The sequence below is a fragment of the Mus musculus genome, chromosome 16, assembly GCF_000001635.26.
Source record: "Mus musculus strain C57BL/6J chromosome 16, GRCm38.p6 C57BL/6J".
NCBI classification, from domain to species: Eukaryota; Metazoa; Chordata; class Mammalia; order Rodentia; family Muridae; genus Mus; species Mus musculus.
Window position 1 is genome coordinate 30,270,039 of NC_000082.6, and position 144,179 is coordinate 30,414,217.

The window sequence follows — 144,179 nt, forward strand, 5'->3', positions numbered from 1 at the left end:
TTTGAAGGACACCCAGGCCCTGAACATCTTTACCATGCTAGTTCTGGTTGGCCTTTATTAGCCTTCTAGAGTCAACTGTTCTCCCCACTCTGCACAAGGCTGGGATGGCAGTCTAGAAAGCACTGAACAGATGAGGCGAGTGGATTGAACTCTGCACCCTATCACAGACTTCTAGGGACCACAGAGCTTTTTCCAGCCCAAGAACTGAGCAAAATGGATTACCTTATTGGAAAGGACCCTCCACCCAGTGTTCTGCCAACTCTCTCCCTGACTAGAAAATGTGATTTTGAGGAACTGTGCCTTCGCTCACTGCCTGGGAGCTCCTGGGCATGTCATTAGAGGACAGCTGTCCTCAGGCCAGCCTTTGAGCCAGTGAGGTACACCACTGCCATGGTCAATGTCAGATGTAGCCTGTGTTTCCAGGTTATGATTGGCAGGGGACACTGGATACTATGGATGCTACCTCTCTCTATCCTTAGCCCACTGAGGATGGGCATAGCTCACAAGGAGCGCCTGATAGTTCTGGGAGCACGGTACTGTGTCAAGCTTCCATCTGCTGTAAAGCAGGCCCAGCTCCTTCTCTTCGCCCCAGGACCTACCAGCAAGCCACAGCCAGCAGAACCAAGCTCACACTCACTCTGGGGCTGGAGACAACTTTGGTTCGTGTGTGCCAGTTGCTAGAGATACTTTACAAACACTTTGACGACCCAGATTGGCCTTGGAAAGATGATGTCTTTTGACCAACATCAGCTTCCCTGGGCCATCGAGTGTGTTGGTTCTCACAAGCGTTCCTTATGAAGTATTCTGTCGGGGACCTGGACATAGTGTAAGTTCCACATTGCCAAGACCCAGAGGGGTTTCTGATTTGCCTTATGAGTGTCACCTCAGGTTGGAGATAGAGTCACTTCACAAATCCCTGTGCTTAGCTGGGGTCTTTCCCTCACTTACAGAGAAACCTGAAATTCTTTGTTTCCTGTGTTGTTTTTGAGGGAGGGTCTTTCTGCATAGCCCTGGCCATCCTGGAACTTGCTCTGTAGACAGGCTACTCTTGAACTCACTAAAGACATGACCCACCATGTCTGCTTATTTTGAAGCTTTTACTTCTGCATGGATTGGTGTATTAGTCGTCCTGAGAAAGCTGTGTTGTCTTATCAGAACTGTTTAATGTGCAGAAATAGTTTGTAGCAGGAAACAGAGCTAAGGCAGATATAGTGTGACTGTCACCCAAAGAGAAAACTCTAAACTAAACCACTCAGTTCACAACCAGACCCCAGGCAGAAAGTTCTGCAGAGCACCCCATACCCTCGTGTGACCTTCCAGCGTGCCCCGATATCTGCTGTCTGTAAACACGCTGCACTCTAGCTACAGCTGACTAATGCTGATGGAGAATTTGACCACAGTATAGACTGATTCCTGGTTTCCATTACACTTGGTCGTTCAGCTGGAAGATCTCATCTCTTAGCAATTTTGCTTCCCCCCAAGTGGGGAACAAAAATTAGAAACAGATACAGGCCTAGAATGCCCATAAAAGGATTAGTAGAGGGGCTGCCAATGAGCAACACGGGGCTCACTGTCAGGGAAGAAGTGCTTGCACAGGCCACTGTCGTTTCTATGCTTCTGGTCTGGCCAGCGTGGCTGCTTTTTGTCCTGACTGCACCTACATCTCTTTTACTCCTAACAGCTGGGCCTATGCAAAGGCTTCCTTCCCATGGAGAGGTAGGGGAGGTTGTAAGAATCCTTCCCCAGACCATGGGGAAGCTAGAAACTCTCCAGCATCCCCAGAAAGTCCCCCAGAACAAGCTTGGAGTGGGGAGTCACTACAATACCATTTCTTGGTATCATGCCAATCACACGGGTATGTGTGTGATGCTTCAATACAAAATCAGAAGAGGCAAAGGCAGCAGGGTGTGCAAGGACCCCAGGCAGCGGGTCACATTCTTCAGCCACTTTCAGTGAGCTGATTTTTGTGTTTTGAGAACTTAGCCATTTGGCATGATTCTATACCATCAAGGGCCAGGCTCTTTGAAGGAAAGCTTGAGGCTTTAAACATGCTCCTCTGAAAGGCTGAGCTTGGCACAGCAGATGCTGACAATAACACTGCCTTGGATCAGATGGCACAGATGTCTTCCTGTCTTGCAGAACACCCTCCAAAGCCAGTGCAGTGAGCTAAAAGATTCAAACCCTCTCGGAGAGAGAATATAGTCTGTCTTCAGCAGCAGATAAACAAAAGGGGGACCTCTCACTGGAAGAGACAGAGTCAAGCCGTGGCACAAAAAGGAGAAGCGAGAGGGGAAAAAAAAGAAAGCAGCATCTATAATACTTTGAGGCACAGCTGTGCCAGCAGAGAACTATCTCACCATGTGAGCAGGCCTTGTCATCATTAAGTCTACAGAGGTTGGGAGGGGCTGGGCACGGGGAAGCTTGTTCTTGAAAGAAGTGAGGATTTGGCAGAGGGCCCCTCAGAAAGTTGCCTAGGCACTGACCGAGAAACCCCTTGGTTGATTGGTTTCTTGCTTGCTTGCTTTTTTTTTTTTTTAATGACCAATTAGATTTCTCTGGGAGTAAAAGGTCCTGAAACACCTGCTTCTCTATAGAAGATTCAGGGGCACAGGACAAGATGGGGCACATTTCCCCTGGGGCCACCAGGGCCTGGTTATGTGGCCCCAGGTTTGGAAGTTGAATGATCACCTTCTCGGATCCTCTGACCTCCTCCTTCCCCCACCCTGTTCGAGCTTGCCTCCCTAGCACTCATTGGGAGCCTTCATCTGCATCAGGACTGCCTGGCTCCTCTTTTTGCAGCAGCAGCAGCAGATACAGGCAGCGAGGGAACAGGCCAAAGCTATGATGCCAATCACAATGGCAGCAATGGCCAGCCCACTCTGGGCATCAGTCATGCCCCATGTATTGCGGTCATCAATGGGTTCGATGGTGTTTAGATCGGTGTAGTCATCATCGGTAGACCTGGTGATCTCTGTGGTAGAAGAAATGGATGTGCTGTCAGGATAGCTGGATGTATCTGGGTAGCTAGATACTTCAGGGGTTTCTGGGCCCTGGACACTGGGTCCAGGGAAATTGACATTGATGATGACAAGGGACTGGCCTCGGACACTGGCTGGACTGGAACACACTGGAAGAGTGTCTGTCCCCAACCTGGCTCTGTTGAGAATGAGCCAGTCATGAAGTGGGAGGATGTTTGAGTCACATCTCCAGGGGTTGTCATAGAGACGAAGCTCACACAGGTTCCCTAAGTGATCAAAGATGCCCAGAGGCAAGTTCTCTAGATTGTTGTTCTGCAGTTGGATGGTCATGAGACCATTGACGTTGGCGAAGATGCTGCCAGGGAGCTGTCGAAGGCGGTTATTCTGGAGTGAGACGTTCCTCAGGTTGGCCAGTGATCGGAAGACATTCCCATCCAGGTCCTGTAGAGCATTGGTGTGGAGGGACAGTTCTCGGAGATTCGTCAGCCCATTGAAGGCTCCTGGGGAGATGTAACTGAGCTGGTTGTGACTAAGAATCAGAACCTGCAACTGGTTCAGGTGGCTGAAGGCATTGTCAGGGAGGGAGGTAATGTGATTGTTGTAGAGCCAAAGCTCCCTCAGGTTGGGCATGGGCCCAAAGACCCCCGGGGAAAGCTCCTTCAGGGAATTCCCAAAGAGTGTGAGCTTGTTAAGGTGGGGCAGCTGCATGAAGATGCCAGGGGGCAGATGTGAGATGTGGTTGTTGGATAGATACAGTCTCTGGAGGTTACGGTTATTGTGGAACAAGCCAGGGGAGAGGGTGCCAATCTGGTTCTCTTGGAGGGCCAGCTCCTGGAGGTTGCCAAGTGCATCAAAAGTGCCCATGGGGATGTCTGAAAGCCTGTTCTCATATAGCCGAAGCACCTGGAGGTTGCCCAGATGCTGAAAGACCCTAGGGGATAGGTGGGTGAAGCCGTTGTTGCCCAGGTTGAGTTTGGTGAGACCTACCAGGTGGTCAAAGACTCCTTCGGGGATGTATTCCAGATTGTTGCCATACAACTGGAGTTCCTTAAGATTACTAAACTGGGAGAACTGGGCCGGCTGGATCTGCACCAGCTGGTTATTGGACAGCAGGAGGGTCTCCAGATTGTTCACATCCTGGAAGAGCCTAACGGGCAGGTTCTTTAGTTTGTTGTTGGCAAGGCTGAGGTGACGCAGCGAGCCCAGATTGCGGAAGGCACCTGGCATGATGTTGGCCAGCTCGTTCTTCTCCATCTTCAGGGCGATGAGGGCTGAAATGTTGAGGAACTTGTCCTCGGGGAGTTCGGTGATGTGTGTGTTAAGGATCTGCAGGCTCATAGCATTCCAGGGCAGAGGGGAAGGCATCGCCACAATTTGTGCCCCTGTGCACTCTACCTGGGAGGCCCGGGAACAGGTACATTCGCTGGGGCAGCCATAGTAGGCCAAACCTGCAGCCCAGGCCTGGCAGCTCACCAGCAAAAGGAGATAATGTTTCAGCGGCATGGCCTGTGTGAGCAGAGAGAGATGTGAGTCACCGTTACCTCACCTACCCACAACCTTCTGCTTCCATCGCAGCTTCGAGCCCCACCTTCATGCACCTAACTCAAAGCTCTCTCTACTTTTGGCCAGAGAGCCCCTTCCTACTTCTGCCCAAGCAATCGCCTCGCCTGGAAGGCTCTGCAAGTTCATTCAAGTCTTCCCCATGCTTCTAGGTCAAGTTCAAGTCCCGCCATCATTAAGAAGTTTTCTAGATTTCATCAATGGGTACTAGTCACCCCCTTGTACGAGTGATAGCCCTAACCCCTTCTATTGCCATGAAGCAGCCAGCCTTAGGTGACATCTATCTGTCTCCTTCCCTAGTTAGCAAGCTTTATAAGTGTGTTAACCTTACAATCCTATGGGTTGCTAAGATTAAAAGCTGTATCTTTAAAAATAAATTTTAATTAAGTCTGAGAATTTAATAAATGTGTACATTGTATTTCAATCATACTCACTCCTCCCTCCAGCCCTCCACCCCTCCTCCAAATCCCTCCAGGATCTACCCTTACCTCTCCACCCACTCCATCCCAATTCATGTCATATATGTATGTGTGTGTGCATGTATATATGTATATACTTATGTATATGTGTGTTAATGTATATATACATGTGTGTGTGTGTGTGTGTGTGTGTATTCACTGAGTCCTATTTGTGCTGTCATATACACATGGGTGCATGTATGCTCCACCCACTGGAGCATAGTCTACCTACCAGGGGCCACACTGTTAAATAAAACTTCCTGTCTCTCCCTTAGCACCACCAGTTTTCAAGTAGCTGCTCAGCTAGGGGTAGAGGCTCATAGCTCATAAGCCCCTCCCCCATGCATGCTGGAATGTTGTCTGGCTTAATGCAGGGCAAGTCTTATGCAGGCAGCCACAGTTGTAGTGAACCCCCCTATGTGTGTCTCTTACAATCTCTCTGTCCCTTCTTCAATGATGCTCCCTGAAGAACTGGGTCTTATACCTCCTCTAGCTCTCAGCACATGGGAAGATGTTCAGGCTAAAGGGAGGGGCAGTGAAGGACAAACAAGGGAGGGGACAGTGAGGACAAACAAATATCTCTCTGTACCCCTCTCTTGCCCTCCCCACCAGCCCATGGCCACCATCACCACCCTGTCCATATGTGCTTCCTCTGGATTAAATCCAAGCCATCCTCCAATAAGAAGCCACTGTCTGCACCACGCTCTGTCTGTCTGGAAGAGGTGACAGGGCCTCAGCCGATGCCAAGGGTGTGACTTGTGGCGTGAGTCCCGGTTCCCACAAAGAGACACTGGGTGGCCTGGAGTAAGTAGCTGAAAACGTAGACACACTTTAAGCTGAAGGGTATAAATGAGTCCAGCTGTCTCCTCAGACAAAGGAGCTGAAAACACAGAAGACCTGGCGTGTGAAGTCACCTACGGCAACGATAAATACAGAACCGCGGGCATTGTTCCCTATGTGGATATTTAAGGTAATGTTTGGCCTTGAATGAGAGTCCTCAGGTCTCTGTCTTCAGCTTCCTCATCTGCTAAGACGACTCTTCTCTCTTGAGGCTGTCATGTGGGTTAGACAGGAAAATAGACTCCAAGGCATCCTGCGCGTGGCTATATCAGTGCATGGCCCTGTTCCAGGATTACCCATAGCATGCACTCATAGGTCCCCAAAGACAGGAAGTCCTCAACATGTCTTTAGTCTGGCATTCTCAGTCAAGGGACGAAGGATTTCTATGTACAGGCATGAGTGTTCATGATCTCTGCCCACAATTGAGCCTGAGTAACACCCAGGCCCTACGGAGTTGCCACCTCTCGTGATTTTATAGGGAAGCAGGAAGCAGAAAAACTGAGGCCTTAGTCTTAAGGTTCGAGTCTCCAGGCTGTGAGGTGAGGACTTTGAGTGGTGTGCAGTCCCTCGCATAAGGGGTGAAGTTGCCGAGTAAAGGCAGGGGGTCAGCAGGCAGTCAAGGCACCCACTGGGGATGGGGCACTCTACACCTTCTCTAGCTACCCTGAGATCATGGGGTCCTGAGCCTGGTCCTTCAACCCTGCCTGGGCTCTTTTCACCCCTCCTCTATCCCCTGACAAACAAGCAGCTCAGAGACTCTACCTGTCTCCCACCCACCCACACCTCAGCTTTTCATTTATTCATAGCCCTTCTTAGCCCTGGCCTGTTGCGCATTCATGAAGGACTTGCCTAAGTATATATAACTGTGGAGGAAGAGAAAAGAGCACCATGCCCACCACTCCAGTCCCGTGGCAAAAGAACAGGAGACAGGCAAAGCCGAGGACCACATTTAAACAGCGAGTCAGGTCCAGATGCAGAGAAAACAGCCATGCAGAGTCAGGCATAGCGGGCTTGTGACTGTAATGATTACTTGTGAGGCTGAGGCAAGAGGATTCTTGCAAGTATGAGGCTAGCCTGAGTTACAGAGTGAGACCTTGCTCCCGCCCCCAAAGTTGAGGTGGAAAAAAAAAAAGAGTCTGGGCACAGAGAGTTTGGTGGCTCCAGTGTTGGGTGACAGGTGGATCCTGGGAGCTTGCTAGCTAGCCAGCTGACCTAGCTGAGTGGAAGAGTTCTAGGTTCCATGAGAGACTTTATCTCAAAAACCAAGGTGGTATACAACGAGGAAGACCGCTGAAGTTGACCTCTGGCCTCCATGTGTGCATCCCACAGGTACAAGGAAGGGCACATCCCGGAAAAACACATGCACGCAAGGAGAGCCCAGGGGGAAAAAATGGCTCCATGTCCAAAATGTAAGGCTTCTGATTGGTGGTAACAAAGAAACAACCATGATACAGAAGCTAATGTGATATGAAGCGTGGGGGCAGGGAGGTGACAGCCTGACTCTACACTCCCCTGGCCAGGCCACATCCTTCTGTGTCCTGCTCAGCTCTACTCTGAACTTGAAGGCCAATGACAAACTGGTTTCTCAAAGAGCTCCTAGAAGATGGTGAGAGGGCAAAGAGACCTGAGCATCCTTAGGTGCTGCAGATGAATAGTCAGGAGAATCAACAGAGAATCCAGAGACCTTTCCAGAGGGTGAAAAACCACCATGGGATAATGATGCAACACAGATCCAGAGGCCAGCACTAGCGGGCCAGGGTCAGGGTATTGCAGAGTTCAGTGCACGCTTGGCGTGCACAGTCTCCCAGAGGCAGCAAGCTCCGAGTTCAAACACAGCTGAGCACTTTTAAAGTAATGAGATGAGTCCCAGTGAGACTGAGCAGTCAGGACTCGCATCCATCCCCTCGATAGGTGTGTACGAGACAGCACCCCTGGCTGAGGCTCCGCTGCTCCTGGTGCTGTCTGAAATCCTTATTTTTCATAAATGCTAATTTGCTCAGTTCCGAGGATGACGTCAAAGCCCAAGTGATGGAGAGCGATTCCGTGCCCATCACCTGTTGTCTCTTCCTGTAAGAAGGAGCTCCCTTGAGCACCATCTCCCAGCTACACAGGGGTATCAGGCCAGCCCTGTGAAGATTCTGAGTTCTGGCAGGGCACTTTGAAGCATGGGGTGGGGGGGTAGGGGTTGGGGGTGTGGAAGACCAAAGTGATAACTCCCCATGGGAACAGGCATTGTAGTCTAAAATGGACCACACTCAGCACAACAAATATTGTAATAATTCCCCAACATCTTTTTATAAATCCTCCCTGTCTGCTGAGCCCACCCAATGCTGCATGCAGCTGTTTCCTGTTTTCCAGTGGTCTTTGCAGCTGGTGCCCCACCCCCACCCCTGCCTGCTCCTGACCACGGGGAGGAGCACCACAAAGGTGCTCCAGTTCTGCAAGGAGGGAGCACCCAAAGCAGCCCTGGGATGAGGCCTTGAACTCCTGGCAGTGCTGCAGGCCACGGCCCTCAGCCTCCAGAGCCGGCATAGGGTGGCATAATAGCCCACGCTGCCCAGGGCCGCTTGGTAGCCGTGACAATGGCAGTAAAAGGCCCTCAAAGCTGCCCTAATTATAGCTTTCTCCTCAAGGCATAGAGTAGCGTCCTCAATCATGGCAACCAACCGCTGGGGAGAGGGCACACCTGGCGACAGTCATATCCACACAGTCAGAGAACTGGCAGAGAGACAGAAGGACAGATGGCTCCCCTGGACGTGGACGCGGCCCCTCCCCAAGAGTGGAAACGCTTGAACAAGGGCTCCGGCTGTGGGTCTCTTTGCAGAAACACCCTGTGACTCACAGGTGAATGGGTAATTAGCCTTGAAGCCCTGGGCTTTGCTGGTTGGGAGCTGGGGCTCTCTTGGATTAGTCCCATCATTCATGTTAACTAAACAGTGTTCCCTGGAAAGAGACTCCTCATTTCAATGCCACCGAGACTCTTGAGAGGGCCATGGAGAGAGACCCTTACTCTACTCTGGCCTTGACATTAACAACCTGAGTTTAGGTGAATTCTGCCTGCCTCGGTTTTCCCTTCCGTAAACGCTTCCGATGCCCTTATAGCACTAGGGTGCTTCAGCTGGAGGCAAGGGAAGCTGGGGGGAAGGCTCACCTTTCTCCCATCCTCTCTCCCTCACGAAGAGCCACCTGGCTAGGCCTCACTTGCACGCCAAGGCTTGAAAACCACACTTCCTCAAGCCTGCTTGCTTAAAACGTTTCCCTGGCAGGGAAATCCCATGAGTTAATCGTTCTATCTTCACACAGACCAAGACCCGAGGAGCTTAAATGGCCTCTCCTGCCCTTCCCAGTGCATCTGAGAGAACTAAGACCCTCAAAGAAGATCTCCCCCCATACCTGTGACACTCCAAGAATGGCTTCCTAAGCAAGGCCTCTTCTCAAGTGAGATGGACCCCAGGCCACCCAAGAGAGGCCAGGCTTGGTACTGCCTCCCCACTCCCACCTAGGACTGTCCCCATCTTGGCTGCTCCTTGGGGCACAGTCAAAGAGAAGTGAGGTCAGAGAGGCTAAACACAGATGGAATTCAGACCTCAGTGTCTACATCTTGTTTCTCTCTCACACACACACACAGACACTCACACATGATCTATCACACATACTCACATACACTTGCACTCTCTCACATACACACATTAACACATACAAACTCACACACATTCACACTCACACACATTCACACAGACACTCACACATACTCTATCATACACATACATGCTCATGTAGACATAAACTCTCTCTCACACACATACACACACTAATACATACAAACTCTCACCCACTCACACACAGACACTCACACACACACAGACACTCACACATGATCTATCATACATACTCACATACACATAAACTTTCTCATACATACATACATACACACACAACAACACATACAAACTCTCTCTCACACACACACACACACGCACACTCACACAGACACTCATACACTCACACACAGACACATACACTCTATCATACACACACTCACACACACACTCACATACATATAAACTCTCTCACACATACAACACTAACAGATATAAACTCTCTCTTACACACACACACACACACACACACACACACACACACACGCACACTGGTCTGAGAACCTTGTTGACTAGATCTGATGTCTTAGCACCGCTGCTGGGTCTGTGAAGTGACCTAATGCATGCAATATACGGAGACTGGTTCTGGGAACAAAGTGGCTTTCCATAAAAGCAAGGGGCTATTATTACTGCTTTGTTGTTGAGCAAAATTGGCTCTCTGGAGGCTCCACCCACAGAACTCCTAACTTCTAGGTTGGGCTGAGGGTTAGACTCACACACAGTAGGGACTCCCTATTCAAGTGTCCACAGACCACACTCAGAAGTACCTCACATGTGATCCAGACTACCCGGGAACCCTTGGTCACATCCTGTGTCATTTCCCACCAAGAACAGAGAAGCAATGGGAAAACAGGAGGCTGACGGCTGCTTCACCTCTAGGTGCATCTCTGAGTTTGCCTCTCTCAACTGCAATTTGCAGATAGCTCTACTTGAGCCTATAAGCTGCTCCCAGATACAGTTTATGGAGTCCAGGACACCACGGGTACAAGACCCTTTTGAAGTCATCTCCCTGGACCATTTGGCTGTTTTGTAGATCAGAAATTGATGGGTCCTGAGAGAGGAGGGGTCACACAGGCAACTTGAAGACTCAAGGGCCTGGTGGACCTCTGAACCTCATCATAACGCTACTACAGAGCTATGTCTCAGGCAGTAGGTGGGGGGAGGGGGAGGAGCCAGCCTTGCCCCTCCCCTAGCCTGATTGGCTCATGTAATCACCCTCCACCTACCCAGCATTATTAGCTACACCCAAGTTGGGCCCCCAACTCATTCTGCAGGCAACTTTATCCTCTGAGGCTGCCCTGATGGTGTGTTGTTTAGCGTCACGGGAGTAAGCTGGAAGAAGGGAGAGAAGGTTCAGAGGGGGTGGGGGGAGGGGCACCAGGAGGGTTGAGCCTGGAAAACACAGCCCATGACTTGGGACTTCTCTACTCCAGACACAAAGCACCCTTAAATCCCTGGACAGGACCTTCACAGCCTCATCCTCCCCGGGGCCTTCAAAAATCCTTGTTTTGCTTTTTAAAATAAGAAAAGAGCAGCCCCTCCCCAGGCCCTCTGTGGGAACCCTCCCAAGCCTGGGGCAAGCCTAGCCCGGCTTCCTGCAGAGGCCAGAGCAGGGCTGTAATTTGCTTCCAAGAGCTATAAGAGTTGTAACTGCCCAGCACAACAGCAGGAGTTGTGTCTGAAGTGGGGACTTTCATAAGAAGCCAGAGTCTCTTTTGAAACTCAGTCTACAGAGACCACTTCTCAGTGGAGCACCTTAGGTCTGAGAGGGAAATGGTATGGTCTCTGTTTAGCCCCGTGCTCCACAGCCGAGGCAGGCACTGGAACCTGCAGCTTCAGGGGTTCTTCTGAAGTCTGGAGGCAGGGAGGCAAATTGTCATCTGTAATCACAGCCTTGGCGTGTTCGCTGGCAGGACAAGCCCTGGGCAGTGCGTCTCCCATCTCTCTCTCTCATCTCTGCACATCTGGATCTACTTCCACTTCAGGCTTCACATCCTCCATTGACAGAGCTAATCTGGGTAGTGTCCCCAAGCCCCGGGAGGAACCTTCCTATACTTGCTGTGGGGTCTTCTCAGAGCTCTTCCTGGCCACGACCCTCTCAACATGCCTTCCCTGTCACAGTTGTTGCTGAGCCCAGCAGCTGACTCATGACCACAGGCAAATTGAACTGTCTGGTCCTGAATCTACTCCAGATGTTCAGGCGATGCAGAAAAAGAGACCTGCTTAAGGAATTTCCAAGTCACAGAGCAGGGACACCCACACATCCGAGAGCTGCCTGCAATGGGTAGTGCCAGCTAGAAATCCCTGGCAGGCAATGCTCAGCACCTTGAGTTCTTGTGTTATCTCAGCAGTCACGGTCTGCCCTAGGGTAGTGCATTTGGCCCTAAAGGTAGAGCCGCTCAGGTTGGAGGGTCCCGAAGGCTCTCCTTTTCCACAGCTCACTCCTCTTCATTTTGGGCAGAGACACAGATAAGGGGTGAGATTAAAACCCACCCAGTTTGTGCGTGGTAGTATATGCCTTTAATCCTAGCACTTGGGAAGTAGGGTAAGAGGATCTCTGTGAGTTTGGGGCCAGCCTGGTCTACATAGTGGGACCCTGTCTTAAAACCAAACAAAACAAACTCACCTAGTCAGCTGTGGTTATAGCTAAGTAGTAGACTGCTTGTTTAGCATGCTTGAGATCCTGAGTTTGATCCTCAGCACCAAAATACATACAAATAAACATACATACATACATACATACATACATACATACATACATACATACCGACACCTGATTTTTTTTCTTGGTTTTTCGAGACAGGGTTTCTCTGTATAGCCCTGGCTGTCCTGGAACTCACTTTGTAGACCAGGCTGGCCTTGAACTCAGAAATCTGCCTGCCTCTGCCTCCTAAATGCTGGGATTAAAGGCGTGCGCCACCACGACCAGCGAGACACCTGATTCTTATCACAAACCTACCTCCAGCATCTCCCTCCCAAAGGCATCAGCCCTGGACCCTGTGACACATCTAGATGATCAGAATGGGATCATCTAAGCTACACACAGAGTTAGAACCTGGACACTTAAAACTTCAACTGGGTTCCAAATTGGCACTCCTGACTAGAGACTGCATATCCGCCTGAGTCCAGCAGTATAAATGTAACACTGTAAATCTACCACAAGTAGAGGGCCGATTTCTCCCAGGCAGAAACCTTGTGAGTTCACCATCCTGGACAGATCTATATGCAGAGTCCCCTTTAAGTGGCTACCTCTGTAGGCTCAATGGAAATGATACAGGTTCCAACAGCCAGAACCTTAGAGAAACTCCTGCCCTTGTGGATCTGGTCTCCCGGAGTAGGTAAACCGGGTGCTTCAGTTAACTTTCAACCAATTTCCTGCAGGTCAAAAGCTCTCCCCGCTGCACTCCAGGCTCACTTCACAGACCATAAAGTCAAGGAAAGCGAAACAGGGCATCAAGATTCACAGCTAGACACTAGGACCGGCTCACCCAGCTCCTGCGCGGGCTGGACCAGTCCAGGTCCTCAGAGCATCCCAGGCACGCGCCAGCCCTGCTCCTTGTAGAGTCTCGGGATCCTATCGTCAACCGGGATGTGGGGCGCGGCCGGGATGGGGGGTGGGCGGGCACCCACTTACCAGCAGCTCCACGAGGCTGCCGGGTCAATAAGAAGGAGGCGGCGAGGAGAGGAGGCGGAGGACCGGACCGGCTCAAGACTGCAGCATGAGTGAGGGCCTTCTGGGTCCTCCCTGTCATTTAAACAGCCCCTCGTGAGTCACCGCACGGGGCAGTGTCGGCCTGCGGGGCGGGGCAACCTCTGGGAGCATCATCAGGGAATTGTGTTCAAGTTGAAGGGGCGTTCATCGACTGCACTTGAAAATAAGTTTCTTCTTTGCCTCTCCTTCCCCATCTCCTTCGGACTCGCTGTGTCCAGTGTGACACTGGAAAGGGGTTTTCTGCCACCGCAGTAGGACTGAGTAACTGGGACCCAGCTCTTGCCTTAGGCACCAGTTCAGGTTGTGATTGAAGTCGGGCTTTCTGTGACCTTTTAGTCCACTCTCTGCTTCCTTCTCCATCCCCCTTCCTTTTCTCCCCCAGCCCCGAATTCTAAAATTTGTATATAGAAATAACTCCAATTTTAGAGAAAATATGCAAGAACATTATAAGGCACACTCGAATGTGTCATCCAATTCAGCCACTGCTAATATTTTGGAAAAGGCATTTAAGTTCTTAGGAAAAATATAGTTCCCTCCACCATATCTCTTTTAAAAGTAGCATTTCATGTCCCTCCGAGGTTATCTTCTGTACCTATGCTGCTGCTCCTGGGTGCGTGCAGGATATGTTCCTGGGCTGTGAAGGTGGTGACTGAGAACGAGGGCTTGTCTGCCTTTCACCTCTGTACCACAGCATGCCCTGATTCCCTACCTTCCCACGGTCCCTACCCCAGTAGGAAACCAGGAGACCATGCTGGTTCTATTCAAAGTGTCCCAGAGAGAGCCGGAGGAAGAGGGTAGAGGAGTCACGGCTGGGGAGGGGGCCGTCAGACCTCTGCTTAACAAAGCATTTAAAGGTTGTAGCTGCCTTGGCTCCGTTTACCTTCTCCGCCTAGTGGCCAGAACAATGCCTGCACCCACCGGGCAGCTCCTGGAATGCGAGAGCCTTAATTAATGTTTGCAGGGCGCTTTGAGATCTGCGATGAAAGGAGAGACATAAAAGTGCAGTGTTATTACTGAGACAGTCACTTGGTGGCTTACCGTGGTCAAGCCCTGCTGCCTGAATCATGCCTTGCCGGTGTCACCATGAATCACAGCCAGAAACAAAAGTGCTCTGGCTATTAACCGAGGAGAGCGCTGCCGCCACACCCCAGTCCCAGCTCCCCCACCTTAGCATCCTATCCCACTACGATTCCACAGAAGAGCATCTTCCTTCTTGCTGTCAACCTTTGGAGCCTCCGCATCTTTTGTTTGTTTGTTTTTTGTTTTTGTTTTTGTTTTTGTTTTTTTGAGACAGGGTTTCTCTGTGTAGCCCTGGCTGTCCTGACCAGGCTGGCTTCAAACTCAGAAATCCACCTACCTCTGCCTTCCAAGTGCTGGGATTAAAGGCGTGTGCCACCACTGCCGGCGGCGTGGTCTCCTGGTTTCCTACTGGGGTAGGGACCGTGGGAAGGTAGGAATCAGGCATGCTCAGGTTGTGGTACAGAGGTGAAAGGTAGACAAGCCCTCGTTCTCAGCCTCTACATTTTGAACCCAGGGCCATCAACTTCCCACCCATGGACCTCCAAAAATAAGACTATTTCCCTTGTCCTGTATTCTTCCTTCATTTCCTACACACAGTTACTGCGCTAGGCTGTCGTTACTGTGCTGGGAAGTCAACACTGGGAACATTTAAGGATGGCCATTCACAGAGCACAGCTGTAAGATGGGTGTCCTGAAGGACCTGTACCACAGTTCCGTATTGCTTTCTCTACATCTTACCTTTCCATCATGTCACAGCGATGGTCAGAGCTAGGTGACACCTTCTGTGGAGTTTCCCAGTGTTTTGCAGGATAAGACGGCATCATAGACACAAGCGGTGAAAGCCAAAAGTATCCCTAGACATTGCCAAATGTCCCCTTCTGTTGGGAAGGGTGGAAGCGAGCTATTGGTCTATCAGTAGTTCTCCATACTGCAAATGAAGAAATTATCTCCAATGCAAGGCCCAAGCCAGTGCTGATTCCCCAAGGCCACACACAAAGGGGCAGAGCCAGAATCCAAATCTGTGGGTTCTTTGAGACTAAGAGCCCAGACAGTCATGATTGCAGTGAGTAAAAACTCCTCTATTTTGACAGGCTGTGCTGGGGGACAGGGGACTGTGAACAGATTGGGGGGTGTTATAAAGAACACAACAGTCCTTGGGCGTAAGGGGAGAAGCATTTGCAGGCATGGTGAATCAGGAAAACCATGAAGGCAGAGCAAGGAAGGGCACTCGGCTGAATGTGTGTCTGAATCCCAGCATTGTAAAGGAGCTGAGGAAGCCTGAGACGCCTCCCTGAGAGCCTGTGACCTGGCAGGCAGCAGGGGACCACCAGACACATCAGAAGATGCACAATCGATCGGAGCTATCTGGAGGGTGGTGGGCTGGGGAGAGGGGGCCAAGTTCCTGGGTCTCATGATACTATGTAACCAGGACCTGCACGGGGACCACCCTGGGTGTCCTATAGATCCTATTACACTAGCGCTTTTTCAAGGATGAGAATGCACCACCATGCCCAGTCAGCCCCCACAGGGAGACCTATTACTGCTGAAAGCAAAAGCCTGAGTCACCACCCTAAGGCGCTGTAGCCTCAGGGCCCACTTTCTATCTACCCTGTAGGGAGAACCAGAAGGATCAGGTTTGCTGAAGAGCTGGAGGGCAGTCTGGCCCCTCCCCCCAGCCCATGTGGTTCTACTTTGGTTAAGAAGGTCACAGGGGGGGCTGGTGAGATGGCTCAGTGGGTAGGAAAGCTAGCTGCGCAGGCCTGCAACCTGCACAAAGAGAGAGAGAGAGAGAGGCAGACAGATAGATAAATGATAGGTAGGGGAGAGAGAGAGAGAGAGAAAGAGAGAGAGAGAGAGAGAGAGAGAGAGAGAGAGAGAGAGAGAGAGAGAGAGAGAGAACAATGAGAGGAAAGAAGGGAAGAGACAACTGGGGCTCTGGCATCCAGCTTCTTCTCCATGAAGGAAATTCCTCACAGTGCCATGCCACGAGGTGTTATCATCCCATGAATGCCCCAGTCCAGTGGCAACGTGAAGATGACGGAGAACGCCCAAGGGTGGCAAGGCTGTGGACAACAGAACAACTGGCCTTGTTCTATCAAAGGCAAGGTGTGTAACTCCGCTGTCTCGCTCCTACAGAATGGCAGTGAATGTACCAAACACTGCATTTCAAGAGTGTTCAGAATGCACGTCTGAATTTCCCAGGACAGAGGCCTGGGCAGGAAAAGGAAGGGCTTGGACCTGTGTGTGTGTGGACCAAAGGAATTGACATTTTCCCAGGAGACCCCACACTGGGAGTAAGAATAATCTGAGGCCCTAACTGCCAGAGGAGCACCCCTGCCAGGGAGCACGGTGATAACCCCTCTCACAGCTTACTCTGTGTGCCATCTTTCTTTTCTTGCCGTTTGTTTCAGCTTTCCTATAAACGTTAGCATTGTTGCAAGGCAGCTGTCACTTCTCTGTGTGTAATCAATGTGTTAGACAGCAGCACTATTCCTCAGCTACCCTTCAGCCTACGGGAAAGAATCTTAGTGATTGTCAGTCATGGTCCCCCAAAAGCCAGAGGATGGAAAAAAGCCCCAGTTTCCTCCTTAAATGGCCTTCAGTGCTGCTCCAGCTCTCTCCTTCCGGGTCCCTTCATCTCCCTCCCTGCCGCTGTCCCTTCACCTCTGAGGCAGCAAAGGCTATGGGGCCTCTGATCCCAGGGGTAATTTATGGCTTTTTTTTTTTTTCAAATTTATGGTTCTTAACTCTTCTCACGATCCTTGCTATTCTCAGGAGTTTCGTTTGGGCCCCAAAGCAATGAATCTCACAGAGTTTCATAGATGCAGCTTGTTCATGTTCATTTTTAGAGACAGGGTTTTCCTGTGTTTCCCTGGCTGTCCTGAAAGTTGACCAGGCTGGCCTTGAACTCACAGAGATCCACCTGCCTCTGCCTCCTCAGTCCTGGGATTACCACGCTCATCCAGTTCATATTTTATTGAAATAAACATGATTCTTGTATTGCATTTACTAGATAACTAGGGCAACTATCATATACTGTAAAAATAAAGTTATATTTCTAAATATCTTGCCTATTAACCTGAAACCTGCCTGCTTGAAACCCCGACCCATGCATGGGCTCTGTCCCAGCTAGGGACCCCATCATGCGAGCTTTTAACCTGGAGGCCACTTTCAGGAGTCAGGGCCATGAGCAGGCTCAGTCTACCAAAGCCCTCACTCGTCTCTTCTGTGGGGTTGGACACACCGCCTCACTTCACCATCTGGCTAAGCACCAGCATTCAATCAACAAACTGTTCCAGGTCTTGGTCTAGGCGCTAACATACAGGAGCGAATTCATTCTAAGGGGATGAACCCAAAGTACCTCGAGCACTTTATCAATGAAGTTCAAGTATAAGACATGGAACCACAGAGATTGTGAAGGCCATGGAACCAGGCTTCCTCACAGAGCTGACACGTGGATGTTCCTGCTCGAGTGAGGAGGCATTTGGGCTTTCTGGGAAGAAACAAGGGGGTTTATAAAGGCACAGAGGTGTGAACAGTCACCATATCTTGCGTGTGAGAAACACAGCAGCGGTCCCCAGAACAGGGTCTTGTCAGAAGCAGAGCCACCATCCAGGCATAGGACAAGTTTTGCCAACTGGGATGCCTAGTGTAGGCACTCAGCTAGGGGTGTATGGCCAGACCAGAGTGCTATGGTGGCTTCCAAGGGATATTTGGCAGTGTCTACATTTTTGTTCTTGTTACTAGGAAAAGGTTTCTGGCCTCTGAGAGTTGGGAGAAGAGACATTGCAGAATGCCTTTCAGTATGTAGGACAGCCCCCAGACAGAGGACTATGTGCTCTGGGAAATCAGTGGTGCCAAGGAGAAGAAAGACTGCTGTGGAAGATGGAGCGTTTGGGTGACAGTGTAGGGTGTGGGTTAGTAAGGAATGTGGAATGAGGAAACCCAATAAAAATGGCAGTAGCAGCTCAGGCAGGAGTGATGGAGGCCTGGAGCATCGATGGGTAGATTTCCTAGCAGCCAGTTGGTGCAGTCCAGTGATGGAGTGTTTATAGTGGACTTGATGAAGCAGGGTTGCTGGGACATCCTCACCAGGGAAGCCAGTATCGTAAGAGCTGAATCATGGTTCTATTTCCGTCTAGGTGTGAATGGTGGCTTTGTTACACTGGAGATGTCATCTGCTGATCCACAAGCCCTGGTTGCCACCTTGTGATCCCAAACAGCTGCTCCTGAACGTACCTTCACATTCCTGCTGGGGGAAAGGCAAGAGAAATGAAGCTTAGAGCTTGGTCCTTCTCTTTGGAGAAATGGTCTAGAAGATAGACAGTTCAAATATCCCACTCATATCCTACTGGCCAGAACTTAGTCATGTGATTGCTCCCATCTACAAGGGAGATGTGGTCTTGAGCCAAGCACCATGCACAAAGTAAGACTCTCACAACTGTGAAACTGGGGGTGAGTGGGCTTTAAGGGGCCACCAACAGTCTGTTTTATCAGGCATGGGAAACTGAGTGGTTGGCCAGTGTCAAGAAGAGGGGGGGATAGTGAAGGAAGAGGGAAGAAGGAACTGTGGAACAGGGCTGAACCCACTGTGGACTGTCCAGGGGAGCCTGGAACCCCCTCTGAGCTCAGACGAAGGCACAGAGGTAGAGTTCTGCAAAGAGGTAAGGGTGAGGTTGGCCAGAAATGGTAACTAATCTGGAGTCTACCAACCTCTTGGCTTAAAACAGACTCCAGACTAAAGCTCTGGGAGGAAGATGAAGTCTGAGCTTCCTGAAGTGTGTGCACGCGCACGTGTGTGTGTGTGTGTGTGTGTGTGTGTGTGTGTGTGTGTGTGTGTGTGAGAGAGAGAGAGAGAGAGAGAGAGAGAGAGAGAGAGGAGAGCCCTGAGCCCTGGAAGTGCTGTAAAGGAGAGAGTTAATTCCACAAAGTTATCCTTTGATCACTGTGACATATGTAAGACTCCAATCATACGTAATTATAACAAATTAAGAAAATGCAATTAACTTTTATAAAGAGGCGACAGTGAGTGGCAGAAGTAAGGGAAGAGGACAGAAGGGAGGAGGGCATGAGACGAACTTATGATCCCAAAGAGGCACTTGGGAGAATGGCGAAGCCCTTCGCTCCTGTGGGGAGTAGGCAGAAGCAGGAGACCAGGCTGGAGGGGAGGCTTGGAATGTGTGCTGTGTGTGTGTGTGTGTGTGTGTGTGTGTGTGTGTGTGTGTGTGTGTGTGTGTGTGATATGCGCGTTACAAGTGTGTGTGTGCGTGCATGTTGGGGTCAGAGACATCTTCCTCAACCCCTCTTTACCCTGTTATTATTTTAAAATTTATTTATTTATTTATGTACCCAGGAATGTATGTGGAAGCCAGAGGACAACTTTCAAGCGTCAGTTCTCTCTCTCTCTCCCATGTGGCTCTGGGGACTGAACTTAGGTTGTCAGGCTTGTCAGCAAGCTCCTATACTGGCTGAGCCATCTTGCTGGCCCTTCACCTCATTTTTTAAAAATTTATTCACTTTACATCCTTATCACTGTCCCCTGGTCACCCTCTCCCACAATCCTTTCCCCTCTCCCTTCTTCTCTGAGAGAGTGGAGACCCGCCTTGGGTATCTCTCCACCCTGGCACATCTAGTATCTACAGGACTAGGCGCATCCTCTCCCACTGAGGGAGACAGAACAGCCCAGCTAGAAGAACATATCCCACAGACAGGCCCTTCGCCTCCTTTTTAAATGAGGTGAACCTGGAGCTCATAGACTGGATAGGCTAGCTGGTTAGGAAGTACATCCCCAAGTCTCTAACTCCCCAGCCCGGAATCACAGGCACATGTTACCATATCCTACTACTGCATAGGTGCTGGGGATCCAAACTCACGTCCTTAGCTTATGCTCCACCAGGGTGCCTTGGTGGTCACCCCATCCAGGGCCCTACTATGAGACATCGTTACTATGTAGAGTCTGTCATCTATCTGCATGAGAATTCACTCGGTCCTGGCTTTCTGTGGGTCTGGAGGAATATAATAGGCGTCTTCCATCACAGTCTCCTATGGATTTTTAAAGAACCGAGAAGTCAACATGCCCATAGATGAGATAAGAGTGTCTACTGGAGAGGTGGGGACCGAGAAAAGGAAGATGGAGCGAATGGCTGTGAAGGCCGGCCCAGCAGCCTGGTACAGGGCTGCAGTTGCAGAGAGGACCCATGCTACTGATGGCATCGGCCCAGCAGCCTGGTACAGGGCTGCAGTTGCAGAGAGGACCCATGCTACTGATGGCATCAAGACTCAACTCTTCAAGTCCTCACCCTCCCTCTCTGAGCCTTCCTGCCCCAAGCCATGAGCTTCCCTAGCAACCGCCTCGCCTGATTAACCAGGAGCTAGAAGATAAATGAGGTGTGAGAGCCAAGTGCAGGACCCTGGCTCAGCAGCTGAGTGGGAGCGCCTTGAGCTCCCCAGCTTTCATGCCCCTAGGACTGATGGTCTCAGCAACTGAGAGCACAGGTAACCTTGGAGGAAGTGACTGGATCGCGCCTTGCTGTGCCAGAGGGGCTGAATTTGGGCTACATGAAGTTCACCTGCACATCTCTCAACAGTAGGGTGCTTGTGATAACTGCTTCGTCAGAGGATTTCATCCTGTGTAAACATCAGGGGTTATTTGCACATATTTAGAAGGCTAAGTCATGGAAGATACAATCTGAGGGAACTACTGGCCATATGTATGGCATATATATGGTTGACATAAACATCACATGTGGTGCATGACTGTGTCAGGTGCCACGCTCAAGTTGAAGAGGGATGCCAGAAATACTGAAAATATATAGAATAATGATAATGGGACAAACAAGCAGACAGCCACCTTCTTAATATCCTTAGCGACAACTCCCAGACTCATCCCCAGCCCATACCCAGTTATTAGTGGTGTTTCTCCAGAGATGAGTTTCCTAAGACTGTTCTGGGTCTCTCGGCATGTGCTCCTCATGATGATGAGTGCAGAGTCATGGGTGCTCCAGGAGGCTGTTTGCTCCGACTGGGGAGCCTGGGGCTGTGGGTGGAGGGGAGAGTGTCTCGCAATGAGAAAGCAACCCCCAAACAGGCAAAGGATCTCAACAGACAGCTCCCCAAGGAATCTACACAGTTGGCCAATGAAAGTATAAAAGAATGTCTAATGCTACTGCCATTGCAGAGATGCAAACCAAAACATAAAGACACCCCCGGCACACCCACATTCGCGTGTGTGTACACACACACGTGGAGCATGCACACAAACACACACACACACACACACACACACACACACACACACACACTGCAAGTGTTACTAACATGCCAGATTGGACATGGAGAAGTTGGGCTGTTTGTTTGATAGTGGCAGGGACATAAAATGACACAGTCATCATGGAGAGCGGCATGGTGGCACTTCTAAAAAGTTAAATATAGGGGCTGGTGAGATGGCTCAGTGGGTAAGAGCACCCGACTGCTCTTCCGAAGGTCCAGAGTTCAAATCCCAGCAACCACATGGTGGCTCATAACCATCCGTAACAAGATCTGGCGCCCTCTTCTGGAGTGTCTGAAGACAGCTACAGTGTACTTACATATAATAATAAATAAATCTTAAAAAAAATTGTCAAAAAAAAAAAAAAAAAGTTAAATATAGAAGGAGCTCCTCTGGGCACATGGCCCAAAGCAGAACTCCTAGTCACAGCAGCATTAATCCTACCAGCCAGAAATGGGAGCAATCCAAGCTCATGAACAAATGAGTTACTGAACAAACCATGGAATATGGTGCATATAGAAATGTATATGGATATGATCTAGTTATAGGAATAAAAGGAATTATGGAGGTTTTGCTAAGTTAAAGAATGTATTATGTAATATGTATTATGTATGAATATATGTATGTATGTATATAGAGTAGCTCGATTCACAGTGACAGGTTATATAGCAGAGGGGTTGCCATGGAGGGAGGGTGGGGGGCAGGGTTGAGCTTAGGTGATGGAAACAACTGCACAAAATTATGGTGTACCTAATGCCACACACTGTACATTTAAAAATGGTCGATGAAAGCTGGGTGTGGTGACTCATACCTATAATCCCAGCACTCGGGATTCTGAGGCAGAAGGATTGCTATGTCTAGGCTCTGCTACATAATGAGATCTTGCCTCAAACAAAACAAAAAAGGGGCTGGCAAGGTGGCTCAATGGGTAAAGGTGCTTGCTGTCCAACAAGCCATGAGACCAGAGCCTGAGTTTGACCTCTCAGCCCATGTGAGATGAAAGGCAAGAATTAACTCCACATAATTGTCCTTGGCTGCCAGCCCCACCCCAGGAAATAAAAACTAAAGTAAAATTTCAACAATTTAAGAAAAAAATAGTTAACCTGGCAATATCATGGTAAGATATGAGGAAGGTAATAGACTGTGTGGGAGCTGGGCATGGTGGCGCATGCCTTTAATCCCAGCACTCAGGAGGCAGAGGCAGGTGGATTTCTGAGTTCGAGGCCAGCCTGGTCTACAAAGTGAGTTCCAGGATAGCCAGGGCTATAGAGAGAAACCCTGCCCTGAGAAAACCAAAAATAAATAAATAAATAAATAAATTAAAAAATAGATTGTGTGTTATATATATTTTAATACACAAAGTAACCCCCAGGTAAAATTATATTTCAGAGAGTTGGGGGCTCCATCGCTGCAATAGGAAGACGATATTCTACAAGATCAAAACTACTCCTTTCTCACATTATTAAGCAAAAATCAAGACCACAGAAAACCAATCCAAGCATCCTGGTACCTGCTTCTGGAAGGGCGTGGCCAACTGTAGAAGCCATCCCTCTGCCCTGCCAGCTCTGGGTTCCCCTCACTCAGCAGGCATGGACCAAGCCTTTGAGGAAGGCTTGATTGTCTCCAGATGACAAGAATGTGGCTCATATTCCTCATATTCCTGTCCCGTATAATTTTGTCTGTCATATTTTTTCACATTTTTCTGATGCTGACTGATGGTTTTTATAGTCAAGGAAACATTCCTTGGGTTCTCCATTTTAAAGACCCTACGAGCGTCCCCATAGTGTCTCTCAAGGGGATCTGGGAATGACCAGTGATGCCTTCTTTCCAGGAGTGAGTCACGCTGGTAGCCTTACAAGGATGGACTGGACTCTTGGTGCAAAACAAAAGGCCTGGCAAGTCCCTTCATGAGGTCCCTGCTGAGACAAGCTGTAATGATCTTCAGGCCCTATCCCAGGTCATCGAAACAAGGAATTCAAGGAGCTCCCAACTCAAAACAGTCTTAGTTTTTCTATAAGCCAGGCTTCTGGCTTCAGTGGAGGAGGAAAGGGTGGTCCAGGCAGCATAATAAGACAAAGGACACGAAAGGACCAGGTGGCTGCAGGGGGCTGAAAGGAAATGGGGCAGCTGTGAGCTCTGGAGCAAAAGAATGGGGTGGGGGACACCATAGACAGGAGCAAAGCTGGAACTGGGGAAGGCTGTTGTGGGAGACAGCGAGCTGGAACAGCTAACAGAATCCCAAGGCCCTTATACACCTGGCAGGTGACGATGGCATGGTGTCATTCATTTTATCCAACCCCCACCCCCGGCCCATCTCTCTAGAGCAGAGGTTCTCAACCTGTGGGTCTCGACCCCACTGGAGGGTCACATATCTGATATTTACGTTACAATTTGTAATCACAGTTTATGAAGTAGCCATGAAGTAATTTTATGGGTGTGTGTGTGTCGGGGGGAGGGGGTCCCCAAAACATGGCAAACTGTATTAAAGGATTGCAGTGTCAGGAAGGTTGCTATAGAGGCTGCTGTTTTTTTTAATGTCACATCAGCATGAAGAATCACCTAAGCCCAAGTGTCAGGCTTGGCAAATGACTCTGACTTGGTCATCTCCAAAGAGCCCTGTATTCCATTCCTTGAAAGAGGAGGCTCAGGGAGTTTGAAGGCAGACAGTGAAGGAATGGGGGCCAGGGAGGGCTGGGGCAGGTGAAAAGAAAGAGATGGGGCGGGGGGGGGGGAGTTCTCCTTGGCCTAAAGCAATTTATTCAAGTTACATTTAATTGTATGTTTTAATATGAGACTTCCAAATTTTACACCGTCATAAAACAGAGCAGCCTTTGAAATGATTAAACTGACAACATCGCAGTCCTTACGGCGAGAGCAGCTTCCAACGCGGCACAACACCTAATTAAAGGTCAGGGATGGGCGCTGCAAGGGATGCCATGTTTCCCTTAATCTCTGCATGAACCAACAGGTCTGTTCTGGGTGCCCTATGTGGCAGGCTGCAAGAGACACAGGGCCACATGAACCCAGCCTAGGGAGCTGCACTGGTCCACCTACTCCTTTGGTTTTTGAGGTTTTTTTGGTTTTGTTTTGTTTTGTTTTGTTTTTTTAATGATACATGTATGGGTGTTTTGCTTGCATGTGTATCTGTGCACCAGGTGTGTACAGTGCCTAAAGATACTAGAATGATCTTCAGTTGGATCCTCTGGAACTGTAAGACAGTTGTGAGCCACCATATCGCTCCTGGGAATTACACTCAGGTCCCCTGGAAGAGCAGTCAATGCGCTTAACTCCTGAGCCATCCCCCAGCCCTTTCAACTGTTCTCAGTGAGAGGCCCTGAGAGGAAGAGGAAAGCGCCATTAGCTAGAGAGAGATAGAAGCAGGCTGGTGGACATGCTCATGGAAGACATGGAGACCGTGAGCATGAACAGGAGCCCAGAGAGTCATCCCTCGGTGGTCTCAGGCCTCTTAGCCATACAGCGGGGCAGGACTTGAGACAACCACACACGGCAGCCCATTAGGTGATTAGGGGGTAGGGGACTGTATTTTTATTTTTGAAAAATCCCATTTCATCCAGGAATGAAGGAAGAAGGGGGAAAGGAGAGGGGCAGAAGGGAGAGCAAAGGAGGGGAGGGGAGAGGAAATCTGACCACAGTCCCTATTTGTATCTGCCAATCCTTGCTCCATAGGTGATAACTCTGCATCCTACTTCATTGAGACAGTTTCTCACTGAACCCAAAGCTGAGCCAGCGGCCTGCAAGTCCCAGGGATCTGATCCTTGTCCCTCGGTCCCACGGTGAAGGGTTTATGAGGGTGTGTGTCCCCACTCCTCGATTTGTGACATGGGTTTGAGGATATGAACTTAGATCCTCATGTTGTGTGACAAGCACCCTTACGCATTACGCCATCACACAGAACTCTCCTGACACTGCACTACTCAGTATATGCATGCCAGAACCACACATGGCCTGCCCGACCTGGATAACTTTTTGGTTCTTGTTTGTGGTTTTTTTAATTCTGATGTCTTCAAGATAGTGTCTCATGTGGTAGCTCTGGCAGGCATGAAACTCAATGTGTAGGCCAAGCTGGCCTCAAACTCATGGGAATCCTATTACTTCAGCCTTCCCCGTGGTGGGACTACAGGCAAGAGCCACCAAATAGCCATTTAATAAATATAAAATGATGGTAGTGGACCGGGGGTCCACTTCAGAGCCACACCTGACTTCTTAGAGCTTGGCAATAGCATTGGCTGGTTCCTTCCTAAACCATGAAGGGAACGAAAAGGACTTTGCCTTCTTCCTTTAGCGTAGGGCTCTGAGGATAAGGAAGTAAGGATGCTTCTCAGAGCACCAGAGGGCGTAAGGAACAGACCATTACAGCATGATGGATAAAAGACGAAGATGGGGTCAGACAGAATAAGGATGGCTGCGGCGCTCCGCTCTACGCTGACACTACGCTATCCCTTCTGTAAATAACACGAGACGTGGAGGACAGAGCTGTGGCCTCAGACCTGTAGAGAACTGAGAATCCACCCAACCCATCTTTTTTGTTTGTTTGTTTGTTTGTTTTGTTTTTTTCATTTACCCTTCTAATGCTGACTCCAGAAAAGACTTACGTGGCTGACATAAACCACAATGAGATCGCCTAAATCAAGGGTAGGGAAACAAGAGGAAAAGACTAACAGGGAGCTAGGAAGAAGACCAAAGTAAATGCTCAAAGTTAATTTCCAGACCATTTACTAAACTGCATACGTGTTAAGCAATTCAAAGAACGTTTGCCAAGCTTAGTGGTGCAGACCTGTAATCCCAGATACTTGGGAAGCTGAGACAGAAAGTCTATAAGTTCAAGGCTAGCCCAGGCAATTTAATGAGACTAGTCTCTCAAATAATAGCTCAGTGGAAGAACACTCACCTAGCATGTGCCAAGCCCTGTGGTCCCAGTACCATAAACAACCAAAACAAACACATTCACATTTTAAAGGTAGACTTGGCATCTTCTCCTCACCTGTGACACAGGCAAGAGGCAGCAGACGCCATGGTCACAGAGACAAACACTACAGGGCTTGGGTAGAGGAGACAATGACGTGGTTGTCTCTGTACTAGCCCTCGGGCATGTGATGACAGTCCTCTATGACCTGCCAGGCAATGCCCCCAGTGGATTCAAGACATGCAGCTGATTGCCACTCAGGTGTTAAGGACTCTTTGTACCTGCCTCAGGACAGGCAGGCAGAGCTTGAAGGCAGAGAATGAGTGGCAGCCAGGTGTGGTGGCTTCAGCATTCAGTGGCACAGAGAAGAGGCTGAGAATGTGCGGGAAGCCGAGATAAGATGGCTGAAGAAGCAAGAGGAGAGAACCTTGCCATGGATGGACCAGATAGCTCCCTAAGCCTCCTAGCAGGCAACCAGGGGAAGGGACCAGGTACACAGACACGTCCAGACACAACGATGAGACACTGAAGAGGAGTGTAAGGGACCTGAGGCAAGGGCCACGGGGACACTCCCATAAGGGTCTTTGCAGGGGACACTGACACAAGTCCAACCACGTCCAACAGTCATCCCAGCGACAGGGTCTCATGAGATCCAGAGGTATTCCTCTCCCCAGGGCTGAGGCACTACCACAGACTCAGAGGTGACCCTGCCGAGAGCCAGATTCCTAACCCCTGGTCTTCAGGCTTGTGTGAGATATATCTGTGGCCATCAGAAGACAGGGGTAAGCCATGTTTCTCCTCTCAGCGACTCCTCCTACACATGAATCCTGTCATGTGGGCCTAGGAGCATCAGACCCGAAGGCTAAAAATGCCCTTGCAGCCTGGTGTCAAAGTGTGGGATTTTTTTCCTCCCCAGCAATCAGTCAGTCATCCTGGAATTGGCCTCTTTCGCTAAATCGAATCTCTTAAAACACGAGGTTCCTAAATGCCCTACAGAGCAGTCATGTGATCATGGTTAATCTGTGCAAAGGCAGCAAAAATCGCATGAGGAAAGAAAAATGTAGGGATTGGGTCTAATCAGGCGACAGGTGACATCCGAAGTACAGTCTACACACCAGGCTTGGACTCAGGCCAGCAAAAAGGTGACACATTTGGGAAGCCCCGTGGCCCGCACACTCCACGGTGTCACTGGAGCTCATTCTAACTACCCCTCCCCCCATTACAGGTTCAGGGACCGCTGTGCAGAATTCCAGTGCCCTGCAGATTTTTATGCCTAGTTATTGAGCTGCCTAGATCCCTCTGGTCTCCCTACTGTGTCAGCCTCAGTGACAACTAAGAGCCAGTGCCCTAGGGGTGGGGGTGGGGGGGGTCTCAGGGGAGGACTGGATCCCCAGGGTCACTCCATGGTAGGGTGCTTGGCTGGCTGAGTTCAGAAACATGTCTTTCAACATTTCAGAATCCAGACAGAGCAGCTGGGCGTGGTGGTTCACGCCTTTAATCCCAGCACTTGGGAGGCAGAGGCAGGCGGATTTCTGAGTTCAAGGCCAGCCTGGTCTACAGAGTGAGTTCCAGGACAGCCAGGGCTACACAGAAAAACCCTGTCTCGAAAAAAAAAACCCAAAAAAAACAAAAACAAAAACAAAACAAAACAAACAAACAAACAACAAAACAGAATCCAGACAGAGTCACTATCCCAGGAAGGTCCCAGGCAACATGAGCACCTGCAATGTGCCCCTGCAGATAGTACTAGAGAGGTGCAGGCCCTGGGGAGCCTCACTGTGTCCCCTGGGTGTCCTTCTGAGAGGGCCTATCTTCCAGAACTCCCAGGTCACAAAGTTCCTTCTATCTGCACTGTCACTACATTTGTTCCAAAGACAGCTGTTCACACCCATCATCAGAGACATAAGGGGACCTCCTTATGACAGTGGCAGGACAAGAAGCCACCTAGGAAACCCTCACTTCACTCACCACCACCACCACCCCTCAGCACTCCCAGATAGCAGCTAACTAGCACAGAGGACCAGCAGTGCCAAGGTGACCGAACTCAGAAGGGCCCCTTAGATCAGGAGCCATGAGAGCCGCTGACCTAGGTATTTCTGTTAGTTGTGGCGAGGGAGGGCCACTGGGGCACACATGGATGGGGACTGTAGGGCAGACACATTCACTGATTTGTCTGTCTATTCTGGAAAGGGAGCTTTGTACAGCTACTCGACTGGGAGGAGAGGTGAGCAGGTCCAGCCATTCCGACGCAGACTGTGTGGGAAGGACAAGTGAGAAAGGAGCACTTTGGGATCCAGCAGTCAGACCCTGAGCTGGAAGGTCCCTCTTCCAGACTCCCACTTCACACACAAGGATACCAAAGCAAAGGGGACAAGCAACTCACTCAGAGCCACATGGACCAGGGCGACTACTGAAATCCTGCCTTAGAAAGTGACAGGATGGGCTGGCGAGATAGCTCAGTGGGTAAGAGTACTGACTGCTCTTCCCAAGGTCCTGAGTTCAAATCCCAGCAACCACATGGTGGCTCACAACCACCCGTAATAAGAATGCCCTCTTCTGGTGCATCTGAAGTACAGCTACAGTGTACTTATGTATAATAATAAATAAATCTTTGGACTGGAGCAATCAGGGACTGAGCGAGCAGAGCTGACCGGAGCGAGCAAAGATTCTAAAAATTTAATTCCCAACAGCCACATGAAGGCTTACAACCATCTGAACAGCTACAGTATACTCACATACAATAAATAAATAAATAAATAAATAAATAAACAAATAAATAAATCTTTTAAGAAAGAAAGAGAGAGAGGAAGAAAGGAAGAAAGAAAGAAAGAAAGAAAGAAAGAAAGAAAGAAAGAAAGAAAGAAAGAAAGAAAGAAAGAAACAGGATTTGTATCTAGAAATGCCTACATGAGTTGCATTCAGGACATTTCAGTCGCGATATCTGAAGTCTGTAGATGGCCAATGCGGCCAGATGAAGGACAAGATGGTCTATCAGTTTTATCAAGCTGTCTCGCTCTGTAGAGTCATCATATGGAGCTCCCCTGTGGGACGCCTAGCAGGAAAGGGATGTGGAATGGAAGGACTAAGCTGGAACAAAGGGAGAGAGGAGGGATGGGAGTCTAGAGGCTTAGGATGCCATGGAGTAGAAAACCCCATACCCCCTCTTGTTTGAGCATTCCTTCAACGACTCTGTGAAGGCACATTGAATATCTTCAGAGGTACTCAGCCAGCCCAGAAGATGAAGGACGCCCTGGAAACAACAGCTCAAAAAAGCCTGTTATTGGAGCAGCTGGTGTGGCACGCTTGACTAAGAATGGGGACTGACCCTAGGGCATGAAGCACCCAAGCCAGGACTGTCCTTGCAAATTGCCCTTCCACTCAAGTAGGTGGCTCGGCAAGTTTGCGGTCAGTGTCTCAGTTGACCAGTGCCTGGGTGGGAAGTTACACCCAGACCCCACCCAGTTCATCCAGGGTAGGGGTGGTTAGTCACGGGCTGAGGTATGGGGATCTTAGAAGCCATTTTCCAATCTCATCCCTGTCTCCATCCAACACCGGGATTCCTTTCTCTAAGCTGAACGTTGCTCGTCTTGAACAGGAAGCTCTTGGTGGCGTGGCTAGCCCTCTAGCACCTTGGACAGTGCTTGAATTCTTCCTCTGACTCGATAAAAACTTTACTACCTCCAGGTCTTCCCACTAGACCCCATTCCTTCAAAATGACATAGAACAAGTCACCTGCTATTTGCTTTCTAATGGGTTATATGATTAATGGATTCACACTATACACCCAGACTGTGGTTGCCAACACAACAAAACGTTCAAATTGGAAGCTAGCATTACAAATCACCCTTCCTCTATCGACCTGAAACCCCTCTTCCTTCCTGCCATCTCCTACCTTGATGCCTTGGTCCAAGAAAAGAAAGAAACTCTTATCTAAAAAGACAAAGCCATGATCATCTAAGGCTCGAGATACTCAAATGTGAGTGGCAAAGGCTTCTTTAAAAACAAACAAATGAACAACAACAACAACGATGACAAAGCTCAGTAAAGAAGAGACACCTTTTTAGAAGATCACAGGGTCATGGGCCAAGAGCACAGCAAGTGTTAAAGATTGCCAGTCCCGGCTGCCAGCTCACACAGTGCCACATCCCCCACACAGGACGTGCCCACCCTGAGTGCCCACAGTGTCCATGAGGGGGAAGCTAAGCATATGGAATTTTTGTTTGAGGGACACAGAATAGATCACCTGTATCAAATAGGAAGACAAGACAGGTCCCTCTCTGACTGCTGCTGTCCTGAGTCACCACAACCCTGAAACACGTGTCACTGTGCTGAGATGGAGGTGTCAGGACGGATGTGTCAAACTGGAGGCTGGACAGAATCCACTCCGTGCCTTTCCAGGGTCTAAAGCTACCACAGTCCCTGGATCCTGGCCTGTCTCACCGTGTCTGAAGCCAGCAGCATCACACCCTCATCAAACTCTCAGCTATTATCTCTTTTGAAGGAACAAACTCCTATGGTCACAAAGGACTCTTCAGATAACCTTACAACAACCTCCCATTGGGTCCTTTGCTGTCTGGGATAACACAGCCCAACGGCCTGGGGTAAGAACATAGCTGAGGCTTTTGATCTGCCTCCCATGTCGGAAGAACAGCAAACTCTTCCCTGTGGGAATGCAGGAATGACTACACTGGGCAGGATTAAGGAGTTGCTAGATTTCTGCTCAAAAGCCCTTGGCATGAGTCCGATGGCTGGAAGGAGGCATGCTCCTGCACCACGCCTGAAAGCATGCTTCCGTTTTGTCCTTGGTTTGGCTACTTGTTAGTTTGTTTTTCTTTCTTGTTGTTGTTGTTTCTATTTTGTTTTTCTGAGACAGGGTTTTTCTGTCCCTGGCTGTCCTGCAACTCACTCTATAGTCCAGGCTGGCCTCAAACTCAGGGATCCTCCTGCCTCTGCCTCCCAAGTGCTGGGGTTAGAGAGGATGCACCACCACCAATGCCTGGTTGGCTACTTGTTTTTAAGAAAGAGCCAGGGTTTGCTTGATTGCTTCTGGTCCTGAGGGGCTTTACTGCCCTTCAAGAAGCAACCAAAGATCAGGGCTCAGTTAAGGAAGACCTTTCTCTGATCGACGTTGTTAATTGAGCTACTGTCCCAATGTCTCTATCACTCCTGGAAATATTAACAACTTCCACAGTGCTCAGTGACTTTAGCTAGACGACAGAGAGGACTATGCAACAGAGGGCCATGGTGTACAGTGATCTAATAGAGCCAAGAGGTTTGTACTGGCTGGTTCGGTGTGTCAAGTTGACACAAGTTAGAATCGTCAGAAAAGAAGGAGCCTCCATGAGATGCAGCTCTAAGCCATTTTCTCAATTAGCCCAGCCTATTGTGGGTGCCCCCATCCCTGGGCTGGACATCCTGGGGGAGCAAGGCCGTAAGCAGCACTCCTCCAGGGCCTCTGCATCAGCTCCTGCCTCCAGGTTCCTGCCCTGATTGAGTTTCTGTCCCGACTTCCTTCAGTGATGGACTGTGATCTCGAAGTGTAAGCCAAATAGACTCTCCTTCCCAACTTGCTTTTGGGTAATGGTCTTTTCACTGCAGCAGTGGATACCCTAAGACAAGGTTCCCTGGGGCTCAGCTTGGAGTAGCCTGCATTTGTTCTAAAACCCTTTGGAAGGTCTCACTAAGACAACATTTTAGCAGATACTCCCTTTGTCAAAGCACGGCAGATGGCAGAACTTCATTGAAGCCGTACACATCAACTGAAAAGAACCCAAGGTGAGACTGAGTCAAAACTTTGAGCTTAGAGGGGACCAAAAGCCAGATAGTGACATTTTTCTTTTCTCTTTTCATGTCACATGTAAAGCAAATTGGTCAGGGCTTGGAGCCAAAGAAAAGGCCCTTTGTTTTCTGAGAGAAATTGGGGGTCTGGCAACTTCAGCCAGGTGTCCGGGGGGGGGGGGGAGTAGCTTTGGTAAGAAGAAGTATCTGGATGTAGGAGAGACATAGGAAAGGCTTACTTAGAAGACCTGACAGTCATGTGGTGGTGCACACCTTTAATTCCAGCATTCAGGAAGCAAAGGCAGGTGGGACTCTATGAGTTCCAGGCCAGCCTGCTCTACAGAGTGAGTTCCAGGACATCCAGGGCTACACAGAGAAACCCTGTCACAAAAAAAGAAAGAAGAAGGAGGAGGAGGAGGAGAAAGAGGAGGAGGAGGAAGAGGAAGAGGAGGAGAAAGAGAAGGAAGAGAGGAGGAGGAGGAGGAGGAAGAGGAACAAGAAAGAGATGGAGGAGGAGGAGGAGGAGGGGGAGGGGGAGGACCTTCCATTTGCCTGGTCTCTCTGTGTCACTTCATTGGCCCATCTCTAGGATGGGGAAGTAGAGCAGACACAACCTTGCCCTCCTGGTGAGTAGGGACTGGTGGTGACTGGTGGACTCCTCCCTGGCCAGCAGAGCTTCAGTGTACGCTTGTACTCTCCTTACTACGTTTGCCTCAGCGCACCCTGGTAAGAATGGAGGGACTGAGTCAGTGGAGAGCTTCGGGCTTTGGCTCCTGCTAGGCAGAGAGCAGCCTGTAGCTGCTGTCAACAGCCGCCTACCCTCCGGAAACCTACCTTTCTCTCCCTTCCTTCGTTCTTCTTTACCTTCTCACCACCCATTTGTCTCTTTATATTCCTATTTTCTCTTATTTTTTTTTCTTCACCAAAAGCCAAAGCCCCTACAGATAATACTCAGCTCTCAGGCTTGAAGGACTGGAGCCTTCAAGGTCAGAATGGTTGTGACCATGAGCATGCGTGTGCCCCGACTGGCAGGCCTTTGTATCAGCTGGTGTGGTCCATGCCAGGAGAAACAGGAGCTGGGAGACTGGAGATCCTGTGACAGCTCTTGTCCACTCTAGACCTCAGCCTTGAGGGGGGAGGGGGAGCAGAGGGGGCTGAGACATGATGCCTCTGTGTTGTCCTTGAACTCACTCTGTAGACCAGGCTGGCCTCAAACTCAGAGATCCACCTGCCTCTGCCTCCTGAGTTCTGGGGTTAAAAGCATGCACCACCACTGCCTGGCTCTTTAGCCTTAAAGAGGGCTCATGATGTCTAACTCCTGGATGGTTGTAAGGGCTAGGACAACTGAAATCACAAGGAAGGGCATGCTGAATGTCACTAAAGGCACATTGGTGGCACAGTCCCTGGAATACAGAACTCTCCCAAGGGCTGGATTTAGAAACATCAGAGTCAGTGCTGACTAATAAAACCCAGGAGTCACTGGCACCGTGACCAGGCAGGTATGGGGCAGAAGCTGGGCAGAGGGCATCCCTGGGCGGAGGCTGCTCATTGTTTTCTCCCCACAGGTGTCAGCCTCCCACTCCAGACCAGCCACTGGACTCAATTAATGTTTGTTTCTTTATGATGTTGACGGATCATCCTGTAACATTCCAGGGCCTAATGAGGGGGTGCGGGCTGTTGGCTAGAGAGTCCCGGAATCTCCCAGCCTGTGGCACACCCTGACAGGAATGGTGATTTTTAAAAGCTGGGAAGCCCAGAGAAAATTCTCTCAGAACAGACTGAGTCAGTTCTAGCATTACCAGAAGTCCAGCCCCCTATCTTTTGGGGTTCTAAGAAGGTAGGTTAAGCACAGGAAGAGGTTGGGGGTGGATGGAGGACAGAGCACAGAAGGGACCCAGGACAAGGAGACCTCATGCTTCCCAGAAGTCAGGGAAAGTTCCACAACTAGAAATGTAGGGAAGAGAAGTAGATGGTCCTGACTCTCAGCCACTGCCTCCCTTTCCCAGGACTGCACCCAGATGGATGTACGGGGATTGAAATAGCGTGAGGCTCAGCACCAGAGACAGTGGCAGTGTCATCAAAGGACCTCAGACACCAGAAGGTTTATGAAACAGAACGGTTGCCGGAGTGGTAGATGAGCCTTGAGCCACAGCCAGTGTGGGAGGAGAGAGGTCATCTTCTTCACAGAACTTCACTGAGGGCTGCCTGTTGCTTCGACCATGTAGGAAGAGAAGGCAGTGTGAGATGTCAGATGAAGAGCAAAAGCTGGTGTATGACAGCTGCTTCTGCTCCTATCCCAGGGGAACAAGAAACCAACAAGTTATTTAAAGAGACAGACAGAACTCTCCATAAACAAAAAAGAGGAAGCCCAAAACCCTAGACATACATGACAGGGAAACTGTATCCCTGAACTCTCAACATGGTGGACACCTGAACAAGACCAGTTGACATGCTAACAGGGACAGGGAAACCCCACAAGATTCTGCCCCTAGATACAAAGTTACAGGTGGCCAATGGCTCCTGAGATAGTCGGGAGTGGCATCCATTTCCTTTAGGGACAACAGGTTGTCCAGTCCCTACTGGTCAGATCTGGATACGTCCACATGAGCAACACTTAATAAACTTAGTAGGTTGAACACACACACACACACACACACACGCACACAAGATGTCATGGATTTGGGAGGGATCACAGAGGCACAAGAGGACTTGGAGCAGAAGGGAGTGATGTGGATGGAGTTCTCATGTATGGAGTTCTCAAAACAAAACCAGCTTGTTAGCCCAGTGGCCTAAAGTAACTCTTGCCCCCAAAACTCTTTCATATGTGCATATAACTCCCAAAGTCGGTTATTTGTTTTGCCTGTGATTTAAAATGTGAATTAGTAATCAAGGGTTTGACAGAAATAGAAAACAAACAACCAAAACATCCCAGAGGGAATGGTAAGACCTTATATAAAGTAAAAGGACCTTTAAAATCTCAAAATCTCTAAGCTTTCAGAGCATAGGAAAACTTCAAGATGCAAGCATAAAAGTTCATTAAAAAATCATCCAGAGCTATGTAGCAAAGTTATGTCTCAAAACAAAACCAAAATCAAATAAACAAAAAGAAAGTGGTAAGTCATAATATATTCACTCTATAGAATATTGTATAAACATCAAGTTTCCCAGAGCTGAGAACTACTGTATTCAGGTTAGCATCACTAAAGTAAAAATTCAAACTGCGCCACATAGGATGCAAAACACATTTCCTGAGTAGTTTTATTGCTCAAGAAAGAGGAAAAGGATAGTTCTCAATACTATCAGTTGGTTTTGACACTGTTCAAATATTGAATCTAATAGAGTAAAGTATGAATATTTTATGAAGCTGGCAAAGTGTCTGAATCTGTCCTCTACGTTTTCCTGGAAGTTTATGAATGTCCTGAAGTTTGGAAGCAATGTCACGGCTGGTGGGACCCCAGGGGATAACCCCACGGACGTAGGCATTTTGTTTCACTAGGGGCTCAAACTCTTTACTTACCAGAGTGCGCTTGAGATAAAGTAGTCAATCAATTTACCAGATGAGAAGGCCTGAAGAGGCCGTGAGAAACGTTACAACAGTGGGGTCCAGAATAGCTGATCAAAACAGCTGTCCTTGGGCCCCAGGGATCAGCCCACTGTCTATCTAGCAGGGATTGCCCCATTTGATCCTTGAAGCTCTAGTAGGGACAACTGTTATCCTCATCTGACAGGTGAGTAGAACAGGCTTCGAGCCTGCCTCAGGGAATAGGACTAAAATTGAGTCTACATTTCACCAAATAATAATAATAATAATAATAATAATAATAATAAATAAAATCTAGGTTTTGGGCTATAGGTGGCTCCAAGCTTTTGCAATGAACAAGACAAAAACTATCTGAGGAGTTTATAAGCGCAAGAGGCTAATTAAACAGATACTCTAAAATTATACCCAGGACCAGATTGAGGGTGGTGCCCCGTGCCTGAGAGTCAGGAAGTGGAGGAAGCACAATGTGAGGAGCATTGGAAGCTTCACCAAGGAGGTATTGAAGCTGGTGGTGAAGAAGTGCGTGTACAGGCTGATGCCAGGATCAAGCTCTCCCTCCTCCTGCTTGATGGTGTTGGAAGGATCCACACCTGTGACCTGCGAGCACAGAACCTGAACACACAGGACTGAGGCTTCTTGTAGACAGACACAGCTAGTTTGGCTATAACCTCCAGCTTGAGGGAGTTTACTCTGTTATATACAGAGGGAGAAAGATCTTGAAGTTCTTTAGAAATGATGCCAGCTGAACGCGATAGCCCAAGCCAATACTCCTAGAGCCCAGGAGAGTAAACCAGAAGGATCTCAAGTTCAAACCCAGCCTGGGATGCAGAGAGAGACAGCCTCAAAAGTACAAGGGGGAGCAGGGCGTGGTGGCGCACGCCTTTAATCCCAGCACTCGGGAGGCAGAGGCAGGCGGATTTCTGAGTTCGAGGCCAGCCTGGTCTACAAAGTGAGTTCCAGGAAGAAACCCCGTCTCAAAAAACCAAAAAACCAAACCAAAACAAACAAACAAAACAAAAAACAAAAAGGGGGGGGGATGCAAACCGCATGCTCTTTAGTGATAACTATCACCCACTGAGCAGTTTTTGTATGCAGGGTACTGGGTAAAGTCTTTATATGTTTTATTGCCTTTAATTCTCACAACAACCCTCTGAAGCAGGTACTGTTTTGTCCCTTTTCAAGGATGAGGAAACCCAGGCTTCCAGGATGTGTGTACAGAGTCCGCAGGGGTTAGTAAATGGGGACACCAAGTCGGAACCCTCAGTCGTCAGCTCCCGGAGCATGTGTTTAACCACTGTCTCTCATAAGCACAGGCAGCCAATTACTGCAACAAGGGTTTAATTGTTTTCTATTGGAAGGATAAATGAGAACGTGATACAAGCGCTGTCCACTGGAAACCAAGCTGTCATTACAGTCATGAACACCTGTCCCATGGTCACAGCTCCATAAATGCTTGTGAAATGATGTGGCTGTCACCTATGGGAAATGGGAAAAACATGACGTATGGAAACTCCCAGGAGGCCAGTGGGACAGACACAAAGAGCAGGTCCTCAAGCTTGCCAGCACAGGGCTTCTCCAGATGAATTCTAGAACCCCCTCGGCCAGGCTCTGGTTCCCGAGGAGCCTCGGTTTCAGAGCAAGCCCCCTCTGAGCTGAGCTACAACACACAGGAGTTCCCATCCCACCTCCGCGACAACAGTCATTTTAGTCGGGTCAGGAGGGGGTGCTGCAAAGTGGCTGCTGTCGCTGGGCTGTGGATGGGAGGAGTTCCTGTGTGTCCTAGCTCAGTCTAGCACAGAGGTGGCTGGCCCCGAAATTCGTCTCTGTATCAGAGACCACTGCCTTTCCCAACAGCCCCAGAGCAGAACCGACTCAAAATGAGACAACAAAGAGGAACGGACACGAATTCTCCTTTCAGGTAAAGGGACAAGAACACTCCACCTTTATTTTGGGAAGAGCCTTCATCTCTTGGACCTAGGGTTCGTTTTAAGCCGGTGTTCCTTCAGCAAATGTTACTCAACCCTTGCTGGGTCCCGGAGAGGTCTTGCCCACTGGCAGGATGTGTCCTCAAATTCAGAAACCAAGAAAGGGCTCCTCTCTCCACTAGGCACCCAGCGCTGCACAGTTGGACCTGATGAGCCAAGTCCCGTCGAACCCCCACCCTCAGCCCCCTTGAAACTAACAGCAGAGGAGGTAACCCAGGCCAGGCTAGAAAGCAGTAGCGATTTACAAAAGCTACTTCTGAAGAGAGGGGAGAAGAAGAGACACTAAGAGCACGGGAGAGGAGAAAAGGCCTGGGAAATAGTGTAATGGCACGCCAGCATCCTGACTGCATTCTCCTTGGGGCCCCGTCCACAATGCTCTGGTCAGTTTCATTAGTTACACGATTTTCCCATTGCCTCTAACAAGAGCTTCTCTCTGATTAATGTTCGAAACAGCTGGCCGATTTTAATCATGGCAAACACGATGAACGCGGCTATGATGGCCTGGGCTACTAGAAGCAGAATATAAAGACCCCAGTAGAGCCTGTTATTGGGACTTTCACCCCTGGCCACCAGCTGGGCCCACGTCTGGGACTGCCAGCTGTTAGGCAGCCAGGACGGAACCGGGGCTTCCAGAGCATTTTCGGTTGGAGGGTCGAGAGGCAGGCTGCGAGGATCCGGGCACCACGGGTCACCCTGCAGCAGCTCCCAGAACGACAGGCTGGCGCGTGGCTCCGGGCCACGGCACTGCGGGGGCTCGTCTCGGCCCAGGATGTCCGGGTGATGCCGCAGCCACTGGAGGAAGGGCCACAGGCCACAGTCGCAGAGCCAGGGGTTGTGACCCAGCAGGACCTGGGTCAGCTGGGGCAGAGCCGCGAACACGTCTCCTGGCAGCGTCTCCAGCTGGTTGTGCTCTAGCTGCACGCTCTCGAGGCTGCTGAGGTTGCGGAAGAGCGTGCGGGGCAGGGCCCGCAGCCGGTTGTGGCGCAGCGACACCTGGCGCAGGTGCCCGAGGCCGCGCAGCGCGTCGTCCCGCAGCTCCGCCAGGGCGTTGGTGTGCAGCGCGAGCACGCGCAGCTCCCGTAGGCCCTGGAACACGCCGCGCGGGAGCGCGCTCAGGCGCGGGTTCCGCGTCAGCCCCAGCGTCTGCAAGCCGCTCAGGTTGCGGAAGGCAGCGGCGGGCAGCGTGCTCAGGTGGGTGCCGTTCAGCCACAGCTCCCGCAGGCCGGCCATCTCCCCGAACAACACGTCCGGGAGCTCCTCCAGGGGGTTCTCGAACAGAGTCAGCCGAGACACGCTGCTCACGTGAAGGAAGAGCGCGGGCGGCAGAGACTCCAGGAGGTTTCCGGATAGAGTCAAGGAGCTCAGGTTTCCGAGGCGGTCGAAGGCACCCGGGGCTACGGAGCGGAGGTGATTCCGCTCCAGCCGCAGCTCAGTCAGGGCGCCCAGGTTGCTCAGCAGCCCCGAATCCACAGACGTGAGCTGGTTTGAATAGAGCAGCAGTTTCTCAAGCTTAACTTGAGCCCCAAGCAGTCCCTTGGGCAGGTGGGTCAGGTTGTTTCGCGATAAATCCAACAACTTCAGTTCTCTCAGGCTCGAGAAAAGGTTAGCAGGAAGAAAAGAGAGCTGATTCTGGTTCAAACCGAGCTCCTGAAGGTTACGCAGTTGCTGAAACAGGTTTTGATCAAGGTCCCTTAGTGCATTGTGGTCCAAGAACAGCTGTTCCAAGAGTACCATCTTATCCAGGATCGCACGTGGAAGACGAGAGATTTTGTTGCGCGTCAACCTGAGGGTTTTCAGTTTTACCAGGTCATTGAAGGTGCCGGGGTCGATGGCGGAAATGTGGCTATCTGAGAGCATCAGGCGCTGAAGGACTGTCATGCCGCTGAAGCTGTGGTTCCGCAATATGCCCTGGTCCATTCGGAAGAGCAGGATGTGTGTGAGGTTCGTAGGCAGACCTAGCTCAGCGATGTGAGCCACGCTGCCGCCCGAGCACTGCGCGGCATCGCGGACCACACACTTGCAGGTTTTGGGGCAGGGAAAAGGTTGGGCACGCAAGAGTGCGAGCACCGCGGACAGCAGGGCGCTTCTTAGCATGTCTGAAATGCAAGAGCAAAAACAAGGCTCAGAGCATATCCTGGAGCCCTGCACGCACTGCTGCAAGCACAGTTTTTGGGCCAGCACTCTCACGGCCTTGGAACGCTCAGATACAACCAAGTCTTCCTCTATCTTACAAAGGCTGATTAAAAAAAAATTACTTTTCTATTCAGCATATGTGGGTATTGGAGAGTAGATCAGTCTTACAGGTTCCCATTTTTATCCAGTCAGCCATCTCCCCGGTTCTGTTTAGAGCATTGACATTTGGGCATTTTCAAGCTACAGAATACCTTAAAATCGTTACAGAACGAATTAAAATTGCTACGGTCTTTTTCAGAGAATAGAAAGCAACGCCTCCTGGGACTGGCTGTGTCACTGACTTTAACAAGTTAAGCAGGGAGCTTTATCCCCAACAGTCAGCAAGAGAACCGCAGCAAGGCCCACTTCCACTAGATTCAATTTCTTACATATTTTCAAAGTACCAACACCCCACAACTCATTACACCGTTTTGTAACTCCCGGCCCGGAGCCCAGTGGTGCAGGTGATAATGCCCATTGCTTTATGCCATGCTTTTCTGAACTTTGCACTGTTACAGTAACACGAGTGCAGTAGGCTGGTCGCTCCAGTGTACATGAGGTTAATTTAAGTGTCACATAAGTAGCATTTGAAGATGTTTTTCTGACTCACACATTTAAATAATGAGCTACTGTTTGCTTATACACCAAGCTGCTTAATAAAACTACTCTGGGCATTGAGTTACCCAGGAAGCACACAGTAATACTAGTTTACTCTGTTTCCCAAGTAAAAATTTGTACTGTTTCTTGTACCAGGTCTCCTTCTGCCCCTATACAGACTGAGCCTCTAACTGCATACACTAATTTAAGAATATTTGGCCTTACCTGAAGCAGTTCTGCACCCTGGACTGACTGAAAGGCTTGCAGCTCTGCTTGTGACTTGGCACTTCAGAGAGGAAGAGGGAAGTATTCTTGCATCCTCAAGATAAAGACCTTACCAGATAAAAAGTCAAGAAAAAGACTATCTCCATAGGGCATATTCTAGGTTTTAATGACAAGAGCTTTCAAACTTTCAGAGTCCATAGTTAAAAGTCCTTTTGTAAAAGCTAGAGAGTAGAGGGCCTAAGTTTTCCCAGAAATAGCAGGCTGTCATTACATGGGCCACACTTTTGGTTTTTTTCCATGCTACATTGCACTAACTCATTCCTGTGCAGGAGTATGTGGGTGCATGTGGCAGTGCCTCACTTGTGGGTGTCAGAAAACTTTAGGCAATTGGTTCTCACCTTCCTCCACGTAGGTTCCCAAGGACTCACACCATGTCTTGGGAGGTATCTTTACCTGATGAGCCATCTCTTTTGCTCAACATTTTATTTCTTAAATAAGGCCAATGAATTCTCAAATGCCCGCCCCCAATGGTTGGTCTAGCCATTGTCAAACATGTTCAGTAATAGCATTGCTCAAGGGTTCGTGTTCAGTTTAACTTAATGTCAAACTGCCTACCACCGTGGTTGTATTGCCACAGTGCCACACTGTGTGTAAGAACTCCTGGTCTTCACGTCTCTGACCTGGACTTCAATCCTGGTCATTCAGATTGTTTCCATGATGCCTATTCCTTAGGCTTAGGCTCAGCCCAAAGAGCAAAATGGCATACCAATCTACCAACCTATGGTCTCAATATGCTTTATAACGTTGCATTTCTGTATAATGACAAACTTGATGTCTTTCTTTACAGTGAAGGGCCACCTGTTCTTCAGCTTCTGAGAAACTCGAGTTCCCCTTTTATGTCTATTTTTCTCTCAACAACTTGGCTATGTATATGTAGCTCATGCTAGCTTCAAATTTACAATCTTCTGGCCTTAGTGTCCTAGAGTTTGGGAATCACAAAGAATGCATCACAATGTCCAGCTGTGCTCATTTTTCCTATATGTAACTATAACATAGACATTCTTTATAAGTGCTATTATCTATTGGTTGTCAAGTCACAGATTATCAAGTAGATCCCTCCAAGGGGGAATACCCACCAATTCCTTTAAATGCTCTCACGCTGTTTCCCTTAGCATTCAGATCCAGGGGTACAGATCTCTTTGTATGTACCTAAGAGGCAGAGTTACGTTAAATATGCTTCTATCACTATTTTCCACTTTTCACCCACTTTAAGAACAAGATCCAGAGCCTGGGGAGATAGCTAGATAAGCAAAATGCTTGCCTTGTAAGCATGAAGACTCATTCAATCCCTGGAACTTCACAAGGGGAGCTAAGCACAGTAGGCAGAGGGATCCCTGGACCTTACTTCAAAAAGTCTGGCTGGCTCTGGTTTTCACCAAGCAGCAACCCCAGAGTCCCCAACTGCCATTCTGCTTGCAGTGTGCACCAGCCAGCCAGCTCTTCCCCCAACCAGTCCATCAAACTAAATAGCCAAGCTGCCTTCCTCTCAACCAGCCTCCCAGGCAAAAACAACGAAACCCCATCTACAGTGAAACTGTTTCTGAGAGAGCTAGCTGTAGCCACATAATCAAACAAGTGTGTAAGGATCCAGGAAAAAATATTGACATATTTAATTCATTAAAATTTTTTATTTTGAATAGCTTTAATCAAAAAGGATTTCATATGGTATTTACAATGCTGAATGTACAATTATGAATATCTACCTTTTTGACAAAAGGGTACCATTCTTGAGCAGCAATACAATTTTAAAAATATAAAGATGTGTCATTTCTGATATATAAAGTTACTTAAAAAAAATCCACGGTCTCAGGGAATTCACAAATTATAACAGGAAGTAACTTTTATTAATTTCATGTGCACATAATTACCAAATTGTAATACATTAAAAATACATGTAAATGCCCAGACTGTACAAAAGTTAATTCCCTATTTTGTTAAAAGTTCCCAGTAGCCTCCCACCATAAATATACAAAACCCTTTTAATTGATACAACAAAACTGCATGCATGAGATATTAGATGTTCTCTAAAGCTTGAAGTTGATCTTCACTGGATATGAATTTTTGCTGCTTTTGGAAAAAAATATATATGAAAGAAACACATTATTTACCATGCCTTTGAAACTGTGCAGTACTTTCATCAACATGGGAAACAAAATGAAGTATAAAAACAAGAAGAGGTTTGCTTAAATGGAAAGCGTTTGAATCTCAGGCTTGTTGGCGCCACACTCGCCCAAGCACTGTCTGCAGCATTCCCTTACAGCAGTTGGTGCTACAAGATAGAAACCGGTTACCATTATTTATTTATATGTAAGGGAGGAAAACAAACAACTTTAAACAACCCTGAGGGAGACCCACATTAAAAAATCTTATTTATTTAAAAAGTTAAAAAGCTACATATCATTATTTAACAATTACTTTACCAGACATTTCTGTCCTTTAAGTATGTGCATAAATAAAATTTAAATCAGCAATATTATCAATCTTAATACATCAAAATAATATATGTACAGATTTTAAAATTTAGGTCTGTATATATTCAAATAATTTAATGTAAAATTCAGAACCAAAATTACTATGTAATGATGACTTACAGAAGACTCAGTCTACCTATGGCACTAAGCAGGACCCATGTCTGCATTCACAGACATTCTTCGAACAATATTCTCAACTGGAATAACCTATCTTATCTATGTTCAAATCTAACTTCGTACAAATGCTTTCTCTCACCTACATAAAACCTTGTTCCTTTGCAAACAATATGGACAGATGAGATATAAACCCTTATCAACTCTAAATGTTAAAATGAACTGTCAAAATAGCCTTTATGATCATGCTCTTAAAGATGTTAAGTACAACTGATATTGGGTTTCTAAGCTGTAGTTAGCAATTAATCATGTTTCAGTATTTAAACCAAAGAATAAGAGTTAACAATTCAGAAAATGATTGAATAACATTAACATTATTTGAAATGAACATAGAAAGTATAAAACAATAGATAATAAGTAACCATAGAAAATAGTGCTAATTCACAGCTCAAGAGGTCTAAGATGCATAGCTTCATAGAATCATTCACGGGACAATTGTTCTTATTATCTAACATGTAATAATATACATTTTGTTGGAAAAAGTCAATTATGTATTTCCTAGGAATCACTAGTGGCAACAGCAGTAATAGTGATCCTGAGACACATTTACTTTTTCTACAATTACCAAACATCATTCGGGTATTTCCAACATAAAAAATAAATAAATAGGGGGGGGGGGAGGTTTCAAAAATCTGGTTAACATTTGGTAAACTTTTAAGTATGTACTAGGGAACTAATGATCAACCAGAGTGGAAAGCATACACTTGTAGTTAGCTAATAAAGAACACAGAATAATGTTACACTGTTTCGCTAATTCAGGGTTCATTTTATAGCAATGCTAAACTGAAGGCACTGCCAAACTGCCAGGTCCTACCTAGGAAAGCATTGTGAAAGTTCCTTGAGAACTGAACAGAATCAGATAAAACACAAATGTGTAAATGCTTTCTTCATTCCTTTTGGCTAAATAAATGTATATATTTTCTTAATTTTCTCAAGCTCACTTGTTACAAAATAGGTATGTGATGATCTCTGGTGCCACCTAATGGCACAAGACAAGCTCTACAAGTTCATATTGCTTTGTAAAAGTAATTCAAATTCCATGTTCATTATTCTTTTAAGCCCCATTATTCAAAGGAGAGACATAGCAAGGTTAAGGTCAAACTCAAAACAAAAACAGCATCATTCCATTCCTTTAGGTAGGAGGAAGGGATGGAGAGAGGGAAGGAGGGAGAGTAGGAGTGGGAGGGAGAATATGAAATATTTAAAATCATATAAGTCCCAAAAGAAAAAAAACAAATAGGTTTGAAGAGGTATGAATGGGATCTACTGCCAAGAGACATAACCCCGATCCTTCTCTGCTTGTGTATTCTGAGACAGGCTTTTACTATCTATTCCAGGACTAAACAATTCTCCTGCCTCAGCCTCCTGTGCAGGACTAGGGGCCTTTACTTATCATGCCTGGCTGCTCAGAAATAAACCTTTTTTTGGGGGTGGCGGGGGGGGGGGGGGTTCAAGACAGGGTTTCTCTGTATAGCCCAGGCTGTCCTGGAATTTAGAAATCCGCCTGCCCCTGCCTCCCTCCCGAATGCTGGGATTAAAGGCGTGCACCACCACCACACCCGGCTGAAATAAACCTTTCTAGTGAGAGTTCTTTGCTTAACTAGACTGCAGTATGGGAGCCATGGAATACTATGAAGGATATCTCAGACAGCAAGCAGTGGAGCGCCTTACTGTCTAGAAAGTGACACCCAGGCAGGAGATACAGAGAATATAAAACCAGAAATGGAAATTACCTGAGTTGCTCTATCAACAACACACAAACTCACTCCTAACTCCAGGTCATAAAAGAAAACTGGTGTATGTTTAACGTAGAGTTCTTTGGGAGAAAACACTGGATCAAAACAGGCTTTCAACCTATTTTCACTGGAGGCTAATCACAATTAACTATATTTTTAATAATCACAATTTTGGGGCCTATATGTAAAAGAACTTTCTAATAAGGGGATTTATGAAAAGTAAATTTAAAGAGGCAAACGTGTCAAAAGCTAAAATCTATAAAACCCAAACACAGATCTCTCATACCCAATATAAAGTATATATCATATTTAGGTTACTGGATGAAGAAATAGCCAGATTTATAGTTAATAATCGTACAGCAAATGACATTTTACTGCTTTGTATTTTAATGAACTGCCATATTATGAGAGGGATATAAACTGAACTAGTGCCATTCTGACACAGCGTCAGAAAAGCTCAACAGTGCATGCTGCTGAGCACTGCTACTAGCACAGAGAGCAGCCTTTGTTATGCTATGGTGATAATCTGACATGATCCATTCTCCTTTACTACAGCTTTGGCTTCCGTCGTTGTCTGAGGTTTAGGCGGCCACTCAGGATCAAAGCGGAGCTCCTGTGCTAAGTACATGTACTTTGCTTTTGGAGTTTTCTTTCTACAGCTCAGGGCCCAGGACAAACAGCATTTTCCCCACCGATCCACTGACTCCTAGGAAAGGAAAAACACCAGAGTAAGGGCTTTTTTGGTTAAAGCATGCATTGTGCACAGAACAATATGAAATAACTTCTAAATACAACAAATAACTAGGAAAAACTTCATGCAAAAAAGCCAGCTTTCAATTTAGGAACAGATTACTTTTAAAGAGGATTTTTTTCCCCCAGCTCCTTTAGTTTTGTGCATGTGTCTTGTGTACTGATATACTCTCTAACAGAAAATACTGAGAAGATATTTTTAGTATTTAATTTGGAAATCCTCCTACTCTATCTCAAATTACTCTTAGATTACCCATACCCACCGGTCACTTTAATAAGAGGGCAGTGAAAGATGTCATTGTTACTGCGAATATCACTTTCAAAACACAAAGCATGAAGCAAACACCTTAAGGTGAAGATCAGGATCTCACTGTCACATTTGGGGAGGGTGGGTGGGGAGGATCACATCTTTGAAAACCACAGCTTTGGCCAGGAATGGTGCTCCATACTTCACCTCTGAAAACAGCTCATAAATTATTTTGGCTATTACTTCTCCCAAGTAAAATTTTGACCCAGCCCATACTACACTCTAACCTGGATAGGAGCAATTGTACAAAATGAAGGTACAGCATACCAGATGAGCATTCTAATTATGAACATCCAAAGTACCTACGGCTAAGGAAGGCAAATGTGTTACAACGTATACTTGAAACACAATTCTTAATTGGCCAACAGGAGCCTGGCATGTGTAGCATCTGCAATCCTAGCACTGGGGAGTCCAAGGCAGGACATTGTGAAGTTCACCACCAGACTGAGCTAAACAGCAAGCATTGGGCCAATTTAAGCTACAAAGTGAAAGTTCTGCCTCATACAGCTGATCCATCGATCAATTAAGGCAAAGAGTAGGCAATAGAAAGGACCAAAAGTACTTCAAAATGAAAGCTCTGAAAACTAAATCCCCCAAGGACCTTCTCTCATTTCAGTAAGACAGCCATCAGTAACTCTGCCCCTCTTCTTCAGTTTGTAGATAGAACACTGCACTGCATTGCTCCCAAGGATTTAAAGGCAAAATGGTAGTCACAGATAAGCTGAATTACAATCTTGGGGAAACTAGAAGATTTAAAGATTATTCTCCAAGTAACCTCTATTATCATCACAATGAAGGCTTTTAGATATGCACGATGGAATGTGCCTGTAATAACTAATACTCAGGAGAGGCAAGAAGAGCTTCACAAGTTTGAGGCTAGCCTAGTTTACAAAGTGAGTTCAAAGTCAGCAGTGTTATACAGTGAGATCCTACATTAAAAAAAAAAAAAAAAAGAAAGGAAATCGAAGTAGGGGTGGGGGTGGACTTGGGGGAGTGCAGCTGTGCTATTATTCTTTTTAAAAAAGAATCCACAGCAAAGCTAGCAGTTTCCTTCCGAGTGTGCTTGCACCACAACAATCAGTTACTGCATTGTACTCCTTTCCTGTGCTTCAAGTCTTCAGTCCAATTGTGGAAAAGATCATTGTTCCTAAATATGAAAGCTGTCACTTTCATTTACAGTAGCACTGCTAAAGCGTCAGAGAAACACATCATGCTTGTCTGTGCAGATGAATCTTTTGAGTGGAGATGATATACAACAGGCAGAAAACCAAAAGTAATGGGATAAGACATAGACACACACATTCCCCCTCTAAATTCACTGTTCTATACCCCCTGGAAGCTAAGGCAAGCAATATAATTAAAGCTAATCACAAATGGCATTATAACTGCACAGCATTCTTCCAACATTTGTGGGTATGTGTGTACTTTTCACATCTGTTTAAAACAATGTATATTCATTATACGTTAAGTCACAAGTAACACCTGAGATCCCCCTACTCCACCATAGTTAGAAACATGTTTGTTCTTTATCTCCATACAAAAAGATACACTATATATAGGTTGGTGACACTACACATAAATGTACCACACACATCTCCCCCCAAAATACCACAGTTCACTGGAAGAGAAAACTAAAGGCTACAGGTATGACAAAGTGAGAAATCGGGAGAGGAAAGCAAGGGGAGAGAGTCAGTCACTGTGCAACACTACGGCTATTTAGTCACAGGGCTTAGAATGAACACTGGGATCTCCCCAGAGCAAAGTTTCAGTCCCCGAAGCAGAAGAACACTGGATTCCTAGACTTAATTAATTTGGAATGGTTAGTGTAGCCAAACAGAATTCCTGAGACCCTTGTCTCACAGGTCAGCAGAGAACCATACAGAATGTTCATAAAGATCTTGCTTCTGAGACATTCCTAGTTGTACATTCTAATGGCCAGCTTTTCACAACCAGCAGTTGTTTAGGAAACATTTTCATGCATTGCATGTATTGTGGTTTTCATAAATCTTCCAGATCAACTCTAAATATAAAGCAAATACAACCCAAATTAGTATTCTATATGAGTAAGTTGAAACAGTATTTTCATATAGATTTTCAAGCTGCAAAATGGCTACAGTTCACAGATTTTCACAAATGAGGTATATACTCAACAGGGTAATAGTGCACAGCAAAATTCTCGTTCTCCCATGACTTCCCAATTAAGCCACCTAGAATTAGTGTGGAGCCTAGATTGCAGCCTATAGCTCTGAAATCTTCAAGCCAAATCAATGGTCCCCATGAGTACGGTAAGGAAAAGAAGAAAGGGGTGTTCTCTCCCAACACTAACACAGTGATTGGGGAGCTGTAGTCTGAGCTCTCCTGGGCCTCTCTAGAGCTGAGGAACACTGACGTGGCAGTGCAGAGGAAGGACTGCAGCAGTCAGCACTACACGTGCCCTGGGTAAGGCTCCCAGCAGCTGTCTGCCCTTGCTTCTTCCCTTCCCCTGGAGTTTCTACTTCAGGATGGGAGACACACTGGGCTATAAAATTCTTTGGCAGGGATTGTTGTCTGTGTACATTTATTTAGCAACACCAGTGGCCTCTACCTATTCCGTGTCAAAACCTGATACCTAAAATTGTCTCTAGACACTGCCAAGTGGTCCTTGCTGGAGGATGGGAGGGAGAGGAAAAGGAAGGGAGCTAGAGAGAGTTGCCACTGAAAGAGAAGCAAGCATTACACTCAGAAGAATCTGATGGAAAAGGAAAACTAATCTCTCTAAAATTAGAACTCTTTTCTAAAAGTAGAGCTCCAAAAAATGCTTTCTTAAAACCACAGACTGGGCTGGAGAGATGGCTCAGAGGTTAAGAGCACGGACTGCTCTTCTGGAGGTCCTGAGTTCAATTCCCAACAACCACATGGTGGCTCACAACCATCTATAATGAGATCTGGTACCCTCTTCTGGCCTGCAGACATACATGCAGGCAGAATGCTGTATAAATAAATAAATACATCTTAAAAACAAACAAACAAACAAACCCAAACACCACAGAACTGAGGCCAAAATTCTCATTTACTTAGTGGTTTCCAGAACAGACCAGTCTGTGGGACATGCCAATTCTAAATGCTATGGACTATTTCCCATAGCATAGTGTTCATTTCCTCCCATGAACACTTTTAGAGACAGAAGTTCACATGAAATAAAAACTTTTATAATAAACAAATAAATAAATAAATAAAAATTAAGAACCAAGCCGAGCTCTGGTGGCGCACGCCTTTAATCCCAGCACCCGGGAGGCAGAGGCAGGCGGATTTCTGAGTTCGAGGCCAGCCTGGTCTACAGAGTGAGTTCCAGGACAGCCAGGGCTACACAGAGAAACCCTGTCTCGAAAAACCAAAAATAAATAAATAAATGAATGAATGAATGAATGAATGAGAACCAATACCTAGACTTTTTAAGAAAAGATGCATTAGTAAAGAACATGTATGTTTTTGCCATTTTATTGTGGTTGAAAAATTGGGAATTTCCTTGAGCTGAGTGTGGTGGTGCATGCTTTTAATCCCAGCATTTAGGAGACAGGCAGACAGATTTCTGACTTTGAGGCCAGCCTGGTCTACAGAGTGAGTTCTAGGACAACCAGAGCTGTTATCCAGAGAAATCCTGTCTCAAAAATCAAAAACAAACAAACAAAAAAGAAACAAAAAAAAAAAATCTGGGTATTTCTAACTCAAATACTTTATAGGGAACTTAAAAGACCTATTTGACTAAATAAGCAAATAAACACCTCTTTAAAACACACCTGCACTGGGAGTTAGAGATCTTCTTGGAGAATGTAAAAATTCAGTATGTTTCCCTAGGCTATGCCTTTCCAATCAATACTAGTATTTCACATGAGAAGAATGACCTGAACCAATGTGACCTTCTGCAATAATGAAGTCACCTAAAGAAAATACAGCTATTTGGTCACAGAGGAGATCTAGCTGAAGGACCTCGGCCCCAGTTCTTTCTGGTCTTGCCCACAACTAACTAGTAACATACAGGCATCACACCGCTTTGAGGAAAAAGAAATTGGAACTGACTTCAGGCTCATGCTTATCAATGCATGCCACTATTACTCTACCATAGAGCAGAGCACAAAATGGCACTGTATATCCTATACAGCAAGTCTGGCATGAAACATGGATCTTAGGCCATTATCAACACAAAACCCAGGATTTAGGTAAAACCCACCATTTAGGTAAAAAGGTATAAGAAAACGAGTTAATGATCTACTTAAGAAATTCCAGCCAATCCTCTTCAATCCCTCACATGGCTTAAGGATAGCTGAAGCCTTGAACACATCACCTACTCTATAAAGAGCACTGGTAACATGTTTTGAAACAGATTCTAATGCAGTAAATCTATTCTTCAACTATGAAATGGTACTTCTACAGATACTTCGCATGCGTGAGATTGTGTGCCACAACTCCTGACAAGGTGAGATTAAGGTTTTCATAGGGCTCTGATTGATTGACAGCAGTCTAAGTATAATCTGTCCATCCTGTCAGGATCTCTGCTGTAACATTCTCATACTAGGGAACAGATTTGCCTGCTTCTCTTTCCTTTTGCCAGAGAAACCTTGTCTTACCTGTACGTCACAGGCTATTTCACTGACTTTAAAAGCCCTCACCACTGCTTAAGTAGAAATAAACAAATAATTTTCTGAGTTAGAGTTATTTGTCAGGGAAAGCAAAAGGCCACCTTAAAATAATGCATAGCGACTGGCAAAATAGATACATGAAAATAGAAATCAGAAATAAATCCTCAAAATGTGTGTGTCTCTCTCTCTCTCTCTTTTTTTTTTTTTTGGTTTTTCAAGACAGGGTTTCTCTGTATAGCCCTGGCTGTCCTGGAGCTCACTTTGTAGACCAGGCTGGCCTCGAACTCAGAAATCCGCCTGCCTCTGCCTCCCGGGTGCTGGGATTAAAGGCGTGCGCCACCACGCCCGGCTTGTCAAAATGTGTCTCTTGATTTTGATTAAAAAACAAAACAAAACAAAAACCCAAAAACAAAAAACAAAACTTGATTCAAAATTGTTTATGTAACATTTATCCTGTAAGGGAATTAGTGACAATCAAATACATAAATAAAGCAGACAGAAATGGAAGAATTAACTCATAGCTAGGAGGTCACACGCCTTTAATCCCACTCAGGGGACAAAGGCAGGCAGATTTCTGTGAGCTCAAGGCCAGCCTGGTCTATAGAGTAAATTCCAGGACAGCCAAAGCAACACAAAGAAACTCTGTATAAGGATAAAACAGACATACCAACACACACACACACACACAAATGGGGTTGGAAAAGTCTTATGAAATTCCCAAAATCCTAAAAAGCCTCTATTAAGTGCTTGCCATGATTTTCCTAAGACTTACTTAAAAAAAAAAAAAAAAAAAAAAAAAAAAAAAAAAAAGAAGAAGAAGAAATGCCAGGCACAACAAAGACAGCTGAAGCTACACGCACACAGTAACAGAACCAAGAACACAAGTGGAAAAACCAAAACGTAAGTGAAGAATTGACAGTAACTCCTCATTTCCAACCTGTGGTGGCTGTGTGGTGCTGAAACGACACTCTCCTTGTTTGTCTCGATTGAATACAACTTTCCAAAGGACCGTGTCAAGGAAGAAGCTCTGAGAGATATTCCAGTCAGTTAAGAATTAACTTAAACAGGTCATTCCTTTTAAACACACACATTTGATAACATTCACACAATGCTACATCACTAACACTGATTGGCTTTTCACATGGCAAGCCTCAGTAAATACTACAAAAGGATAAACAACAGAGCTTTTATAATAAGTACAAAATCACAAAATTCTTGATAAAAGACTAAATTTTCTAAAATTCAGATTCAATCTCCAGTGCTCCCCTAACAATGTTGATGATTCATAGCCTTTTTCTTAAAGTTATTTTCACTTAATATCTAATTATTAGTTCCATCTACATATATATATACAAACATTTCATCAGTGCCCATACAAGTAATTCTTTAGTTAACAAGAATAAAAACTAACATTTGAGAAGATGGATGTACACTGTAAGAAAGGGAGTGCTATGATAGACAGTCCTAGATGTGCTTTTTAGGACCCCTGAACAGAAAATGCAGCCTATGGAACAACTTAAAATGGCACACTACAAACATCCATGCTCCCATATGTCAACTTAAATCTAAGCCATCTTTTGTTAGGACAGCTGAGTTTCAGGATTTCTCAATCTAGATTTACCACTAAAATATACACATTCTTTCAAAAGCTTCCACTATAAAAACCTTTAAACACAATTTTATCTGCAGTACCTGTTTCTTATACTGGTATACAGAGCAGCATTGAGAACTTACTACTCTTTCTTCCTAGAGTGGTCCCCTCTACTCTCCCCTCAGAGCACACGGCTCTGGGAGCTGCCTGGTCAGGATACCTGCTCCTCTTTCCACCCCCCATGCCTGAATGCAACGCCATCAAATCTTAGTGTAACTACAGAAAAGATCAGATCAGGAAGCTAAATGAATTCCCCTGAAATGAAATGTGAGTGTGGGCTTCTGAATAATACATAGTATTACCTGTTCTCTCAGCACTAAGTCACCCAAGAATCCCAAAGCTGAGTGCTTACCTCCACCGTGATAGACACGAAGGCATTGATAAGAACAATGATAAGCATATATATGCGCCACTGGTATGGTACACACATAATCTAGAAGACAAAAATACTTTAGTTTAAGTTGTCATCTTAATTGATATTAGAGTATTACACCATGGTCTCTGAAGCCAGGCATGGTGGCACAAGTACATGGCTACATGTAGACACAGAAAGGTTAAAAGCTTAGGCAACCCTCAGCTACCTAGTGGGTTCAAAGTCAGACTGGGATACCTGAGACTGTTTAAAAAAAACCAACAATAAACAAATCCAAGCTTACTGAAATCCTATTATATTCATACATACATATGTATGTATGAATATAATAGGACATATATATTATATAATATATAGCAAATTTATATACATACATATCAAGTATTTATGTATACTTTATTCATTAAACTTTCAATGTCACAAAGCATTCATCTTTTCACACAATAAAATTCTAATTCATAATTTGAAGTGACAATTAAATCTTAAGAGACTCAAAAGTCCATGCATGCTCTAATCTACAGCATTACAAATGTCTAACAAATCTATATTTTTAAAATAAAATGTCTTTCAAAAATGAGGCAGCGGCCAGAGATGGCTCAGTGGTTAGGAGCATGTGCTTCTCTTCCAAAGGCTCCGACCTCAGTTCCTAGCATCCAGTCTGGTTGCTCGCAGCCACCTGCTAATCCCCTGCAGTTCAATCAATGCTCAATCAATTCATTTGGCTGCTACAGTCATGGCAATCAGCATGCACATCTCTTTAACATATACACAATTAAAAATAAATCTTTCTTTTTTAAAACACTGAGCGGGATACTAATTTAATACTGGTCAAATCTTAAACTGGCTTTCCCATACTTAAGCCTCCAAACAGCTGAACTATATATCTACATGCCATCACATCCAACCAAAATCTGACTGCTTTCTACAACCTAAAACATTTTAGTTATCAAGTATTTACCACGGAGTACCTAAGACACTGTGTGAAAGGCCAAGGAGATAACCTGATGTGTGTCACATTAACATACTACCACTCCTTACAGCTTGATGAGGCATCTGCAAGAGATGATGGAAGGCCAAACCAGACTTGCCCAATGATCCCAATCACAGAATTTTCAGAATAGGGAAACAACAAAAACAACAAAACACTCAAACACACTTTTTAAATGTGAAATGCTAAGAGGCAATGGGTCTTCATGAACAATTAGTTCGCAGGGGTTCCTCTTTCAAGGAAGGATCAATGTACTAAGGTAGTTTAGTAATATGAGAAGCAGGTTGTTCAGGAGTGAATGGGGGGCTTCCTTTGCTCTTTCTTACTATAAATACTTATTATGTGATCTCTTCTATTCATGCCAATCTGTCTTCCCACCTTGGGGCTCTGAAAGGAGAAATGGCATCTGCACTAAAAAGCTGACCAGATGCTGGTCCAGTGCTCAGACATCCAGAACTGAAAGCCAACAAACCAAACAAAAAAAGCCTCTCTTTTCTTTATGATTATCTTTAAGTATTTTGTCATGGCAATAGAGTCCATTAAAGGGGCCAGAGTGACCGCACAGTGGAGTACTTGCTACTCTTGCATAGGACGTGGGTCCAGTTTCTGAGCAAATGGACCTAGCAAACAAGCAAGTGTTCTAATACCTGACAAAGATATAGACTTGAAACCAAAACAAGTGATTAAAGATGGTCATTTCATATACCAAGAAGACATTTCAAGTGTAAACATGGGTTTTAAAGACAGTTGCACTAAACTTCAGGAAAGAAATTGTATTACATAAGAAGTCACAGATCAACAGAAAAATAGTAGTGGGTGACTCCAACACCTGCCACTCACCAACTGGCAGGTCTTCTTGACAAAACAAAATTAAGATGAGAATTAGATGACATCACAGATAAATGGACTTAAAAGACACTTACAGAATATTCCATCCAAACACTGCAAATACATTACTTTCAGCAGTCTTTAAAATAGATCATATATTAAGAAAAGGTATAGGAGACCTGAGGTCCTTGTACTGTCAGGTAAGTACTAGGGAAGCCAGGAATGTTTCTTTAAACAACGGATGTATTTCCAAAGGCTGGGAATGGATGTGGTTAATAACCTGTGACCTTTCCATTAACTGTATGCCCAGGTCATACCTGGCTCTCCTTGACTCTTCATTTTTTTCAGTCTATAGCACTATCCTCTTCTGGACCTTTACCATGAGCTGTTTACCCTTGAACCCGCTTTCCCAGTTAATCCCAAGAACCTATCTTTATGGAAGAGGTCACTTGGACTTTTGATGTAACTATGTCTAAGTTTTACTGTACACACAGGATTGGGTTATCACCAGGAACCTTTCTCCAAAACTGTGCTGTACTTAAATATGCCTGGAATAAACTACTTAGTTGAGTCAACACCTGACAGTGAGTCATGTTGAACTGGATTTCCTTCTTGCCTCATGTGAATCAACTCTGCTGGCCATAGAATTTGCAGACCAGTAATCTTGAACAAAAACAATACTGGGGGAGATATAACCAAATTGATTTCAAGTTATACTATAGAGCCACAGTCACAAAAGCAGCATGGTACTGACAAACACCGCTGCGGCCACCACCACCACCATTACTACTGAGACACTGGGGTGGATAGGATAGGATAGCATAGGATAGGATGACGAAAGGATGGACCATCCAGAGACTACCCCACCCGGGTATCCATCCCATAATCAGCCACCAAACGCAGACACTATTGCATATGCCAGCAAGATTTTGCTGAAAGGACCCTGATATAGCTGTCTATGAAGCTATGCCAGTGTCTGGCAAATACAGAAGTGGGTGCTCACAGTCATCTATTGGATGGAACACAGGGCCCCCAATGGAAGAGCTAGAGAAAGTACCCAAGGAGCTGAAGGGGTCTGCAACCCTATAGGTGGAAGAACAATATGAACTAGCCAGTAGTACCCCCAGAGCTTGTGTCTCTAGCTGCATATGTAGCAGAAGATGGCCTAGTTGGCCATCATTGGGAAGAGAGGCCCCTTGGTCTTGCAAACTTTATATGCCCCACCCAGTACAGGGCCAATTAAGTGGGAGTGGGTAGGTAAGGGAGCAGGGCAGGGGGAGAGTATAGGGGACTTTCGGGATAGCATTTGAAATGTAAATGAAGAAAATATCTAATGAAAAATTGAAAAAAAGAGAATAAAATAGAATAGAATAATACCTAGATAAGAGTTTAGGAAACTATTGCAATTTGATTTTTGATGAAGATGTCAAAAGCACTCGTTGGATTATAGATAGTATTTTCAACATAGTATGATGGAAAAAACTGGAGACCAAAATGTAGAATTAAACTAAGTTCCTTATCCCAATTCCAAATAAATGAAGAACCTTAGCATAGGACCTAGAACTCTCAAATGTAAACAAACAAACAAAAGTAGAGTATACATTAAGATATTGGTACAGGGAAGGACTTTGTGAATAGGACTCTGACTGTTCAGGCAGAAAATAAGACCAACAGCAGACAAATAGGATCACATTAAATTAAAAATCTTTTGTTTATCAGCAGCAACAACAAAACCTAAAACCAAAACCAAAACTTTGTCTATCAAGAGGGCAACCTATAGAATGGGAGAAAATCTTTGCTAAGTATACATCCAACAGAGGATGTTCAGAATATACAAAGAACTTGAAACTTAAAGAAAACAGCTCCCCCCAAAAAAACCAAAAACAAAAAAAAAAAAACCAAACCAAAACAAACAACAAAACTAAACCAAAACAAAATTAACAACAAAAAGGAACTGAGCATTCAGGATAGCATTTGAAATGTAAATGAAGAAAATATCTAATAAAAAATTGTATAAAAAAAAAAAGAGTAAAGACTTCTTAAGGAAAAAAAAAAAAAAGCCAGTCACCATTTAAAAAGCACTCAACACCATTAGCCACTAGGAAAATACAAATTGAAGCGGCTTTGAGATTCCATCTCACCTAGTCAGAAAAGCTACCATCAAGAAAACAAATGACATCAAATGCTGGTGAGGAAGTGGGAAAAGAACCCTTAATTCACTGTTGGAGAAGTATGTATTGGTGCAGCCTCTTTGGAAAGCTAAAAAACAGAAATTACCATGATCCCAGCAATCTTATTCCTGGAAACTTCCAAGGATTTTATATCCTATCACAGGGATATCCACACAGTCACTGCTCTTGTTATCATAATAACTAGGAAATGAAATCAGCCTAGATGCTCATAAAATGAGGAATGGATAATGAAAATGTGCTGTATACATACAATGGAATTTACTCAGCTATAAAGAATAATTATGTCATCTCCAGAAAAATGGATGGAACTGGAAAAAACTATAGTAAGTGCAGCAATGCAGGCTCAGAAAGACAAATACATGTTTTCACTTATATGTGGATTCCACCTTCAAATTTTAGTGGGGTCAGGAAGAAGAAGGGGGCCTTATAGGGAATGGAGGTAGTGGAACATATGTAATGTGAAAGTAGTGGGAAATAATATTAGTGGTTAAAGGTTTCAGCAGGGGTAGGGAGATGGGGAGGAAGAGGGAGTTAGGGGTGAGCTAAGAAAATAGCCTTATGGACATCTACTCTTTGTAAGCTAATTAACAATATACATAACCTACAGAAACTGGAGAAATGGCTCAGCAGTTGAGGGCACTTGCTGCTCTTGGAGCTTCAGGTCCCAGAACCCCACATGAAAGTTCACAACTGTCTTTAACATATATATGTTTTGTTTTTAAGAAAAAAATGGGTTTGAATGAAGTACCATGCAGAGGTGAACACTGCTTCCTCCAGAAGACATAAAATATATGATATTCTCAGTGTCAGGTGCGGGCTATTTCCCTAGAGGTCCCTCCACCAACACAGACTACAACCACTGCTCATTCACCACAGCTAGAAGACTCAACTGCTGAAGATACAACACTTCAATTTTAACACAAAGAAATCAAGCTGAAACTGATCTGAAAATTCAGCAGTGGACCTGGAATGCAAAGATTTATGTACTAGTTAGTACACAAAGGTTTTGGGGTAACCAACTACTCTGAGTAGATTTCAGGCTTACTCTATAGGGCAGATCTCACTGCAAACTTGATGGCTGTAAACCTGGTCCATGGCTTGGCCAGGTCACAATCCCTAGGGGGAATTTAATCCTACTGTTTTGAATAAATGGATGTGAGCCTTCTAAATATGTCTATTTCCACTGAATAGGGCTGCTCTCAATCTTGGTCCAAGAAACTTCTTTGGCCAGTGTCCAAAGCAGTCAGCACAGAGCCTCTCTCTGCTTCCTGACTGCCAATGCAATGTGACCAACTGCCTCAAACTTCTACTAGTACTCATCACCTACCCTGACAAGACAGTATCTCTCAGCAGTGCACCAAAATAAGTCTTTCCTCATCAGTTATTCATGGGAACGAGAGAAGTAACTAACACAACATGAAAAACAGGTATTGCTCACAGAAAAGGGAACTGATTGTATTCTGAATTTATTGAGCATTTCAACTCTAACCCTAAGTGCTTTTCCTGGGTCCCAACAAGCCCAATCTAAAATTTAAAAAGAAATACCCAATAGATAAAACTATCTTGATGATTCAACAAGAGGCTGCAGCATAAGTCCTGATCTGAAATACATAAAGACTCCTAACAAAGTCATAATAATTTGGACAATCTGATACTACCAAAGAAAAAAGATAAAAGAGAACTCAAAACACAAAATATAAAGCTCCCAACAGGATGAAAGTCACAAAGTCCACACTTGGGAACTGATACATCACAGATGTACCACAGAAGACACATGGGAAAGGATGGGTCAATGAACTGCACAGGTATAATCAATCAATAAAATCTACTTTAACTATGCCCATTCTTTTAGAGTGTCTTTTGGTAAATACAACTATATATTAGATATAGGGAAAGAAGCAATACTGGAAAAAATAAAGGTAGTTTATTTAATCTTTATTTAGCTGTCTACACTCCACATGATACTAATAATGACTTTCTTTCTATCAATGTCTTACTACTGTTTCCCAGTTCCCATCAACCATGACAAGTAATGAATGAAGTGCTTAGCCTTACCTCAAGAACCTGGTCAACAGAGGCAACTGGATGCAACATGATGAATAATATGAAAACATACAAAATAATCACAGATATAACAAAAAAATCTGGAAAAGAAAAGCAAACAATAAAATTAGGCATTTCCCTTAAATTAAAAAGTGCCAAACACCAAGAAGCATACAAATACTTCAAACATACAATTTGGTTTGAATACCTCTATTTAAGTTCATGAAATATAAAAAGCATATACTGTTATTACCTACAGTATAAGACATCCTGCATAGCCTCCTCCTCTTCCGCCTCCAGATTTATTAGATACATTTAAATCTATTCCCTTCAACCTTAAATATATGTCAGATAATGGTGGCATATGCTTTAATCCCAGCATTCCAGATGTGGACAGATCTTGAGTTCCAGGCTAGCCAGGAACACATAGCGAAACTCTGACCACTAAATTTAGTAATAACATCTTCACAGGCAAAGACAGAAGTTGGATTTTACAAACAAACAAACAAACCAAATTCCACAAGGACCAAAAAATCCAACCAGTTTCTGTGACAAAACTGAAACTACCAGGCATAGTGGTAACAGCTTCAAAGCCACAACTTTGGAGGTAAAAGATCAGAGGGTCAATGCCCCCCTCAGCTACAGATCCCTGCCTCAAACAAAGAAGCAAAGTCTGGTGAGAAATGATAGCTGAGACTTAAGTGTGAACCATCATGATACTTGAAATGGAAGCACAAACACAATTATGCATATATAACAACTAAGGTTGAAAACTGAAGCTACACTGATAGTAGGTTTAATTTTAGAAGCGAATATCACTCTAGAAAGATTGCCTCTACACCCAAGACAAATATTAATAACAGTACAGACAAAAATCTCAAATTAAGTATAATAATATATTACACTGATTAGATCTAGAGAACAACTGAATAGCCTTAGCAAAGAACTGTTCTAAGACTTTCACTGGCAATCTATAGTACTAACAGGAAAACAGAGAAACTAGCAGAAATATATGGCCAACTATATTGGTTCCTCTATACCCTCTGCAGGAACAAAGCTTACAGGAAATAAAGTGTTTTTATGATATCTCTGCTGAAATAGTTTAGTATACTTAAATCAGTGCCACTGTCAACAATAAAGTGCTTATTTGAATCAACTGAAAACTAAATGAGAAGATAAATTTGAAGTCTCCCAATCATGTAAAAGATGTACTTTTAAAACAAGTAGCTTAAAACTGAGCAAGGTGGTGGCGGGGTTGGGGGCACACACTTTTAAACCCAGCTCTGCCAAAACAAAACAAAAACAAACCTAGGTATGGCTCTATGGTAGAGTACTTGCCTGGAAATCTGTACATTCCTGAGTTCACCCCTACAACTGTCCCTGCTTGACGTGTCACTCACTCACTCACTCACTCACTCACTCACTCACTCACTCACGAAAGTGTAAGTATAGATAGGGTAGAATGTATTCTTAGATCACTACAGCTAATTTTCCTAATTTGATACCAACCTGGGGGCTAGGTTTCTTCATAACTATAGAGAAAATCAAAATAGAGAAAAAAGAAAAGAAAACTATTGTTTCTGGACACAGCACTCTATCTTCAATCTCAAAATTCAGGAGAATGAGGCAGGAGAATTATAAGTACAAAATCTGCTAAGGAAAAGTAGCGAGTAAAGGCATTTGCTGCAAAGCCTGGTGACCTGAGTCTAATCTGACTCTCATGTAAAAGATGGAAGAGAGCTGACTCCAAAAGGTGTCATCTATCTTCCACATATAATATTAATTAAAAAGAAGAAAAGTTAAGTAAGGAAGGGCTGGGGATGTGGCTCAGTTGCAAGAGTGCTTTACCCAGCAAGTGTTATGCCCAGGGTAGCTCCCTAGTGTTACATGTGTGCTAGGATTGCAAACATCTGCAGTCCTAGCACAAGCTCCGAGTAAGCTCAGTTACACAGCCTAACCTACATAAGCTACACCACAGCGAGGAGACTTGGGGATATAGTTCAATGATAGGTACCTAGCTTGTGGTGGGAGTCCCTAGGGTTTAAGCCCTAATATTGCCTCCACTCACCCCCTCCAAAAAGGTTCACCTTTTCAGTACGTTAGCATTAGTTATATTATAAAGTGTTCTAAGCAGCATGGCGTGCTTCTAGTAGATCTCCGTAACAGTTACAGTTACAAAGTAACATGAATGTTCATAAATATCTAAAACAGAAAAATTACCAGTAAGACCTATTTCGATGTTAACCTGTTCACACATGCGCATATGGTCAGAGAGGACCCATGCATGTGGAAATGCTTCTCAAATCCAGAATGAGAATGAGATTCCAATGAGTATTACTCATCTGATGTCTAAAATCTAGTCCTGGCATTTGACTTCAACAATGACATTTCTTCACAGCTACACACAAACACTTGTCACTTCCTCCATGACACTGCAAAAGCCATTATCAACTAATGTTTTCAATTTTTAAAATTATTATTACTGTGTGTCAACTGGCACACACACCATGGATATATGTGGAAGTCACAGGCATCTGTGTGTATGTAGCTCAGTCTCTTTTTGCAGTTTTACTTACATGTTCTAAGGACTGAACTCAGGTCAAGCTTTTCTGGCAGGACAGGTGGCCTTCAGAGCCATTTCACTGTTCCCATTTCTACTTTCAAAAGCTAGCAACTTACATGTCGAACCAAGTTTTGTCTATAAAGCTAAAATTTTGGATATTTGTATTGAAACCCATAGAGAGACACAGAACTCTAATCTGTTGGTCACTTCTGCAATGGGGAGCAAAAGTGATTAAAATTAGAAATTCTACAGACCCTGACCTTGACAACAGTGTAAGGGGTAAGGCAGCTATACTGTGAAGAACACTCAAGAGGAAAGCACACCTACTGTCTCCCCAGAGCCTCCTACAGGTCCCTGCTTCCAATCCCAATTCTCTGGACTCACTCAAAGAAAGAAAAGGGGCCCAAAGTAACAGGCTATGAAAACCAGAATCATCTAAACGTAAGAGTGGGAATGGTCATGAAAGTGACAAGACAGTAAATATTCCAAACATTAAACACCTGCCTCTCCATGAAAGAATTGCCAGTTAAATTCACTTATTCCTTTTTTTTTTTTCCCTTAAGTTTTGTTTTTGAGAAGGGTCTGGCTATGTATGTGGCTAAGTAGGATTGCTGGCATGTTGCCAAGATCAGGTTTCTTTTCTGTAATGTTGTAAAGGAAGAGAAAGGTGGAAATCATGATGTCACACTTACAATTCTTGTAGCAAGGCTGCCTGAATGGTTTTCCTTTTGAAAAGGCAACCGCCACTGTGAGGTACTGGAAACTGGAGATAAAAAATACTGTGGTATTTTCATAATTTTGTATTTTACACGAATCGAGTTCAGTCCCATTGTATAAGTGTGACGAGTTCCAACATGCGCTTCTTGTTGTATTACAAACACTGGAACACACAAAGATCCCATTAAGAACACAGCAGCATATTCCCAAGGGGCCAATGTTATTTTAGATGCCTTAAATCATTACAATACAAAGAAGTAAAATGCTATTCATAGCAAAAGGTGCAGCAACACAGAGGATACACAGAAGGTTATTCTTTACCCTTCAGCTATAGATTATAATCAGTTAAAATTATAATCAAATAATTTTAAAACATATTTGGAATTTTAGCAGAGTGAATGTAAACAGACCACAAGTCTGTCTTTAATGTAGTACTACCTACCCCATGCTAACCGGGGATACACTATCTTACTTAATGCATGTGACTGTACTTCTTTACCTAGGGCTCATACTTCTCTGGGGTTATACTGTAGGATGACTTGTGCTAATATGTAGCCAAGCCCTGACAACAAGATAACCTTCAATGTTTGCTAGTCAGGGCTTGCCCTCCTTTTCTAAGTATACAGTACTGTGGGGCATACATAATTAGTAATGTTACTGCAACAAACACAGATGTTAAACCTCTATAAATGGACACTAAGATTCAAAACAATTTTGTCCATTCCTTTGCATGGGCAATGCCTATATACATTTAAGAAAACTATGTTGTTTTTTTTAATTTGCTAAAAATGTTAATGATAATCTCAATCAAGCAAATTAAAATATTCACAACTGAAGAGTTGACAAAATTATCCACATTTATTTAATTCATTACAGTTTGTAACCAGTAGAAGACTTCATATGTAAATACGTAACATTCTTTCAGGATGTTTTAAAATGATGTTTAATAAAAGTGTTTCTTCAACTTGGAAATAGAAAACCTAGAAGCATTATACTATATCAGGGTCTTCCTGAACCCTGATGCTAATTTTTCTCATTTTAGAGATAAGCAAGTCTCAGAAGCAAATTCAGGTTCTTTGCCTAGATACTTTCTACTATGGTCTTCTATAGTTTATACTCAAATTTAATCCTCATTGAGAGGCAAAAGCAGAGACTGGGTGAGAACTTAAGAGGTGATTGGAGTTCTGCCCCCATGGGTAGATTAATTCATTCATGTAATAATGGAGAAATGGGGAGCATATCAGAATAGGTCTCTCAATGTGTGATGTCTAGAAACATCTGCTAGAAACACTACCGTCAAAAAAGACAGTATGAGTTTCTCAATCCAGAGGTAAGACGAAGCCCTTTTCCTTATAACTTGGCTGTGGTACTGATGAACAGAAAATTAAGACACTCTTTCCTAAAGACAGAAGTCATCATGACAAAAAGACAAAATTATTGAGGTGTTTAAAAAAGCTGCAAGTTCTATACACATTTCAAGGCTCATCTTTTTATAGTCACCTTATACAATTGTTACAATGGATCGACCAACTCACTCTGAATTTGGATCGCACACTTTATACTGCTTGACCCAGAAAAAACCCAGCGACTGAAATCCAACGGAGATCACAATCTGAGACAAGACGGAGAAGAGGAGCGCCCCAGATATAAGGCCTGAAGGTGGTCTCTGTGCCACAAGCTCTTTCCAGGCAGGATTTAAACTCACTATATTTGAAAGGAAAGGACAAAAAATTGTATCTAAATTTCTTACTAAGACATAATTAAATACTCTTGGAAGTGAGAATTTTCATACATTTTAAAATAATCTATAAAAGTAAACGAATTTTCAGAATTCTAATTTCAAAAATGCCTCCAGTAACGGTTACCTTTCCACTGAAACTCATGGAAAATCTTAGTACCAGTAAAACTAGTAACTATAAAGCAATGTGTGGGAGTAGTGCACACCTGTAATTCCAGCAAAACCATGTAATGTTGTGTCATAACATAATGTAACATAAAGATGAAAGAGAAAAAAGCCCCAGTTAAATGATATACTAGCATGTCTGAAGCTCTATGAACACAACAGTAACTCAAAGGAAAATTAGTCCAACTGATAGCACATGGGATCTACCAAGTTTTCCATTATAACATTTCTAAATTTATCTTTTGATATCATCAACTGTTACAAAATTTTGATAAACTTTGCTTAGTCATTGACTAGTCTACTAAGCCATTTTTTTAATTCAGTAATTCTTATCAGAGGTAATTTTAACACCCCAGGAAAGATATGGCAAGGGCTCTATTTCAAGTAGTTGGAATTTTGACAGTATTGAAGACATGCAGTAAACAATGGATCATCTGTGTACCTTACAATGCACAGGATAGTTCTCCACATAGAATTATCTTCCTAAAATATAAATAAGAAGACCTGGATCTCTTCATGGTCAAATGAAATAGTCCTCATATTAGCTAGCAAGTTCTTTCAACAGCTTTTACTTATTTCCCAGATATTTATTTCCAGTATGGACAGATTTGTAAATTCCTATTAATTGAAGAAGCCATATGCCTATTATTTATTTTGATGCTAGTACCAACACTAGTAAAAACTAACATCTTGTTTCTCTGTACAGGAAGAATCTACAAGGGCACATACAGCATTAGCACTGTAATACCCCTTGAGAAATTCATAGCCCGAGTTAAAGGCATGCACTATCACCCACTGGCCAACATGTCTGTTGTACATCACTATCATTCAGCTGTTGTTAATATAGCTTTGTAGTATAACCTGACATCAAGGATGGTAAATAGTTGACACCTTCAACAGTTCCTTTATTGTTCAGGATTGTTTTGGCTATCCTGGGTCTTTTGTTTTTCCATATGAAGAATTGTCCTCTCAAGGTCTATAAAGAATTATCTGGCAAGCAGGGTGGTGGAAGCACACATCTTTAGTCCCAGCATTTAGGAGGCAGAGGCAGACAGATCTCTGAGTTCAAGGCCAGCTTGATCTACAGAACGGGTTCCAAGACAACCAGGACTACAGAGAAAGCCAGTCTCAAAATAAAAGTTGGCATTTTGATATACCCAAGGGATGCTCCATCCTACCATAAAGACACTTTCTCAACCATGTTCACTGTAGCTTGATCTACCACAGCTAAAAACTAAGAATAACCTAGATGGCACTCAACTGAAGAATAAAGAAAATTTGGCACATTTGCACAATGAGATATGAGCGATTTTAAAAAAGTGACATCATGAAATTTGCAGGCAAGTGGATGGAACTAGAAAAAAAAAACATTCTGGGTGATGCAACATAGACCCAGAAAGATAAATATGGTCTGTATTTACTTGTAAATAGATCAGAGCTGTTAAGTAAATAATAATCAAGCTACAATCCAGACTCAGAGAGGTTAGGTAAAGAGGAGGACTATGAAGAAGAAGCACGGAGAAGCATGGATCTCCCTGGGAAAGGAAAATAGAATAGATTCTAAGGCTGGTCTAGGGACTGGTGGAAATGGGAAAGGAAGTGGTCAGGTGAGACCCGGGAAAGGATTTGGACTAAGGGAATCTATTTTCAATAAAGAAGAAAAATAACATCATTAGTTAAGAGTAAGATAGTAAAATAATGCAGAAAGGATCAAATACATAATTGTTGAGTTGGATACTCTCCTGATAATTATTCGAGCAAGAAGGGTAAGGTAAGCAGTTAAGTGTTTTATGGCTCTTTTGGTGTAAGTAAATCATTCCAAAAACTGGAGAGAGAGAGACAGACAGACAGACAGACACAGAGAAACAGAGACAGACACTAGATAAACCCCACTTCCAATCTAGAAAACAGATAGGGCAAAAATATAAACCAGTAATAAAACATATACAGGAAAACTAGACCAATATAACTTACTCATAAAATGGTTGATGCAAATTTACCAAAATTTAATATAATTTCAAACATTTGTATGCTCTGACACACAAAAAAAGCAAAATACTCACTTGTAAATACTACTACCAAAATGATTGCCAGATCAATGAAGAGAAACTGAAAGTCTCCCAGGTTACTCAAGATCTACAAAAGCAATTGTGAAAGTTTAAGAGTATTTTCATAGCACTGTTACCAGATTACAGTCTTGTTTTTCCCCAGGAATGACACCTTCAAAATGGTATGTACTTGCTAGTTTAATGTGTCAAGTTGCCACAAGCTAGAGAAGAAGGCGCCTCAGTTGAGAAAATGCCTCTGTGACATCCAACTGTAAGGCATTTTCTCAATTACTAATCAATAAAGGAAGGGCCCAGCTTATTGTGGATGGCGTCACACCTGGGCTTGTGGGCTTGAATTCTGTAAGTAAGCAGCTCTCCTCCATGGCCTCTGCATCACTCCAGCCTTGCTTCAATTCCTATCCTGACTACCTCCAGGGATGGGCTATGATCTGGAAGTATAAGCCTTTAAATAAACCCTTTCCTCTCGAACTTGCTTTTTGGTCATGATGTTTCATCACAGCAATAGAAACATACTTAAAACATCTGACTCTGGAATTAACCAATAACAACCTATTTACATAACTTCAAAGTCAAATCTTAGTATAAAAGGTCTGACTTTAAAATTTGTCAAAAGCATTTTTAATTTTGGCAACAAGTTTTTACTGAAAATATTTAAATTAACATTCTAATACTCAGTATTCAAGTGTCAGTGTTTCTTCTTATTTAAAATCTTCCCTTCTGATACTTCTGAAAATAATAAAAGGAAGTGTTCACAAAGATACTTTTAGAATGTTACAGTGTCAGTCAGGAAATTACAGGTCAATCATGTTAATCATAATGTAAGAGAGTAACCTATCACAACTACTGTCTACATTCTACGAATGCATAGTTTTATGACCAAAATGTCTTTTTTTAAATTTCTGTAAATGCATAGCAAAGCTGACTAGACCTGTAACTGTAACACAGATGGCACATGCTCCATCCCTAGCGTGACAGCAGTCAGAACTTCAAGGCCCTCCTCAACCACATAATGAGATTACAAACTTGAAATCCTGCCCAGAACAGGCAAAGCCAATCTACAGACAAACAAGAACAACAACAAACCAACCAACCAACCAAACAAACAAAATAACACATTTTTTTTTTCACACAAAGCTGTAGCCATGAGTGCAAGGCTTTAAGAAACATGTATCCCAAATCCTCAAGGTAATTTTATATAAACTGCATAAATTTCCTTTTTAGGTCATGTGTTCAAAATCAAAGACACGGGCCCACTATCTTTGGTGCTTTACCATTAAGTACATGTCTGCGTGGTGTGGGTACTCACAGAATACAGGAGAGTAACACTGAAGTACTGGATGATGCTGTATAACGCCATAAATTTAAACACACAGAAGGACGTCATTAAAGCAGCACGACCTTCCCTGTGAATAAGAATGTTGAATGTGACTGGCAGCACCTTAGCTTGTCCTTCAGAACACGCATCCATCCTGACAGATAAACATCACCATTCACATCTACAACAAAGTTCTCGGCCATCAAAAAATGTATGTTGCAATACAACTGGAAGAGTGTCATAGGCTCAACCACGGCTTGGCATTAAACAAGTTCTGTTGCTCTTCATGATAATTCACTCTACTACAGTCAAGTACAAGACAGAATAAAATAGTAAAACTCTGAGCCAGGAATACTAGCTCTCACATCTGTACTCACAGCCACTGGAAGGCGAGACAGACAGGAGGATCACAAATTCAAGGCTGTTGGGCAGTGGTGGCCAAGCCTTTATCCCCAGCACTTGGGAGGCAGAGGCAGGCGAATTTCTGAGTTCGAGGCCAGCCTGGTCTACAGACTGAGTTCCAGGACAGCCAGGGCTATACAGAGAAACCCTGTCTTGAAAAACCAAACAAACAAACCCAGCAATTTCAAGGCCATCCAGGCTACACAGTGAATTTCTGGCCAGCTTTGCTACAAAGGGGTGGGGGTTGGGGATAGTGGAAATGTTGCTTTCTCTGGGGCTGAAGAGCAGTAACAGTGCTGGCTGCTTTTCCAAAGGATCTGGGGTTCGATTCATAGCACCTATATTATATGGCAACTTGAAAAGTGTCCAAAACTCTAGTTCCAGGGGTTCAGAAACACTTTTATGATAAATCACCTTGGGCACAAGGCACAAACACAGTACATATGCTTTCATTCAGGCAAGACATATTTTTTTAAAAAGGTCTCTTCAAAAAATATAAAAATTTCAGATCTTTATTACCTGATAAGGTTTGGCACACAGGAGATACTGGGTGTCTTAGAAGTAAAAGGAGATGCCACGGAAGCTTCAAGCTCAGATAAGGAAATGCCACCATGTGCCCTCTTCAAAGCCTAACAGTTAAAAAAAAAAACTGATTAATTCAGTGAATGATTCAGGCTAAAAAACTACAAAATAAATCACAAAAACAGTACTTACACCACAATCATTTGCACCATCACCGCACATCCCAACAAAGTAGCTAAGAAAAGAAAAATGATTTTAAGACTTTAATTTCTTACAATTCACATATAAAGAAGTTGATTCGCCTCCAGCAGACTCAGAGAGCTAACACACAAATGAAACAAGTGGTCCTCCTTATACCAGGTCATCAGACACTGCTGTTCTCCTCACAGCACTGGGTGGAGCTGCACATGGACAAATGATTTTGGTGTCTCAACTTCCTTACCTGGAGGGCAAGGTAAGAACCTGAACAGTTTTTGGTGTTATGAGTAAAGATTTCTCCCTTGGAAACTTCAAACATTACTAGTTACTAAAATTCCAAAGCCACGCATGACCCAAATGCATTTGTGTGAGAGAGTTGAAGGCCTGAAACCCCGAAGTTCAAACGATAAAGTCACTTCTTTGTTATACACCCATATACATACAAGCACTAAGTGGACAAATCAGTTGAAATCAGGTTGAAGGAGGAAGAAAGAATAAATCTGATTGTGGAGGAGAAGCGGAAGGAAGACCACAGGGAACGGGGAGTAGGTTTGTTTGTAACAAAGAACATACATGTACATACATTTCAATTAAAAAGAGCACCAATTAATGAGGGTACAACCTTAAGAAAGAACTGTGGATACATTACCCAGATAAATATGTCAGTGAATTTATTTTAAAAATACATACTTGATAGGTAACAATTCTTTACACACAGACATTCACATGCATGTGCCCATACTTTAAATACTTTTCATTTGAAGTGTTTCAGATTTTTGGAATTTTTCATATTTTAAAATATTTGCTTCAATTTCTACTGTGACACTCAAAAAGTTTCAGATTTTAAAGCACTTCATATTTCAGGTGTTTGGATTAAGGATACTTAGCTTATATATAAAGAAATATCAGTTACCATCCAGAATTTGAAAGTGAAATTGTAATTCGTAAGAAAAGAACCATAAAAGCCCATCAATACTTACTCTACGTTCTGCAATGCCTCCACCAATTGTGTCTTCTGATCCGGTGCCATTCGAGCAAACACAGTACCATGCAACATCAACTATAAAACAAACATTGTTTTTTTTTAACATGCTGCTGTTCACAGTGAGCTCATGAACACATCCAAAAATTCACATTACTTACCTTAGGAACAAGATCTTGAAAATGTTCCAGTATCACCGAAAATGACTTTCCATTCATCGCAAAATGATAGCGAGTCACCTCAAGATCCTCTAAACTATCATGGGCAAGTTTGATTGGAATAGCCTATATATAAGACATTTGAAACAATATTCAGGCACCCATACAAGAAAATGCAGTTCTATATTCAATCTGTTTATGCCAAGATTGATTATTTCACACTATAAACGATGTCATTAAAAACCTAGCATTTATTCAAAGAAAGGGAAAATCTGTATCAAAATGTAAATACCCAGATTCTTACAATAATGAGTGAGAGTCTCTGGAATGATAGTCCTGGCTTCTATTTTCATTTAGTTTTTGTTAACACTGGGTTTTCATGTATCATCTTTTCCCCCCACCCAGACTAAATTCAAATGAGCAAACTTAAAAAGACAATATAAACATTACCTCTGAGTCAATGGCTGATGATTCACTACACTGTGACAGGGAGTCTGTATAATGCCAATTGATCTTGGCAACTTTTCCATCCTTTGGAGGTAATGCTTCAGCAATAATAACTTTATCCTGAGGTAGAATCATCCCACAGTCTCTGGCCACAGAGACAGCCGTCAACATGTTGTCTCCTAATTTTAAAGACATCATTTTATTTTATTTTATTTTAAAGACATTAAGGTTAGCAGGGAAACATGGACATATAGAACAAGCACTAGGCTTCTACTGTAGTGCTATGGTGGGACGAGGGTCCACAACATGGTCAGAGGGAATTGTGAGTCTTGGCACTGGAATGGGAGGAAAAGAATTGACTACTGCCAGATAGTCTTTGACTTCCACACATACATATAAAGACACATACATGCATACATACATACATAGTACAGAAATGAAATGTAAATGAAAAAATTTTCATCTGATTCTAACACCTGATAACCATTTTCTATGTCTACATCAATGTTAAAAATTGTAAGTGATCCCCACAATAAAAAAGGCTAACACTCATTCCTCAGGAATCTTATATGACAGCAGAAGAAACATTCATAGATAATTCACATAAGCCAAGGCTCCACATGTGGTACAGGAAATAAAAACAAAAAGAACATAACTGAAAAGCTTTAGTTTCTTCTTTACTACTATATTTTCCAGAAACAGTTTGTGTTAGAAGTCAAAGCTGGATTACAGCTACCTTATTATCTTGGGGAAATATTTTGAGTTGAAATAGTACAACAGGCTCACAAAGAAACCCTGTCTCAAAAAAACAAAACAAAAAAGACATAGAAAGAAAAGAAATAGTACAACACATGGTATAGTCACTAAATAATGTGCCTTTCTAGCTGACCATCCCTCAATATCACACAACTTGAGCTCTACAGTCATGCTCACCTGTGACCATGACAGTTCGAATGTTGGCTTTATGCAAATCTTCAAGTACTGCAGGGGTTTCCTGCTTCAATTTGTTCTGCATTATAATCAATCCCATAAAATCCATGTTGTTTTCAATGGCATCTCTGAAGAGTTAATGTAATTGTTAAGACAAAAGATTAACAGAGCAATCTAAAAGACCTAAATCTAAAACATCCTTGTTATAAAGTAAAATGTGCACATACTCAATGAGGCCTATGTATACTTAGCAGTCAACTATTTCCAAAAATGTAAATCTCAAAAGGTAATTTTTATTGAAATAAAAATGAACCTGACATAAATGTCTATTTAAAAAGAAAAAATGGTAAAGACATAAATAAAGACCTTACGGGGAAAGGAAAGGGCAAAGGACAGTGTTCAATTGTAACAACGTGGAACTAGGTTAGCAGCACCACGCCAGTGCGTTCAGCAGATTTCCTAACTCACGATCTTACAAATGCTGAACACCAAATGCCATGGACATCTTGCACTCTAAAGAACTGTACACTTCTAAAATGTAAAGGTTTAAATAAGAGAAATCAGTATTTTAAAAAACAAAAAGCCCTATTCCTATTAAGCAAAAACACAAGAGACAGTCTTGGCTGAAGGAAAAGAAAGAAAAAGGAGAGTAGGATAATGTGATCCACCCAGTATTCCAGGGCATGAGCAGCTCTCTATACAGGACAGGCTCAAGAGCTACGGGTAAGTGAACAGTTAGTCTTTAATGGGGCCAACAACAAGGGTGACACTGTAAAGAAAAGACATTAATGTGTCCTTTGTGGGAATTAGGACATACCTGTGGTTTTCAACTTGACATCACTAGGTTTTTGTATGTGTATGTTTTACCTGCATGTATGACTGTTAGTATGCCTGACAGGCATAAAAGTCATATGAAGATGTTGGATTCACCTAATACTGAGTCTGTGGGTGGACCACCATATAGGTGCTGGAAACCCAAGTCCCCTGAAAAAGCAGTCAGGGCTCTCAATTTCTAAGCCATATCTCCAGCCCCCTTATTCTGGCTTTTATTTATGTTCAGATCACCACTCTACATCAGGCAGAAGTAGCAGGACAAAATATTCCTTTCTACTTACAAAACACTAAACACAGCATGAAATATTAACAAACGGGTAAGTTCATTATCACCTATAGCAACAAAAATCAGAAGGGTGGGATAGCTGGTAGCAACTGTCAATTTGACAAAAATCTAGTATTAGCTGGGAGACAGGAGGATGCCTCCGGGGGATTATCTTGTAGATTATGTGGAGACGGAAAGACCCACCCCTTGAAGGTGGCACCATTCTCTGGCTGGGATCCTGCACTACAGCAGCACATATTCACTCTCCTGCTCCCCAACTGTACTGGGACTGGATGCTTTATGCTCCTGCTGCCTGCCTGCTCCACCATAATGACTGTTTCTTGAACTATAAGTTAAAATAATCCCTTTCTTCCTTCAGTTTCTTTTGTCAGAGGACTTTATCATAGCAAAGATAAAAATAAAACCTTATTTATACAGGAAAAGAAAAGCTGTCAGTAATGTCATTTGACAAAGGACAGAATAAAACAGAGGAGAGAAAGAATAGCAGGTATAATGACTCAAGATACTCATGAGCCAAATATGTATCTGGCTCCCACTGGGCAGTGGGCTTTTAGAGAAAATAAACAAAATTGTTGCCTATTCCTAGAACATGACTGACACACTGTAAAAATTTGGTAACAGGCTGTAGGGATAGCGCAGTGGTGAAGGGCACATAGTACCAATCTTGAAAGGGGTCCCAGATTCCATTCCCAGTACATCCATCAGGCAGTCACAGCCACCTGTGACTCTAGTTCACGGATCACTCATTCACTCACTTGTGGCCTCCATGGGCACTGCGTCAACACACACAAGCCCACAGACAAACATAAGAAGAATTTAAAAATCAAAATAATAACTACTAAGTACTTCTATATTTCTAAAGAAAATAATTATTTCAGGAGCATAAATATAGGCAACAAATCAATAGATTGGGGTGTGGTGGCACATGATATAAATGCCAGCACTGGGAGTTCTAGGCCAGCCTAGTCTACACAACAACTTCCAAGAGAGCCAGGAATACACAGAGAAACTGATGTGAAAAACAAGAAAAAACAATATAAAATGAAAGAAAATTCCTAGTCTTACCTAAAACAAAGGTACAATGCAGACATTTCACACATTCACCTTTTTGTATAAATATAAGTAGTATATTACTGAAACATGCAGTAAGCCACTCAGCCTTACCTGCTAATATGCTGTACTTTATGCCAGGTCAGCTTTGACTCCAATTTTCTGTGTGCAAGAGCAATTACACGGAAACCTTGTTTGGTATAATCTTCTAACACTTTCTCAAAATCAACTGGAACTTTTGAAAATAAAAAGAAATTTTAGAATTGCTACTGTAAGTTCGTGCTGACGTCAAAACTGTATCCAGAGCCTCCATGTTTCCTTACCTGTTTCCGGTTTGCAGAGACTGGCGACAACCTCAGGGGCCCCCTTCATGTAGGCATCCATCCTCTTCTCACCTAGTGTCCTTGCAACCACACTCATCCGTTGCAAGGCAGAAGAAAATGGAAACTGGCGAACAATTCCTATCTCATAAATAGCCTATTTAATTTCAAAAATGCACACAAAAGATTTATTACTCTTTAAGAATAAAAACAAATGTACTTATCTAAAAAGAAAGCATTCTTCACTTACTGGAAGTTCAAACAGCTCCTAAAGACAAGAGAAAAAAGTACAGATTAATAGACATCAACCAGAAAAACTAAAACATCTACAAATTTCACTTAGAAAACAACAAGCAACTTTAAGCATTTAAGTTACTACAGCAACTCCCAAAGAAGGCACACAGCCACGAGATGACCACCAGGCCAGAATGCAAAGGGTTCAGTGCCTAGCAGGAAGGTGGGGGTAGGTAGGAAATGGTATTCAACATTTCAAATATTCTGGAATCATAAAAATATTGACACAGTAAATGGTAAAATGAGGGGAACACTAAATTTTATTTAAAAGTAAAACTAGTAAGAGGGCCTTTTTATGCAATTCTAGAAACACAGAATGCACTCTAGAAATATAACTATCACATGTATAAATAGGAGAGAACTAGTGTGCAGAAGAATCAAATTTCAACAGTTAACAGAGAATGCCTTAGCATACATATCAGGGTTACCCTCCTAATAAATTCAATAAAAATACCTGTATCTGCATTTAAAAAACAAAAACAACAACAACAACAACAAAAAAACCACCTAACTTCTTCTAGAGATATTTCTAAACTAAAATTAAAAACAAGCAGCCACTATGTTCTCCAGGACTGGGTGACACTATACCATTTCTTGGTTTCCTGCAGTTGTAGGTTCAGGAAGCAGTTGTTTGGAAGGACGAACCACAGTAGGCATGATCCGGTTATGAAGTGCTGTTTCTTCTTCAGTTGCTTCTTCCAGAATCTAAATAAAAAGAAAACACTTAACACATCACAAAATTCCAGACTCATTTCATTTTTAAGTGAACCATTAAAAAATTGCTATAAAAGGACATGTCAACCCTAAATTTTTAACATAAATAAAACAGAAATAGCTAAATACCTGGCAACCTTTGGGTAAGGTGAGAAAGAATTTGGAAGGAGAATAAAGAGTACATGTGCCTAGCAACAGAAATAGCTGTTACTTTTAAGTACTTTTAGCCTATAATACAGTGATTTCTGCCAATGAATGCTACAGGTGTGTGTGCACAAGTGTACTCAAAAGACATGGAAGCAAAAGGACCAGGAGTTTAATGACAGCCTATGTACATAGTGAGCTTGAGGTCAATCTGGGTGTCATGAAAGCTTTTCTCGGGCCATAAAATGAATTCAGATATGATTAATAGAACCACTAAGTAGAGAATAAGCTGTTTTAGTATGTGATTTTAGAGATATGCCATGCAATCACATTTCAGTTAAGCTACTATATAGTCATAAACTCTTGACTTTCACTTTTTAAAAACTGTGTTTGATGTATATGGGTATATTGTACAGCACTTGTGTGTCTGATGCTGATTCAGGTTAGGAGAGGTGTGAAATCCCCTGGGACTGGGGTTATAGGTGATTCTAAGCCACCACGTCCTGCTGGGGATTGAACCCCAGTTCTCTGCAAGCACAGCTGCTACTCTTTAAGCACTGAATCATCACTCCGGCTCTCAAAGAATTGATTTTTCTAGAAAAAATGACTCAGCAATTGAAGATGCTTGCTATTTGACTGTGATCTTTGAGATTCCTATAGTGGTAGAAGAAAACCAGCTCCCAAAAGCTGTCCACTGTCCTCCATGTGTAGTCCAAGACAAGTACATAAGTTCTGAGCGCGTGCTCTCTCTCTCTCTCTCCTCCCTCCCTCTCTCTCTCTCTCTCCTCCCTCCCTCTCTCCCTCACATAAAACAACATAAAGTAGTAAGAGTGGAGAAAAAAAAATACTGCATGCACACACCACCAAACACAAAACAGGTTGAAGCAAGTCTGTATTATGTAAGAAAACTTAATTAGTGAATTACACTAACTGGAGGAATCAATCAATAAAAAAATACTTTTATACAATTAAATCTAAACAATTCCAAAACAGTTTCCCACATCTGATCATCTCAGAAATTGGAATGTATTTTACTGTCCTACAATCAGTTTTAAGTCAGGTTTGAGAAAAGAAAAGCTCAACCAAGAAAATGCCCCCATCAGACTTGGGACATTTTCTTGATTAATGATTGATGTGGGTAGCCCTAGCTCCTACAGATGATGCTATCCCTGGGCAGGTGAAGAAAACAGACTGAAGCCAGGCGTAGTGGCACTCACTCTTAACCCCACAGCTCAGGAAGCAGAGGCAAATGGAGCTCTGAGTTTTAGGTCAGCAGGGTCTACATAATAATTCCAGGACAGTCAGGGTTATGTAAAGAGACCATTAAAAAATGAATGAATGAATAAGAGGCTGAGCAGTGCTCTTTCATGGCCTCTGCTTCATTTTTAGCCCTCACAAAGTTCTCGCTTTGAGTTGCTACAAAAACCTCTAAATGATTGGTGTCATGTAGAACTATATAAGCTGACTGAAACAAATCTTTCCTTCCTAGCGTGTCTTTGGTTATGGTGTTTTACCGCAGCCATAAAAACCATAACAAAAATGAAAGTTAATACCAGATTGTGGGGTATTGCTGTGGCAGAGCTGTCCAAGTTCTGTAAAAGATTGTGGAAGGACTTTGGAGCTTTGAGGTAGAAAAGGCACTGAGTACTCAGAGTGCAGTGGGCTGTTCTGTAGGAACTTAGAAGACAATGCTGAGACCAGTATGGATAATGGAGGTCTGACTTGTAAAGATTCAGTGAGAAGCAACCACTTATTAAGTAGTTTTGAATTAAGAATCTATGGTTCTGGGGCTGGAGAGATGGCTCAGTGGGTAAGAGCACCCGACTGCTCTTCCGAAGGTCCAGAGTTCAAATCCCAGGAACCACATGGTGGCTCACAACCATCTGTAACAAGATCTGACGCCCTCTTCTGGAGTGTCTGAAGACTTACATATAATAATAATAATAATAAAAAATCTATGGTTCTAGTTAGCTGGTGCTGAAGAATTAGCTATGATTAACCAAAAGACCAGAACTACTAAAGGGAAAACCTTTGCTAGGACAATTGATAATGATCAGCTGGGGCTGAGGAATTAGCATTAATTAAAAGAAATTCTGGTGGTCCACAGTGGTGGAACATGCCTTTAATCCCAACACTAGCGAGGCAGAAGCAGGAGGAATTTGAGGCCAGCATGGTCTATAGAGCAGGTTCCAGGACAGCCAGGCCTATACAGATAGAACACTGCCTTAAGACCAGAATCACTGAGGTAAAATCTGCAGGGATTATTTCTCTGGGTCAGCACAGAGTGTAGTTCAGGATAGCCATGGCTGCCATCTCATGCTGACACCCAAAATTAGTAATGTGCTTGAATCATTTAAGGGTACTTGTTTTGAAGGCATGAATGGGGTCAGGGAGAGAAGCTGAGGTTTGGCTCTGTGTCGGAGCTAGAGCCTTGGGGAAAAAAGCTGGGAGAAGCCACTGGTGAAGATACAGCCTAGCACCACAAAAACAGAATGTAAGGTGTAAGGGCTCATTTGAGTCCTTGAGAGTTAAGAGCAGGATAGCTTGGCTATATATATATAGCTGTGTTTATGGTGGGCCTAAGCTACACAATACCTTGTATCAAAAACAAAAACCACAAAACTGGACAGCGGGGCTGAAGAGATGGCTCAACAGAGATGCTCCTCCAAAGGACAAGGGTGCAATTCCTAAGTACCCACATAGCAGTTCACAATGTCTTTAATCCCAATTCCAGAGGATCAGACACCCTCACATATAGATAGATGCAGGCAAAGCACCAATGCACATAAAATTTAAAAAAATCAAAAATAATTTTAAAAAAAGGTTGAACTTACCCATCCAATGGCTTCAAACATTTTCAAATCAAGTGGGTCACCAGAAAGTACACCTTCGATTTTTGTAAGTGAATGACAAGTAGCCATACAAGCAACAAATTGAGATTTTACCAACATCTCACTGCAAACATTGTCTTCTGGTAAAAGAAATCTAAACAAAAAACACACATTAAATTAGGATCATAAATCTCTACATACAAGCCAACATTTTAACATGCCCTGCAAGTTGTGCTCTGACTAAAAGTGCACACACGCAAACACACACACAATTTTTAAAATAGACATCTGAAGTATACATAGAAAAGTATTAGTTGCTTACTCTTAATGATAGGTACATAGTTGTCTACTATGTTTAAATGTTAAATATGCTAAAATATTAAAAATGAACTAAACTAATGATCTATAAAATCTAGTTGATATTTACCGGGTATTTTCCACTCGCTGAATTCCCCACAGATCTAAACCATCTTCGGTAAGAGTTCCAGTCTAATAAAAAAAGTACACATGCACAAAGTAAGGACAATACCTCACAAAAAAAAAAAAGAAAATGCCAAGATCCAAATCAATAACAACTCCACATACACTGCCAGAGCAAGGCCTCCAGGACATGACTACAATGAGAAACTGTGTACAACAGTGCTTACACTAGGACTCCTTCAAGTACATACAAGAAGGCACCTACCTATATCAACTATAGTCATGTGCAAACACAAAATGCACTAGCCAATCTACCTACCAAACAACCAACAGGAAGTCTCTATATAGTGGTGGGAGGAATAATGGTAGAACAGATTAGAGCATAAGGAGACAAGAAAAAAATTTAAACACCATAAGAGAGCTACTAGTCAAACCCATGTTTTAAAAATTGACCAATTTTCTTCAACAAATTGTGAGGATTCAATAAAATTATATAAGCATATATATAGATATATATATACTTATGAATCATAAAATCACAGTAAATACATATCCATGCCTATTCTATTAAATCAGAATCACATAAAAAAAACCCCAAAACCATATAATTTTTATTTATTGCCACTATATCTTTAATTTATTAAAATTTTTAGAAACTTTATTTTTATGTGTATGGGTGTTTTGACTTCATATATATCTGTTCACCCTGGGCATGCCTGGTGCCCATGGAGACCATAAGAGGGCAGGCACCAGATCCTCTGGAACTGTAGTCATAGAAAGTTGTGAGGTGCTATAAGGGTGATATAAATCAGACTCAGCTCCTCTGCAAGAGCAGTAAATGCTCTTAACAACTGTCTCTCTAGCACCCATATATCTTAAATTTTATTGCTAACAGATATTAAAATTTTTTTCCTTTAGACCATACTGCCCAGAGGGCCTAGAACTTGCAAGCTCAAGCTATCATTCTGTCTCACCTTCCCAGATGCTAAAACTACAGCCCTAAGTTTCCCTGACTTGCTGTTAAGACATAACACAGAATACAAACACTGATTTGCAGATCTGGACAAGTAAGCAACGATCAAGTGATTGATCACTAAGAACAGGTTGTTGGGGAGGGGAGCTGGAGAGATACTAGTCCACAGGACCTATTATCAACTCCCAACACCTACACCGTGGCTCATAACCCCCTGTAACTCCAGTTTCAAGAATCTGACCCCTTCTTTTAACCTATGGGAACTGAACACACATGTTGTATAAACCGACATGTATGCAAAACACTCAAGAGACTAATAAACAAACAAATAAAATAAAAACTAAGAAGGGAGCCAGGCATGATGATATAACGTGCCTTTAATCCCAGCACTCTGGAGAACAGAGGCAGGTAGATTTCTGTCTGTTTGAGGCCAGCCTAGTCTATACAAATGAATTCTAGCTAGATGAATGAATGAATGAAGCTAGCCAGTGCTACATAGTGAAAACTTGTTTCAAGTGGGAGGAGAGGGAAGAGAAAAATATTTCAAAATCTGATATGTAACTAAGTAAGAAATAGGAAAAAGACAAAAATATTTAAAAAGGGCAAATTAATTCATAAAGGGAGCACAAACATAAAAAGTACACTGTAGCAATTATGAAACAAACCGACCTTGTCAAAGCAAACAAGGTTCAGCTGTCCACAGATGTTTATCCTCTGGGGACTAATACAGAAAATCCCAACTTTTTTCAGTCTTCTCTGAGCATACACAATCCCAGCAGTCATTGCAGCAGGAAGAGCAGGTGGCACAGTAATTGTAATGATATCAAGAGACTTAATAATTATTTCTTGAACTTCTTTCTACAGTCAACATAAAAATAAACATCAAACTCACAATATTCAATTTACTGATTTCACTAAAAAGTATATATACTCATCTATTATTGATATAGTTTTTTTCATCCAAAGATTATATAAAAGACATATAAATGCTTGCCTATAATGTTTGAGGCCCTAGGCTCAAACCCCAGTGTTGGAGGGTAGTGGAAATTCTTAAAGAGATGTTTCAAAGAGCTATCTAATGAACTAATGCACTAGCAGCTAAAGGAGAGCTAAGAGCTAAAGCACTTGTCTCATTTTAACAGCGTGCATTCTTCACATGACTACCTTCAAATCAACGTACTGATCTGATACTGTCTCACCCTACAAGCACCTGGGCAAGTGTCCACAGAAGCTAGAAAAAAAAATAATCAGACATGATCTTACAAGTGCCTTCAATTAAGTGTTTAAAAATAGTTTTTGTAATTCCAGCACCCCAGAGGTAGAATTAGGAACAAGACAACATAGCTACATAAACAAAACAAGTTATTATTGTATATATTATTTTACTTTATCCCACAAAGGTTTTGGTGCATGCTTCATATCACATTAAGGAAAGGGAAGCAGCAGACATTCTGAAAAATTATATGCTATGTCGAAAATATGCTTTGAGGAGGCTGGAGAGATGGCTCAGTGGGTAAGAGCACTGACTGCTCTTGCGACGGTCCTGAGTTCAAATCCCAGCAACCACATGGTGGCTCACAACCATCCATAATGAGATCTGACTCCCTCTTCTGGAGTGTCTGAAGACAGCTACAGTGTACTTACACATAATAATAAATAAATCTGAGAGAGAAAGAGAGAGAGAGAGAGAGAGGGAGGGAGGGAGGGAGGGAGGGAGGGAGGGAGGGAGAATATGCTTTGCAGGGTTTTGTTCAAACAGGGTCTTGGAAAAAAAAGTTTATACCCCATCCATCCATCCTAGGATGGCCTAGAACTTGCAATTTTCCTGCCTATGCTACCCACTACATTTTGCTTTCTAATAGATAATAGTGTCACAGTTTTCTTCAGAATATTAACTTTAGCCACATGACAAATAATTAAGAACCAAACCTATCAAAAGTTACATACCTCATTTAGGATGCTATTGATGATTGTGTAGATAAATCCAATTCCAGCCACCACCACAAGACACAGCAGAAACAAGTAGGCATCTCTATAGAGTTTAAAGTCAGTTGGCTTGGGATACAGTATAGAACGAACAAGCTGTCCTTTGGAAGTACTAAATCCTTTTTAAAAATTAAAGACAAGTATTTATCTTTTTATAAAGCCCCACCAACCAGAATGCCTTTATAAACATCTAGTGGGTTTCAAATCTGAAAGAGACTTTTATTTACCTGTTCTAACTACTATGGCTTTCACAAGTTCTCCAGTGTAGAAACGGGTCTGAATAACAGTCGTCCCACAAAACAAAGTGTGCCGCTTGTGTGTCTCTGGGCTGTACTGCTCCTCCCCCATTCCTTTCACATCCACTGAAGGATTTGGCAAATTAGTCTTTGTCACTGGAACACTTTCTCCTATTATGAAAAATCACATTTTAAAGGTTATCTTAGAAATCAATGTCAAATACATACTGAAAAAATGGTGAAATAATTATCAGTATTGCATATAATAACTGTTCTACATATGGGCAACATAGTGAATAAATCAACTTTTTGTCCAATTGGTTCACTGGGAAAGTTGTTCCCCACAGTAATTCCAGAAAGTGATTCATAATTTAGAAATTCCTGCCATTATTTGAAAATTGTTTTTATTGACCCTCAAGTAGTTCCAAAGAGTAAGAATGCAACACATCCTTAAGAACAAAATTTAAAAGCACTGTTACTTTCAGTATCTGGTGACGTTATATCTTTAACCTCCACTAGACAGAAAGACGATACAGACACATACCACAGAAAATTTGGGCAAAGAGAGAAATGGGCATGAGGTTAATTCTCTAAAGCATTCACACTTTCTCAAAGTCAAGAGTGTAGAAAATACATGCGACATTGTGTGCTTTAAGCCTCAAAATATACCATGCAGGAAATAATCTCTAGTCAGATTATAAGATGTACTTCTTCTAAATTGTGAATTTCCAGCTGAGTTAGCTTAAAGTCTACTTCTTTCCAAAAATTATTAAACCATTTCCCTCATGTCCAAGGAGTGACAAGAAGCAGGTCTAGGAATATGGTCAGTACCAGAAGTGGCTATAGTTTTATAATTTAAAACTTACAGAAGTGATTATAGTTTCCAGCCTAGAATGTAGTCTATCTACTCACATATACAAAAATCACTACCCACCACATTTATAAGTAAATGATCATGATTTTGAAAAAGTTTATAAACTACTTAATTTGAATGCTATCATAAACAATGAGCATGATATTGCTGATTTACCTGTTAACATGCTTTCATTTACAATGCAAGTACCATTAATAAGTACTGCATCACAAGGCATGACTGTCCCATTTAATGGAATGATCATGACGTCTCCCGGCACAAGGTCTGTAGAAAAGATCTCTTCTATTTCTGAATTTGGAAAAAAAAGTTAGAAACTGTCCTTAATTTGAAATAAAAGCAAAGCAAATAAACAAATGACCTATCCAAAGTCTCTTGCTCTCAGTAAGATACTGCTACAGTAGGGTTAATACCACAATTGCATCACATGGAGTATCTTAAAAAATAGGACTATACATTAACAAAGCATCAAGACTAAAGAAATGGCTCAGCCGGTAAGAGCACTGGCTGTTTTCCCAGGAAACCTGGGTTCAATACCCAACACCCACAGTATGCTGACTAAACATCACACACCTGTCAAGCATCAATTTTGACTGTCAGCCACCTTAAAATAGGAGCATAAGTCCACAGAGGAAATTCTGATGAACAAGCAAGATGAATTCAGATTTTTCCAATTCCACCAAAACTAAAGAAAACATAAAATTTACCATATTCTTTCCAAAGGTATTCTTTCCTCATTGCAAGTATTTATTCCTCATCCCTTCTCACTACATTTTAGTCTTTGAAATTAAAATACAGCAAGTTTATACAAGTTTATCGCAGAGATTATAGAACAGGATCAGAGGATCAAGGTCATCCTTAGCCGTAAAACGAGATATATGACCTAGAGGCCAGCCTGTGCCCTGGAATACAGAAACACACACACGCACGCACGCACGCCACGCACGCGCACACGCCTCCAAAACAAAGCAATCAAATAATCCTACCAAAATATGTAAGATGGCAGCAAGTATGGGAGATTCTATTGAGAGAAGCAAGTGACTGCGAAGGAAGTAATCACTTGGATACAGTCAACAAAATGGAGCCTGAGGTTGCTAAATTTAGCAATCTACTCCAGGAAGGCAGGGGGGCAGGAAGGGGCAATCCGGGGTAGAGGAGAAGAATGCTGAGAATATATAAAAATGAAAACTGATTTGTATATCCTGGAATACTCAAGTAGCCTGCCTCCAGAGAGCATGCTACTGTCTGTCCTTTACGTCATCATCTTAGTTTACATGCTCCAAGCTGTGGGAAGCCACATGTGCCATTGCAGAGTGGCACTGACTACTGCTGGCCACCATGCATAAGTTTGGACAAACAACCAATGTGTACATATGCAGTAAACTTTTTTGCAAAGACACTGCCTGGCCCGGACATGATAATGAGGCTTTGGGAGTATAACCAATCAGATGTGAGACATGCAAATGAGGTATGATAATGAGGCTCTGTGAGGTACAGAGAGAGAGTAGCCAATCAGATGAGGAGCATGCAAATGAGGCGTAGTGCATAACCAATTAGGGTGTGAGACACGCCTCTCCTAGGCCTATATAAGCAGCACCAGTTCTGGGCTCGGGGTCTCTCCGCCTCTGCAATCAAGCTCTCCCAATAAACGTGTACAGAAGGATCCTGTTGCAGTGTCGTTACTGCTGGCCAGTCTGGCGCGCGCAAGACCAAGTATTCTCATTCCTACAACGACTCAGCCCCTTTTACTATATCCCATGTAAACAACACCAACATCCATCTATCCAGCTATGCAGATCTCTTGAGACTCCTCTTTTTGCACTTCCATACTTTGCTGGTTCTACAACTGTTCTTGATCCAGGTCATGCCTTCAGTCTTACTCCCTGATAAACCAGGACCCATGTGGTAGAAAGATAAGTGATCCCCGCGGGTGGTCCTCTGACCTCTACACATATGCCTTAAGCATGCATACAATGAAATAAATAAATAAATAAATAAATAAATAAATAAATGCAATTTAAAGAATAAGATGCACATGGACACACAGTCTTGCTTTACATGTGAGCATTTAATGGGATGTTTTGTGTTCACTTAGTCTTTCGGCCCTCATCAGAAGTACTTACCTTCATTTTCTCTACAGACTGAAACTCTCACGGTACTGTGAGTTGCCACCATGTCATGTAACATAACATATTGCTGGGGGAAAAAAAAAACAACTAATAAATACAAACCCACTCCTCAAAAAAAAAAAAAAAGCTTAATTATTATGATTACTGTTTATTGTTCTGCCTATGTAAAAGGTGAAAAGTCATAGGATAGGGAGATGACCCAGTGGTTGAGACACTTACTACCTGTGGTTTGAATGAAAATGGCCCCATAGGCCAATAGGGAGCAACACAATTAAGAGCTGTCACTGGGGGGTGGGTCTTGAGGTTGTCAGAATTTCAAGCCAGGCACAGTCACTGTCTTCCAACTCTCAGTTAACCCTCTAGCACCGCGTCTGCCTGCATGCCACCGAGCTTCCTGCCTTGACAATGGACTATAAGCTGAACTGTAAGCCAGCCCTAACTAAATCTTTTCCTTTGTAAGAGTCACTTTGGTCATGGTGTCTCCTCACAGTTATAGAAACACTAAGTAAGATACTACTTAAGTTCAGATCTAAGCACTCATGCAAACACCAAACAGGCATTGCAGCCTACCTGTAATTCCAGTACAAGAGGCAGAAGAGGGAGACTCCTAGACCAAGCTGGCTAGCACTGAGTTCAACTGAAACCCTGCCTCAATGAATAAGGTAGAGAAGAATCCAAAAAAACTCAGTATCAAACTGGGTCCTCTGGGCACAACTGGACTCTTACATGTGAATACATCCATGAGCATTCCCAAAACAGAGAATCAAAACAAAAAAGCACTTTAAATGAGGCCGCCTTGAGAACAGTGGAACCATCCTTTCAGCACTAGTTCTCAGTAGGCAAATACAGATGCCTATAGTTTCTGAATAATCATGTGGTAATTTTCCTCTAAAAAGATCTGTCTCAGAGTGCAGCTTAGTGAGCATGTCAAGTCTTAGGTTCAAACTCCACTACCACAAAAAATAAAAGACATTTGATTCCCTTAAAAAAAAGGGGGGGGGGCTGGTGAGATGGCTCAACGGGTAAGAGCACTGACTGCTCTTCTGAAGGTCCTGAGTTCGATTCCCAGCAACCACATGGTGGCTCACAACCACCCATAATGAGACCTGATGCCCTCTTTTGGCGCATCTGAAAACAGCTACAGTGTACTTATATATAATAATAAATAAATCTTTAAAAAAAAAAGCCAAGACTAAAGACATAACTCGATGGCTACAAACACTGCTTAGTCCTCCAGGCACATATTCAGTCCACTGACGTAAATGCAGGCAAAACATTAGTGCATATATATTTTTATGTCAAAAGGCCAAGCTAAAAGCAGGAGGATTAGTTAAAGGCCACCCTTAGCTACTTTGTCTCAACAAATAAACAAACAAAAAGAAGAAAGTGTGTATGTGTACTCAGGCAAATATAACAATACGTGTACTTAATACCAAGTACTATTCATTCTACAAACCTTGCAAATTATTAAAAATGCAAATATATTTCTGAAATATGTAATAAATTTTAACTTACCTTTCTAATGGAATATAGTGAACTTATAATGGATACTACGGACATGATCACAATGGCTAGAGCATAGTAATAGTACTCATCAACGCTCCACAGGATAACACTGAAGAGCTGGAAAATGTAAAATGGGTTGAGAACCTAGTAAGAGAAGACAAGACAAAGAAAGCGCCATCACCGATGGGGAGGAAGTGCAGACACGGATCCCTACCACATACTGGACTGGAGCAGTCAACAGCCAGCCTCTTACACGATGCGTCTATACTCTTTCTTACCAATGAACACCAAAACTTAATCCTATAAACTTAAGCTATTTACATTAATTTAGAGTCATACCAAACCCAAAAAGCAGGTTCAACTAGAAAAAGCTAACATGTATAAATGTTGGTATTCTGCATTATACTTTAATGTTAAAGTAAATTTATTTGTAACAAATTCTATGCTTTGGGCTAAAACATACAACTTTTAGTCAAACAGCAAATGCTTGCTTTAAAGAACACAAAAGAAAACTTCACTTATGTTTCAAAAGTTCACTGGCATAGAAAGAAAAAGTAAATATGACAATGGCTGCCTTGCTCTCGCAAAGGGAACTTCTTGGGATTTAATCTTGAATAAAAGTAAGACTACATAGAAAGCCCTGGTAATGAGGTTTATGAAATGGTATCTTCACCTTTCTTAATTACTTCCCAATGTCTTTCGACTGTGCCTTTTGTGTTTTTCAAACCATTTTCATGTTTAAAGAACCATTTTACTTCAAACTCAAATGAAATATTAAGAAATCATCCAAACTTTATCCATACAAGAAGTAGCAAGTAGAAATGTTTTCTTTTAAAAACAACAACAATAACAAAAAAAAAACAAAAAACAAAAAAAAACCAAAGACGGCTAAATCCTCTCAAACTATGAGGCTTCCTAAATGTCTTAATCATACCTGAAACTATTCTCTCAGGCAGCACCAAAGGGCTGCTCTAAGAAAGTGGTGGGAAAACATCATTGTTTCTAGTAAAGTATCCGCCCAATACTACTTTTTATCTATAGCCAAAACCCAAAGAAAGACTGGCAAGTCTTTCTGCTGGGCAGTTACTCACCAACTTCCCATACACATTCCTAATCTTTTATTCAGAAAGCCCAGGCAATTATAAATGAATCCTCACTGCAAGAACTAACATGCTTCCTCTCAGAACACAAATGTTCAGTTTCCAGTACTAGCCAATGTGAAGTAAAGGAGCAAGGGAGCAAGTCACAAACACTTAACCAGGGTACGATGGAGACGAGACACAAAGAAATCTATATAATAAAAAATGCATACTCATACCTTTTCTACTAGACAAGAATTTTTCAATTTTTACCTTCCAAGTAAAATATGAAGCAAAGCAGGAAACTAAGAACAGCTTCTTAAACATGACTCTTTCCAAATGGATGACTCTACTGTTTGTTGGGTTATATACAAAGTCTTACCTCTTTAATTAGAAGCTTAAAAACAGAAGGCACTTTCACAGCAATTTCATTTACTCCATAAATCAACTTTCTATGACAGAAAAATGCAGTAATTATATTAATAATTTAGAAGAAGAATTATGTTAGATATGGCTAAAGTCAACCATTCTGAGATTCATGCTTCCAAGTCTTATTCCATGACTATAAAATTCTCTACTTTTAAAAATAAAAAAGCTGCTAGGTCATGGCGGCTCACACATTTAATCTCAGCACTCAGGAGAGAGAGGCAGCTGGATCTGAGTTCGAGGCCAACTGTGTCTACAGACTGAGTTCTAGGACAGCCAAGGATACACAGAGAAATCCTATCTCAAAAACCAAAATAAATAAATGAAGTAAAATAAAATTGCTAGCTAGCTACACTATTTAAATCAAAGATATCAATAGTGGTAATCAAACTTTAGCGGTTTACTTCCTTTAGACTCCTATTTTGTATGTGACACATTTCATTGTTTTAAAGATGTATGTATGCGTGTGTGTGTATGTATGTATGTATGTGAGTACATGGTCACTGTTGTCTTCACACACAGCAGAAGAGGGTATCAGATGGTTGTGAGCCACCATGTGGTTGCTGGGAATTGAACTCAGGACCTTTGGAAGAGCAGTCAGTGCTTTTCAACCACTGAGCCATCTCTCTGCCCCCCTCAGCCCCCCCAAGTATCTTTCTTACTAATCAATAATAACCATGTGAGCAAAAGGCTCACTTTGTTTATTACGTGAAGGCTACCCTGAAACTTTTACACCACTCAGGCTACCTTCAAACTCATGGGAATCCTCCTGTCTCAACTTTCCAAGTGCTGGGACTATAGGTGTAAGCCATCACAACACATCACAGGTTCTCTTCCTGCACAGAGGGAATTTTTTTTTGAGATTTCATTTATTTCATGTGCATGGATGTTTTTGCCTAACTGTGTCTATGCACCGCAAGCATGCACTACCCACTGAGGCCATGGGAAAGCATTGGATCCTCTGGAACTGGATTTACAGGCAGCTGTGAGCTGCCATGTGGGTGTGGGGAACCAAATCCAGGTCTTCTGGAAGAACAGTCAGTGCTCTTAACCACTGAGACATCAAACAGAACAAATTTTATTAAGATTTAACTAAATTTTTGTAAAAACAAATCTTACCCTACTTCTTTCTAGCAAGAATATTTTACTAAGAAAATTTATTTCAAAAATACTGCACATTTTAAATCTTTTAGAAAACACTTTCTTAAAATTGGTAGCCAGACAGTGATGGTGCATGCCTTTAATCCCAGCACTCGGGGAGGCAGAGGGAGGTGAATTTCTGAGTTCAAGGCCAGCCTGGCCTACAGAGTGAGTTCCAGGACAGCTTGGGACACCCTGTCTCAAAAAACTAAACCAAACCAAACCAAAAAATTGCTTAGAGGCTGGTAGTGCTGCTCCACTGTCAAGAGTGGCTGTCAACCACACACCCTAGCTGTGATCCCAAACAACTCTATAAACCAAGCATGACATGGTTGGTGCTTTCCTGGAAGCCCAACACTTGGGAAGCAAATTCAAGATCAAAAGTTATAAAGACATCCACCCTTGGCTATATAGTGAGTGTGGTCAGGTTTATCTACCTGAGGCCTCATAAAAACCGGAGGGGGTGGGGGGAAGATGTGCATAGGTCAGTGTAAAGTATTTGCCTAGCCCAAAAAAGGCTCTGCTCCCTCTAAAACCCATACCTTCTTCATCTCACTCTCATGTATACTATTATAATTGTAACCTTTTATAAGGTGCTAAGACTGAATCAATTTTTTTGTTTAAACATTGAAAAAGACGTTACAACAGTTTTAAAAAAACTTTAATTCAATTAAAAAAACCATTTATCTTTAAAATGTGCAATACACTGGCAATATGCTAGTTTGTTTTCCAAGGCTGGGTTTCTCTGCGTAGCCCTTTCTGTGCTGGAACTCACTTTGTAGACCAGGTTGGCTTCAAACTCACTCAAAATCACCTGCCTGTGATTCCTGAGTGCTAAGACACTGGCATATTTTTATACTTAAAAAAAAAAAAAAAAAAAAAAAGAAGCAGGGAAAAAATCATGGCTCCCAGCTTCCAGTTTCCTGTGGGAAATGGCAGTACATGCTTACAATCCCCACATCAGAAAGTCTAAGGAGTTACTAATTAGAGAGCACACCACTATGTGAGACTGACAGGACGTTCTACCCAATACACAACACATCCCAACTTCAGAGATAGGAAAAGGTGGGGAAATTTGCATCTTAGAATTGATTAAAAGGTAATACTTAAGGGATTATTAGCTTTAACATTTTTTATGAGAGAGTTTTGCTCAAAATATGAGTAAGGTGTAACTAACAGAATGTAGTACTTAAGTCCCTACATTATGTGGGAGAGCTGTCTGTGTGCACTGTGGGTTTGGGAGTGTGGAGAACAGACCTACTTCAGTCACATAGAGTTACCTGTAGGCATGCATCCCCTGTGTCAGTCCTGCACTATGCTTTTCATAAAGTGATGCACAAGATACACCTTCATCCAGTCCCCTAAATAAATCCAAAGTTTTTACTTTAAACAAAGTTTAAAATATCCAAATTTATTATTGCCTCATTTTGCTATATGCTCAATTTTATAACTGTAACTTCCTTACAAACTGCTTAGAAATTCTTAACAAAAAACAGAAGTCCTGAGAATTTTAAAATCTCAAATTCTTAATATAAAACAATCAGTTTAAATCTCAAACACAACTAAATTATCCACTACATTTGTCATGGCTCTAAATAATACTATATAAAAAAACATACATAGCAGCATTATCCTTTAACAGTTTCCAAAGCTTATGAGTCAACAATCAAATAAAAGTTAAGATAAAGTGTGACTAATGAGATTTTCAAACTAAAGATTTACTACTCATTTTCTTCCACAAGTTGCACCAATAAGTCCTTTCGTGACTACTACATTTCAAAGTATAGAATTGACGATCATAAATGTGTAAGACCTAGAACAATTCTAACTAAGATTCAACTAGCATATCTGCTTTCCCCCCAAAATATAATTATGCTTATTTTCATAGATACCAGCCAAACAACTCTAAAGCAAAGAGAATTAAACACATTAATTCTACTTAATCTCTACATTTTATATATAGTAAAGCTAAGTTCTACAATTTGTTGATACCATTATGGTAGATTTAAATTTTACAAGTTTCAATGGCTGGCAGAGACCACACAACAAGTTATGTTAGACATTCTTTCCACCAGAGCTGATGACTTCTCCAGAATTTGGTACAAAGAGGGACTAGCAACAAAGTGTTTAACAAGCCTGCAGGACAATGGAATTTATCCCCTAAGCATTGGTACTTCAATTTCAGAACCAGAAATGAGAAAATCACTGAACAATTCCAGAACATTCTTTAGTATTCTAGGTAAGCATTCCAGGTATTAAATGTTCTTGATTCTTGTTTTTACTGTTAAGACTTATAAACTTTTCTGGCATTCCAGTGCAAGGATATTTAATGAATGTTTCAAATAGTAATGGCAAAACAGAATCCTCAGGAGGCTAAGAGGGGAAATTGGATATTAAACTGAGCAAAATAGCAAGACCCCATCTTTTAAATAAAGTCTAAACCATAGTGAATCTTTGTTTAACTTTGATTTCTACACACACAAATAAAACAAATAAGGGATTACTCCAATTTGTCCTACCCAAAGATAGCATTTGCCAGTGTCATTTCTCATCTAATTATATGTTACATGTTCCTCTGAGTACAACTGGATGGGACTATCAACATAGGAAGAAATAATTCAGATACTCTAGAGAAAAGCACAGAGATTGGGGGAGTGGGGATCACTGAGAGTCACCTCTTATCAGTACATGAGTCCCAGATGCTCAGCCGAGTGCACACCAAAATAAGAGTAAAACTAAACAACAAAGAAACAACTTGAAAACCTAAGCTTCAAGACACACTCAAATTATTCATGCGCCTCAGCCTCTGACTGCTGGGGTCACAGGCATGCACCACTGTATGCAGTTTTTAAAAAAAATTTATGTAAAATTCTCCAAGGTACAAGTTGCAGGTGACACTTACTTTAATGAAACTTCAAAGAAATTGTTAATAAGTGAATAATGATTTTGTGTTAACATTAAAATATAGCCACTTTTACTAAAACATTTAAAAATATTCATAACATATTCCAAACAAACTAAAGATACTTACTTTAAGAAATCAAAATTGTGAATGGCATCATTCCAGAAATATCTTATGCTATGGTGGGTAAAATAACGCATCTGTAGAACATAATAATATTACATCAAAAGGCTTATCATATATCAAATAAAAAACACTTTCTATTAAACCTAAAGTTTTTGGAGGAGGGGCTGGGAATAGAGGAGGGAGGGTAAACTGCGGTTGGAATGTAATATATGAGAAAAGAATAAAAACAAAAAATAAAATACAAAAAACAAAAACCCTGAAGTTTTATTTAGTGACAGGTACTTTACAAAGCTTTTATTTCAAGCAGTAACTGCAAATATGAAATTATAAACTGTATCTTTGATAATGTAGAATGTAAACAACGGTTTTTCACAGCTTTGACAGTCCATCATGGTACCTGTTGTGACTGACTCTGTGAGTATTTATTCATCTCGCATCTATTTTCTTCAGTCAGATGAACAGCATGGCCATTAGAAACCTCATTAACTAAACATTTTGCATTCAAATTTGGTTGATTCTCCACAGGAAGAAAGTGAATTTTTGCACAAAACCATACTCTAAATTCATCCTTAGAAGAAAGGGAGAAAGGCCAATTAATTATGAATATTAAATAACTGCCTACATTTTTATGTAAATGCTATTATTTAGTCATCTCTTGCTAATAAAGTACTATTTCATACTCATTTAGCATGAAAGATTTCTCATCAACTTTGACACACTTTACCAATACAAACTATCAATAGATTTAATAAAAGTTCACAATTCTTTAATCACATATATACTGAGCATTAAATATTACAGCCTCTAAATGCTTCCAATTAAGGTTCTAAACAAATTTCTTAAGATGTAACATTACACTCAATAGCTGGCCAACTTAATGAGGTGTATGGGCTATAATCCTAAAGAGCCAGGACCTTAAAAGACAATAAAATATCCAATACTGTGGGTCATGAAGAGCTATAAGAGGACAGTCTCATCAGCTATAACACTCCTTTTAGCCTAATCACTGGGTACTTTGATCATATCAAAGCCATACTTAAAAATATTAAAATTCCTTATCATGTCCTGGCAATAAAGTCCCAGTTACTTATTCTAAATAGTTTATACACAACCACTATTTTACTCCTTGAATCATCAACTAATATACGCATGGACTTACAGTTGTCCTGAGAAGCACCACTTCACAGTCTTTAACTGCAGCTCTAACACATGTGGCTTTCACTCGCCACTCAGGCAGCCAGTAGAGGAGGAGGAGGAGAAAACCACCAGTACAAATCACTCCTACAAAAACCATGGCAAGCTTCCAGCGGCATAAGTTATAGCCATGTATCTCCTGCACAGAAATGGCAATCACAGGATGAGCAAATGATAAGGCAGATAAACTAAAAAATTGCTCTCAGTTACATATTATTTTCTTTGCATATAAACTGTATTTTCTCAACTGCTAATTTACCTGTTATTTTCAGTAAGTTCATCACACAAATTTTAGATTTAACAGTAAAATTTGTTGATCATGTTTTATTTATGGCTAATAATTCTTTGCTACTAACACATCACATATATATATGATTAATGAGAAATAAATATATATATATATTTATTTTATGTGTATGGGTTTTTTGCCTTCTGTCTATACATCATGTGTGTACAATGCCTGACAACCAGAAGGGGCATTGGATGCCCCCTAGAAACTGAGTTACATAGAGATGGTTATAGGCTCCAATGTGGGTGCTAAGAATCAAACCTGGGTCCTCCAGAAGAGCATCCGGTGCTCTTAACCACCCACCAACCCAACTCACCAGCTTTGTTCCTTATAATTTTATCATTTCATTTTTAAAAACTTAAGTTTTCAGGTGGGTTTTTAAAAATAAAGTTTTTATTCTGTAACCACTTTACACTTATAGCAAACTGTAAAAATATCAGTGTTTCATACAGACCCTTCCATCCACTTTCCCATGACCCTAACATCTGGTGCTTCTGTCAAAATCAGTGTTCCTGTACTATCAATACACTGCAGTCACTGACTGACTGATTCACTCCCTCACTGGGCTGACTGGATGAACTGAGACAGGGTCCTAGACTGTTGAGATGGCTCAGACAGTATAAGTGCTTGCCATGAGACAGGGTCTCACACAGATATAGGTGACTGTACCCAAAGTTGGCCTCCAGCTCATGACCCTCCTGCTTCTCTGCCTCTTGCATCTAGAATTACAAAGTATGCATCTCCATGCCTAGCACATTACATTTGGATAGGTTTTGTTTGTTTTAAGTGACTTGAAAATTGTTCCAATGCCACCATTGGATTAATTAACTTCACTCTCTAACTCAAATTAATTTAAATATTCTTGCATTCTCACCCACAAGGGCTACCAAATGTAATATTTCAAGCTGTTGAAGTTTTAATTTCAAGCAATAGAAATTATTTATCCCATGGCAACATCTGAGATAATTACAACTTATTACTTGACATGTGGTGACACATGCCTATAATCTCTGAACTTGGGAGGCTAAGACAGGACAGGAAATGTGAGTTTGAAACCAACCTAAACTATAGAGCAAGGAGAAAACTTTATTCTTTGATTATTTTAAAGGTAACCTAACAAAAAACTGAGTTTCTGGTGGGTTTTTTTTTTTAAGATTTATGTATTTTATGTATGTGAGTACATAAAATATCTTCAGACACACCAGAAAAGGTCATCAGATCCCATTACAGATGGTTGTGGGCCACCATGTGGTTGCTGGGAATTGAACTCAGGACCTCTGGAAGAGCAGTCATTGCTCTTAACTGAGTCATCTCTCCAGCCAGAGTTTTTGTTTTAATTGAACTGAATTTTTAACTTTATAAACCACAAATAGAAATCTTTACTTGGGGAACCAGCAAGATGTCTCAGAGACTAAATGTGCTTACCACGCATGCTGACCTAAGTTCAATCACTAAAGCAACTTTTAAAACCTAAAAAACTCTTCAGAAAAGTTGTCTTCTGACACCCACCACATACACACTATGGTACATGTGTACCTACATAGACAGCCAGGTATGGTGGCACCTAGAAGGCACTTCCAGAAGTAGGAAACAAATCCCAGGAAAACCTGATTTACATAAAGAGACCCTGTCTCAAGAAGAGGGGGAGGGGGACGGGAAGGGGAGAGGTACAGGGAGAGGAGGAGAAGGAGAGGGAAAGGGGGAGAGGGGGAGAAGGAGTCAGAGACAAAGACACAGAAAGAAAGACAGACCAATTGACGGAATGATGGACCATCCGACCGACCGAGACTTTTATTGGAGATATTTTAGCACTAACTAACATTTTAAATCACCACATACAAAACCATGTCTTTCCCCAGCTGCTATCACTTTAAACAGGAAAGAGGAACTAAGCATGATGGCTGTGCTTCCCATCACAGCAGCACTCAGCACAGAAGCTGAGTAAAGGACGATCCCACTCTGAACAACAGAGTGTATTTAGATTAGCTGAAAAACAAAGTGAGACCCTGGGGAAACAACCCACCTTAAGAGTAGACTGCACACTCAGCAGTGGAGACCAACAAAACCAAACCCATCAGCATCACTGAACGCACCTTGCTTCATAATGTCCTGTCAGGGCTTTTTCCTTTCCTTTCCTTTCCTTTCCTTTCCTTTCCTTTCCTTTCCTTTCCTTTCCTTTCCTTTCCTTTCCTTTTTCCCTTTTCCCCCCCTCTCTTTTCCCCCCTTTTCCCCTTTCCCTCCCTCCCTCCCTCCCTCCCTCCCTCTCTCTCTCTCTCTCTTTCTTTCTTTCTTTCTTTCTTTAACTTTTACTTATTCTTTTTGTCCTGCAGGTTGTGAATATATATTATGGCTTCCAGTTTTGTGTATCTATGGGATTCCTGGATGGCAGACATGTGTCTCTGTGTCTATGGCTACCTCTTGTGCCTTCCCCTGGTCTCTTTTCCTTCTGCTTGTTTTGCCTTATTCTCATTTGTTGCTTTCTTTTTTTTTTAATTTATCTTATAATATTTTGTTTTATTATTTTCCCTTAGATGCCTTTTTGTTTTCTATTTAGACAAATTGGGTAGATCTAAATGGGATAAGTAGATGGAACTGGGAGGAACAGAGAAAAGAGGAAACCATAATCAGAATAGATGGAATGGGAAAAAACTATTTTCAATAAAAGAAAAAGTTAAAAAGTAATGAAACTGTCAAAAGGAGGAAGAGGAAGAGGATGAAGAAGGAAGAAAAAGAGGAAGAGAAGGAGAAAAACTCTTGGAACCAAGTGGGCTTTGCTCAAGTTCTGTTATTCATATATACGTGTGTGTGTGTGCGTGTGTGTGTGTGTGTGTGTGTTTGTTTATTACTGTTCTAACTTGAACGCTCCCACTATGTCACATAGCTATGAAATGCATCTAAAGTTACTTGTTTCTCAGGATAAGGACTGAGGTGTTTGAAAACCCTGTCTCCCCTCAGGAGGAAACTTGTTACGCTGGAGGAGAGGCGTGCTTCTGATGGAAAAAGAAACTGGCCACTCACTGTTCACTGTGATTAAACTACAAGAGAAAACGAAAACCTTCAACAATTAAAACAAAATAAAAACTTTGAAAAGGCTCTATAGTAAAATCCAAACTATGCAGGCCTGGAGATGGCTCGGTGTTAAGAGCTGCTCTTCTAGAGAACCTGGGTTCAATTCCAGCACCCACATATGGCAGCTCATACCTCTAGCTGCAGGGCTTCTGACACCTGAAACAAACATACATGCAGGCAAAACACCAGTGTACATACAAATGAATTATTTTAAAAATCCAACCAACATAAATGATATAACCTCAATTCAAATAACCAAAATTAATTAATTAATTAGTTAAACCAAGTATCAGGAGACAATGGAGCATAACTTTAATCCCAACATTAGATAAGCAGAGAAAAGCTGATCTCTGAGTTTGAGGCTTATTCTACAGAGAGGTCCAGGACAGCCAGGGCTACTCAGAGAAACCCTGCCTCAAAAATCAATCAATCAATCAATCAAATGAAATGAAATGACAACAACCACCACCACTACCTCAAGTCCTGGCAAATAATGGCTCGTGTCTTTAATTCTAGGACTTACTTGGAAAGCACAAGCAGGTAGAACTCTGAGACTGAAGGCAGCCTGGTCAAGTTCCAGGACAGCCATGGCTTTATAGTGAAACTTTGCTGTCTAAAACAAAGAAAGAACACACGAACACACGAACACACACACACACACACACACACACACACACACAGAGCCTTAGTCAGGATACAGAGATTCCGATTTGTGTGTTGTGAGTGGGTGTTTCACTATCGAGCAAACCTGGAGCCTCGGTACATTAGGTAGACAAATACACCACCACTGGGCTATCCCTCAGCCTATGTTGGTTTTTCTTTAACTGTATACTTTTACTCCCTAGAAAATTATGAAAGTTAGTTACCATTTCATCTTCTTGACCCTTGTTGATAGTCTTCCTTTCTTCTTTGTCCATTTCTACAGTGGCTTGAAAGGTGCTATGCTTCACACAACAGGTGAAGATAACTGCAGGGAAAGAAACAAATGTTGGCTTCCTTTAAAAACAGATCTTGGCCATCACCAGAACTAGATGCTAAAACCCCACTGCTGATGACAACATACACTGAGAAATCAGGTTGGAACTGAGCTAGAAACTTCTCCTGTGAATAGCTTCCCTACTGCTAAAAGGTGCTATGCAAGCTGCTACTGGAGAAAAGTCATCAATAGTCGAACTCAGCTATACACTCTATACAATACCAGATGTCAGGCAAAATATACTCATGGGTACAACAGGGTCATGACTGGTATATACGTAACCAACCACTTTGTGATTGGATTTGGGACTCATTCCACAGGAGGGAAATCATGTTTTAACCTGTAAACCTGGACTAAAGCCAATGGCTTGGGAAGTCTCAGATCCTGTGAGAACAAATCTATTATCCTTGCTTTGTGCAAACTACCTGCAATTGTTTATTTTTATATCCATAGATTATTGCTGCTCTCAATCTTGGACAGAGAAACATCTGCAGTTAGTAAGCGATTCATAACTGGAAGAATAAATGTTGAGAACTCAGCCCTAAACACTTAGGACATCTACTTCACCCTCTCCAAGGCTGAAAGAACATCATGGAATTATAGGGGGCTGGAAAGAAAAAAAATAAACAAAATTGTGAAATACTGTCCTCCACCCATGACATGACAGCTGTACTCACTAACTCACAGTAGCAAATACTGCCCATCAGTATTTCATATTTCATCGTGGAGAGAGAGGGGGCTCATGAGACCCCCACCCCTGAGGAGCTATTAGCAGTTAATGGTTGCTGGGGGAAAGAGTCCATTTCTTCAGTTGAATAGTCACAAGTTACCTCATCAACCCTAATTAAACTCAATGGATAATAGCAAAAAACAAAAACAAAAAACAGAACAGAACTTGAAAGCAGGAGAGCTTGTTGGAAAAAAAAAACCAATCCAATTGTTCTGTGGAAGTGGGAGATGAGAAGACAATGGAAAAGGATGGGTATGTGAAATCCATACACATTAGACATGGGTATGAAATCAAAGAACATGCTGTCATAAAAACAAAAACAAAACCCTTTAGTATACCAGGTATAGCTCACAACTTTAATCTCAGCCCAGCACTTAGAAGGTGTGAGCAGATCTGTGAGATCAAGGCCAGCATGATTTACATAGTAGAGTTACATAGTAAGACTGTCTCAACAACAAATTTTTGTTGTTTTTGTTTTTTATTTGCTTTGGTTTTGGTTTTTTGAGACAGGGTTTCTCTGTGTAACCCTGACTGTTCTGGAACTCACTCTGTAGATCTGGCCTCTGTGCTGGGATTGAACACCACCCCCACCCGGCCAAAGGTAATTTCTATTACCTTGGCAAGAAAAGTGGTTGCACTTTACATTTCATAAATTTCTTTAATAATCTCTTCCTCTCCTTTTTAAGTTATCTCTTTGTCTAGTTGTCAGTGAACTCAGGAGTTTTCACCCTAGACATAGGGTGAAAGAACATAGAGTAAGGATTGCTCAGTGTCCCTGGAGTCAGGCAGGGTTGGCTGAGTGCTATCCCAAGAAAACTTTGGTTTGGAATTACTATTATTTGTTAGGAACAATACTCTCTTAAGATCCAGATCTGGTGGTACGCACCTCTAACCCCAGCATTCAGGAGGCAGAGGCAGGACAATCATGAGTCCCAGGAGTCTGAGCTACTTAACTCTTCCTCTCCCCACCTCACACACTCCCCCAAAAGGCTGTGAGACTGGTTTTCTGGCTGGTGCTTGATGCTTTACAGTGAATTCAGTTCTGTAAAGCATTTTAGCTCAAAGTAGATAAATAAGACTTCTCTAAAGCTAAGGGATGAAAAAAGGTTATTCCTCTCAGAAGTTAAATTATATCAAAACTGCAGTAGGTATGGGTTAATGAATCATACTGAGTTTTATGGTAGTAGTGGAGGGTCAAGAACTGGGATGTCACTGTCACTGCAGAATCAGCCAGCATTATTTCTGAGGTGCTGGAGAAGCCTGGCTAGGGAATTGTGTGTGATAACAAAGTGTTCTTCCACTGATCTGTATCTGCAGTCCCAGGAGACTTGAGAGTTCAACCAACCAGGGATTAACAAATATTTGGGAAGACGAAGCACCAGTACTAAACATGTACACTTTTTTCTTGTCAAGAATAGCAAAGGGATAAACATGGGTTAAATGTAAACAGCCTACCACGTTATATAAATGATTAAGCACCTGGCAAAGTCCTGGCAGTACATAAGAAATACCAATGGCTAGTTACATTTAAATTATCAGTTCTAACCTCTTCCCTGACTGGCCTGGAGCTTACTATGCAGATTAGTAGCACAAGCTTTTGACACCCCTCTCTCCTTCCCTTCCTCTCTCCCTCTGCCCTTCCTTCTCTCCCTCTTTCCTCCTCCCCTTTTCTCATCCTATCTCTCCTTTCCCACCTTTTGTGGGATTATAGAAATGAACCAGTATGACTAGCTGAAGTTGCCATTAAAATTCAATGCTCTCATTGAGCCTGTTTACTATTTAAGAAATATTTCCCTCAATTTCTCTAACAAGTTGACCTTATTCTAATATTTTTCTCAAAATCTTGAACAGTTAAAAAAACATAGCAAGGAATACTCCAATTATTTGAGTTATCATATGGTGATTTAGTGGGTAGGACAACCTATACTTTTTCCTCAACAATCATTGACCCTATTACACTGCAGTTCTTTATGTAAGAATTACTTCTCTGTGAGTCAACTGCTTTAAGACAGAACTAACAGCTTAACAAATTAACCAAAGTTAGCAAAATGATAAAATTTATATATAAAAATGCTCTAAAAATCATCCATTATCATTAATTTTAAATATATCATACACCTCACAGGAAATTACCAAGAATTAACCCTTCAAATACACTTGGAAAACTCACAATCCAACTGTGCTTACATTTAAAACATTCATATTGTAAAGGTATAATTAAATGTTAATGTTTATAAGTAAACCATAAAGACAAAGAACTATATAAAAATATATTAATACAAATGAAATCAAGTTGCATATTAAATGTGTTTCTGTCACACATCTTAATCTAAGTCTTCTGAAGCATTAACAAGGAGCTTTGAAAATACACTTTGGTGGCTTGCTAGAATGCATTTTTTTTAATCAAGTCAATTTCTACATCACAGAAAATAAAGAATTTTTTCTTACCAACAGCATTATACCATTATTCTTCTCCGATCCTGATATATCAGCTTTCAAAAGCTGGCTCTTCATATAAAATAGAACCATAAAAATCCATACAAATATTAAAATTTAATGCCAAATACTGGTTCTGCTTAAATTGCTCTGAAATGGTGATATTAAAATTTAGAACTTTTTAATTCAGCAAATTTAAATTGTTTTAGAAGATAAACCCTTCTGTTCTTTGTCACTGGCAGAACTCCTATTTGAATAAATCCTATCCTGCTGCATACACAAGTTCTGGCCTACAGTGCATGCCTGAATCTTGATGTTATCTAAACAGCAAAGGGCTAGGCTATTGTCCTTAACCAAACCCTTCCTTGAATTTATAATGAAATGGATTTACTTCATCGGGAGAAAAAAAATGCAGGGGAGGATAAAGTGAAGCTATCAGAAATAAAAGTCACCAAGTTTAATGCTTACGCCACCCTCTCCCACATTCCATAATTATTAAGAACTATCGAAATTAGTCTATAGTTTGTTCTAGAAGTTGATCAGAGCTTACTTTCTAAAACAAGACAAACTGGCATCAACTTGCAGAGAACTCAGCAAACATCTTAGACATCTTTGCTTTCCATGAGCATAATACTGTAATACTTCATCTGAGCCAAATGTGGTGTGTATTATAATCTCAGCATTCAGGAGACTGAATTCAAGGTCAATCTGAAGCTATCTCAAAAATTAAATGAAATGAAAAATTTTAAACCTGCCTAGAATTTCCAAAGGATTAATTTCACAAGGTGCTTTACAAAGTCATCAGTAACTTAAGTAAAACTTTAAGCAAAGCAATTTAAGTATTATATTTTGTTTTTTTGGAGACTCCCAAGTAGCCCAGGCTGTCCTGTTCTTTCTATGTAGTTGTTTCTGACCTGCTGAGGCATGTATATCCCTGCTTCCCCCCATGATATATACACCCAAATAAAAAAATTTAAATAAACATTTAACATTTAAGTAACCATTCCTTTTTTTGAGATAAGATCTCTCCGTATAGCCTAAGCTGCCTTAATTTTCCAAGTTCTGAGATTACAAACATTTACCACCTCACCCAGGTAAAAGCCAAAGGACACAGGAAAGGATGCTTCAACAAATAAATAACCACAACTGGCATAGATTTTCAAATTTATAGCACCCACAACAAATCCACAATTCAAATTCTATATGCCCAATGAACAATTTTTATCTTACTTCTTACTATCTATATAAATACCTATGTAAAAAGAGTAACAAAATCTTAATCTTCCAGCCATAGTAAGCGAACTGTTGACAACGCTGAGGACAGAACTCAACTCCAAATCAGCTCCTAACATAACAATAAAATGACATAATATAGCTTAATGAATACGTGGAAATTTTACAAAGATACCAGCTTCATTTTAACAAAGGTTTACTCAATACCCATTTTATCACTTCCCATCTTAGACTTTCTCTTATAATACATGCTTTTGTTTCTGTGTTTAGGCTTAAGGAAGACTATTGTGTCCAATATACACCAAACTAAGACTGTATTTACATTTGTCAAGTGAAGGCTTTGTATAGTATGTTTTTTCTATGTTATAGAGCAACATGAGAGTTATAACAAAATAAGTTATAATTAGGCCATACAATATAATTCCTCATGTTTTTTAAATCACTTTATATATACTATTTTTAATGAACATTTTTATTTAGTGGTATTCCAAATGGTTAAGACTGTCCTCAGGCTGGAGAGATGGCTCAGGGGTTAAGAGCATTGGCTACTCTTCCAGAGGTCCGGAGTTCAATTCTCAGCAACCACATTGTGGTTCACAACCATCTATAATGGGATCTGATGCCCTCTTCTGGTGTGTTTGAAGACAGCTACAGTGTACTCATATACATAAAAATAAATCTTTTTTAAAAAGCTGTCTTCATGAGACAAAATAGTTTATCTAATAAAGTTTGAGTTGTTTGCTTATTTATTTATTTAGGATTTTAGGATTTTAAGACAATATCATATAACCTAGGCTGCCCCTCAACCCCCTATGCAACTGAGACTGGCCTTGAAAATGTGACCCTCCTGCCTCTACCTCCAGAGTGCTGATATTAAAGGCATATACCATACTATCCAGTTTATTCTACATTTTAAAAATGTCTGTTTAAGAAGGAAGGGGGAATGGGGAAAGTGAGGGAGTGAGACATGAGAAAGCACCATACTGAAACTATTATTTGTATGCTAACCTAGAAATTAATTTAAAGGAGCAGGAGGACCAAGAATTGAAGGTCTCTTCAACGCATAGGGAGTTTGAAGTCATCTTCTACTTCATGTGATCTGGACTAAAAACTTCAAGTCTACTTATGCGATTCAAAACATTTCAATTATTCAAGTCACTAAGGTTCTAGAAGTCTCATATTTCTTTCTCATGTATGTAACATTTCTGAAGTCCATGTTCAAAGAGTTAGCAAAGTGTTATAATGACTAGATCGACTTCATTTTTTTTTTTTTGGTTTTCGAGACAGGGTTTCTCTGTGTAGCCCTGGCTGTCCAGAAACTCACTTTGTAGACCAGCCTGGCCTCGAACTCAGAAATCCACCTGCCTCTGCCTCCCAAGTGTTCGGATTAAAGGCGTGTGCCACCACCGCCCGGCATCAACTTCAAATTCTTATCCATTATGAAAAATGCTACAGCAGGCAAGAGTTTGAAGAGTTATAACTTGCAGGACTAAACAGCCTAGGAAGAATAGTACCTCTGCTATCCACGACAACGTGTAAACTGGGTGGCAGTGGGACCCACTTCTAATCCAAGCACTCTGGGAGTTAATCCCAGCAGCAGCAGGAGAAGCTTCTACAGACCAGACTGTCTACAGAGTGAGATCCAGAACAACCAGGACAAACAGAAACTGTCTTGGGGGAAAAAGTACAACAAACAAAAGCAACAAACAACAAAAGTCAACGTGTTAATTAACTGGTGGTAACCATCCTCTGGGCTGCAGTAAGACAGAAAGTTAGGTGGTTTTACCCAGAAGAAAGACTGTCTAATGTACACATAATCCCTAAAATCTTCACTCTCTGCCTAGATCGCAACTGAAGTCATGTTACTTTTGGCATTTTCAAAGCTATTTCTTTAACAAGCACATTGCCTTTTATCTGTTTTGTTTTTCTAATATAGAACCTCTTGGGCTGGAGAGATGGCTCAGTGGTTAAGAGCACCGACTGCTCTTCCAAAGGTCCTGAGTTCAATTCCCAGCAACCACATGGTGGCTCACAACCATCCGTGATGAGATCTGACGCCCTCTTCTGGGGTGTCTGAAGACAGCTACAGTGTACTTAGAGATGTTGAAAAGTTCAAGGTCAGCCCATTTATAGTGAGTTCTGCAACAGCCAGGGAGACACAGGAAGACAAGATGCTTTAAAAAAAAAAAGGGGGGGGGGGGGCTGGTGAGATGGCTCAGTGGTTAAGAGTGCCGACTGCTCTTCCAAAGGTCCTGAGTTCAATTCCCAGCAACCAAGAAACTGTCTTGGGGGAAAAATCCAACAAAAAATACAACAAAAAAAAAGGGGGGGGGGCTGGTGAGATGGCTCAGTGGTTAAGAGCGCCGACTGCTCTTCCAAAGGTCCTGAGTTCAATACCCAGCAACCACATGGTGGCTCACAACCATCCGTAACGAGATCTGACTTCCTCTTCTGGAGTGTCTGAGGACAGCTACCGTGTACTTACATATAATAAATAAATAAATAAATAAATAAATAAATAAACCTTAAAAAATTAAAGCAAGCTTTAAAAAAAAAAAAAGACATGGTGGTGGTACATACTTTTAATCCCAGCACTGAGGAGGCTAAGAGGCAGATCTCTATGAGTTCAAGGCCAGGCAAATCTACAGACCTACATCCAGATTTCCAGGACAGCCAAGGCTACAAAGAAACCTTGTCTGGATAAAACAAAAAACAAAAAGGAAAATATAACTTCCCTCCTCTCCAAAGCAAAGGAAAGAAAGGCCCCAAAATAGGAGTGCCAGCTTTAACTTGTCCACAGAAGACAATCCACTAAGAACTGTTAAGAGCGTCCCTTCACTTATCTTGGTCTCAATCTCTCCACTACTACAAGGTTGGTGAAATAATGTCCTAAGGTGGATTCAACCATGAAAAAGTTTTGCCTTACAAGAATACAGGCAAATGTAGTGACACGGTATCTTCAATCCCAGCACTGGGGGGTGGGGGGTGTAGAGGCAGGTAGAACTCTGTGAGTTCAAGGCCAGCCTAGTCTACATATTAAGTTCCAGGACATCCATGGCTATATAGAGACTGACTCTTAAAAAAAAAAGAAAGCAAAGCAAAGCATAGGCACTATGTACAACCTGCTGTTGCATTCTTTCACCTGTAGGTGGCAATCCAATATTGCTAAGGAAAAAGATGGCTGGAATTGACTAAGATGTTCAGTGATTAGAAGAGATAAGGTATTATATACCAAGTTGTTTAGTCGATATGAAAAGGGGTTGCTTTTGAAATATGTCCCATGAGAGATAAGATACGCAACAAAAACCATGAGGGCTGGGAATGATGTGAGTTCAAGGCCAACCAAGGCTCAATAATAAGATCCTCTCAAAAAACAAAAATATAAATAAATAAAGCCTAAACTATGTGGTAAAACACTTAGCCATTAAATTGGTGATGAAAAACAAGAAACAGGCAAGGTATACCATAATACAGAGATTCTGAGGAGGGTAGTAGCAGGGGACACTAATTAAAATATAGTATCTTGTATGTCACATAATGAAATTCACTGCTTTATAGATCAACTTAAAATTATAACAGAAGAGCCGCTGCAGCCTAGCGTGGAGGTGGCACACACCTGTAATCTCAACATTTTGCAAATGGAAACCTGATATCTGGTATTTAAGGCCATCCTCAGCTACACGGTGACTTTTGAAACCAACAAGGTAAACTATGTAAGACACTGTCTCTTTAAAATTTAAAAAAAAAAAAAAAAAAGTAATACAGGCAGGGAGATCTCTGACCAGCCTGGTCTACTGAGTGAGTTTCAGGACAACCAAGGCTACACAGAGAAATGAAAAAAAAGATTTTGGGTTAGAAGCAGTTGTGCATACTTGTAATACTTAGGAGGCTAAGGCAAGAAGCACACAAGCTTAAGCCTAGGCTACATAAGGTCCTTCCTGCCTCTTAAACAGATCAATAAAAAGAAAACCTTGGGTTTGATCCCCAAGAAAAGAAAGGGAATCTATACATACCTAATCTAACAATTCTAATCAATATTCATGGCATGTGTTATCTATACTAAGTATGTATGGGTAAAACATATCCTACTGTGCTGTTTGTAACAAAACCTAAGCCCTTGAATCTATCTTAATGTGTGCAATGTGTGCCAACAGAATGTATGAATAGCTTATGAAAGACAAATGAGTCAGATCATAAGAGACCAGGACAGCTCTATACAAGAAAAAAAGAAATATGATTAATATGCAACTTTTGTACCAATCAAAAAGTATTTACAAAAGACAGGAATGGTGGTGCATGGCTTTAATCCTAGCACTCTAGAGATAGAGGCAGGCTGATCACTGTGAGTTTGAGGCCAGCCTGGTCTACACAATGAGTTGTATGTAAGTTAGTCACAGTTTCATGATGAGATCCTGTCTCAAAAATGTATACCAAAGTGTTATCATTAACTAAGAAATTCTTTTAAGTATTTTAGAGTAAAGGTCACCAGTACCATATACTTCAAGTTCCTCTGCAAAATTAAATGTAAACTTTAGTGTTCCCTGCCTCATTGAGGGTGGTGACAGTGGATTTTAAAGTAAAATCTCACTGAAACAAAAGGTTATTTTAAAACAAGCAAACATGAAATATAATAGAGACACTGAATAAGGACTAAGAAAACAAGAATTTGTATAACTGTCTACGTAAACAAGGCAAATTGCCAAACGAGTGTAATTACTCCAACCTAAAATCTGTAATACAGATTTAAGGATTTCTTTGAATAATATAAATGAAAGTTTCTCCCATTTAACACAAATTAGTTTCAGCTTAAAACTATAATACCATTAACTAAAATCACTAATAACTTGGTTGACATTTAAATTGTTGATTTAAATCTAAATGCTCTCTAGTGGTGAGATTAGCTACACTGTTTTGTGCTCCTATCAGGACACACACTTCCAGCCACCCGCCTTGGATCTGCAAATGAAAGACACACACACACACACACATTATCTTATTTTTAAAATGCCTTAGCTAGTTCAAAGGCTGGGCAGTTCTAATCATCCGCCCAGCTATCATAGATTTCCCTCCAATACTCCTGACTCAACACCATCTAAATTTATGATCTATCTTTTATGCCCTGCTCCTTCTGGGTGGCCCCCTAGACTTTGCTGCCCAAGATGCTTCTGGGCAGCCCTTTTGAGGGCCCACATTCCCTCTCACCTACCTATTTTCACCTCTCTCTACCTATTTTGGATGACTTTCCTTCTGTAGCTCTAAATCTGATCCGTCTCCCTCTAAAACCTGGCAATTCTTCTCTCCGCTCCCACTCTATTCAGATCTAGCACATCTCCCTTTGCCCAGCTATCAGCCACTGACATCTTTATTTTTTTGTTTAAGATCTTATTTATTTTTTGTATGTGAGTACACTGTCCTCAGACACATTAGAAGAGGGCATCTGATCCCATTACAGATAGTTTTGAGCCACCATGTGGTTTCTGGGAATTGAACTCAGGACCTCTGAAAGAACAGTTAGTGCTCCTAACCACTGAGCCATCTCTCCAGCCCCCACTGGCTTCTTTATTGATCGATCAAAAACCAATTGGGGAAAATCTGTGTTGTCACACAGATTCCCAATTAAATCAAAGAATTAGAACCAATCACCAACAATGCTCATTAATTCTGAGACTGCTATTTTCCATTTTACCACAGCTAAAACTGGAGTGGTTTTTAAATGTTATTGTTGCTGTCAGCATACATGGGTCACTGTACAGAATGCTCAGAATTGGTTTTTTGGTTTTTGTTTTTTCCGAAACAGGGTTTCTCTGTGTAGCCATGGCTGTCCTGGAACTCACTTTGTAGATCAGGCTGGCCTCCAACTCAGAAATCCGCCTGCCTCTGCCTCCCAAGTGCTTGCTGGGATCAAAGGTGTGTGCCACTACCACCCGGCAAAATTGGTATCCTTATTTCTCAAAATTGATGTATGTACAATGTTGGTAGTAAGTGCATGTCTTAAATTACTAATGCATTAAATTACTAACTACCTTACAATAGGACTATCAACAAGTAATAGCATGCACAGAAAGGACTCAAAATATAAAAACAGAGTGGACAGAAAGAGCCAGGCTAGAAAGGGTGAATAGAGAATAATGACAAGGAAAATAAGAAAACTTTCCAGAGGATTATATTCCTAAATCTTCAATATGTTTGGGAGACAGAAATCCAATCTTTTTGGTTCTCCTGAATCTACCTCAAGCCTAGTTTATGGAGTGGATTGGGGGGAAGGGAGGTTTAAAATCCTGGGCTTCTTGCATGTTAGTCAATCACTGGACTAACCCAAGTTAGACTTACAACACCTCAGATGTATACACACACATACACACACACAACTTTCATTAACACATTACTGCACTGCTTTCAAAAAACCAAGATTTGTTTCATTCATGATCTTTACTACAGTATGATTCATATTTCACTCTTCTAGGCTTGCTGATTTGAAGGACCAATCACAAAGAAGCATGAAATCAGCAGGAAATTATTCTTTACAAAAGATACAACCCTGCACATTTAACTATTGTAACTAATAAGAACGCAGGTCAACTGTGTGTCAGAGAAGGAGAGAGCTGTATGTTGAAGTAAGATCTGATTATCATAGATAGATGGGCCTTAACTCTGCATCTTCCTGCTTCAGCTTCCCAGGATTAAAGATACATACGGCTTATGTGAACTTTAGAAATTGTATGAGTTTGTTTTTCTGCTTTATTCCTTTTCTCAATTCCAAATCTGCTATGTTGATCCAATGCAGTACAAAAGACCTCAAACAAAGCAAAGGACAGCCTGGGCTACATACATAGCAAGACCGTGCCTTTGGGGTAAAAAAAAAAAAAAGAGCTCAGGGTATGGTGGCACTTTCATTTAATCCCAGCACTCAAGAAGCAGAAGCAGGCAGAGCTCCCTGACTGTACTGTGAGTCCCAGAGAAGACTAATCTGTACAGGGTTATTTAGCCTAGAAACCACCTTCATGGGCATCTACAAAACTGATACTGTCATTGTTAAGTTATGGTTTGTTATTTGAGGTGCTTGGGGCTGAACCCCAAGGTCTCACCCACACCAGGCAAGCAATATACCACTAGATTCTCAAGCACAATTCCAGGCCTAAATAGTATCTTTTTAAAGACAAGAAAGGCAAGCATGAGATTAAACTACATTAAAAAGCTTTACCAACAAGTTTCTTAAAAAGGACATTAGCATACTTTTTCACAGGATTATTTTCTATTTTCTAAAGATCCACTAAACCAATTGTTGCTACAAATAAAGCTGAATCATTTACTCCTGAAAAGGAAAAAACCAAAAAAAAAACAGGACTTCAAAGATGGCCCCCAAATGTCCTTTCTACCCACCACAATTCTGCTTAACTGCAGTTTACATTATACTAGCCTAAATAGAAAGGCAAGTAGACAGGTTACCAAGCTCCTGTTTCCTGCTATCACTTAACTGTTAATATCCCCTGGGCTGTTTTTGTAACTATGTCACTGGGGACAAAGTGTAGCACTACTGGAATGTCTGTGACAGCAACAACTACCCATCAGTTTTCAGCACTCATCTCTCATCTTCAGACCCACAGATTGAGACCTCCATCCTTTCTCACAGACAGCTAAAATTCAACCTTTCTTCAAAATATCCTGCCCCTCAAACTTTTCAATTCATTCTACCCCTTAATGATTTGTTTAAAGCAAGAAATTTACCAGTCACCCTAGAATCCACTATTTAACACCTTCTACATCCAACTGGGCATCATTTCTAGCCTTTCTCACTGTACCGCACCACGGAAGTTGCTCCAATTCAGGTCCTTTTCCAAGTCTTTCTTCATAAACAGCTATATGTAAACCTACTATGACCTCTCTACCTCCCCTGTGTAAAGTCTCAGTAGCCTGACACTGTCTGCAATGTCATTTCCCAAATTAATGAGAATACACCCAAATCATTTCAAAAGATTCCCTGCTCATATAAATTGAATAAATGGTAGTTTAAAAATAGTTTAAAACACTGATCTCTAGCTAGTATCTAAACTTTCATAATGCAAAATATGTACTTCTTTCTCTACCACTGTGGAAGTGGGGTCCAAAGTAAAAAACTAATTACGAGACTTGTAAAAGCCTTTACAATCTGCCACTTTCCAACTGCCATCATTCACACTTAGAAACTTTACATCCCTTTCACAACAGCACAATTTGCAGCTCTTCAAATTGCTCTAGCACTTCCTGACGCCATTCTTCTCTACATAATAATCTTTCTGTCAAGAAAGCCTTCACAAACCTAGTCTGGCTGAGAAGCTGCTGTTAACCCTTCAAGCCAACTCAAGGCACTAAGCTTTCTTTGACTGTTCTTTCCATCTGCTGCAAAGGACTCCTGCCACTTTTCACCACTACTCCAACTGTCAGAGCAGTTACTAACGACATCAAACTCAGCCTTAAAAGCTATGAGACTCAAACCAGCACCTGGTAATACAACTGAATGAATGAAATGAGGTAAGACCACTGGTGGAATCTTTTTTTCTGGGCAAAATCCTACAATAAAATTTGAGTCTGAACATGCGCCACATCTCAACCCTATGCCTCTTTTCCAACTAACTTAGCCAGATTCCTTCCAGACCTGTAACCCTCCCTATAGAAACCCACCACAATGTTATTTATGTTCATCAAATTAATTCCTCTTTCTCTCAAGAGCAGTGCTTCTCAACCTTCCTAATAATGTTGTGAGCCTTTAATACAGTCCCCTCATGTTGTGGTGATCCCCAACCACAAAATTATTTTGCTGACCACTTCATATCTGTAATTTTGCTATTAATTGTAATGTAAATATCTGATTTGAGGAATATCTGATATGTGACCCCAAAGGGGATGACGACAAAGGCTGAGAATCATTGCTCAAGAGTCATTCTTCTCAGAAGTTAATGCATAGAGGCGACAGCTGGGGAGTGGGGAAGAGGGTCCAGCAGGTAAAGCACTTGAAAAGTCCCGTGTTAAAGAGGGCCAGAACCAATGTAAAATAATCAGTGCTTGGACCCATTCTAAAGACAAGCAGCGCCTTTAATCCCAGCACTTGGGAGGCGGAGGCGGAGGCGGAGGCGGAGGCGGAGGCGGAGGCGGAGGCGGAGGCGGAGGCAGATTTCTGAGTTCGAGGCCAGCCTGGTCTACAGAGTGAGTTCCAGAACAGCCAGGGAAACCCTGTCTCAAAAAAACCAAAAAAAAAAAAAAAAAAAAGTCACAAAGAAGAGACCCAATGTCAACCTGACTCATTCGACGCATATTCCCCGCCTCCCCCCCCGCCCACACACACACACACACACAAATACCAAGGCAAATGGCCACTGACAAATATCTGAAGTTGTCTTTTGGCCTCCACACAAGTGTGCCTATATGAACACATAATCTATATGAACACATAATATCTGCATATGTTGGCAATTTGTTCTAATCAACTGCCTCTGTGGTCCTGAACTGAACTTCATGATCTCAAATGGTCACAACTCCACAGCACTGCTTTTTAACTCACTAACTCAAACCAAACTGACTGACTAGAACTCAAGAGATCTACATACTTCTCTCCTGGGTGCTGGCATTAGAGATGTGTACCACCACGCCTGACCTAAGTCTTTCTTTACCTGAAATTTGCTCTATACCAGGGCTGGCCTTGAATTCAAGAGATCTCTTTGCCTCTGTCTCCTGGGACTAAAGGAGCATCTTCATCCCAGCCAATCACACAGACCTAGACCCTTTTATCAAGCAGCCACCCTGCTAGAGCAAAACCCCTCTACATATATGCAATAATCCAACTGAAGCAGTCAAAGAGTGTGAGGAGGGACAAAGAGATCCAGTGACCCTGGCCAAGTCTATCTTCTGGGTCTTAACATGAGGTTAACATTTAAGAAGAGGGCTACAGTTACATATTTCTACTAACCAGTCCAGGTCATGGTTCCACCCTTTTTCTCATCTCTATGGTAGTATGTCAAGTTGTAAATTTCTGGGAGGAGTGGGAGGAGTGTTGTGGCTGTCCATCCATCCTCCCTTCCCTCCCCATAAGGACTTAGGCTTTAGGTTTGCTTTCTCTTCTCCAAACATAAGATTCCTGGGGGAGCTACAATTTTGGGGGGGCTCACTGTTTCAACAGTCCAATGAACACATCTCTTTAGACTATCTTCACCTCTGCTAGGCTGGTTACAGTGCAGAATAAAGACCCTAACGAAAAGAATACATACCTGACAAAGACAGGAATTCAACCTAGACCCTTTGCCCTCCCCAGACACCAACTTCTTCTGTAAGAAAGGGCCAGTCTAAATAGTCTGTTATTTCTCAGCATTATTATTTTCTACTCTTCTACCTTTACTTTAACTCCCAATACTTTTGTAAAGAAAACAAGAAAAACTAAATAATAGAGTAAATCCAACCTACTATTAAGGTACAATTTGGTCTAAAACTTTCTTTCATAACTATTCTACATGTTACCTGATTGCTTATTCCAAGAGAAGACTTACAGAATATAAAGAAAGTTCTAATTAACAAATTAGTTTCATACCCTAAGATCTATGTTAAGCTGTTTCACCACCTCAAATTCTACCAAAGGTCACAATATGACCTGTGGGTTTAGTCTAAAATGTTAACAGATCTGGTGTTCCAATTGTTCTATGGAACTCTCCAGCAATTCCCATCCTCAAATAACTTTTGCTTCGGATATTTGCATTGCATTTTTTAATAGATCTCTTCCTCACTCCCATTTTTCTTTTTTTTTTTTTTTAAATTCTTTTTTTTTTTTTTTTAGATTTTTATTTATTATTATATGTAAGTACACTGTAGCTGTCTTCAGACACTCCAGGAGAGGGCGTCAGATCTTGTCACAGATGGTTGTGAGCCACCATGTGGTTGCTGGGATTTGAACTCTGGACCTTTGGAAAAGCAGTCGGGTGCTCTTACCCACTGAGCCATCTCACCAGCCCCACTCCCATTTTTCTACACTAAGAAGTATAATTATCATAAAAATAAATTTTAAGCTATCATTGTAGTACAGTATTTTTGTCAATTCACGGTACTTTGTCCTTTTTTGTTATTTTGTTGTTGTTTTATTATGAGTCAGGGTCTTGTTAGGTAGTAGCCCAGACTGGTCTTGAATTTTCAGTGAGCCTCTTGAGATGACAAGTCATCATTACTATACCCAATCTGTTTTGACTTTTTGAGCCAGAGTCTCAGTAAGCATCAACGTCAATCATTTCTGTGCCTCAGCCTCCTCACCATGAACTACAGGCTCACAGCACTGTGCCCAACCATACACATTACTTTTCATAACAGTAACGCTAATTTTTTATCTTAATTTTATCAATGGTTATCATTAACTTCAAGACATTCTATCTTTTAAATATCTACTTTACTCAAGATTAAACTGGGGCCAAAAGAAGGCTTGATGGTAAAGAACACACACCTGCTGCTCTTCCAGAGTACCCAAGTATGATTTCAAATACCCAAGCAGCTCACAACTTCCTGTAACTCCAACTCCTAGGGGAGCTAACACCTCCTGGCCTCTGTAGGTACCTGGACTCCTCCTATGCACAGACAAGCACAGATACATAAACAAGTATGATTAAAATAAATAAAAATAGAGCTAGAGGTAGCTCAGGAATTAAGAGCACTTGTTATGGGAAGGAGTGGTAGCACACATGCCTTGAATTCCAGCACTTGGGAGGCAGAGGCAGGAGATCTCTGTAAAATCAAGGCTCTTGTTCTACAAGTGAGCTCCAGGACAGCCAGAACTATGGAACCTGTCTCAGAAACCTCATACCAAAAAAATTAAAAAATAAAAATCAATAAACAACAACAACAACAAAAACACTTTACTCTTGCAGAACTTGGATTCAACTCCTAGCACCTGCATAACCATTCAAAGATCCCAATATACCTGTAATAATAAACAGTAGTTATCATGGTTGTATGGTAACAGACTGGTTGGTTACCTTAACCATTCATAACTCCAGTTCCAGGGATTGGATGCTCCCTCTTCTGGCCTCCTTAGGCACTAGGCACACATGTGGTACACATACATACATGCAGGCAAAACACTTATAAAAACACTTTTATGTGTTACAAATAAAAAAAAATTAAGGTTAAGTAATTCCAGAACACTTGACTTTTTTTTAAAAAGATGCATTTGTTTATTTTATGCATATGAGTACAACACCTTTGCTCTCTTCAGACACACCAGAGGGCACCAGACCCAATTACAGATGGTTGTGAGCCACCATGTGGTTGCTGGGAATTGAACTCAGGACCTCTGGAAGAGCAGCCAGTGCTCTTAAGCACTGAGCCATCTCTCCAGCCCAGACTTTTTTTTTTCCTCGAGACAGGTTTTCTCTGTATAGTCCTGGCTGTCCTGGAACTCACTTTGTAGACCAGGCTGGCCTCAAACTCAGAAATCCGCCTGCCTCTGCCTCCCAAGTGCTGGGATTAAAGGCATGCACCACCAAGCCTGTCTTTTTGTTTGTTTGTTTGTTTGTTTGTTTAACCTAAAACTAAAACATGTACCTAAATCCTGAACTTTTCTCTCAAAGTAAGAAAATTCAAGAAACCAAGAACATGGCTTTCAAGATTACAATAGTTACTCTGTATATATAGGCCAGTTTACGTCAATGAACAGAAAGTTACAAAAAAGTCAAAGGCTAAATCCTGTAACCCAACTCTTAGATCAAGATTTAACCAGATCAGCTATGGTATACAACAGTCCCCTTAAACCAACTGGACAGAACTCCTAGAACCCTCATGAAACTGAGGTAGTACCAGACTTCATATATACTGTTCTCCTATACATACACGACTATGAGGAAGCTTCATTTATAAATTAAGCACAGTGAGATTATCAACAATAGTGAAGCAACTTAACATTATACTATACTAGAAGCTATGTGGATGTGATCACTCCTTTTATATTTTCTCTTCAAATATCTTACCTTTAACTAAATAAAGGAAGTAATTTCTAGTTTTTCTTTGGACAACAGAACTGCTAGCTATATAAGTAAAGATACTTACAATAACTAATAACCAACTAGTAGGCACAGGCAATGAGTGTGCTAGACCAAAAGTTGTCTAGGGTCTAGACCAGAACAATGGGACAGTACAAAATTTTTATCACTACTCAAAACACATAGCTACTGATATGAATCGTAATATAAATATTTTGGAGATAAAGGTTTGCCAAAGGGGTTGAAACCCAAAGGTTGAGAACCACTGGTCTAGATTATTTCTGGAATTTTCCATTTAATATTTTCAAACCCCAGCTGAATGATCACTAACTGAAACCACAGAAGGTCAAACTACATGGGTGGGAGCTGTGTAGAGGGAGACTATTGCGTTCAGCGTTCAGAATTTGTCTCAGCACTAGGATTTTAGAGCATATCAAGTCTACCAATTTAGCAGATTAATTTAACAGACACTAGATTAACCACTTTTAGCATACCTCCATTTTAAGAGTGTTCTTGTCAATAAATGTTAAGCTACTAACTCCTGCTCAATGTATGCTCTAGTCACATACAAGGTCTAATATTTAGTACTTACAGTTAGTGTAGGCCACGTAGACCACCAAGTATACTGCCAAATAACCCGTTTTACTGGCCTGAAGTCACAGGTTTATAATCCCAGCTACTTGGGAATCTTGGACAGGAAATTTTTAATCTAAGGCCAGCCAACCAGGACGAGTGCATTGAGACTCTACCAAAAATTGCACTTAAAAACACAGAAGGGAAGCCGGGTGTGGTGGTGCACACCTTTAATCCCAGCACTCCGGAGGCAGAGGCAGGCGGATTTCTGAGTTCGAGGCCAGCCTGGTCTACAAAGTGAGTTCCAGGACAGCCAGGGCTACACAGAGAAACCCTGCCTGTATAAAACAAAACAAAAAAATAACACAGAAGGGGCTGGCACGTGGCTCTGAATAGTGTCTGCCTACACTTCTGTGAAGCCCTGCATGCAAAGGCATGCATCACAAAACACAGAATCCATTTCCTATAAGACCATCATCATCAAAATCTCTTGAAATTCTATTTTATCCTCCAAACACAATGCATAGGGTAAGAAAGGAACTCAGGAAGAACTAGCTGAGTCCTCCCCTCTTCACATGCACTCAGGGGCCCTCAAGCCTCTTAGAAATATTGTTCTTTGTAAATTGAAATGAAACAGGAAAGGGAAAAAGAAGAACAGTTAAGAAGCAACTTACAGTTTAAAGACTTCGAAGACAACCACAATCTAAGTTTAATATTACTGTCTACAACACAGAAGTTCTTATTTCTTGGTTTGTGTAAGTATGTAACTAGGAACTTATTGCAAAACCTGTTTCCTCATCTAGAAAAGAAAGTTCAATAACTACCAAGTATTTACTTTAGGGCCTAGTACATAGTACAATATCTCAATAACTATTGCCACTGACAAAGTTAAATCAGTAATCAGTCAGGTCAGACTCCCAAATCCCATGAACTCTTTCTATTACAATTTTCTGTTAACTGTCAACACACATTCTTTCTTTTTTCTTTTTCTTTGAGACAGAGTCTCATGTAGCCCAGGTCATCCCTAAACTAAGTCTGTAGCTGAGGATGCCTTTAACTTCTGATTCCCCTGCACAAATAAATTACAAGCATTTGGCACCACATCCAGGATTGCACCCAGGGCCTCAGGCATAGTAGCAAGCACTTTACCAACTGAGCTACATCCCCAAGCCCCAACACTTATTCACAGAAGAATCGATATTTGAAAAATAAACATTTGGGGCTGGAGAGATGACTCGGCAGAGCACTGGCTGCTGCTCTTCCATAGGACCTGGGTCGAATTCCCAGCACCCACGTGGCAGCTCACAACTACAGTTCCAGGGGATCTGATCCCTCACACAGACAGACATTCAGGCAAAACACTAATGCATAACATAAAAATAAATTATTTTTTTTAAAAAAAGAAAGAATCATTTGGGAAACTGGTATTACATGGTTATTAGGGGCAAACTAAACATGTTGAACTATGTTAGTGCTAATATCTGATAACAGAACCAAGCACTTCATAGGACATGAGATTTTCTTTCTACTATCTATGAAACTACTTTAATGCCAATATAGGAATTTATATAACTAATTCTAATTCTAAATTAAATTCTCAAACTAATTCTAAATTAAAATTTCAATTTCTGTTACTGGTTGGCCTGGGCTAAGAAATCAATCATAGCGCTCCATCAGCTTGAAGCTTATCAACTTTGTTTTCAAAACTACACTGCCACGTAATATTTTCATCTGATTACAACCGTACTTAAATGAAACATATAAATTATCACTTTTCCTGCCTAATCCCATAACCAAAACAAGCACTGCTGTTCTAACAACGTTTAAAAATCTCAACTACTCCATCCTCTACCTAAACTAGTGACAAACGACTGGGGAGTGGGGAGAGCAGACACCAGGAAACACCAGGAAACGGAGTAAACAGTATCCTCCCTGCTAAACTTAGTGCTGCTGCCTGTAACACAACTACTCAGAAGGCTGAGGCAGTATCATCTTTTTTCCTCTTCTACAACTGTCATTAATGGGTTTACCATCTCAAAAAGAACTTCCAGAAACTGATGTACTTTTGAAGTTGTTGGACAAACCCTGATGGGATGTCCACACAATCTATCTTAGCAACTACAGCCTATTCAGCAAAGCAACAGTCCTCAAAAAGAATGCTACACATATATTCCAGGAAAACAAAACTGATGCCAGTTTTAGCAAAAAAGGTTTGGTTCTAATCAAAGGTGGAGCCCGTTTAATGACGTGCTGGCCCTTCCAGAATAAAATCGCACTGGAGCTAGAAAGATGGCTCAGCAGTAAAAAGTGCGTGCTGCTCTTAGGACCTAACCACTGCAGTCAGCTCACAACCACCTGTTTCAAAGGGCCTGGCCTCCGAGGGCATCCACGCCTTTCACATACATACTCAAGCACACATGTAAGTAAAAACAAATAAACTTTCACATTAGCCTCAAACCCTCTATAATTGTATTCGTCACGAAAAGGCCCCACATGTCTTGGATTTAAACAATCCTGCAGTCCTGCTTCACAGATCAAAAAAAAAAAAAATCACCATTAACATACTCAAACGTGTTCCATTCAGTTCAGAATCACATAAATTTCTGGGTTTATGACTCCAGAACCATTCATTTTGCACTAATACAAGCCACTAAATATAGCTCTAAAACATTAATGACTGGGAGCTAATTATGTAAGTGATTCATACCTCTTATGTATCCAGACACCAAGATCCTAGGGTGCTTCTGTCAGACCTAAGGGGGAAATAAACAATGAACACCTGTCACAAAAGCCTTCCAAACTGGGAAGCCCCAAACAGTTACTGTCAGTCGACAAATGCTACTCCTTCCTCCACTCCCAACTCCACACCCCACCAGAAAAGCGATCAATCAGGCCCACAGTCTGTGTGAAGGCGAGGCCAGAGAGTACGTAGCGAAAAAAGGGTCTGGGCTTTTCTAGTCCTCACGGCCCTGCGTCTCTCCCTTTAATCTGGAGTGTTGACACCTCAAGTCCGCTTTCCTTTCTGGACTTCGGTTATCGGTGTAGAGTGTGCTGATAGTAGGGTGATTTACTCGTCGGTGGCTGGGGCCGAACTAGGCTTCGGACAGTCAGCACCGGCACGGACCCATCTGGGGCCCTTCCCACATTCTTGCTCCGGGCACATCACCTTCTGGACTTTCTAGAGCGGCTGGCCTAGCGGGGCCGGCCGGCACGCAGAGGGTGCACTCCAGACCTCCACACGTACACGTGCTCCCAGACAGTGCCGGGTCTCCGCACCCCTCTCCCTGTCACACACATACCCCTTCCCAGAGAGGTGATGTCCGATTCGAGTCGAGGAAGCAGCCACAGACCCACCTGGTACCCGCCACCCGGGCGACGCCGTTCGCCTCCTCCAACCTCCCCATCACCTTCGCCTCCCGCCCCACACCCCGCTCGCCCAGTCACTCACCAGCCGCGCCGCCGTGCCGCCTTCTCCGCGGCCTCCCGGCCCGGGCAGCCAAAAGGCCGCAGGGGGCCGGGGGGCCGCTTTCGCCACCGCCGCCGCCTCTCCTCAGCCCAGCCCCATCACCCACGGCCGGCGCCGGCGGCCGCGGGTCGCTCGGGCTCGAGGGTCCGCCGCCACGCGTCGCGGCTCCGGCTGTGGGAACAGAGGCGCCGCGGCGGGGCCCGGGCCGCACCGGGCTCAGGGGCGTCCGCGCTCCGCTGTCGGCGCCCGGGGCGGCGGCGGCGGCGGCGTGCAGCCGGGCAGGGCGAGAACAAGGGAGCGCGGCGCGGAAGACCGGCAGGGGAGGAGGACGGTCTGTGCTGCGAAGCGGTCTCCCGCCGTCGGCGACGAAGCGGACCCCCTCCCCGCGGCCACGGCGCCCGGTCACGCTGCGGGGAGGGCCGGCGGGCACACGGGGAGCGCCCCGCGAGCTCAGGACTCCCGCGCCGGATGTGAGGTCACGTGATTGCCTCATCCCAGCGCCCAGCGCGGAGGGGCCGTCAGGGGGCGGGGCGACCCTCCGGTCCCGCCCACCTCCTCGCCTACGGGGCCCCCAGCCCGCCTAAGCGAGAACTGCTAGCGGGATGCTGCTCAGGACTCATTTTGCGGGAGGCGATCAACTTAGGTGTCGCTTCCCATGCGAGGAGATCGTAGTCCAAACCCCCATTTTCTAAACAAAGACACTGAGGCCCAGTGGTAAGTGCAGGCTTGTCTAGGGTGGCAATCATAAAGGACGCCTGTGCTGGCAAGGTGGAGAGCAAAGTCCTAGCTCTGGACCCAGATTCTTTCCCTCCTTTATCCCCACCTATACCAAAAAGAACACTTTAATTCCAATGGAACTCCTGGCCCAGCCCACGGGCGTGGGACAGAGAACAGTCAGGTAGGTAAGAGAGCTTCCATACGGAAGACAGCCGGGTCTCAGAGAGGAGTTTCTTCCGACAGAGCTGGAAGCAAATTAAATACTTCCCTCCACAGGAGATTTATCTTGGGGCACTGCCTCGCCCGGATGTTCAAATCGCGGTTTTGGTTTTCACTGCCTTCCGCTCCCTGTCGAGCGCGGGAAGCTGAGCCTGCCACCTGCTGCCTCCAGCTCCGCCATCTTTCCACTCTGAGTCTACCTCACCTGCATCCCAGACGCCTGGCCATCTTTGTTCTCCTACCTTCCTACAAACATAACTTTTAGCTGCTTGACTGTCTTAGAGGAGGGAACAGCTGTGTTCAGCTCCTGTTCCCATACTTGGGCACCGTCCACCAGAGGCATGGAGCATCCTGCCTCTTGGTCCGCAGCAGAGAGTAGCACCTCATTTGGGTCGGTAATGTGCCCCAGATACGTGGCCCTAATACACTTCAATGGGAACAGTAAGGATGCTGATCCTGCTTTCCAACCGCAGTGGTGAAGGGCTGGATGGCAACCACGAAATTCTTTTTACCAGGTAATGTGGACATCACAGTAAATGACGATGAGCCACAGCTGTGGCTTCCCAGCTCCTGCTCCCCATTGGGTTTCAGCCCTCCGTGTGTTCCCTAGCTCACTTGTGTTGGAGTACGTAAGTAGTCTAGGATTGAGGAAGTCTGGGTAGAACTGAAAAAACCCTGCACACACTCCTGACAGCTTCCTTAGCAGTTGGTTATTTACCTCGCAGATTTTAACAAGCACAAGCCTCTCCTGGTCCTATAAATAAAACTGTCAAGCCAACCATCCACTTAGAGTGCCCTCTTCAATTAGCCATCAAGTGTTTCTGACCCTCTTATGCACACCTCTTAAACAGTGGGTCTCCCCCTGGCCTGCCTGTACTTCCTCATTCCTCAACTCGTGGCAAACTAACCACACACACACACACACACACACAGAGAGAGAGAGAGAGAGAGAGAGAGAGAGAGAGCTCAACTGACAGTAACCCTTGACCTTGTCATCCACCATTGCAGAACTGTCCTCGGTACTACCTCTCAGCATCTCTCTGCCACATTTGACACTGTGGGTGTTCTCACCTTCTGAAATTACTCTACTGCCTCAGCTTGCAAAGGATTTTGCTCTCCCAGTTGTCAAGTCTCTGTAACTAAGACCTCTCTGCCTTCCTCCGTGGCACCAGTTGTGAAGCAGCACCTGAAATGCAGGGCAGCACCTAAGCCCCACAGCTGTGCCCACTCGGCTGCACTCAACTCTGGGAGGATCAGCTCCACCCTTGGCTTTGAACTCCCACATCAGCCAGATGCCTTTTACCAAACAGAGACTCAAATATCCAACGGCTTGTCATGCATCTCTATGGAGAGCTCACCAAGAAACACCAACAGTTGTCCAAAACCCTCTGCCTTTAAAACTGCCCCTCCCAGAACTATGAGCACTGCCATCACATAACCATTTGAATTAGGAAATTAGGAATAGATGAGTCACCCATGATGAGTCACCAAGCCCTATCTGTTTCACGTCAAATTCCTACCTCCATTCCTCTGGCACCCATTCTTTCTAAGCTATGCCTCTTTGGCAGCCTCCAACGGCCTTCTTTGGATGAACACATCCTCCACACTGCCTCCAAAGTCCTGTCTAAAATGCACAACTACTTAAAGTCCTAAGGTCAATGCACTCAGGTTTTTTTTTTTTTTTTTTTTTTTTTTTTTTGGTTTGCTATTACATGTATTTGTGGGGGTGAGGGACACATCATGGCACAAGAGCAGATGTCAGAGGGCAATCTTATTATGGAGTTGGTTCTCTGGTTGCATGCTGTGGGTCCCAAGGATGGAACTCAGGTGGTCAGGCTTGGTACCTGCCTGCCATTCCACAGGCCAGCACTGGGGTTTTAAAACACAGTAGGAGCCGGGCGTGGTGGCACACACCTTTAATCCCAGCACTCGGGAGGCAGAAGCAGGCAGATTTTTGAGTTCAAGGCCAGCCTGGTCTACAAAGTGAGTTCCAGGACAGCCAGGGCTATACAGAGAAACCCTGCCTCAAAAACAAGACAAAACAAAAACAACAACAACAACAAAAATCAAACAACTTGGACTATAGGAGACCCTGTGTCAAGACAACAAACAGACAAACAAACTTGAAAAGCCCAGACTTCAACCAAAGTTTTCTTTAAAAAAAAATTTAGGGGGCTGGTGAGATGGCTCAGTGGGTAAGAGCACCCGACTGCTCTTCCAAAGGTCCGGAGTTCAAATCCCAGCAACTACATGGTGGCTCACAACCATCCACAATGAGATCTGACTCCCTCTTCTGGAGTGTCTGAAGACAGCTACAGTGTACTTACATATAATAAATAAATAAATCTTTTAAAAAAATTTAAAAATATATATATATATTTTTTTTAACGTGTGTGAGTATACTGTCACTGTCTTTAGACACACCAGAAGAGGGCATCGGATTCCATTACAGATGGTTGTGAGCCACTATGTGGTCGCCAGGAATTGAACTCAGTACCTATGGAAGAGCAGCCAGTGCTCTTAACCACTGAGCCATCTCTCCAGCCCAACCAAATTTTTCAAACTAAGGCAACTCACATGTATGAGTGTTTTGTCTGCATGCATGTCTGAGCACAACATGACTGCCTGGTATCCTGTGGGGCCAGAAGAGGTTGTCACCTCCAGGTACTGGAGTTACAGACAGGTGTAAGCTGCTATGTGTGTGATGAGAATTGAACCTGGATCCTCTGAAGACTCTCGGTTCTCTCCAGTCCATTATTTATTTTTGAGACACTGTCCCTCTATGTCACCTTGCTGATTGGAACCTACTATATATCCCAGAATAGCTTAAAAATTTGTGGCAATCCTCCAGTGGGTGCTGAGACTTCAGGTTTGTTCTACTTCACCCATGATCTCTTCTTTCTCTTTGAGACACCTTTTCTATCAATTATGTTCAATTACGTAGTCTTAGAATTCCTCCTCTTTATTACTCCTTTTTACTCTTTTGTCCTCTCTCTTACACACACACACACACACACACACACTGCCTAAAAACGAAAGGTAACACCTCTAGTGTATGCAATGACATATTCTTCCCAGGTAACCTTATCTACCATGGGTGTAGCTATCATCTGCTTGTACATTAATAACTCTCAACTGCATCCCTATAGCCCATTCCTTTCTTGCAAGACAGAACCATACATACCTCCCTGCCTAGCTTGGTTGTTGTTGTTTATTTTGTTTTTTAAATTGTATGGTGAGAGTGAGGTGAGCATACACAGAAGGCTGAGGTACCAGACCACCTTGAGATGAACTGTTTGTGAGACATCCAATATGGATAGTGAGAATTGAACTTGGATCCTTGGGAAGAGCAGCTAGTGCTCTCAACAACTGTTGTCTCTCCAGCCCTATTATTGTCTCCTTTTGTTTTTGTTTTGCTTTTTGTTTGTGTTTGAGACAGGGTTTCTCTGTATAGCCCTGGCTGTCCTGGAACTTACTCTGTAGACCAGGCTGACCTCGAACTCAGAAATTCACCTGCCTCTGCCTCCCGAGTGCTGGGATTAAAGGCATGCACCACCACTGCCTAGCTATTTTCTTCTTTTGTTGTTGGTTGGTTGTAGAGTCCTGCATGGCCTTGGAAGGTACATCATGATGGTTTCTCACTCCTGGAGCAGAGCTATCAGGACATGGGTCTCCCAGAGTGTTACGGTTGCTATGGGAATGAAACTTGTTTGTATAATAAGTATATTTTGCTTCATGTTCCTTCTTCAGGAAATGTTCTCCCTGCTAAGCTTAATGACTCCATAATAATTAAAAGCAGCAGGATTCTGGGAGGTGAGGGTGTGTTTAATATTCTTTAACAAAATGATAAACACTGCGGCCTTCAGGATAACCCTTAAGGCTGTGGGAAAGAACTCTGAAAACATAAGTTCAAGAATATATCATTTCAGCCGGGCGTGGTGGCGCATGCCTTTAATCCCAGCACTTGGGAGGCAGAGGCAGGTGGATCTCTGAGTTCGAGGCCAGCCTGGTCTACTAAGTAAGTTCCAGGACAGCCAGGGCTACACAGAGAGACCCTGTCTCAAAAAAAACAAAAAAAAGAATATATAATTTCTTGCCAGGCCTGGTGAGGCACTCCTTTAATCCCAGCACTCAGGAGGCCGAGGCAGGCAGATTTCTGAGTTCAAGGCTAGCCTGGTCTATAAAGTGTGTTCCAGGACAGCCAGGGCTATACAGAGAAACTCTGTCTCAAATAGATAGGTAGATAGATAGATAGATAGATAGATAGATAGATAGATAGATAGATAGATAATAAAAAAGAATATAACTTCTCAACTATGCAAAATATAAGGATGCAATATGAATTGTATGAGCAGCTTCAAAGACCTAAACAAACAGAGACAACTGCACTAATGACCCAGCTTATCAGAAAGATATTAAGAAATGAGATAAATAGATAAATAGTGGAGATTGCAGGACAAGAGTCCACCCAGCTAGCTTATTGTCTGTGCTTACAAAGGCAGGCAGATCTCTGAATTCATTTGCAGTGTTAAAAAAAAAATGTACTTGCTGTCTTTTTTTTTTTTTAAAGATTTATTTATACATAAGTACACTGTAGCTGTCCCAGAAGAGAACATCAGACCCCATCATGGGTGGTTGTGAGCCACCCTGTGGATGCTGGGAGTTGAACTCAGGACCTTTGGAAGAGCAGTCTGTGCTCTTATCTTCTGAGCCATCTCAGCTGCCTTCTCACTTGCTATCTTTTAAGAATCCTGTGCTAAGGTCATAAAATGCTGATTCATGGGATAGTCAAATGGAACCTGGGGTAATGATTGAATTGATATACAAATAAAAAAACTAGGGTTTGGTTTGAAAGGCTGGGCTATTTACATAGCTATCTCAAGAGCTATGTAAATATCTGGAAGACAGAGCTGTCAGCTTGTACTCAATTGACTTTATTCTCCCAAATACCCCTTCCTTAGGATCCCCTTTCTAGGCTGAGGCTGGTTCCTGACAATTGGTTGGTTAGTTGTTTTCTTTGGCTTTTTGGTTTTGGTTTTTGAGACAGGATCTTTCTACATAATCTTTTCTGCCCTGAAACTCACTATGTAGACCAGTCTAGCCTAGAATTAAGAGATCAGCCTGGTTTTGACCTTTCTCATGGAGTGCTTAGACTAAGTATGTGTGTTACCTCAGAAGGCATGTCTCTTAATATATTTTTTCCCCAAAGAGGAGGTGTCTTCTGTTTCCCAGTCTGGCCTTGAATTTGTTATGTAGACAAACGACCTTGAATTTCTGATCCTCCTGACTCCACTCACTGAACTCTGCTTTCTATAGTACTAGAGACAGAACCCAGGGGTTCATGACGGCTACACACACATTTGAGCAACGGAGCTGCATCCCAAGCCCATTTTTCCTTGTTTTGAGCAGGGTTTCATGAATCCCAGGCTCTCTTTAAACTTGTTATGCAGGTAAAGATAACCGTGACTTACTTCTACCTCCCAAGGGCTAGAATTAGAAGTGTGTGCAATCAGGCTGGCTAATGTCCTGCACTTCCCTTACCCACTTCTGTCAGGGGACACCTCTATATTCTATATCTCACTATTGTGAACCTCATTACCTGGAACATGAGAATACAGGCATCCCAGTTGTTGGGTGATTTCGTTTCCCTTTGGATGTCATTCTTTGTATCTCCTATTCTTCCGCTACCCACTGACAACCTAATAACACGTCTACTACAATTCTGTCACCTCTCTCTGTATCCATCAGCACTGGAACAATCGCAGTCACCTCCATCGCTCACCCAGAGCTATTGCAGCTACCTCCAACTGGCTTCTGCACTGTTAGCCTCTAACACTTGCATTCATTCTCACATCCTGACCAGAATGTCACTGAGCATTGGAGCATAGCTACTGATGACAATTTTCAATGGCTGCCCATTTTGCTAGGAATAAAATGTTAACCTTGCCAGCCTTTGAGACCCAAGTCTTTCCCCTTTTGCTCCACAACTCTCACCCCGGGTCCCCTGTCTGCCTTCCTCATCCCTGTCACATGGTCCTCTCTCAGTTCCTCATGCACACCAAGCTCTTTCCTGCCTCGGAGGCTTTGCACAAATGCCTCCCCTTCCCTTTTCTCCTCCTCTGCCTTAAACACTCATACATCAGATGTTGAGAAGGTGGCCAGCCATCCCTTCTTTTCCTTCATTTTCTTACCATCTCCTTTGCCCCTGTTGCAATCATAGTCACAGTTTTACTTGCAGGTGTGTTTATTTAAATCTCTCCTTCATGTTAAGCTATGACTTTTTGAGAAGATCGGGACCGTAGATTGGGTGTGTAGCTCAATGGCAAGGCACTGCTGAGCAACCGCAAGGCCCTGGGTTCAATCCCCAGCACTAACAGGAAAGAAAAAAAGACAGGCCCACGTGTGGTTACATTTGCAGTTCCAGCATCTTTCTAGAAGAGGCATTGAAATTGAAGATGAGGGGCTAGTGAGCTGGCTCAGCAGGAAAAGCAACTTGATATACACCTGGCAATGCAAACTTCAATCCTAGGAATTCACACAGAAGGTGGAGGAAAAGAACCAACTCCACATACCAGCCCTCTGGCCTCCAGTGTGCCCCGCCCCTAACTCACATATATAACTACATTAATAAAAAATGCTTTTGAAGTCGGGCGTGGTGGTGCATGCCTTTAATCCCAGCACTCGGGAGGCAGAGGCAGGCAGATTTCTGAGTTCCAGGCCAAAAAAAAAAAAAAAAAAGAGTTGGGTCAGTGAAATGGCATTCTTTGTTTAGTATGTTTGTTTGTTTTTTGAGACAGGGTTTCTCTGTATAGCCCTGGCTGTCCTGGAACTCACTTTGGTTTTTTTGTTGTTGTTGTTGTTTTGATTGATTGATTGATTGATTGATTGATTGATTATATGTAAGTACCCTGTAGCTGCCTTCAGACACTCCAGAAGAGGGTGCCAGATCTCATTACAGATGGTTGTGAGCCATCATGTGGTTGCTGGGAATTGAACTCAGAACCTTCGGAAGAGCAGACAATGCTCTTAACCGCTGAGCCATCTCTCCAGCCCCCTGGAGCTCACTTTGTAGACCAGGCTGGCCTCGAACTCAGAAATCCGCCTGCCTCCCAAGTGCTGGGATTAAAGGCGTGCGCCACCACGCCCCGCTTGAAATGGCATTCTTAATAGCATAAGGTAGTATCATTGATGACAAATAATCCCCAAAAGTCTGCGTTTTAAGGCCTTGAGCAGATGTCTATCTATCTTCTCAAAAGTGTCTTTCTCATTCTTAATAAACTGTCTCTCCAGAGAGAGAGAGACAGACAGACGGACACACACACAGAGAGACAGAGAGACAAAGAAACATTTATGTTTCCTACTTGGAATCCCAGGATCTTCTGGTTGAAATGAACTCAGCCAGGCCTGCTGACAGACATCTATAATTTCAGTCACTTGGGAGAATGAAGCAGACAATGGTATAAATTCAAGGAATGCCTGGGCTCCAAAGGAACCTGAAGGCCAAGCTGGATAATTTAGCAAGACTCTGTGTGTCACACACATCCATAGTCCCAGCAGTTAGGTGGCAGAGATAGGAGAATCAGAAACTTTGGGGGTGCATTGTTGGGGGAACATAGCTATTCTGCTTATCTTGTATGAGCCTCTAGGTTCAACCTTGAAGTGGGGGAAGGGAAAGGAAAGGAAGGAGAAATCCAAAGCCAGTTTGTGTCCTCTTGGGAATACTGAAGTGGGTCTCTGAAGCCAGTGCAGCACATCTTCCAAGACCTTCCTTCTGCTGCCCTGCCAAGGCAACTCCCCTGCCCATAGAGGAGCCATTTGTACAACAGGGCCAAAGCCAGCTCTTCCATGGGGCTGAAACATTAGGCTGGCATCTCAACACCTGCCATCCTGTACCCACGGCTGCTTCTCCAAGTGCCCGTGTCACATTCCAAACGAAGCAGCTCCTCAGAGCCGGCCATTCACTAGCTTTGAGTCGTTAAAAACTTCCCGTGACCTTTGTAGCTACTTCCTATGAGCCTCTGAGGGACTGCCAGTCACCCGTGGCCTATTTTTCAGAGCTGGCAGTTCTTGGCTTCTAGAGCAAACATGGGACAAGCCCGGCCTCCAGGGTAATCTTCTGGGTTTCCTTTAAGCTGCTAGTTCCAAAAGGTGACTGCTCATTGGAAGGAGAGGCAGACAGATGGGAGCCCAAAGGCCACATTCAGGTAGATAGATTCTCCGAGCTGTAACCCACAAGTCAGAATCTTCAGATCTAGATAGCCTGAGGCTGTTATCTTCTGTTTGCTTAAGGCAGTTGCTTCCTTGTGGGTTAGAGGGACGGTATTTGCTCTAAGTTAATTTCCCCCACCCCTCAAAGCAAAGCGGCTTCCACAGATCTGGTAAATTAAGGCAATAGTGATTGCCAGCAGTAGTGTAGGAGTTCTGCTGCCAAAGAATTTCTTTCTTACACATTTCAAAAGCGAGCCTGTCCAAGACACGCCTCCAGCTCGGCTTTACCTGTAATCTAATCCTGGGGAGGAAGCAGGATCCAAATAGCTCAAGGTTCTGCAAAGTCCACAACAGCTGTCACCACCGAAGGAAAGGGAGCCAGGCTCTAAGCTGGAGAAGAGCTTAAGCACTGCTAGCTTCATGCCACAGGGTGTTAGCCACTGCAGTCCTTAGAGTGACTTAAATAGTTCATATTAGCAGTCAGGCAAACTGAAGTGAAATCTCTTGGACCTAAACCACAAGTTCATTTTTCACACTGGAACTTGGTCAGAAGGCCAAGGAGTAGTTGCCAAGAAAGAAAAAAAGAAAGAAAGAAAGAAAGAAAGAAAGAAAGAAAGAAAGAAAGAAAGAAAGGAGGGAGGGAGGGAGGGAAGGAGAGAGGGAGGGAGGGGAGGGGAGGGGAGGGAAGGGAAGGGAAGGGAAGGGAAGGGAAGGGAAGGGAAGGGAAGGGAAGAAAAAAAATAACAGCTAGGCCAGTGCTTGGAGAGAGAGCCAGGCAGATCTCTGAGTTCTAGACCAGCCTGGTCTACATAGTGAGTTCCAGGGTAATGACTCTGTCTCAAAACAAACAAAATAAAATAAGATAAAACAAAAAGCAAACAAAAATAGGGTCACCCTATTTAGTTCATGCTAGGCTGCAGTTTAAGAATCTTCTGCCTCAGCCTCCCTAGTGATGAGGAGGACATGAGGGGACATCATGCTTTAAAGTTTCCATGTATCTATCCATCCATTCACTTATTTAGAAGCAGGGTCTCCTCTAGCTCAGTCTGACCTCAAACTCACCGTGTAGCTGAGGCTGGCACTGAACTCCTGATCCTCCTGTCTCTGCCTTTTAGCCACTGTGATCACCAGCCTTGAACCACCAAGATCTTTTTGTCTCAATGTGTTGCTCAGGCTAGCCTTGAACTCAAGATGGTCCTTCTGCCTTAGCCTCCTGAGTGCTGAGGTAATATGTATATGCCACCGTGCTCAGTAAATGTATAAGCAATTTTATTTCCAAGTGCTAGGTTGAACCTAGGACATCCAGACTAGTGCTCTACCCACTAAGCCAGAGCCCAAGCCCTAAGCTTATTTAAAGGTAAATTTGAATACAATTATGACCTTAGTTTGCTTTTTTTTTTTAGATTTATTTTATGTGTATGTGTTTAAGCCTGAGTGTATATAATATGCAACACACATGTGCAGGTGTTCATGGAGACCAGAAGAAGGTGTCAGATCCTCTGGAACTGGAATTATAGACAGAACTGGTAGAATAGACAGTTGGATATGCCATGCAGAACCGGACATAGGTCCTGTGCAAGAACTGAAAATGCTCTGAACCTCTGAGCCATCTCTCCATCTCTCCAAGCTAAGGGCCCCCTTAGCTTGTTTTTAAATACAGGTGCTCCTTAGTTTATGATGCAGTGTGTAATGATAAATCTGTTGTAAACTTGAACTATCTTGAAAATGCTTTCATGTGCCAGGTGCAACTGACTATCTTAGCTGAGCTGCATGCTTAATAGATTGTTGCCCTTGGCCCTTACACACATATCATGTGGACACACAATAAAAATTTTAAAAATGTAAGAGAAAATCATATTTATCTCTTTACTCCTTTCCACTGCCCACTGCATAATAACAACACTTTGTGTAGAGTAGTCAAAGGTCAGAAAATATGACTCTTGAAACAACCTTAAGGAAGTTAGGCACTTTATCCATTCAGTCCTTTATGCCAGCAGGCAGGACAGTAAGCAGCAGGGAGTAGCCACTCAGAAGATGGCAAAGGAACTGGAGAGACAGCGGCACACATAAGAGCCTTTACTGTTCTATCAAAGGACCAGAGTTCCATCCTAGCACTACATCAGGTGACTCACGAACACCCGTATCGTCGGCCTCAAAGGAGCCAGCTCACACTTCTGGACTGGAGTAGAACCCAGCTGAGAGAGCAGGCAAAGGTAATATACTGAATCAAGGGCTTATACCATCCAGCAGAAACAGCTGGAGAGTCTCAACTGAAACCGTCATGGTGGCGTTCCCAACGCAGAGTTCTGGGTAGAACGACCTTTTTCCTTTATGAAGGAATTCCCAGCTTCTATTTCCCAATGCAAGCATTTGTAAGCCATAGGATAAACATCGGTAACCTCTGTTGGAAATGGTTACCTTCAAGCTGCTAGCAAGGAGGCTGGGCTTTTTAACATCCTTGGTTGTTTGCCTTTCCCCCTTCCTCCCTGCTATAGGGTGAGAGGGCCAGCCCACTCCAGGACAGGCAGTCTTAGAAGACACTTGAAAGAAACATACTGGAATCTGGGACGCAATTGTCTTCCTCCCTCCCAAAGTTTCCTCAGGAAATGGAAACCGTGAGTGACAGTTTACTAATAAAGTTTATATTACATTTGTTAGGACTCGGGATGTCTGTATGTCTAGAAGTGAGCTCAAGATGGACTATAGGATTCTGGATGCTACATAAAGTCAGCATTCCTCAGGGAATCAGCTCCCATCTGCCCAAAGGAGTCCTTTCCCTTGTCTCTGTCTGAAGGGACATATGACTACCCATGGTGCCTATCAACACATCAAAGCTCATGCTGGACACCAGGCTCCTTCCATAACACAAGTACCTGTTACACATTTCAAAGTCCACACTGGCATCTGGCCCTTCCCTCCCCCAGCTACTTGGCCTCCTTGTAAACCACGGGATTTGTAAACCTCTTCCTCCTATCTGTCTGTCTCTGTCTGTCTGTTCAATTCTCTATGTCTTGCTATGAATGCTATCTCCACTATTCTCGCCCACTCGCCCACTCTCCCACTTCCTTAGCCCTGGCCATGTCTAGTTTGTTTTTCTTTCTCTCTGCTCTGGAACCTTGGCTCCTCACCTAGGACATTCATGTATCAAATGTCTGTAGAGGAGGGACCAGACAGTTCAGCCAGTAAAGTGCTTGCTTCTCAAGAACAAAGACTGGAGGTTCAACCCCCAGAAACCATAGAAAAAGACAGGTGTGGTTGTGTTGCCTTTGTAATCCTGGCTCTGGGAAGACAGAGACAGGTGGTTCCTTAGAATACCCTAGCTGGGTAACCTAACCTAACTGCTAAGTTCCTGGTCAATGATGGGTCTTGTCTCAAAGGTGAATGGCACATGAGGAATGGCACTCAAGGCTGTCCTTTGGGCTCTATACTCACACTTGCATGTACACAGATACACACATACACACGCAGCTTTGGTTTGGTTGCTGTTGTTCTTTCTATGTAACAAGCCAGGTTTCTCTATATAGCCCTGGCTGTCCTGGAACTCACTTTGTAGACCAGGCTGGCCTCAAACTCAGAAATCCACCTGCCTCTGCCTCCTGAGTGCTGGGATTAAAGGAATGAGCCACCACCACCCGGCTTCTCCCAGATCTTTATCATGAGCTTCTTTATTTTGAATCAGTTAATCATAGAAAGTATCTTCATGGAAGATGCCACTTGGACTTTATAATAGTTTAGATGCAGTCATGTCTGAAGCTTTGCTGTGCAAACGGGATTGAGTTAAGTATCACCAGGAAACTTGTTTTGTTTTTTTCTAATTTGTACTGTGCTTAAATATACCTAAAATAAAACTACGCGGGGTCAGACTCTTAAAGTTTGAACCAACACCAGCCACTGATTCCTGTGGAACTGAATTTCCTTCCTGTCTCCAGTGTATGACACTCTGCTGGCTTTCCATCACAGAGAACAGCTTCCATCTCCCCGCAAGCCCCTATCCTTTCCCCACCCCTGCATATTCCCAGTATGTATGTTTATACACTTCATATGTACCTGAAGCCTGTGAAAGACAAAAGAGAATTCAGGATCACCTGAAGATAAAGTTACAAGTGGGTCCTGGGAATGGGAGCTGGGTCCTCTGCCAGAGCAAGTGGCCCTAACCACTGAGCCACCTCTCCAATCCCGATGATTTTTTAATCTTAAAAAAAGATTATTGAGTCAGGTGGTGTGGTGCACGCCTTTAATCTCAGCACTTGGGAGGCAGAGGCAGGTGGATTTCTAAGTTGGAGGCCAGCCTGGTCTACAAAGTGAGTTCCAGGACAGCCAGGGCTATACAAAGAAACCCTGTCTCGAAAGAAAGAAAGAAAGAAAGAAAGAAAGAAAGAAAGAAAGAAAGAAAGAAAGAAAGAAAGAAAGAAAGAAAGAAAGAAAGAAAGAAAGGATTATTGGAACTGGGTGCTGGTGGGATTAATAAGCCTCATCAATGTAGATTCTTTTCTTTGGCTGTCCTGAAACTAGATCTGTAGACCTGGCTGGCCTTGAACTCAGAGATTGGCCTGCTTCTGCCTCCTGTGTGCTGGGATTAAAAGCATACCACCACCACCACCACCCAACTTGGTTTTGTTTTCTAAGGTAGGGTCTTGATGTAGCCATGCTGGCCTCAAATTACAGATTCTGAAGTTAGGATCCTGTAACCTCCCACTATAACAGTAGCAATATATAGTCTGTGTGTATAAACATTCCTCAGTCATCTGAAGAGTTACTTTGTAGGTAATTCACCACCACAGCCTGGTCTTGAACTCCTGGGCTTAAGCAATCATCCTGCCTCAGCTTTCCAAGGAACCAAGACTACATGTTCATACCACTGCACTAGCTCAGATTTACCCCTGACTCCAGAAAAGCTAAGACTTGGGCCTTTATTTACCTGCTATTCAAAAATCACAGTTGCTGATGGCTGTTTAAAGGCATAGATAGGGCGTTAAAGCTGAAAGCAGCCTGAGGAACAATCTAGTTCACAAAAACTCAGAAATAAGCCTGGTCCAAGGTAGCGAGATAAAGTTAGAAGCATCAGTGGAATGAGGGAGCCCTAAGTTCAATTTCCAGTGCTGAAAAAACTGGGCATTCTTACATCGCTACAATACCTGGAGGTGGGGACAGGACAATCAAAAGTCAAGGGCAGGGCTCTCTAGAGTCACAGAAGTTATGAATGTCCTACATGTTAAGGGAATTTATTGTAATGACTTACAGTGTGCAGTCCACCTCACCCAACAATGGGCAGCTGTCAATGGGAAGTCCAAGAATCTAGTAGTTTCTCAGACCTCTGAGGCTCGATGTTTCAGCTGGTCTTCTGGATAAATACGCTGGAATCCTGAAGAAAAAGGTTTCAGCAGATATGCTGGCAAGCAAGTGCAATCAAGCGAAGAAGAGTGAGCCTTCCTTCTTCCATGGTCCTCATGTAGGCCTCCAGCAGAAGGTATAGCCCAGACTAAAGGTGTGTACCACTGCCTGGAACAAAACTGTCCTTCCCCGGGCGTGGTGGTGCACGCCTTTAATCCGAACACTCGGGAGGCAGAGGCAGGCGGATTTCTGAGTTTGAGGCCAGCCTGGTCTACAAAGTGAGCTCCAGGACAGCCAGGGCTATACAGAGAAACCCTGTCTCGAAAACAAAAGAAACTGTTCTTTACTTGGCCTGTCCCAGGCTGGTCTTGAACTCAGAGACCTGCTTGCCTCTGTCTCCTGGGATTAAAGGTGTGTATCACCTTGCCCAGGTCTATGCTTTTCCTGGCCACTATGCCTCAAGGTCTGGATCAAAAGCCTGTGTCTTCAGCCTTACAATCTGGATCACAGGTGTGCCCTCCATTTCTGGATTGTAGCTCATTCCAGATATAGTCAAGTTGGCAACTGGAAATAGCCATCACAGTTGGCCTCCTCAGTGTTTCTATCATAGAATACATGAGACCTCATTGGTTTGATGAAATTTACTCATGAACATATGACCAAAAGCCCAACCCTGCTTTGTAGGATGCCAACTAGCACTGCGCAGTACCAAGCACAGATTAGTAGCCTCCCAACCCACCAGAGGGCTTAAATGTTGCAATGTTCTTATAATAACTTCCTAGATATTAAATACTTGAATAACCTCCTAATAGGGTGTTGATTTACTACATCATAGACATAATTAAGAGGCATCAATTCGGGTCTGCTGGGATTAAGTTTAAAGCCTGAAAGCTAAACCCTCAGAGCCAAGCAGACCAGAAAACAGCCAGTGTGTGATATAGAATGTCCATACACAAGCTAAGACTTGCATCTGGGTTTTACCAAGATCCCCATCTCTGCTTCAACTCAGCCCGTTTCTTTGCTCTGAGTGTGTGAATGGAGCCACACTGGGGCTGAGCCTGCTCTGGGATTTGCTCAGCTCAGGCCCACAAGCAAACATTCCGTAACTCTGGCGACCTGTATAACTCGAAGAGCAGACCAGGTTAGGCTTGAAATCCCAGAGATCTACCTGTCTCTGCCTCACCCTCCCCTACATGTTGGGATCAGATATGTAGACCACAATGTACTCTGCAGCTTTCAAAGCTCGGGAGAGAAGGAACCTGGGAGCATCTGTGGTGGTGACCTTTGCTCAGCTACGAACCTGGCTATGAGAACCTGCTACTAAGTTTCACCAGAAATCTACACTAACCCTCAGAGTGGAAAACATGTGCTACATGTGACAAAGACTGTGCATTGGCAGTGTTCTTCCCTTGTAAATGGGTGCATATTGTCTCCCCTTGGCCTGAAGTTGCACATGAACAGGTACAACGACCGGCAAGGGATTATGAAAGCTCTGAAGAAAACTCGCATGTGTTCCATTCCGACACATGGCCTAGGAAATGCTCCCGAGTCATAAGCGGCCTCTCCTCTCCATGCCTTTTGTTGGTGTAGGTTTGCTTGAATTATTATTGATCACCACTCATGGTGGCACTGAACAGTACAGACAGAAGGAAGAGAAGCTTGAGAGAGCTGTCTTTTCTTTTCCTCCCCCTGACACAGCTCTCTTTCTTTGTCCTGGCTTCACATGGAGTAAGTAGGCAAGCGTCCTACCTCTGAACTAAATTCCAAGGCAAAAATGCATCATGCCTATACCCAGTGCCAAACTCAGAGTTTCTTTCTAAAATAAATAAGCTGGGTGTAGTGGTGCACGCCTTTAATCCCAGCACTTGGGAGGCAGAGGCAGGCGGATTTCTGAGTTCGAGGCCAGCCTGGTCTACAGAGTGAGTTCCAGGACAGCCAGGACTACACAGAGAAACCCTGTCTCAAGAAACAAAAAAGCAAAACAAAACAACAACAACAACAATAATAAACAAACAAACAAATAATCTAATCCGTTTAGCAATCCTAGCATTCAAGGGTAGAAAGTTGAAGATAAGGAGTTCGAGGGCAGCGTTAGCTATAGGTGGAGTTTGAGGACAGCCCGAATTACATAGAATGCTGTATCAGGGAAAAAGGAGCTAGAGATAGAGCTCAGTTGGTAGAGCCTTGGGTTCAGATCCCAGCACAGAATGAACTCAGGATGCTGACCAGCACTTTAGAGGTGGAAGCAGAACACCAAGAGCTCAAGGTCATAATCAACTGCACAAGGAGTTCTATGCCAGCCTGGGCTACACGAAATCCTGTCTTACAAAAAAAAAAAAAAAAAAAAAAAGTTTCCTGGGATTTGGAGAGATGGCTCAGCAGTTAAACTCACTGACTGTTCTTCCAGAGGATCTGGGTTGAATTCCCAGTATCTACAGGGCAGCTCACAGCCATTTTGTAACTCCAGTTCCAGAGGATCTGATGTCCTCATTTAGTCTCCATAGGGACAGAGTATGCATGCTGTATTCAGACATCCAGACACGTAAAGTAAAATCAATTTAAGTTTCTTAAGTCCAGTTTGGTGGCACATGCCTATAAAAATTAGTGTTTGGGAATCTGAGGTAGGCAGATGGTCATGAGTTTGAGACCAACCTGGACTACAGAGTCAGAATTCTCCAGAGTAACAGAACCTATGGGGGGCTGGGCGGTGGTGGCACAATCCTTTAATACCAGCGATTGGGAGGCAGAGGCAGAGGCAGGTAGATTTCTGAGTTCTGAGTTCGAGGCCAGCAGCCTGGTCTACAGAGTGAGTTCCAGGGCAGCCACAGCTACACAGAGAAACCCTGTCTCTGTATATACACACACACATATGTAAAGAGAAAAGGAACTTTTCTCTGTTATTAGAATGACTTACAGACTGAGTGGTCCAGCTAGTCCAACAATGGCTGTCTACAACAGAAGGTCCAAGAATCCAGCAGCTGTTCAGTCCATGCAGCTGGATGCCTCAGCTGCTCTTCAGTATGTGCTGGAATCCTGGAGACGTAGGCTCTGATGCCAGTGAAGGAATGAACTTGCCAGCGAGAAAGAGCAAGCAAGCCAAGAGCAAAAGCTCCCTTCTTCTGTATCCTTCCCACAGAAGGCGAGGGCCAGATTAGAGGTGGGTCTTCCCACCTCAGAAGATCTGGATTAAAGGCACGTTCATGAGCACAACAGCCATGTTATGTCCAGAAGACAGCGTTTCATCACACTCTTCCTGAATCCTCTGGCTCTTAAGTTCTTTCCAACCCCTCTCCCTGAGCCGAGGGGCAGGAGCGGTGACATACATGTCCCATTTAAGACTGAACACCCAGTAGTCCCTGTTCTCAGCACTGTGACCAGTTTTTGAGTCTCTGCGTTAACTGCTACCTGCTACCAAGACAAGTTTCACTGGCTAAGGTGGAGGGGAGCACTGGTCTATGTGTATAAACAAATATTTACAGGGGAGGAGGCTTACAGCTGGGGGTTGGAAGGAGGCTTACAGCTTCAGAGGGTGAGTCTATGACCCTTGTGGCAGGGAGCAAGGCAACTGGTAGGAAGACATATTGCTGGAGCTCTTTCATTTCTTTTGGATCTTCCTCCTTCTAAGTACTTACTCTGTCTGCCCTGGAGAGATAGCTCCGTGGTTGAGAGCACTTGCTGCTTTTTTTTTTTTTTTTTTTCTCGAGACAGGGTTTCTCTGTGTAGCCCTGGCTGTCCTGGCACTCACTTTGTAGACCAGACTGGCCTCGAACTCAGAAATCCGCCCACCTCTGTCTCCCAAGTGCTGGGATTAAAGGCGTGTGCCACCAAGCCTGGCCACTTGCTGCTTTTTGCAGGGGATCTCAGCTTGGCTCCCAGCATCCACATGAAGATTGACAACTATCTTTAACTCCAGTTCCAGGAGGATCAGACTTCCTCTTCCATTCTATGCAGGCACTGAATATACACAGAACACAAGACATGCAAGCAACCAAAATACATATACACATCAAATAAAATACGGGGAACATGCTTATTTATGTGTATGAGTGTTTGTTTGCATGTATGTCTGTGCACCATATGTTTATAGTATCTAAAAAATCCATAAGAGGGCATTGGATCCCCGGGAACTGGACTTATTGATGGTTATGAACTGTCATGTGAGTGATAAGAACCAAGCTGAGGTTCCCTGCAAGAGCAGTGAAGGCTTTTAATCACTAAAGCAATCTCTCCAACACCTTTCAAATTTTTTTTTGAAACATTACCTGTGCAATGAGCTCTTGCTAACACAGAGTTGTGGTCCGCTGGGCACACCCCAGGCTGGTATCAATTTTTTTATTTTTTATTTTTTTGGTTTTTTTGAAACAGTGTTTCTCTGTAGCCCTGGCTGTCCTGGAACTCACTTTGTAGACCAGCCTGGCCTTGAACTCAGAAATTCGCCTGCTTCTGCCTCCCAAATGCTGGGATTAAAGGCGTGTGCCACCATGCCCAGCTTGGTATCAAAATTTACTCCTCTCTGTAGCTACATCTTCCATCTAAAAGACAGTCGTCCATCTTCCCTTCCCTGCTAGACCATAATGCTGATAAGGACACGTTGCCCACCACTCTGTCCCTTGTTACAGGATATTTGATTATTGTACATGGGAAGCCTAATTGTTAATTATAAAAGCTTAAATAGATGTCAGATGCAGTTAGGTGTGTCCAGAAGAGCTGCAGTTTGGGTGTGCCTCAAAAAGCCTCCATAGATAAGGATGCTAAAGAATCGCAAGTCCCTCCTATTTTAAGGCAAATTGCTTTGGGTGAGGTCTTCTGGTCTTTGCTCTAGGACTGGAGGTAAAGTCAGCTGCATGGCCTTGAGCTAGCTCACCTGAAAGATGAAATGGTTTGGTCCCTACTGACTTGGCTTGGAGCCTACCTCCACCCCCATGATGGTGATGTGGTTCAGCCGGCCAAAGGTGGAGGGGAGGAGCTAGAGGCTTCTTTTATAGCAATTGGACCTTTGAGACCTCTCTCCCTTTTGGCTTTGATGAGCCCTCATGGAAAGAGCTCTGGGTAAGAGTCAGGGATTTTCTCTCTGGACTTGCAGTAACAACAGAGAAGCAGCTGACAGGACACAGGTAAAACAGTATTCTAGGAAAGAGAGCTAAGGAGCCCTCTTGGGTTTGAAGGAACTCAAGAGAAAGGTAGACCAGATAGGTAAAAGGACACAGAACTCTAAAGAGCTAACAGTTTAGTTGTAGAATTGGACTTGCAAATAGATATTTTGTACATAGTTCAGAAAATAAAGTTACCTTGCTTACCTAGCAGGTTTTTACCTCAGTGTATACCTCCTGTGTATCTCTTGGTATAAATATTAGATAATATAAAAGGATAAATGTTGCATTTGACACTCCAGCTCCTGGTAAGAGTCCACGGAGACAGATGGTGGGCCCCCCCATATTACAGTCTATCATGCCTAGAACTGTATATAGAAGATGTTATTGAGTATATGATTGTATTTCCACCCAGAATGCACTTCCTAGTTCTAACCTCCGTGCCCCCAAGTACTTTTTTTGTTGCTGTGACAAAATACTTGGCAGAAGTAAAGGAAGAGTCTGTGTAGTGCATAGCTTCATAGGAGTGAGCACATGGTCATTTGACCCATTATGGGGGGGCCTGGAAGGAGGCACAGCAGCTCAAATTCATGACAGCCAGCATCAGGGAGGAGATCTATCTCTTAAGGTACACCTCGGGAGCACAATTCCTCCAACCAGGTCCTGCCGTTTACTTCCCATCACCTCCCAATAGTGCCAGCACATCCATCAGTGATGGAATTCCTTGCTTAGGTTGGAGCCCTCGTGAGCTCACCACCCCTACAAAGTCCCATCTCCAAACATTGCTCTGGAAACCAAACATTCAAGGCAGGAGCCTTCTGGCTCCCATCCAAACCACGCAAGACCCGGAATAGGCACAACTGATCCTGTTTGTCCCCAGGCTTGTTATTGGTCCCCATTCACTCCTAGGTGCTCTGTGCCCGGGTTCTGTGGCATGAAGCAGAGTGGGCACCTGCCAATGTAAATTAGTCAGTGTGCACGAATAAGAGTGTGAGTATGCTCTGCCCCGGTGCCGCTGTGACTCGTCCTTAAGAAGCAGAAGGGTGAGCTGGAGAGAGATGGCTCAGCAGTTAAGAGCACTGTATGCTCTTCCAGAGGACCCCAGTTCAATTCCCAGCTCACACCTGTCTGTAACTCCAGTTCCAGAAGATTCAACACCCCCACACAGACATACACATAGGCAAAACACCAATGTACATAAACTTAAAATTAAATGAAGAGAAAAGAAGAAAGGAAGAAGATGGAGGGAGGGGGATGGGGAAGAATTACCAACATCATCCCAGGTCACCCTTGCCTGGAGCCCACACCTTGTTTCAGGTCCTTGTCTCCAGAGTGCACAGCATCTCCAGCATCCCAGCAAGCTATCATCTGCATCTGTGACCCTGGGTGCACTTGTATCCATCATCCCTGGACCTCCTGTGCTAGGTTTCACTAAGTCCTTTCAAATTTGCTTGAAGATCGGGGTACCTGACCCATCAACTGCCCTCAGAGAAACCAGGACATACCTTGCAAATAAAACACAGAGGAGAACTGGGCAAGATGGACAGATCCCCCTCCACAAACCATAATAAACAAAACATTTTAAAGAAAATTGGATGAATTTTATTTATTGTTTATCAGTGTTCTAAGGATGCAATTCATATTTATTTTCAAACTGAAATGGAGGGTTTTTTTGGGGGGGGAAGTATTTGATATTTTTTAAAATATTTTTCATCCTAGTCTCACATACACACACACACACACTTACACACAGTCCCTTCTCCCTCCTCCTAGTCCCACCCTTACAAGTCCCTTCTTCCATTACTCCCTCCCCTTCTCAGAGAAAGAGAAGCCCCCTCCCCACTCCACCCCACCCTGGAACATCCAGTCCCAGGAGGACCAAGCGCATCCTCTCCCACTGAGCCCAGCCAGGCAGTTCTGTTAGGGGAAGGCAATCCCAAGGGCAGGTGACAGGTCAGTGGAGGATGCTCCACTCCAATGGTTAGGGCACCCACGTGAAGACTAAGCTGCACAATGGCTGCAAATGTGTAGGAGGCCTAAGTCCAGCCCCTGAGTACTCCTTGGTTGGTGGTTCTATTTTGTTTATGTATATGAGTACACTGTAGCTGTACAGATGGTTGTGAGCCACCATGATTACCAGACTGATAAGATTTGAACTCAGGACCTTTGGAAGAGCAGTCAGTGCTCTTAACCACTGAGCCATCTCTCCAGCCCTCTATTTTTATTATTATATGTGTCGACATCCAAGTGCCATGGCGTGCATGTAGAGGACAGAGGACAACTTGTGGAGTCAGCTCTTTCCTTTCTACCTCTGTGTGGGATCAAACACTCGTCACCAGGCTCAGGCTGCCAGTAATTAGCCTGCTGCTTCATCTTGGAGCTTTCTGTTTTTGCTGTCTTACTGAGACCTCTATGGTGGCCATTCTTGGTTGTCAACTTGATCAGGAATTAACTAAAACCCACATGGCTGGATACCCCTATGAGGGATTTTATTTTTCCTTAGTCAAATAATCTGAAGTGGAAAGATCCACTTTCAATCTGGATTTTTGAGGTGGGAAGATCCACCTACAATTTGGGCCACCCCTTCTCCTGGAAGCCTAAATAAAAGACATGGAAGAAGGAAGCTTGGTCTCTTTGCCTGCCTTTTTTTTTTTTTTTCTTCTCTAGTTAGCAAGTCCATTCCTTCACTGGTCTACTTTTTCAGGATTATAGTGCATACTGGAGACTAGCCAAGACACCCAGACTCATGGACTGAACAGCTACTGGATTCTTGGAACTTCTATTGGTAGACAGACATCACTAGACTAGCTGGAATACAGTCTGTAGTTATAAATTCCTTTTCATATACAGATTAATTCTATAAGTTCTGTTCCTCTAGAGGACTCTGACTAAGGCAACCTCCTAGCCGGGCGTGGTGGTGCACGCCTTTAATCCTAGCAATTGGGAGGCAGAGGCAGAGGCATGTGAATTTCTGAGTTCAAGGCCAGCCTGGTCTACAGAGTGAGTTCCAGGACAGCCAGGGCTACACAGAGAAACCCTGTCTCATAAAACCAAAAAAAAAAAAAAAGGCAACCTCCTTATTTATATTTATGTGCATGTGTGTATGCCTTTGTGTGTACCACTTGTGAGCAGCTGCTGGTGGGGAGCATTAGATTCCCCGGAATTGGAGTTACCGATGCCTGTGAGCCAGCTGATATGGGTGTTGGAAACCAAACCTTCTTCGAGAGCAGGAAGTTCTTTTAATCACCCATTTCTCCATCACCCTTGTTGTTGGAGATTAGGTCTCAGGGTGACCTGCCTTGACCTACTTTCAGAGTGTTGGGTGGGTACCGAACTCAGGGCTTTGTGCTTGCTAGGTAAGCACTCTATCAACTGAGCTACATCCCCATCCCAAGCAGAGTTTTAAAAATAACTGCTGAGAAGATGCTTGCTGCCAAGCCTGATGACCTGAGTTCAATTCCTAGAACCCACGTGGTGGGAAGAAAGAACTCACTCCTGCACATAAGTTGTCCTTTGACTTAAAAATGAACACGGCATGTGCAACACACACACACACACACACTATAATAGCAAATAGCTACTAATAGCTGCATATTAGAGTTAGCTTTGTTGTTACAGTTCCTTACTTGATGGAGATGCAAGCAGATCCCCTCCACCCTGAGGTCCCACGGACAAGCTGTTATGACTCTTAATGTAAATATCTGATACTAGACCACAAAAGGGTCGAGACCTACAGGGCGAGAACTGCAGCTCTGGCTGCTCTCTGAAGCCATGTGCAATTGGGGCAGAATTGCATACAACTAATGTGGAGATGACACCTCACTGCTCTGGGCTTCCCCCTCCTCCTATGAAGGAAGATCAATGGTCAACAGTGAGGCTGTGACCATCAGCTGATCTAAAGAAGATAGTGGTCATTTGGCTCCTAAGATTGTCTGGGGCAATTGTTTTGGATTCTTCAAAGTTTTGATAGCTTTCAGGGGTGGTGAGGGCACAGAGATTAACTATGGAGAAGAAGGCATCTTGTCTCTCCAGTACCATTCTGTCTGCTGTGTGTGTAATCGGCTTTTTGTTTGAAAAAGTGTCCCCTCAGGCGTTTGCTTTCATATCAGTTGATTGGCATGCATCAACATATGAAATGTTCATTCTTGTCTTCTTCAGGCTGGTGTATTTAATATATTGTTTGCAAATGTATTTTGAAACAGGGTTTGCTTCAAACTCATGATCCTCTTTCCTCAACCTCCCCAGTTCTAGAAATGTAGGATGCTACCATGGCTCCTTTCTCTTCTTTTCTTTCCTTTCCTTTCCTTTCCTTTCCTTTCCTTTCCTTTCCTTTCCTTTCCTTTCCTTTCCTTTCCTTTCCTTCCCTTCCCTTCCCTTCCCTTCCCTTCCCTTCCCTTCCCTTCCCTTCCCTTCCCTTCCCTTCCCTTTCCTTTTCTTTTCTCTTCTCCCCTCCCCTCTTCTTTCTTTCTTTCTTTCCTTCTTTCTTTCTTTCTTTCTTTCTTTCTTTCTTTCTTTCTTTCTTTCTTTCTTTCTTTCTTTCTTTCTTTCTTCAATTTAAAATTTTTCCATTGGTGCCCTGCCAGAGTGTCAGACTCCCCAGACTGGAATTAGACAGTTGTGAGCTGCCATGTGGGTGCTGGGATTCGAACCTGGGTCCTTTGGAAGAGCAACCAGTACTCTTAACCACTGACCCATCTCTCCAACCCACTATGGTCCCTTTCTTATCCTTTTCTATTTGATATGAGACTTTGCTGTGGATGGAGGCTCTCTGTACCTGCCTGAGGCCAGGGGCAGGCCCACACCTGGATAGGTGGTGCTCTGTCCCTGCCTCCCCTGTACCTCTCTCCCCACTCCACCCCCATCACCCATTGGTACACACAGGCTCTGCTGGACTGTGTCCATCAAGGTTCTGGTTTCACAGGTCTCCATCTCTGGTGCCAGGGTTAAGGACAGTGAACTTTTGAAACAACCTCCCCTTTCTTTCAGAAGGTTGTGAAAAAAAAACAAAGCAGAGCAGGAACCAGCCAGTGGAAGGCAGCCAGGCTAAGTCAAACAACACTGCACACGATGTTCTGTGGTTCCAGTTCCCAAAGTTTCTTGAAAGAGAGTCGATCCATGGGAGACGATCTTGGAAGCCTTGCAGAGGGAGCTATTTCAGAGTGCCACATGGAAGGGAACATGAAAAAGTGTGTGTGTGTGTGTGTGTGTGTGTGTGTGTGTGTGATGGGTGTGTGTGGGGTCTCTTCTATATAGCTGCCTCTGTCCATTGGTCACCCCAGATTTCAAAAAGAATCCACAAGAAGCCAGGCATTGTGGCATTGTAGTGTGGTACAGTAATTCCAGTAACTGGAATTCTGAGGCAGGAGGATTATTAAGCACAGGAATTTGAGGTCAGTCTGGTAATCATAGTAGGTCTACCTTCTTCTCACTCATAGATAGAAAAAAAATGAGTTCTAAAAACCAGGCCTCAGCATGGTCCCTTGGGTGTGCTCATGGTGGGGTGGGGGCAGGACTCTAAGGTACCCCATGTGAAACTGGGAAACTCTTGCTTTGACGAGAATGCCAAATGTAAAACACTTCATTGGTCTTGTGGGGAAACTGAGGCTGAAAGAAGGGAGGAAAGCTTGGCCAAGACAACCCGGGGAGCTAGTGACAGAACCCAGGGTCGCCAAAGAGACAAAAGCAAAGAGTTCAGAGTCATCATTCTTGTCTTTTTTTTTTTTAAATAAATTCACTTATCTATTAATTATATGTAAGTACACTGTAGCTGTCTTTAGACACTCCAGAAGAGGGCATCAGATCTCGTTACAGATGGTTGTGAGCCACCATGTGGTTGCTGGGATTTGAACTCAGGACCTTCGGAAGAGCAGTAGGTGCTCTTACCCGCTGAGCCATCTCACCAACCCCGTTTTTGTCTTTTCTCTCTTTATTCACACCTGTGCAAGGTGTCAAGGTTTTCCATCACCATTGGTCCTAGCTAGTTTTTTGTCTGGTTGGTTGGTTGGTTGGTTTGTTGAGACAGGTTCTCATGTAGCCTAGACTAACCTGGAACTTACTATGTAGCAGAGGATAGCCTTGAATTCCTGAACTTCCTGCCCCCATCTCCTGAGTGCTAGGATGACAGAGTGTGTGCTACCATGCACCACCAAAAGTGTGGCTTGATGCTTCCCAAGTAGGACCTCTCCTAGATACTATGTTTCCACCAATAGCATTTACTAGTTAGTAAGATTGGGAATCTAAGAGTCATGATAAATTATTTGTGCTGTGGGGTGTGTGTGTGTGTGTGT

The 144,179-nt window shown here is 43.1% G+C and overlaps 3 protein-coding genes across 6 annotated transcripts in view; all 3 read right to left on the bottom strand.

The window, feature by feature from the left end:
- The window catches only part of Lrrc15 (leucine rich repeat containing 15), a 13,953-nt gene extending 737 nt beyond the window's left edge, over positions 1 to 13,216 (bottom strand). Inside the window, exons 1-2 of the mRNA NM_028973.2 lie at positions 13,130 to 13,216; positions 1 to 4,484 (exon numbers count right to left, since the gene is read on the bottom strand). The exon at positions 1 to 4,484 is cut by the window's left edge and continues 737 nt beyond it. Coding sequence (NP_083249.1) covers positions 2,742 to 4,481 — 1,740 coding nt within the window. The 5' untranslated portion in view covers positions 4,482 to 4,484; positions 13,130 to 13,216 and the 3' untranslated portion in view covers positions 1 to 2,741. The remainder of the gene's footprint in view (positions 4,485 to 13,129) is intronic.
- A 24,430-nt stretch (positions 13,217 to 37,646) lies between these two features.
- Gp5 (glycoprotein 5 (platelet)) lies at positions 37,647 to 40,743 on the bottom strand. Its single transcript, NM_008148.4, has 2 exons — positions 40,717 to 40,743; positions 37,647 to 39,818 (listed from the first exon to the last, which is right to left on the bottom strand). The coding sequence occupies exon 2, from the start codon at positions 39,814 to 39,816 to the stop codon at positions 38,113 to 38,115; it is 1,704 nt and encodes a 567-aa protein (NP_032174.2). The 5' UTR covers positions 39,817 to 39,818; positions 40,717 to 40,743; the 3' UTR covers positions 37,647 to 38,112.
- Positions 40,744 to 42,384: 1,641 nt separating this feature from the next.
- Atp13a3 (ATPase type 13A3) lies at positions 42,385 to 118,833 on the bottom strand. 4 transcript variants are annotated; one of them, NM_001128096.1, is made up of 34 exons: positions 118,310 to 118,492; positions 117,569 to 117,614; positions 96,797 to 96,897; positions 92,538 to 92,711; positions 91,776 to 91,946; positions 91,382 to 91,452; positions 89,631 to 89,711; positions 87,167 to 87,236; positions 85,715 to 85,849; positions 84,194 to 84,266; positions 82,230 to 82,361; positions 81,191 to 81,370; positions 80,925 to 81,082; positions 79,647 to 79,835; positions 78,012 to 78,073; positions 77,588 to 77,738; positions 74,484 to 74,600; positions 73,852 to 73,869; positions 73,605 to 73,758; positions 73,396 to 73,516; positions 71,115 to 71,239; positions 70,185 to 70,360; positions 69,738 to 69,860; positions 69,575 to 69,654; positions 68,589 to 68,631; positions 68,394 to 68,503; positions 67,464 to 67,560; positions 66,152 to 66,224; positions 63,721 to 63,889; positions 62,161 to 62,348; positions 58,918 to 59,006; positions 52,834 to 52,914; positions 51,768 to 51,857; positions 42,385 to 45,863 (listed from the first exon to the last, which is right to left on the bottom strand). In NM_001128096.1, exons 3-34 carry the CDS (start codon positions 96,845 to 96,847, stop codon positions 45,666 to 45,668), a joined length of 3,750 nt encoding a protein of 1,249 aa, NP_001121568.1. In that variant the 5' UTR covers positions 96,848 to 96,897; positions 117,569 to 117,614; positions 118,310 to 118,492; the 3' UTR covers positions 42,385 to 45,665. The 4 variants fall into 4 exon arrangements, with proteins under 4 accessions (NP_001121568.1, NP_001121566.1, XP_011244181.1 ...); NM_001128094.1 differs by lacking the exon at positions 51,768 to 51,857; XM_011245879.3 differs by lacking the exon at positions 89,631 to 89,711 and having other exon boundaries at positions 118,310 to 118,490.
- Between the last annotated feature and the right edge of the window lie 25,346 nt (positions 118,834 to 144,179).

Bases quoted from the DNA above. Each gene is read 5' to 3' on its own strand.
- Gp5 (NM_008148.4), bottom strand. From the start codon at position 39,816: ATGCTAAGAAGCGCCCTGCTGTCCGCGGTGCTCGCACTCTTGCGTGCC.
- Atp13a3 (NM_001128096.1), bottom strand. From the start codon at position 96,847: ATGGACAAAGAAGAAAGGAAGACTATCAACAAGGGTCAAGAAGATGAA. The intron at 69,861-70,184 runs GTAATGTTTATA...TCTTATATATAG, and splicing joins CATCAGCCATTGACTCAGAG to GCTATTCCAATCAAACTTGC. The intron at 63,890-66,151 runs GTGAGTATTTTG...TTTCAAATATAG, and splicing joins TTTGGTAGTAGTATTTACAA to TGAGTTTAAATCCTGCCTGG.